Source organism: Oncorhynchus tshawytscha, linkage group LG12 (assembly GCF_018296145.1).
Source record: "Oncorhynchus tshawytscha isolate Ot180627B linkage group LG12, Otsh_v2.0, whole genome shotgun sequence".
Classification (NCBI taxonomy): domain Eukaryota; kingdom Metazoa; phylum Chordata; class Actinopteri; order Salmoniformes; family Salmonidae; genus Oncorhynchus; species Oncorhynchus tshawytscha.
This window is the reverse complement of record NC_056440.1, coordinates 45,389,974-45,511,869: the sequence shown is the minus strand read 5'-3', so window position 1 is coordinate 45,511,869 and position 121,896 is coordinate 45,389,974. Positions and strand designations below refer to the sequence as shown.

The window sequence follows — 121,896 nt, the reverse complement described above, 5'->3', positions numbered from 1 at the left end:
CATTTGAACATCTTGTGCCATGTTCTGTTATAATCTCCACCCGGCACAGCCAGAAGAGGACTGGCCACACCTCATAGCCTGGTTCCACTCTAGGTTTCTTCCTAGTTTTTGGCCTTTCTAGGGAGTTTTTCCTAGTCGCCGTGCTTCTACACCTGCATTGCTTGGGGTTTTAGGCTGGGTTTCTGTACAGCACTTTGAGATATCAGCTGATGTACGAAGGGCTATATAAATAATTTGATTTGATGATTATCTACCAAGGGAATTCTCTTCGATTATAATCACAGCCGTATATATTCCCCCCCAAGCAGACACATTGATGGCCCTGAACAAACTTTATTTGACTCTATGTAAACTGGAAACCACATATCCTGAGGCTGCATTCATTGTAGCTGGGGATTTTAACAAGGCTTATCTGAAAACAAGACTCCCTAAATTCTATCAGCATATCGATTGCGCAACCAGGGCTGGTAAAACCCTGGATCATTGTTATTCTAACTTCCATGATGCATATAAGGCCCTCCCCTGCCCTCCTTTCGGAAAAGCTGACCACGACTCCATTTTGTTGCTTCCAGCCTACAGACAGAGACTAAAACAAGAAGCTCATGCGCTCAGGTCTGTTCAACGCTGGTCCGACCAATCTGATTCCACACTTCGAGACTGCTTCGATCACGTGGATTGGGATATGTTCCGCATTGCGTCCAACAACAACTTTGACAAATACGCTGATTTGGTGAGCGAGTTCATTAGAAAGTGCATCGGCGATGTTATACCCACAGCAACAATTAAAACATTCCCAAACCAGAAACCGTGGATTGATGGCAGCATTCGAGCGAAACTGAAAGTGCGAACCACTGCTTTTAACCAGGGCAAGGTGACCGGAAATATGACCGAATACAAACAGTGTAGCTATTCCCTCTGCAAGGCAATCAAACAAGCTAAGCGTCAGTATAGAGACAAAGTGGAGTCGCATTTCAATGGCTCAGACACAAGAGGTATGTGGCAGGGTCTACAGTCAATCACGGATTACAAAAAGAAAACCAGCCCCGTCACGGACCAGGATGTCTTGCTCCCAGACAGACTAAATAACTGTTTTGCTCGCTTTGAGGAAAAAACAGTGCCACTGACACGGCCCGCTACCTAAACCTGCGGACTCTCCTTCACTGCAGCCGATGTGAGTAAAACATTTAAACGTGTTAACCCTCGCAAGGCTGTAGTCCTCAGAGCATGTGCAGACCAGCTGGCTGGTGTGTTTACCGACATATTCAATCAATCCTTATCCCAGTCTGCTGTTCACACATGCTTCAAGAGGGCCTCCATTGTTCCTGTTCCCAGGAAAGCTAAGGTAACTGAGCTAAACGATTACCGCCCCGTAGCACTCACTTCCGTCATCATGAAGTGCTTTGCGAGACTAGTCAAGAACCATATCACCTCCACCCTACCTGACACCCTAGACCCACTCCAATTTGCTTACCTCCCCAATAGGTACACAGACGACGCAATCGCAACCACACTGCACACTGCCCTAACCCATCTGGACAAGAGGAATACCTATGTGAGAATGCTGTTCATCGACTATAGCTCAGCATTTAACACCATACTACCCTCCAATCTCGTCATCAAGCTCGAGAACCTGGGTCTCGACCCCGCCCTGTGCAACTGGGTACTGGACTTCCTGACGGGCCACCCCCAGGTGAGGGTAGGTAACAACATCTCCACCCCGCTGATCCTCAACACTGGGGCCCCACAAGGGTGCGTTCTGAGCCTTCTCCTGTACTCCCTGTTCACCCACGACTGCGTGGCCATGTACGCCTCCAACTCAATCATCAAGTTTGCGGACAACACTACAGTGGTAGGCTTGATTACCAACAACGACGAGACAGCCTACAGGGAGGAGGTGAGGGCCCTCGGAGTGTGGTGTCAGGAAAATAACCTCACACTCAACATCAACAAAACAAAGGAGATGATTGTGGACTTCAGGAAACAGCAGAGGGAGCACCCCCCTATCCACATCGACAGGGACAGTAGTGGAGAGGGTAGTAAGTTTTAAGTTCCTCTGCGTACACATCACAGAAAACTGAATTGGTCCACCCACACAGACATCGTTGTGAAGAAGGCGCAACCTCAGGAGGCTGAAGAAATTTGGCTTGTCACCAAAAGCACTCACAAACTTCTACAGATGCACAATCGAAAACATCCTGTCGGGCTGTATCACCGCCTGGTACGGCAACTGCTCCACCCACAACCGTAAGGCTCTCCAGAGGATAGTGAGGACTGCACAACGCATCACCGGGGGCAAAATGCCTGCTCTCCAGGACACCTACACCACCCGATGTCACAGGAAGGCCATAAAGATCATCAAGGACAACAACCACCCGAGTTACTGCCTGTTCACCCCGCTATCATCTAGAAGGTGAGGTCAGTACAGGTGCATCAAAGCAGGGACCGAGAGACTGAAAAACAGCTTCTATCTCAAGGCCATCAGGCTGTTAAACAGCCACCACTAACATTGAGTGGCTGCTGCCAACATACTGACTCAACTCCAGCCACTTTAATAATGGGAATTGATGGGAAATGATGTAAAATATATCACTAGCCACTTTAAACAATGCTACCTAATATAATGTTTACATACCCAACATTATTCATCTCATATGTATATGTATATACTGTACTCTATGTCATCTACTGCATCTTTATATAATACATGTATCACTAGCCACTTTAATCTATGCTACTTTGTTTACATACCCTACATTACTCATCTCATATACTGTACTCGATACCATCTACTGCATCTTGCCTATGCTGTTCTGTACCATCACTCATTCATATATCTTTATGTACATATTCTTTATCCCTTTACACTTGTGTGTATAAGGTAGTAGTTGTGGAATTGTTATGTTAGATTACTCGTTGGCTATTACTGCATTGTTGGAACTAGAAGCACAAGCATTTCGCTAGCACAAGCATTTCGCTCTCACGTACATTGAATATATAGGCGCGGAGATCCTAGGTTCAGATCATACAGGCAAGAAAAAAACATCACCCAGATAGGCCAGTCATGTGAGAAACTCTTTATTATGCAAGCGGTCAGACAAGTGAAAATGGTCAGTAAAGAAAACCTTAAGCTCGTCTCTCAATTTAAAAAAACGTGTCAATAATTTGCCCCTTGATAACCAGCGCACTTCTGTATGTTGTAAAAGTGTTACATGGTTTACATCGCTGCTCATATCATTGCATAATGCAGAAAATACATGAGAGTTCAGGGACCTTGCAACTGCTTGCACGCGCATTACCACTCCACTATGGTCTCCCTGTCATGGCTTTTGCGCCATCAGTACAGATACCAGCACATCTTGACCACCAAAGTCCATGTCACAAAGATGTCTAGTACTTTAAAAAATATCCTCTTCTGTTGTCCTGGTTTCCAGTGGTTTGCAGAAGAGTATGTCTTCCTTAATTGGCCCCCCATAAAAATAACAACACATACCAGGAGCTATGCCAGGCCCGCCACATCTGTTGACTTATCCAGCTGTAACGTATAGAAATTCAAAACATCTCCTGTCATGTCACTGATGCGTTGTGAAAAAGTGTTGTTTGATGAAGGCATTGTCTGTATTGTTTTCTGGGCCTTTTCCCTCAGCCATATCTGTGGCAGCAGGAAGAATGAAGTCCTCCACAATAGTATGGGGCTTGTCTGTCCTAGCCACTCGGTAACTCACCATATAAGACACTTCTAGCCCCTTCTTATTAATGGTATCTGTTACTTTTATACATGTCTTACTACTCGAAAGTAGTCTTAATTCTCGCTCAAAAACTCATGTGGCTTATTTTTCAAATGGGCATTTTTTGTTTCTAAATGTCTGCCCAAGAGTGAAGGTTTCATCGAGTTGTGAGATAGTACTTTTGCACATATAAACACACTGTGGCTGAGCAAAGGCACTACTCCCAATAAAAGTGAACCCCAAATCAATGTAGTTCTCATCATATTTGCGCCTCTTCGATGGGCCAACATCCCTGTAGGTTGCTCGGTGCTTTACGGGGTAAGGAGGCAGTAGCTCTTCGGCTACAACAGATTCACAATTGTCATTGTGTCCATGCTAGCAACAAATGATGCTGATGCTAGCATTTGATGTGCTCGAGGAAGCAGAACAACTTATGGTCGGCGACATGTGCAGGTGTAGTACTGCTGGTAGTAGCAGTACTACCAGTAGAGCTGGTATGTGTCTCTGTGGACGCAGGTCTTACTTTTTCGAACCATACGGAATGAGCAGCAGCTATGTTTGTCTACATACGGACTGTTAGTGGAATTCCCGCAAGAGAGTAACGGTTAATGTGATTGGATGTTAATTATATGACATTAAGGCTACCTGTATTTGACATTGTGTTGTTATTTCACTTTTTGGCAGTGAAACAAGGCTACTCAGGCGAGAAAGGCTATACACCCAAATGTATAGCCCCCGTTGGAAAATCTAAATGGACTGTTTGAAAATGTGAATCACATTTTTATTTGGCAGCATTGTCCGTACCCTTGTATCTCCAAAAGGTTATTAATGATGTAAGGTACAGTGGGAGTTTTTATAAGAGAGCTTTCTAAATGAAAAGAGATCAAAGCATCAACCTACATGACAGAGGGCCAGACTATTTTCTGGTAGAGAATGTACTGATGTGTACTAAACCTGTCTCCCATAATAAAGCGAACGGCACCACAGTAAACTGCTTTTAACGGCTTTAATTAAGTGGCAGCTGTATTCATAAACACGAATGAATGGTGCACTTCCTACTATTAAGCGAGAGGCTTGACCTATTTCTATAGAAGAAGCCCCTTTTTACTCTCAGCTTCTTAACTTACTCATCAATATGCTTTTTAAAAAGACAGCTTCCCGTCTATCCAGATGCCTAGATATTTGTAAGCAGGGACACGATTGATATGGGCACCATCCAAAGTACATATTGTATGCTTAAGCCATTGTCATGTGCTTTAAAAAACAACATTGCTTTACCCGCATTTAATACTATTTTAAAAAGGACAGAGTTTCCATTTATGCCTTTCAGAGACTCGTGTGTAGTGTGCACGTACAAGCATACACACACACACACCTGCGGTGTGAGTGACAGAGCAGCTGGGACATGAGTTATGTAATACCCGAGGAGGGGCTCCATGCTGTCTGACTTGTGTGCTGCTGGATCCCAGGAACCTACAGTAATATGTGTAGGAGCCTCATATGAGACAGAGACTCATCTGTGAGGAGAAACAAACTATCATTGAGTTCATGCAATGCCTGAGCAAGTGACCTTGAAATGAATAGTGTGAGCATACATCCCTAGCCATACAGGACCTTTCGCCTGCCTTTTGTCCGTACAGTGCCTTGTGAAAGTATTCACCCCCCTTGGATTTTTCCCCCCATTTTGTTGCCTTACAACCTGGAATTAAAATAGATTTTTTGGGGGGGGTTGTATCATTTGATTTACACAACATGCCTACCACTTTGAAGATGAAAAATATTTTTTCTTGTGAAACAAACAAGAAATAAGACGTTCATAACTATTCACCCCCCCAAAGTCAAAACTTTGTAGAGCCACCTTTTGCAGCAATTACAGCTTCAAGTCTCTTGAAGTATGTCTCTATAAGCTTGGCACATCTAGCCACTGGGATTTTTGCTCATTCTTCAAGACAAAACTGCTCCAGCTCCTTCCAGTTGGATGGGTTCCGCTGGTGTACAACAATCTTTAAATCATACCACAGATTATCAATTGGATTGAGGTCTGGGCTTTGACTAGTCCATTCCAAGACATTTCAATGTTTACCCTTAAACCACTTGAGTGTTGCTTTAACAGTATGCTTAGGGTCATTGTCCTGCTGGAAGGTGAACCTCCGTACCAGTCTCAAATCTCTGGAAGACTGAAAACAGGTTTCTCTCAAGAATTTCCATGTATTTAGTGCCATCCATCATTCCTTCTATTCTGACCAGTTTCCCAGTCCCTGCCGATGAAAAACATCCCCACAGCATGATGCTGCCACCACCATGCTGAGGGGTGTTGATGAGGGGTGTTGGGTTTTCACCAGACACAGCATTTTCCTTGATAGCCAAAAGCTTAATTTTCGTCTCATCTGACCAGAGTACCTTCTTCCATATGTTTGGGGAGTCTCCCACATGCCTTTTGGCAAACACCAAACGTGTTTGCTTATTTTTTTCTTTAAGCAATGGCTTTTTTTCTGGACACTCTTCCGTAAAGCCCAGTTCTGTGGAGTGTACGGCTTAAAATGGTCCTATGGACAGATACTCCAATCTCCGCTGTGGAGCTTTGCAGCTCCTTCAGGGTTCTCTTCGGTCTCTTTGCTGCCCCTCTGATCAATGCCCTCCTTGCCTGGTCTGTGAGTGTTGGTGGGTGGCTCTCTCTTGGCAGGTTTGTTGTGGTGCCATATTTTTTCCATTTTTTTAATAATGGATTTAATTGTGCTATTTGGGATGTTCAAAGTTTCAGATATTTTTTATAACCCAACCCTGATCTGTACTTCTCCACAACTTTGTCTCTGACCTGTTTGGAGAGCTCCTTGGTCTTCATGGTGCTGATTGCTTGGTGGTGCCCCTTGCTTAGTGGTGTTGCAGACTCTGGGGCCTTTCAGAACAGTTGTGTATATATACTGAGATCATATGATCATGTGACACTTAGATTGCACACAAGTGGACTTTAAGTATGTGACTTCTGAAGGTAATTGGTTGCACCAGATCTTATTTTGGGGCTTCATAGCAAATACATATCCAAGCACCACTTTTTTATATATTTTTTTGTTGAAACAAGTTTTTTTTTTAAATTTCGCTTCACCAATTTGTACTATTTTGTCTATGTCTATTACATGAAATTCAAATAAAAATCTATTTAAATTACAGGTTGTAATTTAGCAAAATAAGAAAAACGCCAAGGGGGATGAATACTTTTGCAAGGCACTGTAGCTATCGTAAAGCGGATATCCATCTTTTTTGTATATTTTTTCCATCACTCACAAGAGAAGCATATATACTGTTGTGTCCTAAATATTCTACCTTGTAGAATATAGCAGGATTGAATCCAACAGTGAGTAGGACATTATTTATTTTTAGACTGTTCGAAACATCTGACCGGCCAGATTGATAAGTGAAACCTGTTCAAATTGCATGATCAATTCAGTCTCCCTTCAGTTAAAGCATTTGGATTAAATGTTCCGCTGTTCTTATCTCGATAAATTAGCCATTTACATTTGAGTTCAGCTCCTCTAGAAATGCACCAGTGAATCATGCCCAGCAACTTGTATAAGAGTTTGACATCAGAGTCATTCCATATACAGATAGGGAATGCATTGGTTGCGGGATGGTTGAGCTAATGTGATTAGCATGAAGTTGTAAGTAACAAACAAAAAAATCCCAGGACAAAGACATATCTGATATGGGCAGAAAGCTTACATTCTTGTTAATCTAACGGCACTGTCCAATTTACAGTAGCTATTGCAGTGAAATAATAAAATGCTATTGTTTGAGGAGAGTGCACAGTTATGAACTATTAATAAACCAATTAGGCACATGTGGGCAGTCTTGATACAACATTTTGAACATAAATGCAATGGTTCATTCGATCAGTCTAAAACTTTGCACACACACTGCTGCCATCAAGTGGCCAAAACCAAAATCACGCCTAACCTGGAATAGTACGTCGTGACCTTTCTCTTGCATTACAAAGATGGGAAAAAATGAAATAAATCTTTGTTTTATCTTTTACCAGATCTAATGTGTTATATTCTCCTACATTAATTTCACATTTCCACGAACTTCAAAGCACTTCCTTCCAAATGGTATCAAGAATATCCTTGCTTCAGGTGCTGAGCTACAGGCAGTAAGATTTGGGTGTGTCATTTTAGCAAAAAATTGAAAAAAAGGGTCCAATCCTTTAGACTGCTCCCGATTTCCTCTCCAACTTAGTATTGGTTTTCCCAAAAATTGACAGAGTTGCTCTGACCAACAGATAGTATTATTTTGTACTTTGTATTGTATTGTACCTCTATTAGATTGAATGGCTCTAAAACAACCTCACAACCTCGCCTCCTCTGTAGCAAACAACTAACATTGTTAACTTGTTAATCCGCCCTGGGCGCTACCAGGGCTACCCACCATGTGCCTGTGTGCCAGGGCTACTGCCAATATGAAGTGAAGACCTGGTATACAGCTCATCCCTGCCATCCTTAGACCCCAGACGGAGTGTCCTGAGAATTGGTCAGCGGAATAGCCGGACAGGGATAGTATTTGTCTCAGATGGAAATGGATACCAAGCCGTGGGAGAAAAGACAGGTTTCGGAGCTGGCTTGGGGGCCTGGGTCCGAGTCTTTGAGACCAAATTGGTGGTGCTGGAATGAATATACTGCAGTGGAGGCAGCAGGGGATGTCGTCATTGTGTCCCTCGGGTGCGTGGTGTTGTCATGCAGTAGGCAACATGGGTGGAGGTGGATGAGGTTGTGGTCCTGGAAGGAAGAGCAGCCAGTAGTTCAGTGTAAGAAAAAGGGGCACGCAGGAGAGAGCAAAACAACAAGTTAGAGAATAATCATGGCTTGACGGACGCCATGCAATGACATGAAGATTTCTAGAGTGAGAAGGCCAGTCTGCAGGGTGATAGTATGTGGCCAATATATGGTTGAATTTTGCTACAAACTGATATGTGTGGCCTGCCGTTACATGGATTGTGGCAAGTGACCCTGGACATTAATTATTAATGGATTAATGAAAAGGCCAAGCAGAACCTTTATCAATGACCCTTAACGTGAATGGAAATTAATACGGAATTACTGTACTGGCGATGGTTGAGACTCGGATACAATGGTTGGCAGCAATGCCTCACTGGTCCACCGGAGAGCGGGGCGTGTGGCCGGAAGGTGCACTTGTGCAGGCCATGGATAGTCAGGAAATGCTGAGCACGCTGTGAACTTACCACGGAGCTGGCCGGCTTGGTGGAGAGAAACTGTTGTGAAAGCAGTTAGCTTGCTGGTCCGTGATATGACAGAAACGAGGGATATAAAAGAGCCTGAAGACAGCAATTAAAATACAATTCTAAAGCATGAAAATGTCAAGAGCCAACTGATTTCAACTGCGTGGCTGAGAAACGAACAGAGTAGAGGTTAGTGGATGAGGTGCGAAACGCAACAAAAGATTATAGTTAACTTGCTGAGTGGAGAACTCAGCTAAACTTGATACGGCTCGTAACGCACAGTGCCGTGCAACACAATACACACTGCAGAACAGAAAGGAGGAATGTTAGTCTGGTCAAGTTTAAGCAGTGGTGGCAGAGGTGATAAAGTGGTGTTAGGACAGGTGTGGAGGCTGATTAGCAATGTAGCGGCTGGTGCTTGTTGAAGAGCTGCATTCAAGACAACTAGTTAGTGTCGCATTCAAGTCCTGGGTTTTAGTTAGTTAACTCTGTCAATGGTGATGGATTCCAGGATATAGTTGTTGTTGTGGTTCTATTTTGGGACTCGATGGTTCACACATCACACTTGGATCAATACCAGGGAATGGAGGATACCTTTCTGAAACCCTTAAACTTGGAAGGGACGGACACACGCGCCGCATAAGTTAGAGAGACGTGGCTCCTGTCTGGAGCCTTAGTCTGGAAAATGAATCCATCATCATGTGAGTGCTGCCATCACACACACACACACACACAAAATCCTCAGAACACCCACGTCAGACCATCCAAACAGAACCCGGCCCTAGGCAACCATGTCATCCCAGCACAGATGGCAGTGGCTGATCATGTTTATTTTCCTGCACTTAAGCACAGACGACTCCCCATGTCTGCGAATTGGCATAAGTAGGGGTACGTATTGGGGTGCCGCTGGTATATTAATGTGGAGCATCTGTAACGTGAAGGGGAGAGTCAAGGAAGCAGAAAATGGCACTGTGACATCCAACCGTATGAATTATATCCTGACCTACCAAAATGAAGAAGTGTGTGTGTGTGTGTGTGTGTGTGTGTGTGTGTGTGTGCTATGGTTTGCAGATATGGCAGTCTGGTGGCGTGGCAAGCTTGTTCAAAATCAGTGTGGATCTGCATGCAATTCTAAGTTTAAATGCTGTTTAAGGTGCTGAACACCGACTTTAAACGGTTAACTTTAAAAAAGGGACAAGGATCATCTTTCACTTTATTTCCCGATAATCTTCCCTTCCTTGTCTCCATCCCCTCTCAATTATAGTTAGGTGGGAGAACAGGATAGCTTTTTAGATTTCACCATATTTATTTCATGCATCAAGACTCTCAGACTTTGGTTAAGGTTGGAGACAAGTAGCTGATGCATATTGGGACAGTTGGTCCCAACCTCAGTGTTGGACTTTTCTCTTTCCTGTAACTCGAGTATCCCTGCACCTCCCTGCTTTCACTGATCTTCTCCAGCTGTTTTCCTCTGTGCTGTTTTCCAGCCATTTTCTCTTGCCCTTTCCTGTGGGTTGTAGTTCAGGAGCCATCTGGTGAGTCAGATGTGTGGGAGACAGCATTTCCCCTGAATGAGAATCCCAGGCAAGCTTTGGGTGTGTCTCATACAGAGGAGGCGGGTGGGATGAGCTATAGGAGGACAGACTCATTGTAATGTCTGGAATGGAATTAATGGAACTGAGTCAAACACGTTTGACTCCATTCTATTTAATCCATTCCAATGAGCCCGCCCTCCTATAGCCTCCTCTGGTGTCATGTACAGCAATGCACAGCAACGTACCAAGTCTGCTAGGCTGGGTTGACTGAGGTTTGCCAACCATCCACCTAAGTCATAGGGCTTGGTCGTTATGTTGAAAAATGCTATTACCCTCAGTCTTTGAAGTTATAAAGGACATTTTCTTAGTCACATGTAGGAACCGATCCAATGAATCATGTTTATATAGGTTTAGATAGCAGAATATAAGGCTTTATGTAAGGAACGGCCTTTTGGAGCTCACTTCAGACCGGTGCTTATGCATCGAATTTTGACTGTGACCTCTCCTTCTTGCTGACAATAAAGAGTGCTTCATTTAATATTGACTTCCAGTGTCCTGGGTAAAAATGTCTACAATCAAGTTTATAGTATGCATTTCTCCATGTCATTGCCTGTTTTCTATCTATCACTCATCTCATTCTGAGGAAAGATTCAGTCAGATACACATCACAGGTGCACGCTTCAGAAAGACAGGACCCCCCACTTAAACAAACACTCCAATCTCCAGAGGAAAACAAACAAATCATTGATGAATCATTGCCAGAGAATTGAATGAAAAACACAGTTCTCACTTATGCTAAAACTCCACCAACCCCTTCTGTCTCATTCCTCTCTCTTGTCTCTCACTCTCCCTCTCGGTGTGTTTTGATAGCAGTCTATTTGCACAGCGTGGCGTCTGTTTGTTTCTCCTTTTTCTGTGTGTTTGTTGTCCAGCTTGGAGGAGCTTTAGACTGTTCATCCCCTTGGTGTGCTTCTTTCCCCAACAGGCTTTGCTGTAGTAGCCCAGGCAGCTGCCAGTGGGCTGGATGATTTTAGATTTGATTGGGATCCCCATTAGACGACACCAATGGCGACAGCTATTCTTCCTGTTCTGGGACTGAAGAGACCCCTGGTGGCTTAAACACATCAAATATGGAAACCCACGTTTGACGCCATTCCATTTCGGCCATTACAATCAGCTCGCCCTCCTATAGCTCCTCCTACCCAATTTGGAAATGAACACTACATCTCTCACAAAAACAAGAATTGATGCAGTTAATCTCTCATCAACCAGGAAAGACTGGCATGGATGTTGTCGATGAGATGTTAATGCTGTACCTGGGCACATCCACATTTCACACCTGATTGATGTATGAAGCCTTTTGGTTTGTGTTGTGGCTGTGTCATAGGGCTTGGTCGATACCTCTGCAAAACAAGGGTCGGCTCCTAACACTCTTTTGATAGGATATTAAAAGGTGACATATTTCCAGTCACATGCCATTTCAAGCTGTTTGTAGGTTCCGTAATAACTCTAGTTCAAAGGGTGAATGACTCTCTCCTTTGCAGAACTGGTTCATTGTTTTTCCACATAAAGCGTTGGAGATATTTTGCTATTCTTGTCACTCATGAATAAAATATACCTGTAATCTGCTGGGTATAGTGAATGGGGTCATCACTTCTATCCCACCTCTACTGCATACAGCACACATGCACACACACATTAAATGCCTGTCTGTACATAACATAGCTAATATGTCCCACTTCTGGCAAACAAAACATTCCAAACCATGGTTGAGAGATGTAAGCTAGTCCCCATCTCCTCGCCCATAAGTACACTGTATTGACTGGTATATTGTATTATGCTAAAATGGATGGCAGTACACAGCATGAGTGGGCCTGGGGCTACAGTATGTCAGGGGCCAGAATAACACAGAGCCTCACCCAGCTGAGCCTGTCACTGTGGCCCGGTGACATTTTATGTTGCTTCTATCCCAAAATTCCCTCATACCTTTTCTATCCTTATCGCTCACACCAGTGTCATACATGAGTTTTCCTATGGGGTTGTTCCATCTCAAAAAGCACAAGGATTTTGAGAGGATTTAGTCAGAACCTGGTAATATCTAGATATAAATAAACCTAAAAACTTGAATGACTAATTTATCTGAACAGGGAAACATTTTTTTATTTTATTTTTTTAATCCCCAAATTCACTGGGAATACATTACTTAGGATGAAGAAACCATATTCAGAGCAGCAGCACCATACTACTTGTCAGACATAGAGAACTGATTGGTGTGGAGGGTCCGTGGGTGGCTGTTGAACAGTTCTTTGGATTCCTCATGTGTAACTCATTGTTAGAAAAAAGTTTAATCCAAATTGGATGTTGGAGACTATATTCATTGAATACTATATGAATCCTATGAATCAAAATGACCAAATTGGATGCAATCAAGTAGCTAACATTCTCAGATTAATTTCTCAAATAACATTTCAACAAAATAATTTTGCAGGAAATCTAATTTGATCTGTTAAAACTATTTCAGAGCAATGTGAGATGGCGGGTGTCATGGTTTGCTGAAATGACATGGAACAACCCTATGCTCTTACCCCCCCCTCTCGGTCTCTCACATACCCTGTCCCCCATAACCTCTCTTGCTCCCCCCTGAGCTCTTTCTCTGCTCCAGTAGAGTTCTGTAATACTAATAGCACCCATGTGATTGGGGATCTCATCGACTCCACTGTTCCACTGTCCGACCAACCAGACTCCTCAGGCCATTTTAACAACCACCATCGATTTTCTGCTAGTCATTTGATCCCATCATCAATTATTAGTTAGCACACTGTGTCACTCAGTGGTTACCTGCCACAGTTAAGAGGTTTACATGACTTGGCTGTGGTGTGGAGGCTTATGACAACCCATCAGCTGACATTCCAAAAGCAGCGTTGACAACAATGACGCGGGAACAGACCACTGGAATGTAATATTCCACACTGACCTACATGTTGTTATCTTGTCGTGATAAGGGATTGTAGCTGCTTGGGATCAACCTAGATCCCGGAGATTGACTCAAACTCAGTTGTTGAGTATAGGAATTTACACCACGTTTCCAGTGGTAGATGAGCTAATTATGAACAATCAATAAATCGAAGTTGCCTCCACAACACCACTGCTCAGAATGCTGCGGGGAAAAAAGGGGACTTGTTACAGCCACTGATATAGCAAGCAGATGATGACATTAGTTTGAAAGTTGGACCTCATCCCAAACCGCTCTGCAACACCCTGAGCACACTTGGTGAGAGAATAAACAATGTTAAGTGAACTCTAAGCCCTGCGAGTGCTTAACTTTCTTAACATTTACTCTATTCCACAAAAGGATCCAACTCATTCCTACTATGTTGGCCAAGAACTGTTGCGGAGCATCATCTACTGGCATATTGGTGAACTGCAATTCACCACATACCATTACATTTACAGGTACTGCATCTCAACATGGCAGCTTCTATTCTCAGCTGTTCCATTGCAGATATTGGCAAATGTCAATTAAAATGAGAAAATGACATTTTCTGAAGAAAATGTGTGTGCTTGCATGTTTTGAAGTAGTTTTATGTGGGGTAAAAAATGTGTTATAGTAGTGGTAGTGACTGCAGTAGTTATGGACTGCAATAGTAGTGATTGCAATATTAAAGACTATGAGGCAGCAGTTTTGCCAACATCAGCCTGTGAGGCAGCAGTCACTTGTGCATTTCCTTTGACCAAGCACACACGTGTTGATTTTTAACAATATGTTTATTTTGAAGAAAACAAAGTATTTGTGCTCATCTTTAGGTATAGCTAGCTTCTGGCTCACACTCCATCCTGATTGAGTCATAACTCTAATCACAATAGCATCAAATTTGATTATTTGATCTCAAATTTGAATTTGCCTGGAGTATTGAGGCCAAAAATTGAAATCCACTATCCAAATGGACATTGTACACGCATCATTGCAGTTTCATCACTTTTGCTGCTATGTATTTTTTTTCTCTTATTTTTTTTTTACAGCAAGCACACAAAAAATACGAGATACAATAAATATTCAAGTTGATTCATAGTTACAGTACATTTATAAAGTGATGCTGTATAAGAATATTTAAGACTTAATAAGGAATGTTACCTTTTAAAACTGAATGCTGAAGGAAGTCAACATAAACAACATCTAATACAGATACACATAGTACATACTTAACAATGCTATGCTGAGACACCTGATTCATTGAGCTGCTTTCAACCACACCAAGTGTTTGCAGTATAGCCTTCTCCCTTTTATTTATCCATAAGACAGATTTATACACACTAATCCTGTAGTGTCATGGTCTGTTACTGCTTGCATTTGCAAGCATGCACACACACACACACACACACACACACACACACACACACCTCAACATATGCCAGTGTGTGATCAGTCAAAATATACAAGCTATAATCGTACTAAAAGTTCTCTTTCTCACTATATATCATCAGATGTTTCACTCTTTCTTTAGCACATTGATGACTGCAAAGACATTATACACTGAACAAAAAATATAAACGCAACATGAAAAGTGTGTGTCCCATGTGCTGAAATAAAAGATCCCAGAAATGTTCCATACTGTCACATCCTGACCTTTATTTCCTTTGTTTTGTCTTAATTTAGTATGGTCAGGGCGTGAGTTGGGGTGGGCAGTCTGTGTGTTTTTCTATGTTTTTCTATTTCTATGTTTGGCCTGATATGGTTCTCAATCAGAGGCAGCTGTTTATCTTTGTCCCTGATTGAGAACCATATTTAGGTAGCCTGGGTTTCACTGTTGGTTTGTGGGTGTTTGTTTCCTGTGTCAGTGTTTGTGCCACACGGGACTGTTTTGTTTAATTTCACTTTGTAATTTTGTATTCTGTCGTGTTCAGTTTTTCTATTAAAACATGGACACTTACCACGCTGCGTTTTGGTCCGATCCTTGCTACACCTCTTCAGATGAAGAAGAGGAAATCTGTCGTTACACATACGCACAAAAAGCTTATTTCTCTCAAATTTTATGCACAAATTTGTTTATATCCCTCTTCATTTCTCCTTTGCCAAGATAATCCATCCACCTGACAGGTGCGACATATCAAGAAGCTGATTAAATTGCATGATCATTACGCAGGAGTACCCTGTGCTGGGGACAATAAAAGGCCACTCTAAAATGTGCAGTTTTGTCCCATAATACAATGCCATAGATGTCTCAAGTTAAGGGAGCGTGCAATTGGCATGCTGACTGCAGGAATGTCCTTCAGAGCTGTTACCAGATAATTTAATGTTAATTTCTCTACCATAAGCCGCCTCCAACGTCATTTTAGAGAATTTGGCAGTACGTCCAACCGGCCTCACAACTGCAGACCACGTGTATAGTCTCGTGTGGGCGAGTGGTTTGCTGATGTCAACGTTGTCAAGAGTGCCCCAAGGTGGCAGTGAGATTATCGTATGGGCAGGCATAAGCTACGGTCAATGAACACAATTGTATTTTATCGATGGCAGTTTGAATGCAGAGAGATACCGTGACGACATCCTGAGGCCCATTGCCGTGCCATTCGTTCACCTCCATCACCACGTTTCAGCATGATAATGCACGGCCCCATGTCACAAGGATCTGTGCACAATTCCCGGAAGCTGAAAATGTCCCAGGTGTTCAATGGCCTGCCTACTCACCAGACATGTTTCCTTATATGAACTGTAACTCAGTAAAATCTTTGACATTTCTTTGTTCAGTATATGTAGGAAACTACTTGATTATGACAATATTCTTCTATCTGACCGCTGGACCAAAGTTCATGTCCATGGGAAAGAAGCTCTGGACATTAAATGCTTTTTGAGGTCGGTTTGGTTACGGTTCGATTGTTAACACATTATCACAGTTTTCAATTTAGATATTTTTTTTATTGACATTAAAATGCATTATGAAATAACATTACAATTATTTTTGAGCTTTTTAATGGAAATTCCAAAGCCAAAAATGATGAACATTCAATTGCAAAAATATAGAAAATATTTCTTTGTCTCCATCAGATCCACATTGGGTAGACATTAATAGAAAAATAGGAAATTACTATGAAATATTTAATTCAGTCATCTCATCTATTTAATTATTATTATTTTTTAAATCAAATTTGTAGTTCCCATATTGTCTCATCGCTGCAACTCCACAATCGGCTCGGGAGAGGCGAAGGTCCTCATGCGTCCTCCGAAACATGACACGCCGAGCTCGGTGATTCTTATCACACTGCTCACTTAACCCGGAAGCCAGCCGCACCAGTGTCACTGGACTGACAAACACAGTCAGCTTGCAGGTACCCAGCCTGCCACAAGGAGTCGCTAGAGGGCGATGAGCCAAGGACAGCCCCCCGGCTAAACACTACCCTAACCCGGATGGCGCTGGGCCAATTGTGCGCTGCCCTTTGGAGGCTCCCGGTCACGGCCGGCTGTGATACCCCAGGCTGTAGTGGCGCCTCAGCACTATGATGCAGTGCTTTAGACCACTCAGAAGGCCATCATCTCATCTCAGCTCAGGCAGTAGCAGCTAACCAGACAGAACATTGAATGTTCTCTGTGCTCCCCAAACTGTACATTTCTCTTTCATGCGGTCTATGCAGTCTGTGTATCTAACCTAACATAGCAGGCATAAAAGTGTATCCATCTCTGTCTGAACCAGAAAGACCAGGCGCAATGAATTATGGTTATTGTAATTAATTACCACATTTCGGCTCTGAACTAGGTTGAATATTTGTTTAATAAAAACTACAACTACCTTAAGCCCAGCGTCCCACATAGTTTTTGACTTGATTTCTTTCGGGAATTATTTGATTTCGTTCAGCACATTGGGCTCACAAAAAAAACTAAATAGAATATCAAGCAATTGAACCCACATCTGTCAACAAACCACTCCCCCTCCCCCTGAAATATCGCTCAGCACTACTGGACATTGAGTACCATGTCCTCTAGACTAGTTAAGGCATAACTGTGGGACATTGGTAATAGCCGTAGTTTGATTCTGAGTTACCCTTCCTTCATAGGCTTTCTGTCTCTGTGGATCATGAGTTAAGTGGAATCAGAGAGGACGCATATCCTACCAGGCAGGTGTTTCCTGCTCTAGGTCCCACAGAGATACTGCTGGGTTTGTGTGCAGTGGTGAGGGTTGGAGGAGATGGAGTATTTGTATATGGGGTGGAAGTTACCTGTTGGCGTCTCAGGGGTGTGCAATGCCTGCCAGTACACAATTATGGATCCATCCGACTCGTACATCTGGAACACAGACACACCTGTGAAGACCTGAGCAACGGGCAGAAACAGCAGTGGACGGTACTGTATAAGGCCACTGCCTCACATGCGCACACACACCTGCATGCATTTCTGAGAGGTGAGCACCAGGATATCACAAGAGAGGGGGACACACCAGGCTGTCTGTAAGGAGCGACAGCAAGTTTCCCCTTCAACAAAAGATTGCATATGCATTCATGTCAATCTAACATGGCCAATAATGAATAAAGTACACCCATAGCATGATCCACCTCTTGGCCAGTGATAATAATCTACCTGCATGATGAGAGAGGAGCTGGTAGTAATGTTGGCCTCGTTGGAATGCAGCTGGCGATGGGATAAGTTGAGTCTATCCCAAAAATCACTGACCATATTGGCGTGTACCACTGTGAAATAGGTCATGCTCCACAGACACACAGTTTTTAATCTGGATGCTCTCCTCTTTGTGGTACATCTTTGAATTTTATCAATTCAAATAGGGAGGTGCAAATGACTCTCTCTTTACTGAAAGTAAGCATTCTTATCTAGATTAGCAAGCAACCTTTTATGTTTGTGTGGGTGCATTGTGTTGTGTCCACTTAGCCTAAGCCTGAGTGCTGTTCAATCACGACAGCTTCAAAGAGATTGTTCATTTCTTGTTACAAAAGGTGGTTAGTGGTTATCTAGCTTGCTAGCTATGTATGTGTCTCAAGACACGCTACCACAAAAACCCAACATGTGCATGAATTATGTGAATAAGCTCAACATACTCATTCGTACTCTGTAATAAAGTATAGCTTTTAAATGTTGGCATTACGTACTTTCGAGGAAAATAGAGATGTTTCTCGATTTATAACCTGAATTTTAAAAGGGTTTGCGTGAGGATAGCTTAGACACTGACAAGGTAAATATGTGTCGTTAACCCACTGTTCCTAGGCCGTCATTGTTAATAAGAATTTGTTCTTAACTGACTTGCCTAGTTAATAAAGGTTAAATAAAAATAAATAAAATAAACTGCCTGATTGGTCGATAGCCTGCTGGACAGAGCTGTATAGTTTCTCCATTCATTTCCCCCTGGGATTCTTATCTCCTCCTTTGCTAATATCTCTGCAAAGACAGTACAGTATGAAGACTGGCTAAAACTACTTCTCCCAATAGAAATCCCCGATCCCACTTGTAGGCCATGTCATGGCGACGTTGGTTAGCTAAACTCCTGCGTAGAAACACATAAAATAAAACTTTCCCTTCAATGTATAATTGTCCGTGGGTGAGGTGTTGTCCTAAGACTGGGGCAGGTGTTGTCTGATGATCTCTCTGGACTGGGGAGGGGTCTAACGGTCCTATCCCGCCGAAATGCGAATGTGCATGCCTTCAAATCAAAAGGCACTCCTTCCATATAAAGGTGTTTTTGACACAAATGAAAACGCGTTAGTTTGTCACTTTCGCGAGGTTGGAGTAATAACATGTTCAACTACTTAAGACATTGGCTCGAATCTAGGATGAGCTTTTAGATTTCAAGAAAACTAAAACAACTAAGGAAGAATTGTATATTTGTCAATCCCAGCCTGGGCTGTTTGGTCTGTTTCGCAAGTGTTCCCGGAAGTCCCTTGATATTAGTCCCCTGGCTTTAAAAACTCTGCATCAACCCGAAACTGCTCAAAGCAACGCATGTTGCGCTTTATGGGAGGAGTTACACAGAAACGAGTCAATGTTAAAGCTGTGTTGCGTGTCGTAATGCGCTGACGTTTGACTGGCCCTGTCTACATGTGATAATTGAGCCGACAAAAACCAAAAGATGTCATATGCACTGAATTAAAACTATTTCTTATTGATTGAACAACCAGTTACAAAAAAAAATGAAATCAACAGTTAAGGAGCAGGTACGTTACCTGGTGTACTTTTCCGTCTTTGGCATGTGGGCAATGGCAGCTAGTGGCGACGGGTACATAGCTAGCTGCCTGCACATACTTAGCCTAATACATCACTTTTATATCAATACTTGATATATAGTCTGAAACATAGCAATGCAAATCAAGTTTTCCTTACAAGCTGGAATGTTAAGCGCAATTAAATGTCAACTTACCTTGCCGGTTGTCTGTGCGGTTGGTCTTTCAGTGTATGACATTTTGAGACAAAACATCGATAGGAAAGTATTGTTTACCCGACTTGTAGCCATATTCAGTGGTAAAGTAAAAATACTAACCTTAAATGATATTGTCAAAACTATACGATATATTTTCAAACAATATCCCAATAAGTAACTATTGACCCCCCCCCTACCCAATCACTATACCATACCAAATGTAATATGTCATAATAATTTGAGTATCCCGTTTACCATGTTACGTCTACCCTTTAGTCCAGGTTGAACTACTCAACTACTGAACTACTCAACTACTGAACTACTCAAATGAAGTTGAGCAGCGACTAGTGTGGGCAGACTGGAGATCCGATTTCACATAACTATGTTTTTTTTAAATAAAAAATGACGGATTTCAACATCCAAAGAATAGCATGCAATTTCTGAAATCTGTAGTCGTTCATAAATTATATGTTATGGGAAGTCGAAGCTCCAGGCCGTCTCACCGTAAATCGTGAAGTTGAGCAAAGTTGGCTAGCTTGCTATATTTTCCACCACAGCATAATCAATACATGTGTTGTATTAATATTACACATCATGTTTCTCACATTTTAAACATGGATCAATCTGAGTCTTCCAATTGTGAGGAAGATGAGGACCCGACCAGGGCCAAAGGGGGTAAGCCCGAGGTGGCCCAGGAAAAGGACTGGTTCCTCAGTCCCGTGCTGTGATCTGTACAAACCTCCCACCGCAGAGAAACTGAACCAACTGAAGGAGGAGGAGAGCCTCTTCCACTGCAGCCTGCTCAAGATGCAAGTGAAACCAGGGTTACAGTCGGGTGGGAGTCATGTTTTTTTGTGTGTAACAGTATAACTTTAGTCCGTCCCCTCGCCGGGCTCAAACCAGGGACCCTCTGCACACATCAACAACTGACACCCACGAAGCATCGTTACCCATCGCTCCACAAAAGCCGTGGCCCTTGCAGAGCAAGGGGAACCACTACTTCAAGGTCTCAGAGCGAGTGACGTCACCGATCGAAACTCTATTAGCGCGCACCACCGCTAACTAGCTAGCCATTTCACATTGGTTACACTCACCCCCATTTTGATCTCCCCTTTTCCGCAGTAACTTTAGTCCGTCCCCTCGCCCCTACCCGGGTTCGAACCAGGGACCCTCTGCACACATCAACAACTAACACCCACGAAGCATCGTTAAAAGTTAAAAGTTGATAGGGCCTGAATCAGGGCGGCTAGATGCTCTCTTTTGTCAGGCTCAGCAATCACTTGACTCATTGACTCTAAAAGTCTTCTGACAGGCTTCACAACTCTTCCAGTTCGAGTTCTCAAAGTGCCTTCACTGGGTCTCAGGACTGTATCAGTGAACTCAGAAGTCTGGCTGTTTCTGCGCTCTACCTCTCTCTGGTTACTCATTCTCTTCTTAGTAGATCCTATGCATACAAAGCCGCTGACTGGTGAACTTCTACTGCTGATGCCATCTAGACTGCTCACTGACGTTGTGTTTCTACTTGCGTCATCTTCAGAAGGATCACTTGAATCATCACCAGGCATCCTTGAGGAGCTTCCTGTGCATGAGTTAGCTGCTTGTCCCGAGATCATGTCCTTCCCTGGGCTTTGAGGATCAGCTTCTCTCATGTTTACTCCATCTTCCAGTCCCGAAGATTTTTGAGCTTCAGCTTCCGTGGGCCCCTCAGGGTTCTGGCCCTCGAGAATCCAGACAGCAGTCCTTCGATCCTCTGAATCCTCATCCACATCGAATACCGGCCTTTCATCACCGCTGTTTGCGTTTCTGTCCTCCTCTGAAGCAGTAGAGGCTACTGTGGACATCTCGTCTGTCTGTCCCACCGGAAGGAAGTTCACTGGCAGTATGAGGTTTCGATGAACTACCTTACTCTTCTTGGTAGTAGGATCTTCGACTCTGTAGATGTGCACAGACGGGTCTTTCCATGTGATCACATAGACCGTTGAATCCCACAAGTCGGCAAGTTTACCTTTCCCTCTTTCCTTTCGGTTTGCCAAGAGAACCCGGTCTCCAATCTCCAGGGCAGTACCATTCACTCTCTTGTTATATTGCCTTGCTTGCTTTTTCTGAGCTTCAGTGGTGTTGGCCTGAGCGATCCTGACAGCCTCTCGCAGATCCTTTTGGAATGAGTCAACATACTCGTCATGAGTCAACACGTCTTCGTTTTTCAAGGTACTTCCAAACATGATGTCCAATGGCAGCCGTAGAATTCGGCCGAACATCAAGAAGAACTGTGCGAATCCTGTCGTTTCGTGTGTGGTACAGTTGTACGAGAAGGTGAGCATCTGTATCATCTGGGACCATCTTTCTTTTGCTCTCACTGGCAACGATCGGACCATGTTACTGCGTGTGCGGTTGAATCTTTCCGTCTGACCGTTGCCCATAGGATGATATGGAGTGGTATGGGACTTTCTCACTCCTGACACTTGTAGCAGTTCTGCGATTAAGTGACTCTCAAAGCTTGCTCCTTTGTCAGAGTGTATCCACTGGGGAAACCCATAGACACAGAAGAACTGGTTCCATAACGTCTGGGAAACCACCTTTGATGTCTGGTTCGGGCAAGGAAAGAAAGGCATGTGCCAGCTTTGTAAAATGATCTGTGATGATGAGTACATCAACGCTCTCTCTATCCCTTCCTTCTGCTGACCAGAAGTCTATTAACACCAGTTCCAAAGCTGTGCTGGTCTGTATAGATTCCAACGGTGCCCTAGCCTCTGGCTCCACTGTCTTGCCAACCACACAGCGCTTACAGTAGGAGACATACTTCTTCATCTCCCCTTCCATACCAGTCCAGAAGAACCTTTGATGCCCCGCTCCTCCATTTCCTCCAACGTCTGCCTCAGTTTCTGGTAGTCGGATGGAGAGACCCACCTGTACGGCAGCCTGAAAGGCTTTTCATCTTTGAGTCGGATACGGTGGGTGACGTTCTTCGCTTCTCCACAGTCAAGTCGGTCCCTGGAGAAGATGCCTTCATACTGAGCAAAAAGGTCCACTAGTTTTCCTTTCCACATATCAGACACTTCACAGGACTCTATGTCAACTTCTGTTGCCCAACTCTTCCAACTTTTGTAGATACTCCTTTGTCCTTTTCCCACTAACTGAACATTCTTCCCCAGCTTGGGTGACATTCTGAAGAGCAGACTGGACCTTACTGGGGTTCTCAGCATGGCTGGAATAGAGCTGTAGGTCTTCTAGGGCTAGGCATGGGTGAACATCAGCCAACTTGGAGTTACGGCAGAGAACAATAGGGTGGTCCAACATGTTGATCACCTCTCAAAGGACATACAGTGCGTCCTATTAGGACATTTCTTGGTGCAGATCGTGCTGTAGTGACCTCTATGACTACAGTACTACCAACTGATAGTGGCACCTTTTCTTTCAGTTTTCCCCAGACCAAATGTTCAAGTTGAGGCATGAGAGTCACACTCTGCTTGAGCATTACGGTTCCCACTTTGTCTGGTATTTTGTCACCGTGCCAGTGGTTCACGTTGGCTGGCATGCTGAGTAAAAGTCCATGTGAATCTCCTTTGGCAGGTTTGGAGAGGCTGTCCAAATACCACTTTGTTTTCTTAACCTGTTGCATTATGTGTTTTATGGCGTTTTGTTGCATTATGTGTTTTATGGCGATCCAACTATCATACTGTCTGTCTGTCCAGGTACAACTAAAACAGTCACTGCCATCTTGCAATCTAAAAGTCATATTCATACTTAGGCTGTGCCTGGTTGCCCCCACAGCCTACAAGAACTACTTGAGTTGGCTTTCTAGAATCTGGTTTTATCACATTACATCTCAGAAGTGTGTCTTCAACTGACTCACTTAAAGTGCAGGTCATAGACCCACTATCTATCAGAGCTTGAAGTTCTACAATTTTTTGCACCATTACTGGATCATAGAAAAGACTGTCAATACTCTCTATTTTCGGATAAATCGCCTCGGTTTTCATTGTGTTTCCAGTCCTTATATCCGTGATGTTCTGTGGGGGTGTAACATGTTCCCCCACACTGCCCCCCTCTTGGTGTGAGCATGTTAGTTTAAAGCGGGCCCAGGAGGAGCCTCGGTAGTTGCCTCTCCAACTTGTTTTCTTGCTGGACATTCAAAGCCTCTGTGGCCTGTCCTGTGACACTTGAAGCAGAAGCCCTCCTTAAAGCAGTACGACTGAGTTGAATGGTCTGAGGCCTTACAAATTCTACAGGGACCAGCAGCTGTATTCGTTTGTGGCGTTCTGGCCGAAGTTCTCCTTTGATTCTGTTCCTGGGTTGACAGGAGCTTTTCCAGGAGAGAAATCACTTTGTTCAATGGAGCCTGATCACTGTTAATGGGTGTAGCTGAATTATCATGACCGACTGCTTGTTGATGAGTCATACACCAAGCGTCGGGCGTCATCACAACTTCTACCTTGGCAGTACATTGCGCGCTGTGTCTGGCTAACTGTTTGTCTCTGTGATGGCTGTCAATCATTGCCTGCAAATCTCCAAAGGTCCAATTTTCAATAGGCCTGCACCTAAGAGCGGCATATAATGCTGGATCAGGGCAGTGCTCTTTGCAAGCACTCATTGGCAAGGTCAATTGCTTTGTTCAATCTAACCCAATAATCCAAGCAGCTCTCTGACTGTCTTGGTAAGGTTTCATAGAAGTATCCTAATGGAATCGTTGACGAGATTGCTTCTCCAAAGTGCTGCCTCAAGATATTGTATATGGCTTCAGGGTCTCTGCTTATGTTAACAAGAGGGTTTCCACGGAGCCCAATTCTGACTGTCTTTAGCCCGGGACTATCCTGTATCTCTTGCCCCTGTTCTGATATACTGTATCCCTTCTTTTTCAAGTAAACTTGCATAAGTTCTTGCCATTCAGTCACTGTTCAGCACCCCGGAAGTGGGGTGGTTCTCTGACGTCTTACTTCAGAATTAGGTTGACCTTTGACCAATCAGGTATTTCTACTATTGGTTGGGGAGGGGGAGTGCTTGCACCAGCCCTTGCTAGACTAATTTCACTGCCCTGTTGTTTGACTAACTCTGCTAGGGCTTGCAATTGGGTTTGGTTTTCATTTTCACCCTCTATGGCTTTCTGGGACTCTTCACTGTTTACCGTTGCCTGGTTGGCTACTGCTAACATGCTCTGGTTGGCTACTGCTAACACTTGGCACTCTAGTATCGATTGCTAGGTATCTAAGAGGACTGGCTCTAGCACTATGTTCCACCATACTGGCCAACTGAGCTCCCCGCCCCACCCCAGTGGCAATACCTTGTGGATCTCTCACAGTAATATGCACATTGTTATCACCAACACCTGATATGTCTTTTCTCTCCTGTTCTGTAATCTCATACAACTGAGGAGTACACAAGATATTGTCCAAAGTTCACCTTGCCCTCAAATGTTCTAAACGTATGATGTCGATCCAGTTCTGTGTAGGGGTCCCCTGGCGATCTGCTGCAGCTGATCTGTTGATCCGGGTCACGGCACCAATCTGTCGTGGGTTTCTTATGTACCACAGGAGAACCAAGAAATGAAGAGCGACACCACGGCTGTCTTTTAGGCTTTATGTTGATCTGCAATAGTATTGTGAAAAGACAGGACAGGAACACATCAGTCTCCAATGCACCATCTGACAAGTTGTTCTTTCTCTCTCAGTGTTTTCTCAGACTCACACAATCACACTCATGCATAAAGCCATAATGTATACTATAAAATAATAACCAGTCCTTAATACAGAGAATGAATAATCTTAATTCTTAGACAATAGGACTATACCTGCAATAGTATTGTGAAAAGACAGGACAGGAACACAGTCTCCAATGCACCATCTGACAAGATGTTTTACAAAGGAGCATGAAGAAAGGTAAAACACATATCCTGTCTCACATCCCCAATACATTGCTAGGTGCTTTCAGTGTTGACAGTACCAAAATACAACAACTCATGTACAAAATACTGCAACATAAACAAGTTACAACGAGAAATCGCCTCTATTCCATTCAGACTGTGGAGGACCAAACTACATCTCCCATAATGCAACGCCAGCACCAGTCGGCAGCTCAGCTAACCATCTGCATCACAGAAAGGCATGGTAGCTAGCAACAGCAGCACTTTTAACACTCTGTAAACTATATTAATAACAACAATAAAACTCTGAAAGTTACATGTTTCAATAGTATCACACTCCCTTATAACAATATCTACAGCAGTAACCTTGGGATGTTTAATTTATTTCACGTTATGGACTTCTACAGAGGAGTAATCTGCAACATATACCTTTCTCAGTGTTTTCTCGGACTGAGGAGAACGGGAGCTACGGGTAGTACCAGGGTGTTAGTAGGTGACACAAGCAACCAGATGAAATAAAATACATTTAATGAAACAAAACACAAATATGTTAACATCATTCAGCTACTGTAGTTGCCTACCTAACATCAACAGGCAGCACCAGTAGCGCAACAATTAAAAATAGACACCAAAAGAAAAGTTCCTGGCGATCATAGCGATTTGACTCCCCCCTTCTGTCTTAACTTGGAATATTCCTGTTCGCTGGCTTTGGCCACTGACCCTCAACCTACTTATTCTGTTCTGCGTTGTGTACTATTCCAATCATTTGAAGTTTGATGGAATAACCATTTTATATCTACTACATGTGTTCAGGCATGCATGATCAAATCAAATGTTATCCGTCATGTACACAGTTTACTGACGGTATAAAAGGTCCAGTGAAATGCTTGCGTGCTAGCTCCATCAACACTTCAGTACAATGTCAATCAAAAATAACAAGTCATTAAATGAAGTTGGTATGCACAGTATAAATTATGAATGTGCTATATCAAATATGACTTTGTTACAAATGTAAAGTTAGTGTCTTGGTCGAACAGTTGAATAAATATTATATAATGGAACAATAGACACAAGCAAACACACAGTTAACGCGAAGGATTGAATGTATGGAGAGTCAGGGAAAAGTTACCCATGCCTGTATTTACGCACAGCAGCACATTTCAGGTCACTGAAAAAATGACAGCTACCTCCTATGCATATACATGTGTTAAAGGGCTACTGCACTTCCTGTTTTGGCCTCGTTTTAGATTTGGTTCATTATGAAATTCTAGCTGACATGCCTGAATTCAAACGTAAGTGTGGTTTGATGTGGGTGTCTATTGTGTGTTCACAGGTGGGAAGAGTTGGCCAAATTATTTAGCCAATTAGCTTCAGCCGAATAGTGTGACCGTGGCAAAGTTGGTTTGACTTTAGATAGCATATCTCCAGGCTAGTTATGCACCGTCAATAAATTGAACAATGTAAATTAGATTATTTTAGTTTGCTCATTAAATGCTTTCAATATTTGCATTTGAATTTTTACAGTTTATAGTTGTTTTGAGGTTAAGCCATTGAAATTTGGAGCTATTGGAATTTTTACATATTGCCCAATGTATATTGTGTAATTTATTGATGGTCCCTAACTAGCCACATAGGGATATCCAAAGTCAACCCAATTTTACCACTGGCATTACGATTGGGTCAAGTGCTGCTGCACTCCAAATTGATGATTTGGGCTGTGGGCAGGATTCAAACAAACCCAACCGTCCCAAATGTCACAACCACAAAACTCTGTTTTGGACGAGACTGACTTTAGGACCAAAATTATCCTATTTACACTTATAATAAATGTTTCTAGATGAGAAGTTGTTTTTTTAGGGGCATTAGCTATTTAACTCCATTTTATCTCTTTGCCGATGCCAACAGATGGCGGAACTGCTGAAGGAGGAACTGCAGATGGTTGAACTGCTGAAGGAGGTTATGTTGAGTGAGCGCAGGAAGCATCTGAATCGACTCTTTTGTCCAGAAAGTCACTGAGCAGCTCCACACTGTACCACAGACTCATGAGGTGGAGGAGGTATGTTAGTGACACTGTGTCCAGGGGATTAGAACTAATGGCAACTTGTTATATTTGGTCTGAACTCAGTGACCTCCATAAATGTTTCAATGCCAATCATCTTTTTTTTTCTCCAGCTGAGGGACCTGTCATGGTTGTCAGGGGTAGTACAGGTCTCCTTTCTCCTGGTGCCAAAGGCAGACAAAGGCAAGTTCCACATGGGCATCTACCCACTGGGAACTTGCACCAAACCAGACATCTCAGTCGATCTGGCAGTCACTATTCCTGCGGTACTTAACACCACAGTATTCACTCTGAAACATGGCAGTCATAATTCGATCATACAACAATAATGACATGCATCTATTCACATTTTCCTTCCAGGATGTCCTGCACCCTAAAGATGCCCTAAACCAGAGGTACCCACGGAAAAGGTCCTCTCGCGACATTGGGACCATGCGGTTTTCGTGTCTCCATGGCAACCGTCTCCGCCCCCTCCTGTTGCTTACCCCTCCAGGTACCTAGCAACATACTATAGAACTACACTGTAGCATCTGTTACAGAAGGGTGGTATAGGAATGGAGCCAAGTCATGTAGTCTATTTCACTGTTTTTGTTAACTCAAAGTCAAAGGTTTGTTGGCTTTGCATGCAACCCATATTTTAATTACATTTTTTATTTCACCTTTATTTAACCAGGTAGGCAAGTTGAGAACAAATTCTCATTTACAATTACAACCTGGCCAAGATAAAGCAAAGCAGTTCGACACATACAACGACACAGAGTTACACATGGAGTAAAACAAACATACAGTCAATAATACAGTATAAACAAGTCTGTATACGATGTGAGCAAATGAGGTGAGATAAGGGAGGTAAAGGCAAAAAAAGGCCGTGGTGGCAAAGTAATACAATATAGCAAGTAAAACACTGGAATGGTAGATTTGCAGTGGAAGAATGTGCAAAGTAGAAATAAAAATAATGGGGTGCAAAGGAGCAAAATAAATAAATAAATAAAATAAATACAGTAGGGAAAGAGGTAGTTGTTTGGGCTAAATTATAGGTGGGCTATGTACAGGTGCAGTAATCTGTGAGCTGCTCTGACAGTTGGTGCTTAAAGCTAGTGAGGGAGATAAGTGTTTCCAGTTTCATAGATTTTTGTAGTTCGTTCCAGTCATTGGCAGCAGAGAACTGGAAGGAGAGGCGGCCAAAGAAATAATTGGTTTTGGGGGTGACTAGAGAGATATACCTGCTTGAGCGTGTGCTACAGGTGGGAGATGCTATGGTGACCAGCGAGCTGAGATAAGGGGGGACTTTACCTAGCAGGGTCTTGTAGATGAAATGGAGCCAATGGGTTTGGCAACGAGTACGAAGCGAGGGCCAGCCAACGAGAGCGTACAGGTCGCAATGGTGGGTAGTATATGGGGCTTTGGTGACAAAACGGATTGCACTGTGATAGACTGCATCCAATTTGTTGAGTAGGGTATTGGAGGCTATTTTGTAAATGACATCGCCGAAGTCGAGGATTGGTAGGATGGTCAGTTTTACAAGGGTATGTTTGGCAGCATGAGTGAAGGATGCTTTGTTGTGAAATAGGAAGCCAATTCTAGATTTAACTTTGGATTGGAGATGTTTGATGTGGGTCTGGAAGGAGAGTTTACAGTCTAACCAGACACCTAGGTATTTGTAGTTGTCCACGTATTCTAAGTCCAGAGTAGTGATGTTGGACAGGCGGGCAGGTGCAGGAAGCAATCGGTTGAAGAGCATGCATTTAGTTTTACTTGTATTTAAGAGCAATTGGAGGCCACGGAAGGAGAGTTGTATGGCATTGAAGCTTGCCTGGAGGGTTGTTAACACAGTGTCCAAAGAAGGGCCAGAAGTATACAGAATGGTGTCGTCTGCATAGAGGTGGATCAGAGACTCCCCAGCAGCAAGAGCGACATCATTGATGTATACAGAGAAGAGAGTCAGTCCAAGAATTGAACCCTGTGGCACCCCCATAGAGTGCCAGAGGTCCATACAGCAGACCCTCCGATTTGACACACTGAACTCTATCAGAGAAGTAGTTGGTGAACCAGGCGAGGCAATCATTTGAGAAACCAAGGCTGTCGAGTCTGCCGATGAGGATGTGGTGATTGACAGAGTCGAAAGCCTTGGCCAGATCAATGAATACGGCTGCACAGTAATGTTTCTTATCGATGGCGGTTAAGATATCGTTTAGGACTATATGTTATATGTTTGTTAGCAAGTACCTATTCAGTTAATTGGTTGTGTGTCAAGGGTGATTCAATGATATGACTATTTCTCCATGGAAAGATTCCTCCAGTTTCATCTTGAGGCTCCAACCCTGCCATCCTCTGGGCTTCTTCAAGCCCAGCCTCTTCCACCCCCCCAGAGGAACAACATCCGCACTGACTGATACACTGGCTTGGAGAGCTCTCGGCCAGGTGAGGGGCACTACCCAAAGCCGAGCAGCTTCGATATATTTTTTCCTGTTCCAGTTCCATTCTGATCTGGAATGTTAATAATGTATACAGATGGTTACGGGATGAAAGCTCCTTGTTGATGGAGATAGTACACTGACTGGAATTATACAAGCAGTGCACTGGAGAGATGCTTCAGTTAAAATCAGACCTCAGCCTACATTCTCACCGATTCCTATTATGTGTGTTTGTGTCGAAATGAGTGAGCCTCCCCACTACAACAGCTCTGTTCTATGCGACATGCTCCCCGGGAACCACCTGCTGTTCCTGACTGCTGTGAGCTCCCAGTGTACTGCCTTTGCAGAGGGAGTAGCCCTGCTCAAAGTGTGGCTCGGACAGAGGGAACTGGACCAGGTTTGGGCCCCTGCGCCATCAGCTCCCTCTCTATCAACACCGTTTTATCAGGCTGAACCCAGCTCTTACACTACTCTCTCTCCTCCCGTCCCCAGGGAGCAGGGTGTTTCAGTGGTTTCCTAGGCTCCATGTTGCTGGCCTACCTCCTCTCCTCCGGCAGAGTCAGCAACACCATGACCACCTACCAGCTGCTCCTCAACAGCTTGCACTTCCTGGGTAAGACGCATGACGTCTCAATCTACCTGTCTGTTTGCTCCTACAGTTGGAGTAACATCGCAATGCCCACAATGCCCAGCCGCCCCTGTCCTTTGGCCTGCTGCTCAACCCAGAACAGGATGCCTCTGTACTGAAGAGAGGACCCCCTCCAGCTGGCAGCTGCAATCTAGGATCAGATTGTGTGTTGAGGCTGTGTGTTGTGGAAATACTGTTGCGCTATTCATCAACAACAACGACATGCTTGCTTGTAGGTTTCTTCTCAACAATGTGGACGTAATAGAATATAAGAATACAAACATAAAAGTAAATGGTACAATATAATGAACATTTTAGCATAAGTATAATACAGGAATGCACAATTTTTACACATGTTTTGGGGAAGGGGGGTTTGGAGGGCAAGTGTATTTTAAATTGTGCATTATTTAGCAATCATAATAAGAGTCTGGTTGCAACAGTTATAATGTGTGTGTGTGTGTGTATAGGGCTGTGGCGGTCATGACATTTTGTCAGCCAGTGTTTGTCTTGCAAATAACTGATGGTCTCATGGTAGTTTATCGATTTTAATAAACATAAACAAGTTTAGCAATTCCGGCTTCCACGCATAGCCTACAAGCCACTGATGGTCCTCATCAGCCGGATTTGGAACATCTACATTTTAAAAAGTTTCAAAAATCAATTTAATATAGCCTACACCATCACAATAAATCCATTATTTTAGAAACATTATGACATGCAGCCTATTTCAGAAGAACGGAATAGCACTTTCTGAGTCGTGCATTCAGACCCAGCAGTCAGACCCCCTTGACTGCACATTTTGTTATGTTACAGCCTTATTCTAAAATTGATTAAATCTATACACAATACCCCATAATGACAAAGCAAAAACAGATTTTTTGAAATATTTGCAAAAATTGAAATGGTACATTTACATAAGTATTCAGACCCTTCACTCAGCACTTTGTTGAAACACCTTTGGAAGCGATTACAGCCTCGAGTCTTCTTGGGTATGACGCTACAAGCTTGGCACACCTGTATTGGGAGTTTCTCATATTCTTTCCTGCAGATCCCCTCGAGCTCTGTCAGGTTGGATTGGGAGCGTCGCTGCATCGCTATTTTCAGGTCTCTCCAGAGATGTTCAAGTCCAGGCTCTGGCTGGGCCACTCAAGGACATTCAGTGACTTGTCCCCAAGCCACTCCTGTGTTGTCTTGGCTGTGTGCTTAAGGTTGTTGTCCTATTGGAAGATGAACCTTCGCCCCAGTCTGAGGTCCTGAGCGCTCTGGAGCAGGTTTTCATTAAGGATCTCTCTGTACTTTGCTCCGTTCATCTTTCCCTTGATCCTGACTAGTCTCCCATTCCCTGCTGCTGAAAACATCCCTACAGCATGATGCTGCCACTACCATGCTTCACCGTAGGGATGGTGCCAGGTTTCCTACAGATGTGACGCTTGGCATTCAGGCCAAAAAAGTTCAATCTTGGTTTCATCAGACCAGAGAATCTTGTATCTCATGGTCTGAGAGTCCTACCATAAAGGCCTGATTGGTAGAGTGCTGCAGAGATGGTTCTCCTTCTGTAAGATTCTCCCATCTCCACAGAGGAACTCTGGAGCCATGTCAGAGTGACCATCGGGTTCTTGGTCACCTCCCTGACCAAGGCACTTTTCCCCCAATTGCTTAGTTTGGCCCGGCGGCCAGCAAGAGTCTTGGTGGTTCCAAACTTCTTCAATTTAAGAATGATGGAGGCCACTGTGTTCTTGGGGACCTTCAATGCAGCAGACATGTTTTGGTACCCTTCCCCAGATCTGTGCCTCGACACAATCCTGTCTCGGAACTCTATGGACAATTCCTTCGACCTCATGGTTTGGTTCACTGTCAACTGTGGGACCTTTTTATATAGACCGGTGTGTGTCTTTCCAAATCATGTCCAATGAATTGAATTTACCACAGGTGGACTCCAATCAAGTTGAAGAAACTTCTCAGGGGGGAAAAAACGGTTTTCGCTTTGTCATTATGGGGTATTGTGTGTAGATTAATATTAATTTAAACCATTTTAGAATTAGGCTGTAGCGTAACAATGTGGAAAAAGGGAAGGGGTCTCAATACTTTTCGATTGCACTGTGTACACTTAATTTAGTCATTTATGCAACTTTAGTTGTGATACAAAAGCCTATATTTTTTAAAACATTTTTAATACCTTCTGAGGTTGCATGATGTGACTAATGATGATTTGATAAAAGGTGCATGAAGGCAAGCGTTCTGCTCTGTTTCTTGCACATGCTGCACACACTTTGTTCACATTATGACAAGCACTTGAAAATATTCTCACCCATCAGACTAGTCTAAATGTAATCTGTTTTTTACATAAGCCTGCTAATACGTGTGCGATTTTTTAAAATTTGATTTAGAATGGCTTCATGTCTGGAATAGCAAATGGAGGTTACGTGCAGTTACGTTTTTAATAAGCCAGGTAGGCTACACTGCTTGTAAAACAGATTAATGTGTTTTTAATTTTGAAATAATTGAGCAATAAATATAGCAGCACAACAAGGCTCGTGTTCTCTGTTTTCTTTTAAAAAAGGAAAAAAATCTGTCTGGTCACAATTCTGTTTTCACACATGATTGTGCAATGACTGGGTTTATAAGAACACATGTTTCACTAGGCTCTGTAGGCTATGGACTATCCAACCGTGTCCCAGGGGTCTTGGACCTTTAGACTATATGTTATTTAGCCACTTGTTGCGGTACAAACCTTATCAAAACATTTAGGCCTATGGGCTAGGCTACATGATGCATGCGGCTATGATTTTTAAAAATTAATTTTTAAATTTTTTATTTCACCTTTATTTAACCAGGTAGGCTAGTTGAGAACAAGTTCTCATTTGCAACTGCAACCTGGCCAAGATAAAGCATAGCAGTGTAGCAGTGTGAACAGACAACACAGAGTTCCACATGGAGTAAACAATCCCCCCCAAAAAATGCATGTTCTGTTTCTCGCTGGGCATCATTCACAGGTGATATTTTCACCCATCAGACTATCAATTTAGTCATCTCTTTACATATACTGAAACAATTGTTTTGATTTACAATGGCCATTATGCACCTGTTGCAACTGGGGCAGGGTAAAAAAACAACAACAACAAAAAACATGGCATCCATATGCACTTGAATTGCGACTGGAGGACGCTTTTCCCCCGTTTCATTTTCATGCCAGTCAAGTAGGCTACTCCAATTTGGTAAAACAAAGGCAATGTGCTTAATTATTAGGACATTTGAGAAATAAATATAGAAAGCTGATTGAGATCCTCTTTTTAATAGAGGCCATCATCTCTGTTTTCTCATGCAATTCCATAGCCTATAGAAACACTTAAAAAAAAAATCATTCCATGAGGAGCTGGCTCTTGCTGAACAACCGGCAGTAGTGGAAAAAGTAGCCAAATGTTATACTTGAGTAAAATTATAGATTCCTTTTTAATAGAAAGTTACTCAGTAAAATACTACTTCAGTAAAAGTCTAAAAGTATTTGGTTCTAAATATACTTAAGTATAAATCATTTCAAATTCCTTACTAATCAAAGCAGATGGCCCCATTTTCTTGTTTAAAAAATGTACGGGGCACGCTCCAACACTCAAACGATGCATTTGTGTTTAGTGAGGCTGCAGATCAGAGGCAGTAGGGATGACCACGTGTTCTCTTGATAAGTGTGTGAATTGGAATATTTTCCTGTCCTGCTAAGCATTCAAAATGTAATGAGTACTTTTGGGTGTCAAGGAAAATGTAGGGAGTAAAAAGTACATTATTTTCTTTAGGAATGTAGTGAAGTCAAATAGTAAAGTACAGATACCCCAGAAAATGACTTGAGTAGTACTTTTTAAAGTATTTCTACTTAAGTACTTTATTACACTGACAACAGGTGATCCTATTCCACTCAAACTCTGAATGCCAGGGCTCTCATGAAATGTTTGATTTGATTTGCATATGCATTGATGTCAGTGATTTAGAGGGACATTATAAACTGGGTGGTTCGAGCCTTGAATGCTGATTGGCTGACAGCCATGGTATATCAGACCATATACCATGGGTATGACAACATGTATTTAGACTGCTCTAATTACAGTGGTAACCCGTTTATAATAGAAATAAAGCACCTTGGGGGTTTGTGGTATATGGCCAATATACCACACCTCCTCATGCCTTATTGCTAAAATAGAGTGCTGAGTACTGGCCATTAGCAACTTGCAGCAAGTTTGGTAGGCTACTAATGACTGCATCAGAGCGCAGTTTTGCAGAAGCCTAGTTACCTTTACTCAACGGCCACATGGAATTTGACTGTGGTTATGATATGTAACAGGCTCCTTTCTCCTCTCCTCAGCCATGCAGACATACCAGAAACCTGTGTGAGGTACATTGGAGGGATGCTGGATGAAGTCATCAAAGTAGGGCATGAGGTTGGTCAGTTTTTCTGTAGTAGTGTGTCTTACCAGCAGGGGATGCTGGTGTGGTTTGATGACTCCCTCCATCCAAACCATATCTGAAACCTACAGCTGTGTGTGTGTGTGTGTGTGTGTGTGTGTGTGTGTGTGTGTGTGTGTGTGTGTGTGTGTGTGTGTGTGTGTGTGTGTGTGTGTGTGTGTGTGTGTGTGTGTGTGTGTGTGTGTGTGTGTGTGTGTGTGTGTGTGTGTGTGTGTTCCCCAGGTGTGCAGCACAGGTGAGGAGGAGAGTCTGAAAGTGGTGCAGTCCTATGATGACCTGAGCAGGAAGCTGTGGAGGCTGGAGGGGCTGCCTCTGTCCCTCACCTCAGTGCAGGGGTCCCACTCGGCCCTCCGCTATACCCAGGTGACCCCCCATTTAGACACACTCCAGGGTGTAGTTTCCCCTAGGTACAAATCTAGGATCACTGGATTGGTCGCCCAGTCCTAACCTTAATAGTGGGGGAAATGCAAAACTGTCCCAGGATCAACTTCAGACACAATCTACAGGCCTCATCTCCTCTTCAGCTTCATGCAGGAGATGGTCCATCATTTCAAAGTTTGTTTTGTACATTCTTCCTCCATCACACAGGTGTTCCCCTCCCCCAGTGCCCCTGAAGCTGGATTACTTGCTTTTAGACAGAGAAAAGTTGTCCCGGTTGCTGGTGCTCCAGGAGGACAAACCATGCCCTGTGTACATCGCGCCTGTCAAAGGTACCTCATCACACGGCATGTGTGTGTGTGTGTGTGTGTGTTCTTATGTACTATACAGACTAAACAGAAATGTGTTGTTGTGGATCCAGGGTATAATTCTGTTTTTTTTAGTTGTGTGTGTGTTCTACTATGAGCCCCTCTCTCGTCGCCTCCTGTTGTAGTGATCTGCCACATGGAGGGCAGTGGGAAGTGGCCTCATGACCGGGTGGCCGTCCGCCACATTAAAGCAGCCTTCCACATCGGCCTGGGAGAACTGCTGACCAAACACCACCGCTACACCTGCCAGCCCAGCCCCACACACCTGGACGTGTGGAAGGTAGGGGCGCCTGCCTGCTGTCTGTGGGGGTGGGAGCTGGCCTCGACATTAACGCTTTTCCGGGACAAGTAAATAGTCTGACAAGAAGAATATAGATTCAAGTTGTCGGGGAATGGACAATTAAAAAAAAAATAATCACAATCTTCAACAATTACTCTGATCAGAATTGGATCAGAGGCCAACATTGAATATAGATTTGAATATTATTCCAATGTACATACATAAAAAAGCCTACATGTGAAGGTGATGTGCATAGGCCTATTGGCTACAGCCTCATGTACCAACCGATGCTGACATGAGGGAGGTGCCAGAGAATGTAGACAAAAGTTAGACTATTAATTACATAAAAATCGACTAATCGGAGAGTCTTGTGACCATTTGCGCATCATCCATCTTGAATCTGAGCGTAGGCGGTAAGCATTTTGAAACTATTTAACCATAAAACTTGTTTTAAACAACCAAGTTTACGTAATTTTATGATGCGTGTTTTATAACAGTACCTTGTTTTAAGTGGCCTAGCCAAAATACGACCATAGAAATGTTAAGATAATTATTCATATACCATTGAAACTAGTTATTTTTTCAATGTTATTTTATTGTCCAGCAGCCAAAGGCAAAGTCCTAGTCAAATTACTAGTAACCTATGCTAGTTGATGCATCTTTAGAGCTCCCTGATTTCTTCATTTCTAAAACCGCTCGCTTTGTGCAGTGCGCATTTGAGAACGACGTTTTCACGCTAATTGTATTTTGGAACATTTGCACGTAGTTTACAGCCATGTGCACATTGCTGAACTTATACTATTAAGAGAGAGAGAACTTTATCAACATTTTAAGCTAAATTGTTTGATCTGCCTCATTGCTATAATTTGTGCACCGGCCTTCCCTGGAGGGAATTATTTTTTAGACTTAAATACTGTAGTATTTGGTTGTAATTGTAATGTACAATATTTTGTAGGCTTCAAAGGGTGGCCAACCATCCTCCGGGAGAGTCTTTTTTAAAGGGTCGTTGTTGTATTTTGAGTCATTTTTGTCTGATTCTCTACGGTAAAAAAGATTTAACGTATTTTATTTCGTGAAATGATTCCTTGCATCATACAACAACGCCCCTTTAAAGAGACTCTCCCAGAGGATGGTTGGCCGCCCTTTGTAGCCAATAAAATATTGCAACATTACAATTACAACCAAATACTATTTAAGTCAAAAAAATATTTTCTCTCCAGGGAAGGCCGCTGTACAAATTATAGCAATGGGTGTATGGTTAGAGGTGATGTTCATTCATGACTAGTATAGGTAAAGGAAAGCATAGGCCTAATGGACAAAAATGAATGGCAACTTATTGCCATTGGGTGAACCATATACACAATCGCGTATAGCACTCAAATGGGCTGCAGATGGTGCAAAACATATTGCAAATGGGACATGGCAAATACTGGGTGTAATAAACCAAAAATCCAAAAGGTGGCGAGCATGCTCCACTGTCTGAAACATATATGGGGAAATGGACAAAGTCACTTCTCAAGGGTGAAATGACAAACTTAAACTTGATAGAAAATGTGTTTTGGACCGATTTTATTTTTTTGGGGCTCCAATTATACATTTACTAAAGAACCATATTGATATAGATTTGTCTTATTTTTTTTTAAATTTAACTAGGCAAGTCTGTTAAGAACAAATTCTTATTTTCAATGATGGCCTAGGAACAGTGGGTTAACTGCCTGTTCAGGGGCAGAATGACAGATTTGTACCTTGTCAGCTCAGGGATTTGAACTTGCAACCTTTCGGCTGCTAGTCCAACACTCTAACCACTAGGCTACCCTGCTGCCCCAAACATGGCAAATGTAAGGCCTATGTTATATCCATATCAGGCATATAATAATGCAAATGTCCACTTGACACACATTATACTCCAAATGGGTAAAATGTCCATTTGCCATATATGATCATAGGAAGACAGTTCCGAACCCAAAAGTCAGTGAACCATGTCCAGATGACCAAATTATATAAACTCAGCAAAAAAAGAAATGTCCCTTTTTCAGGACCCTGAATTTCAAAGATAATTTGTAAAAATCTAAATGACTTCACAGATCTTCATTGTAAAGGGTTTAAACACTGTTTCCAATGCTTGTTCAATGACCAATAAACAATTAATGAACATGCACCTGTGAAATGGTCGTTAAGACACTAACAGCTTACAGACAGTAGGCAATTAAGGTCACAGTTATGAAATCTTAGGACACTAAAGAGGCCTTTCTACTGACTTTTAAAAACACAAAGAAAGATGCCCAGGGTCCCTGCTCATCTGCGTGAACATGCCTGACACTTTGTCCAACTCGATTTAGAAGCCAACTATCACATATTTCATAGTGCCTTCTTTTAAAACCGTTAAAAAACATAAAAACCTTAACACGTAGTTACATTCGAGCTGTGGGTCCCGTTCTGACATTGTGTATGCCTAGCCGAGGCGACCCCAAGTTTCGGCTCAATAGGTAATTCAGAGCCTGAGCAGTGCAGAAAATTCACTTTTTTCTGGGGACCCTATACGAGCTATTGGCCAGAAACTTGTCGGGTCCATTTCTATGGGCCGAGGCGGTTTCAATGCACCTAGTCATGTAATTCTCTGTCTTTTCGAAATGTTGTCATATTCTTGATGTTTTAAAATGAAATGAATATATTTCAAAGGGACAAGGCTGTTTCTCGTCCTGAGAACCTCCTAGAGCTACATAACTCACGGTGCACTACCGCTCTAGAACAGGTTTATAAAGTTTCAGAGCTCTAGGTCTGACAGTTCTTTGATGGTTTTTACGCCGGTAACATCTTAGCTTTGTGTGTGAGTTTTCTTTGAGGTCTGATGGGCAGTGTGAACACTTGTGACACTAGAGCATGTCTCTATGGGTGCTGTCTCTGTGTCCTGGGCTTATGGGGTGTTTTTTGGGGGGGGTCTCAAAATAATATTTGAAGTACACGGCTGTGTGAGTCTGTCTATTTGCAATATGAAATATTGTCATTGGCAATGTATAATATGGCAAATGGACACTGTCCATATGCAATATGAAAATGCACCTAACTTATTGCAGATGGACAAACTTCATACAGAAAATCGCAGAAATCATGTAGAGCTCCGAAACCTGCTTTAATGGATTCGCCTTAACACGCCTCAACTGGATCTATAATGTTTTTCTAATCCCAGAAAATGTGCATTAACTCAGAGCGTTGTGGCCTCGACTCCATATTGTTTCTGGGCTAAAAGTACATTTGGCTGACTCTCTGCTCACGAGTTTCATCTTTGAAGTCTGTTCCATTTATCAGAAACAGCCATGTCCATTTTGGTGATGAAATTTGCCATGTAGTCAGTCGCCATATGGTGGAATTCTCCGGTACAGCATAAAATAAATTCATTTTTTTATATCTCTGAAACTGAGTGTCCTGGAAACGTATTTGTTTTACTTCCCGGAAGACCAGGCCTTGGGGGGCAACCTGAGGCCGTCGCCTATTTTTTTGCGCACCCGTGGACGTCTCATAAGGGGCTGTCCATTTGCCATGTGAAATTTCTCAACCAAATGGCTATGTTCATTCATGACTAGTGTAGGGAAGCACTCTTATCAGGCACCTTGACTAACTGTGTGTGTGTGTGTGTGTGTGTGTGTGTGTGTGTGTGTGTGTGTGTGTGTGTGTGTGTGTGTGTGTGTGTGTGTGTGTATCAAGGATGGTTTGGCGTTCAGGATACAGGTAGCTTACCACCGGGAGCCACGTCCTGAGGGAGAGTGTGTCCAGAAGGACTCCTTATCATCAGGGACAACAAGGAGGCTCAAGCCCTGGAGATGGCAACCATACACCAGCCCCTACTCACCTGCATGGGTCAGGCACTACCTTTACACTGGAGCGCTCCTTCTATCAGCTAACATTAGCTCTACATATTCTCTCTCCACATCACTCCCTTTCAGCTAACACTTTAGCTTTAAACATTTTTACTCTCTCTCCCACTCAAACAAACACACGCATCTTAATGTTTGTGGTTGTGTGTTCTAGGCTCTAGCAACTCCACCCATACTTTGGGGCGGTGTGTCACCTGGCCAAGCGCTGGCGGGGACCTCTTCAGCGATGACATAAGAGGACACTGCTGACCTGCTGGTGGCGTCCCTCTTCCTGCAGCCGTCCGCCTTCACTCCTCCAGGGTAACTAGCTACCTGCATATCAGTCTATCGCTGACCCTTTCTCTCTCTCATGTACCACATGACTGATACAACCCCTCTCTCTCTCCCTCTTCTCTTTGTTCATCTACCCCTTCTTTCTCTCGTTCTTGCTGTCTCTTGCTCACTCTTGTCTCACTCGCTCTCTTGCTTTCTTTCTCTTGGTCTCCATGTCTCTTTCTCTTCCGGTCTCTTTCTCTCAGGTCTCCTCAGGTGGGTTTCCTTCGCTTCCTCCACCTTCTCTCCTCCCTTCGACTGGAGAAACAACCCCCGGTGGTCAACCTCAACAACCAGCTCACCGGTGAGCGCACACACACACAATAATATATTATATCTTATTAACATATACAGTGGGGATAACAAGTATTTGATAGACTGCCAATTTTGCAGGTTTTCCTACTTACAAAGCATGTAGAGGTCTGTCATTTTTAATCATAGGTACACTTCAACTGTGAGAGACACAAAAATCCAGAAAATCACATTGTATGATTTTTAAGTAATTAATGTTCATTTTATTGCATGACATAAGTATTTGATACATCAGAAAAGCAGAACTTAATATTTGGTACAGAAACCTTTGTTTGCAATTACAGAGATAATTTGTTTCCTGTAGTTCTTGACCAGGTTTGCACACACTGCAGCAGGGATTTTGGCCCACTCCTCCATACAGACCTTCTCCAGATCCTTCAGGTTTCGGGGCTGTCGCTGGGCAATACGGACTTTCAGCTCCCTCCGAAGATTTTCTATTGGGTTCAGGTCTGGAGACTGGCTAGGCCACTCCAGGACCTTGAGATGCTTCTTACGGAGCCACTCATTAGTTGCCCTGGCTGTGTGTTTCAGGTCGTTGTCATGCTGGAAGACCCAGCCACGACTCATCTTCAATGCTCTTACTGAGGGAAGGAGGTTGTTGGCCAAGATCTCGCGATACATGGCCCCATCCATCCTCCCCTCAATACGGTGCAGTCGTCCTGTCCCCTTTGTAGAAAAGCATCCCCAAAGAATGGTGTTTCCACCTCCATGTTGGGATGGTGTTCTTGGGGTTGTACTCATCCTTCTTCCTCCAAACACAGCGAGTGGAGTTTAGACCAAAAAGCTCTATTTTTGTCTCATCAGACCACATGACCTTCTCCCATTCCTCCTCTGGATCCAGATTGGCAAACTTCAGACGCGCCTGGTCATGCGCTGGCTTGAGCAGGGGGAGCTTGCGTGCGCTGCAGGATTTTAATCCATGACGGCATAGTGTGTTACTAATGGTTTTCTTTCTGCCGTGTAGTTCTGGGCTGATCCCTCACCTTCCTCATGATCATTGATGCCCCACGAGGTGAGATCTTGCATGGAGCCCCAGACCAAGAGTGATTGACCGTCATCTTGAACTTCTTTCATTTTCTAATAATTGCACCAACAGTTGTTGCCTTCTCACCAAGCTGCTTGCCTATTGTCCTGTAGCCCATCCCAGCCTTGTGCAGGTCTACAATTTTATCCCTGATATCCTTACACAGCTCTCTGATCTTGGCCATTATGGAGAGGTTGTAGTCTGTTCGATTGAGTGTGTGGACAGGTGTCTTTTATACAGGTAACGAGTTCAAACAGGTGCAGTTAATACAGGTAATGAGTGGAGAACAGGAGGCTTCTTAAAGAAAAACTAACAGGTCTGTGAGAGCCGGAATTCTTACTGCTTGGTAGGTGATCAAATACTTATGTCATGCAATAAAATGCAAATTAATTACTTAAAAATCATACAATGTGATTTTCTGGATTTTTTTTAAAGATTCCGTCTCTCACAGTTGAAGTGTACCTATGATAAAAATAACAGACCTCTAAATGCTTTGTAAGTAGGAAAACCTGCAAAATCCGCAGTGTATCAAATACTTGTTCTCTCCACTGTATGTATCATATCATATTCATACATTACAAAAAAAGAACCAATGGGGTTGTTCTCTCTCTCTCTCGCTGATGTGCTTCATATGTAGACTTACTTTTCCCCCACTCTCTCTCCTCACCCCACACTCTCCTCATCCCACACTCTGTCCTGTCCTCATCTGTAGCGGCTGACGACACTGAGATCAAGAATGACTTCATCGTCTCCAGAGTTTCTGCCTGTCATTTTCGTTGCCACGCCCAAAGACAAGAAGCTGCCAATCTGGACCAAACAGGCTCCATCTGAACAGGTTAGAACATGGACACACATCCAGTATAGTCACTAGTACAGTCATCCAATAGCATTGTACACAACAGCCCATTGTACACAACATAGTAACAGACTCAGACTTGAAAGAGAAGAAATAGAATACAAACTTGTTTCAAATGATTGAACTGCGGTGCACTAACTCTCACACTGTCAAAGACAAGCAAAAAAAAAATCCCGTCTGTGTATTGAGTAGTATAGTCAAGGCTCTAAAGTGCGACCATTTTGGTCACATATGCATCTAAATATTTTGCTGTGCTACCTACAATTGCAATTTTGGAGCACCAGTGCACCTACAAGAGAAATTACTCAGATAATATTTTTTTCTAATGATTATACTTCACTCCACTGTTGTTTTCCGAGTGCCCTAGAGAAAAGATTGAGTGAATATTCGTTAGCATCATGGTTGGACCATTTTTACAATAGCAAAAAATGTATTGTTTCTTGCCCTATCAGTCCAGAAGATATGACCCAAATTACCCACACAACATTTTTTTTTTCCTATAGTGGATTACATGTCTGCGTTTTTACTTTCATAAACCATGTCTCGGGCCATTCTTAAGCTGTAACGGCGTTCGTCTGTTGAAGGAGAGTCGGACCAAAATGCAGCGTGGTGGTTACTCATGTTCTTTAATGAAAAAATAGCGATACATGAAAATAACTAAATAAATACAAAAACAACAAACGAAACGTGAAAACCTAATTACAGCCTATCTGGTGAACACTACACAGAGACAGGAACAATCACCCACAAAATACACAGTGAAACCCAGGCTACCTAAATATGGTTCCCAATCAGAGACAACGAGAATCACCTGACTCTGATTGAGAACCGCCTCAGGCAGCCAAGCCTATGCTAGACACACCCCTAATCAGCCACAATCCCAATGCCTACAAAAAAACCCAATATGACAACACAATAAACACATGTCACACCCTGGCCTGAACAAATAATTAAAGAAAACACAAAATACTAAGACCAAGGCGTGACATAAGCTACTCGTGGGTCATTCATTTACGCCTTGTTCAGTCATGTTACCTCATTAGCTAGCTAGCTAACAACCGGATAACTTTACCAGTATATTCAAACATTTTTACACTTTTAGAAGTTGGGAGCACCAGTTTTACCAATTTTTTTTTGTAATTTAGAGCTGTAACTATAGTAAATCTAAAAGTAGAGGTGCCATCATAAACAGTGGAGTAGAAATGAATTACATGGTCTTGTTAGTCGGCAGTCAGTTTCCCTATTCTTGGACCCTTCCTCAAGGCACACTGCTCTCCTGCGTCACACTTTTGGAGGGTCCACTCATATCGTTATCACTATTACTACTTAGTAAAAATGGTAAAGGTAGATATGATGTATCTCACTCACCATAGGCAACTGGCTGTTTCTTTTCATGATACGGACCCCTATTTCTTTTGAACTTTTCAAGCATCTCTTATAAATCACTCATCTGTAATGCCATGCACATTCCGTTTGTGATGTTATATCACCAATACAATATTACATTAATTCAAAATGGGATTAAGATTTTTTTTTCTCAATTCATGCTGTTATAGACATACAATGGATATGGCTTATATGACAATAAAAAGTGAATTTAATGCTCACCAATTTGCTTTTTGTCCCTGTCCACTTCCGGAAGGAAATCAGTTGAAGATATTTTTTTCATGTCTGCTGTTTGATAGAGTACGTTGAGAAATGTGGCAGCACACCGCAACATGGGGTGATAAAGCCAGCAGCTTCCCATCTCTCTCATTTAGCTTCCCAGCTCCACCTCAACCACTTGATTACAATGCTCAAACCAGCTGTTCTCCAGACCTGGCATCTTTTTATGTGTTTCTGTCGAAGAGCTTCGAATTCAATAGTCCTACCTCGTGACGTGCAGAAGAAGCGTCATAAACGAACATGTTCATGTGCCTGAGGAAGAACTTGTGCGTTTGCGCCATCTGCCACTTTCACATTGATGGCAAATGTGCACTTTAATTTTGGAGCACTGCAGTGCACCCACAGTGAATGAGACAGAAACATAGATTGAAATGCACCAAGGCTGCACGGTGGGACTTGCTTAATCAACTTATTAATTGAGAGGCAGATTGAGCCGAAGCACACAGGCACACGTATCAATGGAACAGCTATTAATTGTTCCATTGAAGCCCAAAGCCTTCAGCCCACTGCCTTCCAAGATAAAGACAGAAAAATCTCAATTTCTGCTTATACATTTCTTTGTGTACCCCCCCGGTCATGTGTCTCGCCCTGTTCCAGACCTCACAGATGGTGGCTCATCGTGTTGAGGTGAGTGGGGAGGATTCTCACACTGTCCCCAACGTGGAGGCCATCAGGGTCATGGGCCAGGGTCTGGTCAAGTCAGTGGAGGCAAGGACCGGTGAATGGGTGGTGTGGACTGAGCACGTGCGCAAACACGCACACCCTCGCACACACAAACACGTACGGTAATTGTATTTTAACTTAAACAATCACATTTTGAAATGGATTACCCCGTAGCCAGCAAAACGTGTCCACTCGTTGACACCTTTTTGTCAAAATGAAATCAACATGTTGTAACACAGATAGTCATTGTGTGCTAAACGCAAGCCATGCACATTTACTGGATAAAATAAACGTTGTAAGAAGCTAACCATGTGATGTCTTTGTTTTCGCTGGTGCTTTAACCCCGTCTCTGTTACTGTGCTCCGTATGTATTGGGACAGTGACACATGTTTTATCTCAACTCCAGTCTCAACTCCAGCACTTTTGGATTTGAAATGATACAATGATTATGACATTAAAGTGCAGACTGTCAGCTTTAATTTGAGTTTTTTTTTCATCCACAGTGGGTGAATCGTTTAGAATCTACACCACTTTTTATACATCGCCCCCTTCATTTTAGGGATCAAAAGTATTGGGACATTCACTTGTGTATTAAAGTAGTCAAAAGTTTTAGTTTTTGCTCCCATATTCATAGAACACAATGATTTATATTACGCTTGTGACTACACTTTGTTTGGTTGCATTTCCTGTTTATTTTGGTTACGTTTCAGATTATTTTGTGCCCAATAGATATGTCAATATGGTCCTTTCGGAGTCACTTTTTATTGTAAATAAGAATAGAATATGTTTCTAAATACTTCTACATTTAATTCCGGATAAGAATAAGCTCCAGTAAGATGGATAACTATTGAAAGATGGCTGATATGCAGTTTTCTACACGGTGCAACCTTTTGGTAGCGTTTGTATATCTTTGGAAAAGACACCACATTTACACAGATTTGCATGACCTCCAAATATATCATACTTTGACTAAAACAATGACTTATTGACATACATTGTTGTCGAATCAGGAGAGAAACACCATGTAGTACATCCTCCTGTAGTAGTACATCCTAGCCATGCCAGGCTTTCTGTACCAGGGGAGGATGGCTCATAATAATAGCTGGAACAGAGGGAATGGTATCAATCGTATGGAAACCATGTATTTGATACCATTCCACCAATTCTGCTCTAGCTATTACCACGAGCCCACCTCCCCAATTCAGGTGCCAACAACCTGTGCTCTGTACATAGATTTTTAGACTAGTGTAACCAACACAGTGTATGAGCCCAGGTCTCCTGCGCACCAGAAAAGCATAGGCCTGCTAAACTGAAGCCTAGGCATTGACTCTGGGAGCCAAAGCAACTCTTCAGGTCTTAGGTAAGGCCTACTCATACATGTGTGTTAACTGAACCTCCTCCGTTACAATTCACCATCCTTTGACCTCTTCACATGGACCCATCTGAGCCACAGCATAAATATGAGTGACGGTTCGAACAAGGGTCTTCTGCACATCAGAAGAGCACATAAGCCCGCTAAACCAAAGCCTACCCTCTAGGCAAAAACTGGTTGAATTGATGTTTTTTCCACGTAATTTTGAAATAAAAATGTGATGTTGAATCAATGTGAGAAACAGATTGGATTTGCAAAAAGTCATCAATGTAAGGGAATTTTGTATTTCACCCAACTTGAACCTAAATCCAATGAAAGGGTGACTTTTTTTTCATGTTGAGTTCTCTCTAGTTGCCAATTCAACCGAATGTAAACAAAACTACACATTGAACTGTGCCCAGTGGCTATAGCCAATGCAACTCTTCAGGTATCAGACATAGCCAATGCAACTCTTCAGGTATCAGGTAAGATTACTCATTATGCGACTAACTAACCAGAAAGAAGTTGTTCGGTGACCACAAAGATGTGATGAGTAACTTTGCCTAGTGTTGAGTTTCTGCCTGAGACCAGAAAAAAAGCATTGGCTCCCCAGGCTAAATTACCTAAGAGTTGGTTTAGCAGGCTAAGATGTTCTTCTGGTGTACAGGACACCAGGTTCAAACCCCATCAGTTACACTAGTCTAATATCTATGGGCATAGTGTGTGACATGGCTAGGTTATCACTGCATTGTGGTGTCATGTTGCTCTCCTGGTTCACGCCTCCAGGAAGCAATTTGCATACAGTTTGAAAATGAAAAGAGAAAATGCTCAATTGGGCAGATGGAAAATAAAACCACACATTCCATTTCACTTTGCACATAGCAATACATAGCAATTACTGTTTTCTGTTAACCTTTCGCCAATTTATTTACCATTTGCAATGATCCATTTTCATTTTAACATTGCAATTTCATTGTGGCATGAATCATGTGCACTAATATGAAAATATAAATGTGTTTATCATTTTCACATTTCAATTGAGCAGTTAAGCATGGCATTTTTTTGAACTGGCACTGACCCCTCCATGTATGCCTGCTAAATGTATTTTCATCTTGAAACTTTCTTTGGAATAAGCTCCTTGTGATTGGGATTCCTGCTAGTGCTATGTTCAGTTTAGCTCACTCAACTTCATTATCCCGTGGGGGATATTAATTTGGTCACCACACTGTACACAGACGTTGAAAAGAGACAATCACCATGAATGCATGTATAAAAAATGTCAAAAATGTGTTGACATACTGACTAGATGTTGAGGAAATTCCAAGCAGAGGCGACGTGTTATACCTAATCACGCTCCATTGTGTCCATCTCCCACATAATCATGTCACAATGGACAGATAATTGTCCGGACTTATTTTGTACTCGCCCAATGTTGTTAGCTATTTAATCATTACAGGATTTCCTGCTCAAATCGTGACTCCTCGCACGTTGGGAATTATCTGGTTGCCTGGTTCAACTTTTTCAACAGTCTTGTCCTTTACTTTATTTATTGAGTCCCCACAACTGCTTGCCTAACCAGCTGTGACTGAAGTTTGAACTCCCGTTTTAATGTGATAACTTGCTTTTGACTTGACTGTTGCATATTTTCCCATTTGGGATGTTTTATCACTATTCATCCGTGATTTATGTAGTTTTGTTGACAGAAACACGTAGAATGTTAGATCTGCACTGAATGTCTCCTGACCCCTCCTGTCTCAGCCTCCAGTATTTATGCTGCAGTAGTTTGTGTCGGGGGGCTAGGGTCAGTTTGTTATATCTGGAGTACTTCTCCTGTCCTATCCGGTGTCCTGTGTGAATTTAAGTATGCTCTCTCTAATTCTCTCTTTCTTTCTCTCTCTCGGAGGACCTGAGCCCTAGGACCATGCTTCAGGACTACCTGACATGATGACTCCTTGCTGTCCCCAGTCCACCTGGCCGTGCTGCTGCTCCAGTTTCAACTGTTCTGCCTGTGATTATTATTATTTGACCATGCTGGTCATTTATGAACATTGTTCTGTTATCTCTACCCGGCACAGCCAGAAGAGGACTGGCCACCCCACATAGCCTGGTTCCTCTTTAGGTTTCTTCCTAGTTTTTGGCCTTTCTAGGGAGTTTTTCCTAGCCACGTGCTTCTACACCTGCATTGCTTGCTGTTTGGGGTTTTAGGCTGGGTTTCTGTACAGAACTTTGAGATATCAGCTGATGTACGAAGGGCTATATATAAATCAATTTGATTTGATTTGTCCCTTAATTGTACAAATACTTTGGGGGAAAATGAGCCCATCTATGGGATGCTGAAGTAGTGATGAGATGTGAGACCTGCTGAAGTGTAGTGTCGTCCAAAAAGGCTTGATCAGGGTGGGTAGTGAACCAGCTCCTAAGAGGCTATTTCCATCATCAGTCTGTAAACGATTGCATTACAAAAACATGTTTCACAAAAATGTCACCTATTCCAAAAGTGGATGTCTGGCCATGTGAGGAATGACACACAGACACGCTCCATCTCAGGTTCACCAACCCTCCTATAGCCTCTTAGAAGGAGCTGGTCTAGCATGTGTCTGTGTGTAGTCAAGGTGAGGAACTCCATAGTTTTGCACTGTCAATGCAAAAGCTCCACAGCTGTTAAGGATGAGATAGAGTTTTATGAGATGTATTTTTCTTATGGTAAATGCTACCCTAGTAAAGTGAGTATTTTTGCGTGCGTGTGTTTTGGATTCTAACTGTTTTATCAGGCCAAATTAGGTTAAGAACTTTCCTGAATGTCACTCAGGGAGAGATGGAGGAGTAGCCTTGTCTGTATGAATGAATTATATATCAAATCAAGGTCACATGCACCGAATACAACAGTTGTAGACTTTACTGTGAAATACAAGTCATTTTGCAACAATGCAGACTTAAAAAGTAAGAACAATTTGCTAAATAAAAAAATAAATAGTAACACAATAAAATAATAGTAACGAGGCTATATACAAGGAGTACCGGTACCGTGTCAATGTGCAGGGGTACGAGGTAATACGAGGGTAAAAGTGACTAGGCAATCAGGATAGACTATAAACAGAGCAGCATTGTGTCTATGTGTTTGTCATCAGCGTGTGTGTGTGTTTGAGCATATGTACTGTCTGTGTGGGTAGACTCCAGTGAGTGTGCATAGTGCAAGAGAGTCAGTACAACAAAAGCGGTCAATGCAAATAGTCTGGTTAGCCACTCGATCAACTGTTCATCAGTCTTATGGCTTGGATGCAGAAGCTGTTCAGGTGCCTTTTTGGTACCGCAGGGAGAACAATCTATGACTTGGGAGGTTGGAGTCGTTGACAATTTTTATCCGATACCGCCTAGTATAGAGGTCCTGGATGGCATGGAGCTCGGCCCTAGTGATGTACCGGTGCACACACACAATCCACTGTAGCACCTTGCGGTCAGATTCAAAGCAGTTGCCATACCAAATAGTGATGCAGCCGGTCAAGATGCTCTCAGCTGTATAACGTTTTGAGGATCTGAGGGCCCATGCCAAATCTTTTCAGCCTCTTGAGAGGGAAGAGGTGTTGTCGTGCCTTCTTCCCGATTGTGTTGGTGTGTTTGGAGCATGATGGGTCCTTATTGATGTGGACACCAAGGAACTTTTAAGTTCTCGACCTGCTCCACTACAGTCTCGTCAATGTGAATGAGGACGTGCTTGGACCTCCATTTCCTGAAGTCTACTATCAGCTCTTTTGTCTTGTTGAGGTAAAGGTTGTTGTCTTGGCACCACACTGCCAGGTCTCTGACCTACTCTCTATAGGCTTTCTCACCGTTGTCTGTGATCAGGCCTGAGGGGCAGCCGTGTTGAGGGTCAGCATGGTGGATTTGTTGTTGCCTACCCGCACCACCTCCAGGGCGGCCCGTCAGGAAGTCCAGGATTCAGTTGTAGAGGGAGGTGTTCAGTCCCAGGGTCCTTAAGTTAGTGATGAGCTTGGAGGGCACTATGGTGTTGAATGTTGAGCTGTAGTCAATGAACAGCATTCTCATGTCGGTGTTGCTTTTGTCCAGGTGGGAAAATAGCAGTGTGAAGTAAAATAGAGATTGAATCATCTGTTGAACTGTTGGGGCGGTATGCAAATTAAAGTTGGGTCGAGGCTGTCTGGGATGATGGTGTTGTGAGCCATGACCAGCCTTTCAAAGCATTTCATGGCTATACATGTGAATGCTACGGGGCGAGTCATTTTGACAGGTTACCTTGGCGTTCTTGGGCACAGGGACTAGGCTCTGTTTGAAACGTGGATATTCCAGACTGGGTCAGGGAAAGGTTGAAAATGTCAGGTTAGAAACTTGCCAGCTGGTCGGCGCATGCTCGAATGACATGTCCTGGTAATCCTTCTGGCCCTGCGGCCTTGTAAATGTTAACCTGTTTAAAGGTCTTACTCACATCGGCTATGGAGAGTGTAATCACACAGTCGTCTGGAACAGCTGGTACTCTAATGCATCATTCTGTGTTGCTTGCCTTGAAGCGAGCATAGAAGGCATTTAGCTTGTCTGGTAGGCTCGCATCACTGGGCAGCTAGTGGCTGGGTTTTCTTTTGTAATCCATCATAGTTTGCAAGCCCTACCACATCTGACCAGCACCAGAGCCAGTGTAGGATTCAGTCTTAGTCCTGTATTGACACTTTACCTGTTTAATGGTTCATCGGCGGGCGTAACAGGATTTCTTATACGCGTCTGGATTAGTGTCCCGCTCCTTGATAGCGGCAGCTCTAGCCCTTAGCTCAGTGCAAATTTTGGCTGTAATCCATGGCTTCTGGTTGGGATATGTACGTATGTCACTGTGGGGACCATGCACCTATTAATGAAGCTGGTGACTGATGTGGTAAACTCTTTTATGCCGTCGGATGAACCCCAGAACATATTCCAGTCTGTGCTAGTTAAAGAGTCCTGTAGCTTAGCATCCACTTCCTCCGGCCACTTCCGTATTGAGCATTTCACGGGTACTTCTTGTTTGAGTTTTTGCTTGTAAACAGGAATCGGGGATAGAGTTGTGGTCAGATTTACCAAATGGAGGGCTAGGGAGAGCTTTGTAGGCGTCTCTGTGTGTGGAGTAAAAGGTGCTAAAGTTTTTTTTGCCTCTAGTTGCACGGGTTACATGCTGGTAGAAATGAGGTAAGACAGATTTCAGTTTTATTGCGTTAAAATCACTGGCCACTAGGAGTGCCGCCTCTGGGTAAGCATTTTCTTGTTTTCTTATGGCCCTATATAGCTTGTTGAGTGTGGTCTTAATGCCAGCATCAGTTGTTTGTGGTGGTAAATGGTATGGTCTACAGCTTATAATGAGGTATCACAACTCAGGCGAGCAGAACCTCTAATATTAGGAAAGTCTTAACTTAAGTAGACTACTTTCACTCTGTGTGCTTTGCTGCTTCACAACAAAATGTTCTATTGTGTTGCAATCAGTGTTGGGGAGTTGTGAACTACATTTAGTTCAACTAGAAATGTTTTTACATTTGGTGGTAGTCTTGGTATTGTTTTCAGTAGTTAATCACTTTTTTTTCCATGTAGTGATGTAGCTAACTACTGGAAGCACACACTACTTTTTTTCCCAAATATAAAATATGGGTGAAGTAGGGAAGAATGTCTTCTTTTTTGATATCAGACCTGTCTAATTCTCACTTTTTGTCTTTAATTGGCTAAACTAACATTCTGTTAACATCTGACTCCAGAGTGATCTGTTCTTGCAATTTGTAGTCTATGACATTTCAGATTTAGATATGATGATTTTTGACAAAGTAGTTTGTGCATTGTGACCTACTTTCTCTAAGTAACTTCAGTTAATTAAGCTATCTTTTTCTTAATAATTTCTCTTAAAGGTAACTTTAGTGAAGCTCACTTCTTCCAGTGTGAAGTCATTGATAGCTTTGGTAAACTATATTTTCAGAGTATCTTCCCCAACACTGGTTGCAATATAAAATACAATGTTGGATATAGCAGATAACAGAAAAAAACATGAAGGTAGATCATATTTGATCAAGAAGTGAATGCAATCTATACTGTCAGAGTCAAGTGGAATGCAATGTACTCCAGTGCCTCAACAGAATAGACAAAAAAGTTATTAATGTTAGAAGCAAACCTTTTGAGCAGTTATGGGGATATAAATGACTCACTCCTCTATTCAAACCAGACAAAGCAGCAAAAATACATGGTGATAAAGTTTCAGGTAGAGAGGAATAAAACAGGATGGACGAAAAGGAGAAGAGAGTGAGAGACAGACAGACAGAGAGAGGGTGTGTTTGAGTTTGAATCAGTGAGAAAGTTCAGAGGATGTGGGAGTTACGAGAGAAAGAGAAAGAGAGAGAGACGGAGGAAGGGAGAAGAGGGAGAGTGAGTAAGAGCGAGAGAGTAGGGAGGGCTCGTGGGGGCTGGCTTTGGCAGGAACCACAGGAGGTCCAGGTCCTATAAGAGGAGTCCACTGCATTAGCCATCACACACACCCACACAGTAGGACCTACCTACCCGCTGTCACCCAGTCATAATACAGGAGGTTAGCTGAGCAGCACTGAACCATGGGAAAACAGAAGATATTCATGGACAAGCTGGCACAGACTTTCCAGATCCGTAACTTGCTGCTGCGCCAGGCCATGGCAGAGTGTCTGGGTACCCTCATCCTGGTGGTAAGAGCTCTGCCATCTTTTCACCTCACTGACATCCTAATTTACCATATCGATGTTCAAGTTATCCTCACTCAAGCCTTTCTCAGATGAGTAGATTGCATGTTTCACTGTGATGATTCGTTGCCACAAGAAATATTAGTTTGTGTGTATTCAAACCTGCAGACAAAATACTACTGGATTAACAAGAACCTGTGTATCAACTATTGTTGTTATGCCTAGACGTGAGAGTGATGGATACTGGTAAGTGAAACCAACGTTAGTGAGCTGCTCACAATCGATCTTCCTCCATGGCCCCACACCGGTCTCGAACCGGTGTTCCTCTGATCATAAACACGTGACCATCCTCCTTGACAACGTAACAACCATTTGAGTTATACAAAAGGAACTAATTGGGTTGCTCCATCGGCAATATTTCAAGCTAGATGTGGAGTGAATGTACTCTACGTTCTTAACGCCATCAGATAAGTTCAGCATGGCTTTACAACTTGTCCTAGCCTTTGCACTGCTAGCCTTTGCACTGCTAGCCTTTGCACTGCTAGCCTTTGCACTGCTAGCCTTTGCACTGCTAGCCTTTGCACTGCTAGCCTTTGCACTGCTAGCCTTTGCACTGCTAGCCTTTGCACTGCTAGCCTTTGCACTGCTAGCCTTTGCACTGCTAGCCTTTGCACTGCTAGCCTTTGCAAATTCTCTGGGGTCGGGAATGTGAGCCTCATAGGCACCTATAAATTACACTCCTTGAGTGTGTATGAAAATATGATTGCTCTTGTTGACGAGAACATGGACACATGATCTTTACTCTGCATAATGATCCAGGATTCACCTTGCAACCCCGTGCTCTCCTGCTGTCGTATTTGAGGGGTTTGCATGTTTACAGTCCCTAAGGAAATAGTCTTTCACATTTTTCTGCCTTAAAAGAAAAATATCTCTAGTGATATACACAACCTACCCTACATTTTCAAAGTAATTTTTTTTTATAAAAAAAAGTTACGTTTTCAGATAATTTTGCCGGGTTTTCCTCTAACTTTTTACCCGAGCTTTTCTCCTTTCTGTGGATATGACCAGTGCAGGTAGTCAGAGCAGATAGGCCATACAGATAGTACGGGTAGCCATTGATTAGCTATTCAACAGTCTAATTGCTTGATAGAAGCTGTCTCCAAAAGCATGTTGGACTTACACGTTAAACATTTTGGCAACATGATGTTCAAATAAACATCTTTATTTGAATGTATTTTTAGCCTCAGCTTTTGAATTATTCCTGCAACATGCGGGTCTCGATCTCTTCCGGTATTCTCATTTTGACTCCTACGCACCTGGAACCAAAAATATTTAGTATGAGGGACCTTACAGTAACACCGACGGTCTCATATCATTTACATTCAACTGGTAAAAGTTGATTGTGATATGATTAAGTCTTTGGCTATTTTCTGTGCCTTTCTTAGACACAGCCTGGTATAAAGGTCTTGGATGGCAGAGAGCTCGGCCCTAGTGATGTATTGGGCCATCCGCACCACCCTTTGTAGAGCCTTGCGGTCAAGGGTGGTGCAGTTGCCATACCAGGCGGTGATGCAACCTGTCAAGATGCTCTCAATGGTGCAGCTGTAGAACTTCTTGAGGATCTGAGGTCCCATGTCAAATCTCTTCAGGGGGAAGAGGCCCTCTTCAAGACTATGCAGGTGTGTGTGGTCCATGTCAAAGGGATAATTCATGTCTTAAGGCCCATGGTGACAGAATCCACAATAATCCATTATTTACTTCTGGTTACAACCTGGAGTTAGCATATTAGCATCGTCAGATTTCATGAATGTAATAAGACAGACGACGTTAGCAAAGCTGCACTCGCAAGCCAAAACGTTAACAAATATTCACAAAGAACCTGACCGTGTTTAATTCCCTTCGAGACTAGGTATTTTTGCAATAAAAGTCACATTTTCGAATGTTTGATACCTTCTATGTTTACTGTTCAGTTTTGTTCACACCTGGTAATCAATCCAAGTCTATTTCCTGCCCCAGGGGGAGTGTCTTTACTCGCATCACTTTTAGCTAGCTACGCCCCATTGTTTGGACATTAGAACCTTGTTTGTTAGGGAGAGATAATAAACGAAAGAACTGAGATATGCCTGACTACTTAGAGGAAGAGCCCCCTCCTGTTTCCTGTAGTCCACGTTCAGCTCATTGGTCTTGCTGATGTTGAAGGAGAGATTGTTGTCTCTGACCTCCCTGTAGGCTGTCTCATCGCTGTCATGCTACCACCGTCGTGTCATCGTGATGGTGTTGGAGTCATGCGTGGCCACGCAGTCGTGGGTGAAAAGGGAGTACAGGAGAGGGCTAAGCACCCCCCCCAGTGAGGCCCCCATGTTGAGGGTCAGTGTGACCAGAGGTGTTGCTGCTACTTGTAGCTTGGAGGGGGACTATTATGTTGAATGCTGAGCTATAATCCATTAACAGCATTCTCACATATGTACTCCTCTTGTCCAGGTGGGAAATTGCCATCTGTGGATCTGTTGAATTGGATTGGTGTGTGTGTGTGTGTGTGTGTGTGTGTGTTGTGTGTGTGTGTGTGTGTGTGTGTGTGTGTGTGTGTGTGTGTGTGTGTGTGTGTGTGTGTGTGTGTGTGTGTAGAGCTTTAAATTGGCTTTAATGGAACTGACAGATAAAATCTTCCCTCGGTTACTGACAGACCTTAGCCATCCGCCATGTTAAATAAACAAACAGGAAAAACTAAACAACCCCTGCAATTTTTTTTTGTTATCTTGCTCTAGCAGTAAATGGCCACTTAAGAAAATGGATAGTAGTACTTTAAGCACCTACCAGATAATACAGCCAGTGTAGCCAACAACCTGCAGGCTTTTTAGGCAGTTAAGTTTCACTTTCTTTGCTCAGAGAGAAAAAAGTTGTTAGGGAGATGACTCAGTCTTACTCACGGTCACAGGCTCTCTCACACCTGTTTTACAAAGCGTTTCTTCATTGCCTAATGTTATTGCACTACATTCTCTCACGCTGCGACAGGACCTCTACCATCGACGTCCATCTAGAAATGGCCTTGCATTTGGTTTCGCTAAAACGGAACCAACTTTCAGCGTCGGAAAAGTAACACAGCATCAAACTCGTTGCACCGGTTAAGAGTTGTCGTTACAAGTTCCATTTTATTATAAGATTGTTAATGGACGTAGACAGGCGTTGCACTGCTAATAGAACAATGATGTAAATCTCCAGCAGGAGCATGGATGGAAAAGCACTGTGTATTAAACCTGTTACGTCTTTGTCTAAGGCACTAGTAGCAGGTGTGGCATGTCTATTTAATAAGTGCTATGTCATACATGGACTGCAGTATTGGGAGTGACAGCAACAGCGCAATGGGTGAAACCTGAACATGCCAAATATATTCACGCCCTCCAGGACATATATAGACGTCACCTGTCGTCAAGATATACTAATGACTGAGTAATGTAATGACTGTGTGAACAGACAGGCGCTCTCGACTGATACTCAGGTAAAGGGAGGCGAAGGAATGGGCAGGGTGTGTTTATGTACGTGTGAGTTTGTCATGCACAGAGCTATACCCCAGCATATGGAGAACAGATCTCAGCAATGGCAGGATTTGGATTTACAAAAAGTAACGTACATTTTTTAAAGTTGCTTTTTCACACAACTTTGAACCTAAATCCAATGACACGGTGACATTAGTTGTTGATTTCGTGTTGAATTCACCTGAGTTGACAACTTAACCAAATGTAAATCAAAACTAAAGGTTGAACTGAAGACTGTTCCCAGTGGACTACCCGTGTCACCTTTGTGTGACAGGTGGTTGGACACATGTCCTTCTGGCCCCAGCGATGGTGTGCATGTGCACCATCCAGGGAACAATGCAGTCCTTACATAAACCGAAGAGCTAAGGGGGGAGAAAACAACAGCAATAAGCTTTCTCTTTATATGAAAGAGTCATTGTGTGCTATTCTTTGCTTAAATTGAAGGGATGAGACACCACATGCTGCCACACGAAACCATGGCTTACCACCCCAAATCATGACTTTCCATACCAGGAGTGATGCTCCACTGGGAAAAGTTTGACGACTTCTTCACACAGTATTTTATTCACACACTTCCCTCTTCATTTCCTTTTGTCCCAATAACAGTTTTAATGTATCTGGATATTGGAAAAGAATGGCGGCATCAAAAGCTACCCCGGAATTTCCTCTCCCTGTGACTTCTTCCCTCCCTCCATTGCTGTTCACTAAAAGGGAACGCATGAGTGACCAGGTGTATCGGTAGACACTCAGAATGAGGACACAGCATGAACTGCCTGACAGTCTGGGGGAGTAAGTGTGCAATGTATTCATGTAATGTCATGGCGTAATGCTGTCATGACGTGCTGCCGCTATCACCACCAGGCCACTTAGAGAGCTGTGATTTAATTTAGGTTATTATCCTGTTAGATGCCGTCTTTTAAAGTAATTTCTTACGGCGTCATGAATCTTAGTGAATAACCTTTTGGTGGAATTTGATCAGGCTAATTCAGTTGGCATTTGGCTCCATACTGACATGTTATCAGATGCTTCTGACATTAAGATCCCTTTGACATTTAACTTCATGTCTAACTAAAGATGGGCCCCTCTGAAGACGTTGTATTTCTCCAGCTAATCGGAAGCATGAGGCCCGCGGGGCTAATCAGGAGCCAGAGTTTACACTGACCCCAGCGATGCTAAACCACCCATTAGATGCCAAGCCTTCTGTCGAGACGACAGTTCCTTGCAGCTCATCTCAACCTATGTGCCCTGTGGTCTGAGAGCAAACACACATATATACAAGTCGGCGTGCAAACACACAATGCGGTATGACCACCTTGGCAACTCTATAGCTAATTCACGACCATGACAGCAGCTCCCGAAACTAACTTCTCACTGCATCAATCCTTGTTTCCATTCTAGAGCATATAAAACACGGTGTTTCCTGCCAGCATATTCATATCAGGGCGGAAATATGTAGTACACTTGTTTTTATCAGATACATCGGTATCTGAAAAATGCCCATCATTTGGCCTGGGACCATCAAATGTCAACACAGACAACAATTTCACAATTTCCTCCCCTCATACCTGTTAATACACAATAGAGCCCATTTAAATCATCATGGCGACCAGTTTCACTGATAATGATTGTATCCCCTTTCTGACCTGAACATACATTCAGGGATGAAAAGTAGTAAATCTAGGATATCCATTTGTGTAACATGTATACTGACAAAGCCTCTTGAGTGACCTCTAGAGTCGCCTGCGAAAGTATTCACCCCCCTTGGCATTTTTCCTATTTTGTTGCCTTACAACCTGGAATTAAGATTTTTTTTTTTTGGGGGGTTGTATCATTTGATTTACACAACATGCCGACCACTTTGAAGATGCAAAATATTTGTTTATTGTGAAACAAACAAGAAATAAGACAAAACTAGACACTTGGGATTTTTTTGGGTTCTGCTGATGTACAGCAATCTTTAAGTCATACCACAGATTCTCAATTGGATTGAGGTCTGGGCTTTGACTAGGCCATTCAAAGACATTTAAATGTTTCCCCTTAAACCACTCAAGTGTTGCTTTAGCAGTATGCTTAGGGTCATTGTTCTGCTGGAAGGTGAACCTCAGCCCCAGTCTCAAATCTCTGGAAGACTGAAACGGGTTTTGCTCCTGTATTTAGCACCATCTATCATTTTTTCAATGCTGACCAGTTTCCCAGTCCCTGACACTGAAAAACATCCCCACAGCATGAGGCGGCCACCACCATGCTTCACCGTGGTGTTCTCGGGGTGATGAGAGGTGTTGGGTTTGCGCCAGACATAACGTTTTCCATAATGGACAAAAATATCAATATTAGTCTCATCTGACCAGAGTACCTTCTTCCATATATTTGGCGATTCTCCCACATGCCTTTTGGCAAAGACCAAACGTATTTGCTTATTTTTTTTCTTCAAGCAATGGCTTTTTTTCTGGACACTCTAAAGCCCAGCTCTGTGGATTGTACAATTTAAAGTGGTCCTATGGACAGATACTCCAATGTCCGCTGTGGAGCTTTGCAGCTCCTTCAGGATTATCTTTAGTCTCTTTGTTGCCTCTCTGATTAATGCCCTCCTTGCCAGGTCCTTGAGTTTTTCCCTCTCTTGGCAGGTTTGTTGTCGTGCCATATTCTTTCAATTTTTTAATAATCAATTTAATGGTGCTCTGTGGGATGTTCAAAGTTTCTGATATTATTTTATAACCCAACCCTGATCTGTACTTCTCCACAACTTTGTCCCTGACCTGTTTGGAGAGCTCCCTGGTCTTCATGGTGCCGCTTGCTTGGTGGTGCCGCTTGCTTAGTAATGTTGCAGACTCTAGGGCTTTTCAGAACAGGTGTATACATACTGAGATCATGTGATACTTAGATTGCACATAGGTGGACTTTAACTAATTATGTGACTTCTGAAGGTAATTGGATGCACCAGATCTTACTTAAGGGCTTCATAGAAAAGTGGGTGAAGACATATTACATGCACCACTTTTCCATTTAAAAAAATAATAAAATAAAATTGAAACAAGTTTTTTATTCAATTTTTTACTTCACCAATAGGGACTGTTTTGTGTATGTCCATTACACGAAATACAAATAAAAATCCATTTAAATTACAGGTTCTAATGCAACAAAATAGGAAAAAACTACAAGAGGGATGAATACTTTTGCAAGGCACTGTATTTTAACTGTATGTGTGTTTACATAGCAATGAGTAAATGTTTGGCTCTGCTCTGGCTTTAAACACACCGAGTGCACCGAGTGCACCTTGTACTTCCGGCGCCGACAGAGATGGCCGCCTCGCTTCGCGTTCCTAGGAAACTATGCAGTTTTTTGTTTTTTTACGTGTTATTTCTTACACTAGTACCCCAGGTCATCTTAGGTTTCATTACATACAGCCGAGAAGAACTACTGAATATAAGATCAGCGTCAACTCACCATCAGTACGACCAAGAATATGTTTTTCGCGATGCGGATCCTGTGTTCTGCCTTACAACCAGTGTAGCCGAGTGGATCACATGCAGCGACCAAAAAAAAAAACGACTCAGAAAAAGAGGGAAACGAAGCGGTCTTCTGGTCAGACTCCGGAGACGGGCACATCGTGCACCACTCCCTAGCATTCTTCTTGCCAATGTCCAGTCTCTTGACAACAAGGTTGATGAAATCCGAGCAAGGGTAGCATTCCAGAGGGACATCAGAGACTGTAACGTTCTCTGCTTCACGGAAACATGGCTAACTGGAGAGACGCAATCCGAGCGGTGCAGCCAGCGGGTTTCTCCACGCATCGCGCCGACAGAAACAAACATCTTTCTGGTAAGAAGACGGGCGGGGGCGTATGCCTTATGGCCAACGTGACATGGTGTGATGAAAGAAACATACAGGAACTCAAATCCTTCTGTTCACCTGATTTAGAATTCCTCACAATCAAATGTAGACCGCATTATCTACCAAGAGAATTCTCTTCGATTATAATCACAGCCGTATATATCCCCCAAGCAGACACATCGATGGCTCTGAACAAACTTTATTTAACTCTCTGCAAACTGGAAACAATTTATCCGGAGGCTGCATTCATTGTAGCTGGGGATTTTAACAAGGCTAATCTGAAAACAAGACTCCCTAAATTTTATCAGCATATCGATTGCGCAACCAGGGGTGGAAAGACCCTGGATCATTGTTACTCTAACTTCCGCGACGCATATAAGGCCCTGCCCCGCCCCCTTTCGGAAAAGCTGACCACGACTCCATTTTGTTGATCCCTGCCTACAGACAGAAACTAAAACAAGAAGCTCCCACGCTGAGGTCTGTCCAACGCTGGTCCGACCAAGCTGACTCCACACTCCAAGACTGCTTCCATCACGTGGACTGGGAGATGTTTCGTATTGCGTCAGACAACAACATTGACGAATACGCTGATTCGGTGTGCGAGTTCATTAGAACGTGCGTTGAAGATGTCGTTCCCATAGCAACGATTAAAACATTCCCTAACCAGAAACCGTGGATTGATGGCAGCATTCGTGTGAAACTGAAGGCACGAACCACTGCTTTTAATCAGGGCAAGGTGTCTGGTAACATGACTGAATACAAACAGTGCAGCTATTCCCTCCGCAAGGCTATCAAACAAGCTAAGCGCCAGTACAGAGACAAAGTAGAATCTCAATTCAACGGCTCAGACACAAGAGGCATGTGGCAGGGTCTACAGTCAATCACGGACTACAGGAAGAAACCCAGCCCAGTCACGGACCAGGATGTCTTGCTCCCAGGCAGACTAAATAACTTTTTGCCCGCTTTGAGGACAATACAGTGCCACTGACACGGCCTGCAACGGAAACATGCGGTCTCTCCTTCACTGCAGCCGAAGTGAGTAAGACATTTAAACGTGTTAACCCTCGCAAGGCTGCAGGCCCAGACGGCATCCCCAGCCGCGCCCTCAGAGCATGCGCAGACCAGCTGGCCGGTGTGTTTACGGACATATTCAATCAATCCCTATACCAGTCTGCTGTTCCCACATGCTTCAAGAGGGCCACCATTGTTCCTGTTCCCAAGAAAGCTAAGGTAACTGAGCTAAATGACTACCGCCCCGTAGCACTCACATCCGTCATCATGAAGTGCTTTGAGAGACTAGTCAAGGACCATATCACCTCCACCCTACCTGACACCCTTGACCCACTCCAATTTGCTTACCGCCCAAATAGGTCCACAGACGATGCAATCTCAACCACACTGCACACTGCCCTAACCCATCTGGACAAGAGGAATACCTATGTGAGAATGCTGTTCATCGACTACAGCTCGGCATTCAACACCATAGTACCCTCCAAGCTCGTCATCAAGCTCGAGACCCTGGGTCTCGACCCCGCCCTGTGCAACTGGGTACTGGACTTCCTGACGGGCCGCCCCCAGGTGGTGAGGGTAGGCAACAACATCTCCTCCCCGCTGATCCTCAACACTGGGGCCCCACAAGGGTGCGTTCTGAGCCCTCTCCTGTACTCCCTGTTCACCCACGACTGCGTGGCCACGCACGCCTCCAACTCAATCATCAAGTTTGCGGACGACACAACAGTGGTAGGCTTGATTACCAACAACGAAGAGACGGCCTACAGGGAGGAGGTGAGGGCCCTCGGAGTGTGGTGTCAGGAAAATAACCTCACACTCAACGTCAACAAAACTAAGGAGATGATTGTGGACTTCAGGAAACAGCAGAGGGAACACCCCCATCCACATCGATGGAACAGTAGTGGAGAGGGTAGCAAGTTTTAAGTTCCTCGGCATACACATCACAGACAAACTGAATTGGTCCACTCACACAGACAGCATCGTGAGGAAGGCGCAGCAGCGCCTCTTCAACCTCAGGAGGCTGAAGAAATTCGGCTTGTCACCAAAAGCACTCACAAACTTCTACAGATGCACAATCGAGAGCATCCTGGCGGGCTGTATCACCGCCTGGTATGGCAACTGCACCGCCCTCAACCGTAAGGCTCTCCAGAGGGTAGTGAGGTCTGCACAACGCATCACCGGGGGCAAACTACCTGCCCTCCAGGACACCTACACCACCCGATGCTACAGGAAGGCCATAAAGATCATCAAGGACATCAACCACCCGAGCCACTGCCTGTTCACCCCGCTGTCACCCAGAAGGCGAGGTCAGTACAGGTGCATCAAAGCTGGGACCGAGAGACTGAAAAACAGCTTCTATCTCAAGGCCATCAGACTGTTAAACAGCCACCACTAACATTGAGTGGCTACTGCCAACACACTGTCAATGACACTGACTCTACTCCAGCCACTTTAATCATGGGAATTGATGGGAAATGATGTAAATATATCACTAGCCACTTTAAACAATGCTACCTTATATAATGTTACTTACCCTACATTGTTCATCTCATATGCATACGTTGATACTGTACTCTATATCATCGACTGCATCCTTATGTAATACATGTATCACTAGCCACTTTAACTATGCCACTTGGTTTACATACTTATCTCATATGTATATACTGTACTCGATATCATCTACTGTATCTTGCCTATGCTGCTCTGTACCATCACTCATTCATATATCCTTATGTACATATTCTTTATCCCCTTACACTGTGTATAAGACAGTAGTTTTTTTGGAATTGTTAGTTAGATTACTTGCTCGTTATTACTGCATTGTCGGAACTAGAAGCACAAGCATTTCGCTACACTCGCATTAACATCTGCTAACCATGTGTATGTGACAAATAAAATTTGATTTGATTTGATATGCAGTCTTTACAATCTTTTTTTACAGGCAATGTTGATGATCATTGTTTGTTGGTACCCATGTTATTTTTTTATTTGTTTCTTCCCTCTCTTGACAGATGTTTGGTTGTGGTGCAGTGGCTCAACTGGTGCTTAGTGGAGGATCTCATGGCATGTTCCTAACTGTCAACTTTGCTTTCGGCTTCGCTGCCACCCTAGGGATCCTGGTCTGTGGCCAGGTATCAGGTACAAACCTCATATCAGCAATACATGCACATGAATTAACTCACCAACATGTTTAGGTGTAGAGGTTCTCCTTGAGCGGACTTACCATGAGTTATTCCAAGGCTGAGTCATGTCTCTAAGTCGTGATCCTAAATGTCTGTCCCGCTTTAATGTTAACATATCTGTCAACATGTGTTTTTTCCTAGGAGGCCATCTCAATCCGGCAGTAACCTTTGCCCTCTGCCTGCTTGGGAGAGATCGCTGGAGAAAGTTTCCAGTCTACTTCGTCTTCCAGACACTGGGAGCTTTCCTGGGCTCCGGGATCATCTTTGGTCTGTACTATGGTGAGTCCTCGGAAATGTCCATGGATGGACAGGAAAGCATCTGTCGGAGTCAACTCTTTAAAAAGTCTTAACTTAAGGTTGAATCTGTGTATAGCGTAACACCTCGTTACAGTTGATGTTATATCATAATGTGTGTGTGTTCTCCTCTCAGACGCTCTATTGAACTATGCTGGAGAACTCATTGTTACCGGGCCCAACGCCACCGCTGGCATCTTCGCCACCTACCCTGGCAAACATCTCACATTGGTCAATGGCTTCTTCGACCAGGTAAGCCCCGTTCTTCCGCATACAACCTCCAAACTGGTTGTATCAGGAATTAGAACTACTAGTATATTCAGAGTTCTCCATGTTAATGGAGGTATCTCTTTCCCAGACGATTGGCACTGCAGCATTGATCGTCTGTATCCTGGCCATCGTGGACCCCCATAACAATCCCATTCCCCAGGGCCTGGAGGCCTTCACGGTGGGCTTTGTGGTGCTGGTCATCGGCCTGTCCATGGGCTTCAACTCTGGCTACGCTGTCAACCCTGCCAGGGACCTGGGGCCACGCCTCTTTACCGCTCTGGCAGGCTGGGGCACCGAGGTCTTCACGTGAGTCCTCCCACAATCCTCTTTCTCTCTCTGCATGCATCTGGTTCTCTCTTCACCTCTCTGCCCTCTTCACATGTATTCTACCACTCGGTATCCATTTCCTGGTTAGAGGTTTGTACATTATTGATATAACGATGAAACAAAATGGGAGATGGTGACGATGGATCAAACGGGTAAAAGCAGAGGAGGCAAAGATTAAGAAAGAATCTTCTCTCTCGCACAACTTCTTGGATATGTCTCTCTCTCACTCTCTCGCTCTCTTTCTCTCAGTGCCAACAAGTGCTGGTTCCTGGTGCCCATCTTCGCCCCATTCCTGGGCGCCATCATTGGTGTGGTGGTCTATCAGCTGATGGTTGGCTTTCATCAGGAGGGAGAGGTTCGTGACAGGATGAGCCAGGATGAGAGAGTCAAACCGACCAACATCAACTCAAAGGACGCCCTAAAGGAAGAGATGTTATGAGCCTCAAAACCTCCAGCATCCTCCATTCTCCACCACTACCACTACCAGCATCCTATACCCCTAAACTCAGCCTCAGTGGGGTACAGTATGGTCTCCTTGAGGGCCGGTGGGTCCCTTTTCACTCTTAACTCTGACAGCTGTGTGTCTGTTAGTCTGTAAGGAGACAACTACAGTACGCACACAAATTATGGACCTCAATCTTTCTCTATAATGTTGCCACAGTATATCTATCTCTAGGCGTCCTTTGTCTTACATTGTAGCTACATAGTGTCCTTAAGTAAGAGGGGAGGAAGTAAACACTCAAACACAGAATTATATTAATTCAAAATGTTTGGAAATAATCAAAGTTTATAGCCTAGTGTCTTTATCTCTTCTGTTTGGACCGTATTTGATGTTTTATACTAACATAGCGTTTTAATGATTCCGTTGTATTTATATGCTGTGGACAGATAGTACATGTGTCCCGATCAAATGAAATGTGTATGTTTTAGTGAGTCCATGAATTTCAATGTCAACCAGAGGCCTCATGCCATAAGATTTTTATACTTTATTTTTTATTAATTACTAAACTTAATTTTTAAGCCCACGTTTTATCAGAATTATTTCAAAAAAGATCTGTCAGTGGGTTTCTCCCTAGTAAGCGGTTGCTTCCAAGGTGCACCATGGCGCAAAGATATGCTTGGCAGGATGCTATATACTCTAGTGTCTGCAGACAGTATCGTCAGTGGAGGAGGAGAGGGGAATGTTGAGTGACACACACAGATTTGATTTCAGCTGCAGGTGAGGGGCAGGACTTGATTATAAATTAATTTGATCAAGCTATGTAGCCTATTGATTCCTTCTTGATGAATTAATTAATCTCTGTAATACTAGCCACATAGCAATTTTATTAACTTGCTTTAGCTAGCCAGCTAGAAAGGTTCCCAATCTCCCAGCCCCATAACTAGCTACCAAGCCATTTCAGGCTATCAATCAAGAGTAGCTTGTCTATCTTAGCCGGCATGCCTGCCGACAAGGTTGCTAGTCTTTAGGGTTATAATACTATATACCAGTGTGGCAGTTGTACTAAACTCCTAAGGCATAAAAGTTCTAAGGAATCAATGAGCATCATTCATTAAAATGGCAATTGAACAGGTAAAGAGGTACACTTAAATAACCTATGCAGAACAATATACATATTTTTTTATAATATATTTTTACATGAATTAGGCATAATGATTATGCCTCTAGATTGCAGGAAAAAGCTGTTTCAGGTGTTTGAAAAATGTTGTTTAGTAGATGTTATTGTGGGTGTAGCGAAATGCTTGTGTTCATAGTTCCAACAGTGCAGTAATTTCTAATAATACACACAACTCTAAAAGTAAAATAATGGAAGTAAGAATTATATAAATGTTAGCATGAGCAATGTCGGTGTCCGGAATATGTGTGTATATATACAGGGTTGGGGAGTAACGGATTACATGTCATCGGTTACATGTAAGGGACCCCAAAAAACTGTACCAGTCAAAAGTTTGGACAAACCTACTCATTCAAGGGTTTTTCTTTATTTTTATTATTTTCTACATTGTAAAATAATAATGAAGACATCAAAACTATGAAATAACACATATGGAATCATGTAGTAACCAAAAAAGTGTTAAACAAATCTAAATATATTTGAGATTCTTCAAAGTAGCCACCCTTTGCCTTGATGACAGCTTTGCACATGTTTGGCATTCTCTCAACCAGCTTCACCTGGAATGCGACCAAACTTTTGACTGGTAGTGTGTGTGTGTGTGTGTGTGTGTGTGTGTGTGTGTGTGTGTGTGTGTGTGTTTTCTGCATACCTCTTTACCTTTTACCTGTCCAATTATCCTTTTAACGAGGGTGTCAATTCTGACTGTTGTCAATCACGCATCTCAATGCACTGCACTAACATGACTAGGATATTACATCCAAATTGCAACACAGTACATGGGATCATAACACACATCCTCAATACATGTGGTATATATCATGGCATCATAATTGATACACAAATATCATGATATTATCATAAAGTGGCAGATTGTTTAAAATGTAAAGTCTTTTTCTGAGCTGTCTGTATGTTACTGATCATCTTTTTTCATAATTTTGATGCCTTATTATTATTCTGCAATGTAGAAATAGTAAAAATAAAGAAAACTCCTTGAATGAGTAGGTGTGTCCAAACTTTTGACTGGTACTGTATATATATATATATATATATATATATATATATATATATATATATATATATATATATATATATATATATATATATATATATATATCCATTGATACTTGAAGAACATAACTTATAAATGCCTCATGAGCTTAGTTCAACTGTCACACTCCATGAGAACCCAAAACATAAGCTTGTTTTACGCCAATGTTTGTAACATGGTTAAAACTATACTTTTTATATAATGGATGGCCAGTCCTTGCATCCATAGCTCTGTCTATTCATCTGAGAGTGGTTATAATTCTCCAGGCCCATCCCTCATCTTTTTACCAAAACAGAGGCGGGGTGACGTTTTGTTATTGTTTCATCTGTGCATTTGCCCTTTAATAAATCCTCTACTGACTCCCCATCCCACATGCGGGACCGTAATCATCGCCTGACACTAATTAGCATAACGCAACGGACATAAATATCCCTAGAAAATATTCCTATTCATGAAAATCACAATTGAAATATATTGAGATTTTTTGTTAATCACCCTGTCATCTCAGATTTTCAGATTTTCTAAATATACTTTACAGCCAAAGCTAGACAAGCATTAAGTTTATCGATAGCCTAGCATAGCATTTTGTCCAGCTAGCAGCAGGTAACTTGGTCACGGAAATCAGAAAAGCAATCAAATTAAATTGTTTACCTTTGAGGAGCTTTGGATGTTTTCACTCACGAGACTCCCAGTTAGATGGCAAATGTTCCTTTTTTCCAAAAATATTATTTTTGTAGGTGAAATAGCTCCGTTTGTTCTTCACGTTTGGCTGAGAAATCGCCTGGAAATTGCAGTCACGAAACGGCGAAAAATATTCCAAATTAGCTCCATTTATATATCGACAGAAACATGTCAAACGTTGTTTATAATCAATCCTCCTCATATCTATTCGATAATACATCCATCGGGACAATTCGTTTTTCAGTAGGACCGATTGGAGTAATGGCTACCTCTGTATTTTACGGAGAATGTCTCTGGGGGCATCAGGTGAACACAGACCACTTACACAATCTAGCCGCCTACGGCTATTCTTCAACATAAATGCGTAAAACTACGTCACAATGCTGTAGACACCTTGGGGAATACGTAGAAAGCGTAATCTGGTTGATGGCTTATTCACAGCTCAATAGGGACTCATTGGAACGCAGCACTTTTAAAATATGGGGCACTTCCGGATTGGATTTTTCTCAGGCTTTCGCCTGCAACATCAGTTCTGTTATACTCACAGACAATTTCTTTACAGTTTTGGAAACGTTAGATTGTTTTCTATGTCAATTAAATGCATATTCTAGCATCTTGTCCTGACAAAATATCCTGTTTAAAACGGGAACGTTTTTTTTCCAAAAATGAAAATACTCCCCCTAGAGTCGCAACAGGTTTTAAACAGCTGCAAATTATCAAGATATCAAAGTGTCTCCAAATAAAAGGCTAACAAAAGGCCTATAGCAAATGCAGCAGCATATGGCATTAATTTTTCACATGTAAATAGCACTTTTCAGTAGTGCTCAAAGCATGCCATTCCATGAGTGCAGCATTTCTTTTTCAACTCGAATCAATGAGCCCAATCAGTCCTTCATGACAACAGAGTAGGGTTGGCTAATATATCCTTAGTTTTGGGGTCATGCTCAGGTAAAACAATTAGGCTAATCTATACTTCCAAGTGGTGTAACATTTATTTGGCATAATTTAATCGTATTATTATATGTAGTAGAAAGTGCTGGGTTAGAAGAAGCACACATAACCAACCCATAAAGTAAAATGTAACATCCTTATATGGCCAGCTAGGTAAACTTTAACATTGATTTATCCTGCAATAGATGTCGTTAAATTGGTAACATACATTTTGTCTTCTTCTAATGCCTCTTAAAGGGAAAGTAATCTAAAAGTAACAGAATGTAATCAGATTGCGTTACTGACTTTGGGTAATCAAAAAGTTACGTTACTGATTACAATTTCGGACAGGTAACTAGTAACTGGAACGGATTATATTTAGAAAGTAATCTACCCAACCCTGTGTATATGTGTGTGTGTGTGTGTGTGTGTGTGTGTGTGTGTGTGTGTGTGTGTGTGTGTATATATAGCGTTCAAGCAGCATCCTTTGATTGTTTCATGGCGACACAGCCCTTTGACATCTCATGGGTCAGAGAGGTGATTACCACTCTGTTCCGTTCCTTCATCAGCCAAACCTGATGGCTTTCCCAACATATGAGTTCATATGAGTTCATTGGGTTCGATTGCCAGCATTTCTTGCTCGTGAATATTTGCAGTATTAAGACATGTCAATAAAACCATTGCCTGGTGTGAACTTTATGTGTACTGTTTTTTGTAGTTTCATGTGGCACTCTACATGTACTATTTTTACAGTCAATCAGTTTGTGGTCAAACTGTTGAATTCTGTACTCTGAAAGCAGAAAACACATGACCTCACATAACTCTTCATCTGGCTCTTGGTTTTCAACTGGAGAATCTGTGCCTTGTGTGTCACTCTATGGTGCTAAATGCCTGTGTTGTAAGGCCATTTGTATTTTGTTAGTTGGTCCAGGGATATTTTTTTTACTGTCATTATAGTAAAGTGATTTTTATCATGTGTAAATGTAGGTAATGGGATGAGGTTTCATGTCTTGTCCTGTTCTCTTCTTCTTCTCCTTTCTGACGTCGGGTACTCACACATGACTGTCTGCTCACTCTGCTGCTTGGCAGGTAAATGTTGTTGCTTTTTGTCTAAACTCACCTGACGTCCCGTGTTTCCTCATTGTCTAGAAGTATAACACTATTCTATGAACATCCATTCATTTCAACTTCATTTCAATTGAGGGAAAACTGTAGTTTGCTGTGTCAAACCCAGTAAGTCAACCACCAGTTCCTTCTTACTGCAACTTTGTATCCCAAATATCCGTAACAGTAAAGGGACTGGTTATACCCTGCACTTCATTCGTACAGGCACTTCCATCATCTGTCCTAAACTGATCTGAATACAGATATTACAGACATATCCTTTCCCAAAGGGCAACGGAAGATGACATGGTTCCTGTTAACTCTTTACTACATTCCAACTGAGGTCAAGTTTTCCATAGAAGTGGCAGTAAACCGTAGTATACACCTTGCTGATGTTTCGATGAGGTTATTGGATAACGAAAAGTACTGGGGAGAAGACTATAATCCCCCTTAATTTGTATGATTGAGGTTTTAGCTTGGCAACAGGTCAGAATCATGGTATAACTCATAAAATGCTACAGGTCTGAGCAGAAGCAGATACGCACAGGTCATCTGGTGATGTTATCGCAGATGCAGGGAAATGATTATGTTTCTAGCTCCAACTGGGCAGTAATACCAAACAATACCCATAAATCCCAAAAATGCAAACTAAGAAATATCAGAACGAGCATTGTCAGTGTCCGGAATGTTTATGATGGTGAGAATGTACATTATATGAATAGAAAAGGTGTGTACAGCAGTAGATATACTATAGGATGAGCCTTGACTAGAATACAGTATATACATATGAAATGGGTAAAACAGTCTGTGAACATTATTCAAGTGACCAGTCTTTAATACATGAGGCAGCAGTCCCTAAGGTGTAGGGTAGAGTAATGGGTGGTAGCCGGCTAGTAACAGTGACTAAGTTCAGGGCGGAGGCCGACTAGTGGTGACTATTTAACAGTCTGATGGCCTGGAGATAGAAACTGTTTTTCAGTCCCTTTCGGTCACAGCTTTGATGCATCTGTACTGTCTCCGCCTCCTAGATGCTAGCGGGGTGAACAGGCCATGGCTCGGGTGGCTGAGGTCCTTGATGATCTTCTCGGCCTTGCTGTGACACCGGGTGCTGTAGATGTTCTGTAGAGCAGGCCGTGTGTCCTGCATTTGGACTGAGCCATGTATCAAGTTAGCTGTTCACTAACGAGATCACTAACGTATGACTCGATGGTAAGGTGTAGTAAACTCTGAGTATGATACAGTAGTTCATTGTGTTGCATGCCATGTATGCCTTCAGAATGTCTCAAACAGGCATATCAGCTGAGCTTCTCTTACTAACCTCATATCACAGGTGACTGGTGGCACCTTAATTAGGGAGGATGGGCTCAAAGTAATCAAATAAATGTAATGGTATCAAACACATTGTTTCCATATGCTTGATACCATTCCATTCACTCCATTTCAGTCATTATTATGAGCCGTCCTCCCATCAGCAGCCTCCTGTGCCTCATATTATATTTATGATCTCTTCACCTTTTGGTAAATGTAGCCTGCCACCTTTCAATACAGTGTATCCACCATCTCTCTCTCTCTCTCTCTCTCTCTCTCTCTCTCTCTCTAAGCCCAGCAAACCTGGATTCATCCACTAACCGACTGCTACAGTAACTGACTGCCTGTGGTGGGGTTGTGTTCTCCATCATAAGCAGCATTTGCTCGGATGCATATCTTTGACTAGATAGGACTCATAACAGTGTTATGCATACCTCCGACTAGACATCCGATATGAGTCGTAACAAATTGTGTGTGACTGCAAGTTACATTCTCACCCAGAGGTGGAAAATGCTCATCCAGAGGTGGAGTTCCTTGTGGCCAATGATTTTAATGCAGGAAAACTGAAATCCATCTTACCTCATTTCTACCAGCATGTCACCTGTGCAACTAGAGGCTGAAAAACTCTAGATCACCGTTACTCCACACGCAGAGACTCCTACAATGCTCTCCCTCACCCTCCATTTGCAAATCTGACCATAACTCTATCCTCTTGATTCCTGCTTGCAAGCAAAAACTCAAACAGGAAGTACAAGTGACGCGCTCAATACAGAAGTGGTCCGATGAAGTGGATGCTAAGCTACAGGACTGTTTTGATAGCACAGACAGGAATATGTTCCGGGACTCAGCCGATGGCATTGAGGAGTTTACCACACCAGTCACCGGCTTTATTAATAAGGGCATCGATGACGTCGTCCCCACAGTGACCGTATGTACATATCTTGGATTACAGGCAGCATCTGAGCTGAGCTAAAGCCTAGGCTGCCGCTTTCAAGGAGCGGGTCACTAACCTGGATGCTTATAAGAAATCCTGCTACACTCTCCGACAAACCATCAAACAGGCAAAGCGACAATACAGGACTAAGATCACATCCTACTACACCGGCTCTGACACTCGTCGGCTGTAACAGGGCTTGCAAACTATCACAGATTACAAAGGGCAACCCAACCGCAAAATGCTCCGTGACACAAGCCTTCCAGATGATCTTAATGACGTCTACGCTCACTTTGAGGAAATCAACACCGAACCATCTGTGAGAGCACCAGTTGTTCTGGACGATGTGAGTAAGACTTTTAAGCAGGACACATACCAGGACTACCAGGACGCGTACTCAGAGCATGTACTGACCAGCTGGTAAGTGTCTTCACTGAAATGTTCATGCTCTCCCTGACCCAGTCTGTAATACCTACATATTTCAAGCAGACCACCATAGTCCCTGTGCCCAAGAATGCCAAGATAACCTAAATCACTATCGCCCCGTAGCACTCACTTCTCTAGCCATGAAATGCTTTGAAAGGCTGGTCATGGCTTTCATTATCACTATTATCCGAAATACCCTGGACCCACTCCAATTCGCATACCGCCCCAACAGATCCAACAATCTCCATTGCACTCCACACTGCCCTTTCCCACTTGGACAAAAGGTACACCTATGTGAGAATGCTGTTCATTGACTACAGCTCAGCATTCAAAACCATAGTGCCCTCCAAGCTCACCACTACGCTAAGGACCCTGGGACTGACCACCTCTCTCTGCAACTGGACCCTGGACTTCCTGATGGGATGCCCCCAGGTGGTGAGGGTAGGCAACAACACATTAGCCACGCTGACCCTCAAGACGGGGGCCCCTCAGGGGTGCATGCTTAGTCCCCTCCTTTACTGGGTGAGGCAGGGTAGCCTAGTGGTCAGAACCTCAAAGAGTTATACAGCTGCTCCATTGGGGCTATTTTGCCTCGCTGATCACCGCTTGGTATGGCAACTGCTTGGCATCTGATCGCATGGCGCTACGGAGGGTGGTGTGTACGGCCGATGCTGGCACTAAGTAGTTCTGTTGTTCATGTACCCTCAGTTTACAGTAATCAGACCCTATTTTCACCTGCAGTGCAATACCATAACCTTAGCTTGGGCTTGTATTTCCCTTAGGCCAGGTTGTACCAGCCAAGGAGGTTGTCTGATCAAAGTATTTTCACCTGGCCTAATGTCAGCATTGTACAACACGTTTATAAGCCAAAGAGATTGTGGGAAAAACGTATATTTTTCAAATGTTCTTCAAGGTGACTTTATTTCAACAATCAGAGCAGAAGAAATACATGAAGACAGAAGCTTACCCACCTGAGAATGCATTGTTCTCAAACCTCTCCTATAAATGTCTAAATGATTCACTGTAACCTTTCATGTCAAAGGCATTGTACTGGCAACTGTAAACTCATACCATTGGACAAATTCTATGTTTGAGTGGTGGGGGTGGGGGGGGGGGGGTGCTACATCACAAACTAGTAGGTTCTCCCTCCTGATTGAGGAGATTTGCATCAATGTACTAGGTCAAGAATGTGCTCTTAAGACAGGAAGTGAATCCAATACCATTCAGTAACAGCGTTATGTATCTTTTAATAACCTGTGAATGTTTTCTGTCAAAACTAAATTGTTATCATAGCTACTAACAACTTGCAGCTCAGACCACAATTTCCAATTGACACAGAGTATTTAAAATCAGCTTCACCCTACCTTACAGTCATTATATTGCTTTCTGTTTTGGCCTGTAAAAACATGTTTGTGTTGTTTAAGTGGGTTGTCTCCCGTTTCAGTGGGTTGTCTCGCACAGTCTCTGCTCCAAGCAGCCTCTCAAACCCAGTTGGTGCTGGGCCCAGTGCTTTTGCTGTAGGATGTAGGACGCCATGTGCGGGCCATGTGTGCTGACCCAAAAATCTGTACCAGCACTCTGGTGCTATAATACACATCAAAACCCTGTCCAAGAACCAATGGAAAGAACAGGGAATGAGTGAAAACAGAGGCAGTCATCTTTGGCCATTTGACAGGTCAACTAGTCAGCGCACCTGTACACAACAGGGTTTGGCCTTTGGGTTTGGCATGCAAGCATTAACAGTAATACTTTGGAAAGCAGCACGGAAATTCTTTCCCACATGTGTTCACTGATATATAGAGTGTGGTGTTTTGTTTGTCTGAGAATTCCGGGCAATTCCTGTAGTCCGCAAGTGCAGTCTAATTTCGCCTTTTTACCATGTGAAGAACTCTGCTCACTGAGTGAACTGTCTCTCTGTAGTGTACTATAATCCTTACATCCCTCAGAGAGGACCATCCTCTCTCAATATGAAAGTCGAATGTGTCCTCCGCACTGTGTCAAATATGGTGCCTTCCATTATTGTTCTTATGAGAGGGACCTTTGAGAAGCACATACGTTCCCATAGCATTTTTGTGGGGTCTGGTCGTCAAAATGGTAAAAGCCACACAGATAAGATGGAGGTAAACCACCAAGAACAGGGGCAAAAGTTCACTTCCTTTTGTATTTCTCTGAAAGAAATCTCACCAGACAGTGCCGTTGTGTACCTCAGAACATTGCACAAGCACAGGTCTTGCTGAACGCTGCATGTCTTGCTCACTGAAGTAGTGAAATGACCAAACTCTTATTTTCTTAGGCGCTGATTCCGACTTAGGAATTTCCCCATGCACTTCTCAGTATTTGGTGTTCTGACTTACCTTATTCAGTCGTGTAACGCGCTCTGCAGGTGTGGCTACCTTGCGGCTCTGAAGAAATGTCATTCAACCACTGAAAACATATTTTCTCGTGGAGTTTTCATTCAATAGGGTTTTTCAGTAGATGTATCTTAAGCCATCCCTTTAAATATGGTTTACCTTTTAGTTTGCATTTTGTCGACGGACTCGAGAGAACGGTTTCAGAATATTAAGGATCAATGGAAGAAAGGCATCTAAATATATGCATATTCGCCTCCGTTTCAGCACCAATTTCAGGTCAATTTCAAAAATACTCTGATCTTGTAGATTATTTAGGTTTAGGGAAGTATTTATGAATCATAAAAAAACGGGTTTGGAGAGCCTTTTACGCACAAAAGAAAGAAAACGGTAGTTTGATTAGTTCAGTTGTTCAACCCATGGCAATGTGGAAAGATGAGTCTACATACAGTAGAATTATAATAGGGAGAATAGTGTACAATAGTATGCTATACCACAGAGTTTCTAAACCCAGAGGTGCAACATCGCGAGACTTCTGGGAGCACTGGCAAAACAGACCAAGCAGACCAGGCTGTTGTTTGGGGTTTGAGAGGTCAATGAGAGAAGGAAGTGAAAAAGGATTCCTTAGTTGTACATTTTCTCAATCTGAAGGCACAACCTAGAATCAAGCCATTGTCTTAGGTAGTTGAACAAGTTATCACTCCAACCTCGTGAAAGTGAGGGAACTGACACATTTTCATTTTCGTCAACTGCCTGCACTAACCATGGAATTGTGTGACGACATGGCCAAGTATCGCACCATGTATTTGTTTTTATATTATCAACCGTCACCAATGATCCTCAGCAACAACCACACAGCCGTGACGGCATTTACAGAGGAAGGAAATTAAGGTAAACTAAACAAATGTAATTAAATGTAATGATCATGTAAGCTATACCAACTGAAGGGAACTAAGAGTACATTGGCAGTTGAATATGTGTTGTCATTAGGCCTACTGACGGTCAAGACTGATTGTGGCTAATATTTAACATGATAGAAATAGGAAACAGAGAAAGTCAGGGTAGTCTACAATTAAGACATTGGAGTGTGCCCGTCCCAGGCAAGTTAAAAGACGGTATAATTTAATTTAAATTCTGCATAATGGCACAGCATTTCAACCTTGAGGTATACTGAACAGCCTACTGAGTCAGACATTGTTGGGCACCATGCTGCCATTAGTGTCATTCATATTTACACTTCCTTATCCAAATGGATTACTCATTTATCTGGCTCTTATCAATAGATCTTATCAAGCTGGAAATTACAGTGCATGGAGAAGAGTGTTACTTCTATTGAAAATATTAAAGTAGATGCTATTCCCACGTGGAACTGGTAGGTTCACGAGACCTCATTCATGGTTTCCTCGTACACAAAGGTGATGGAATTATTAGGGAATTAAGTCACGCCGTTTCTGACCTTATCAGTAGACGCACCTCGGCCACACCTTCATTTATTCAATCTCCACACCAAATGAATTATGGGTGAATAGCATGCTATTCTCATGCTTAAGTTCAAAGGTCAGAATACGCAGAGAGAGAGAAAAGTGCATAAAAAAAGGGAGTTTACGTTCCATTTACGTGCTCTTAACTTGGGTCAGAAACGGGCCCATAGTGACCATCTCTAGACCGTGCTGCATTATGTGTTTGATGGGAGGCCCTGATTGTGGAAAGAGACAGAGACGGTCCCGGGGAAAGATAAGAGGGTGACGCAGGGGGCACGAAGGAGGAAACAAGACTCCATCCAACTCCAGTCACGTCCACACTGACTAGATCTGAAGTGATCTCAGTGGCCCAGGTTAGAAGCAGTCAAAACGAATAACTAATCACACTGACTGTTGCCTGGCCTGGGGACTGGACATGCTCCTAGAGGAAATTTTGGGGAGAAGGGGGAAATTAAATTGGGATATTGAATTAGTGAGGCCATCTTGGAGAGTACTGAAACAGGCTGACGTCAATGACCAGCCTTGTCCACGCTTTTCTCAATCAGATAGCCATTCAGCATAAACTCTCTGGGAGATGTTTACAGTTCATTGGCAAACTTCAACTGAATCAGTGAGTGGGGAACTTTCTGTGATTTTCATGATAATTAAATGAAGTTTTACAAACTGGAAAGTGCCCAACAATGTCTGACTCGGTAGGCTGTTCATTATACCTCATGGTTGAAAAAAAACAACAACCCTCAGACTCAATCTTCCTCACACACCTCTTAAACACATAAGTGACACACCTCTCTGCTCCAGCTGGAATCACATGCTAAAGAAAACTGGGGTTGTGCCACCTATGACAATGTACTCAGTGCATATTGAAACAGCAGGAGAGAAAAGGGACAGTGGGCATCCCCAAAGTGTTACTGTACTTTCTCCACCACAAGGTCAAAGTGCACCAGAGGAGTAAAACGTCAGAGGTGGTGATGATGGAGATGATACCTACTTCTGTGGGAAAGGACAAACACATTTCAGCTGTAACATCTATAGTATAAAATGACATATTGGGCTCAGAGAACTCCTCTTTACTGTTAGCATTTTTCAATTTCCTAGAATCAACGCTTACACCTTTAAGCCCGCCACTCATTCCTCAGTAATGCTAATTATTAACACAAATTATTCAATATTAAAACCTTAAACTTCGACACCTGCCTCTCCCAAAACAACAAACAACAACATAGAGAAGTAAACTGACTCTTCCTGCTGGGAAACTTCCGTGCCACAGGGAAATACACACACACACACACACACACAATCTCTCTCATTCTGAGAATTGAGGAAGTTCTGCGGTGGAAATGGGGTTGAACTCAATATTAAGAAGGTGTTCCAAATGTTTTGTACACTCGTGTATATTGAAAAAGCAGGACGGGTATTCCCAAGGTAGAACTCTACTTTCTCCACCACAAGGTCAAAGTGCACCAGGGGAGGAAAACATCGAAGGTGGTGATGATACCTACTTCTGTGTGAAAGGACAAACATTCCAGCTGTGACATCTACAGTATAAACATTCCACAGGGAAATACATACACACACACAAATCAAATCACATTTTGTTTGTCACATGCACAGGTGTAGACCTAACAGTGAAATACTTACTTACAAGCCCTTAACCAACACTGCAGTTAAAATATTAATAAGTGTAAAGTAAAAATAGATAAGTAAAAAATAAAATAAAAGTAGCTAAGAATTAAAGAGCAGCAGTAAAATAACAGTAGCAAGGCTATATACAGGGGGTACCGGTACAGAGTCAATGTGCGGGGGCACAGGTTAGTTGAGGTAATTGAGGTAATATGTACATGTAGGTAGAGTTAAAGTGACTATGCATAGATAATAAACAGAGAGTAATCAGCGTAAAAGAGGGGGTGGGTGGGGGACAACGCAAATAGTCTGGGTAGCCATTTGATTAGCAGTTCAGGAGTCTTACGGCTTGGGGGTAGAAGCTGTTAAGAAGCCTTTTGGACCTAGACTTGGCGCTTCGGTACTGCTTGCCGTGCGGTAGCAGAGAGAACAATCTATAACTAGGGTGGCTGGAGTCTTTGACCATTTTTAGGGCCTTCCTCTGACACCACCTGTTATAGAGGTCCTGGATGGCAGGAAGCTTGGCCCCAGTGATGTCCTGGGCCGTACGCACTACCCTCTGTAGTGCCTTGGGGTTGGAGGCCGAGCAGTTGCCATACCAGGCAGTGATGCAACCAGTCAGGATGCTCTCGAGAGCCGCCTCCTCTAGATGTGTTTTCCTGTCTGCTTATGGCCTTATACAGCTCATTGAGTGCGGTCTTAATGCCAGCATCCGTTTGTGGTGGTAAATAGACAACTATGAATAATATAGATGAAAACTCTCTTTGTAAATACTGTGGTTACAGCTTATCATGAGATACTCTACCTCAGATGAGCAAAACCATCGAGTCTTCCTTAATTTGGTATTAGGGGGCAGTATTTTCATTTTTGGAAAAAAACGTTCCCGTTTTAAACGGGATATTTTGTCAGGAAAAGATGCTAGAATATGCATATAATTGACAGCTTTGGATAGAAAACACTCTAACGTTTCCAAAACTAAAGATATTGTCTGTGAGTATAACAGAACTGATGTTGCAGGCGAAAGCCTGAGAAAAATCCAAACCGGAAGTGCCCCAGGTTTTGAAAGCGCTGCGTTCCAATGACTCCCTATTCAGCTGTGAATGTACCATCAACGAGCTTACGCTTTCTACGTATTCCCCAAGGTGTCTACAGCATTGTGACGTAGTTTTACGCATTTCTGTTGAAGAATAGCCGTAGGCAGCCACATTGCGTAAGTGGTTACATGGTGGCTCCGAGAGAGATTCTCGCGTAAAATACAGAGGTAGCCATTACTCCAATCGGTCCTAGTGAAAAACGAATAGTCCCTACGGATATATTATCGAATAGAAAAACACCTTGAGGATGGATTCTAAACAAAGTTTGCCATGTTTCTGTCGATATTGTGGAGCTAATCTGGAATATTTTTCAGCGTTGTGGTGACCGCAATTTCCGGCGATTTCTCAGCCAAACGTGAAGAACAAACGGAGCTATTTTGCCTTCAAAAATTATCTTTTGGGAAAAAATTAACTTTGGCTGTCTACCTGGGAGTCTCGTGAGTGAGAACATTCGAAGTTCATCAAAGGTAAACAATTTAATTTGATTGCTTTTCTGATTTCCGTGACAAGGTTGCCTGCTGCTAGCAAGGCATAATGCTATGCTAGGCTATGATAAACTTACACAAATGCTTGTCTAGCATTGGCTGTAAAGCATATTTTGAAAATCTGAGATGACAGGGTGATTAACAAAAGGCTAAGCTGTGTTCCAATATATTTCACTTGTGATTTTCATGAATAGGAATATTTTCTAGGAAGATTTATGTCCGTTGCGTTATGCTAATTAGTGTCAGATGATGACAATGGTCCCGTTCACGGGATGGGGTGTCACTACAGGTTAATATTCAATTTTGTTCACCAGCTGTTGTCTACAAATATACGCACACCGCCACACATTGTCTTAACGGAGGTGGCTGTTCTATCTTGCAATGCAGCATAAACCCGCCATCTGTATGTTATCCATGTCGTCGTTCAGCCACGACACGGTGAAACATAAGATATTACAGTTTTTTTTTCAGCTTTTACCCATTGGTAGAATATTTGTGATCGTAGCTCGTCTATTTTGTTATCCAATGATTGTACGTTAACTAAGACTGATGGTAGAGGCAAATGACCCACTCGACGTCTAATCCTTTAAAAAAAAAATTTTACTAGGAAAGTCAGTTAAGAACAAATTCTTATTTACAATGATGGCCTAGGAACAGTGGGTTAACTGCCTTGTTCAGGGGCAGAATGACAGATTTTTACCTTGTCAGCTCAGGGATTCAATCTAACAACATTTAACTTACTGGCCCAACACTGAGTAATCACTGTCCTGATATCCAGAAGCTCTTTTCAGTCATAAGAGACGGTGGCAGAAACATTATGTACAAAATAAGTTACAAATAACCCGAAAATCACACACAATAGCACAATTGGTTATGAGCCTGTAAAACGGCAGCCATCTCCTCCTGCGCCATTACAATCTCTCTGATTCTCTAGTAAAGACTATTTACTAGTAAAGTAATAAAATATGTAGCTATCGGCTATATTATCCACGACTTGTCGTTCTTTGTGCAGCTTCAAATGTTGCAATCCGTTTTTTGTTGATACAGCATCGTCTTTTTATCCGAAAATAATAATTTTGGGTATCATCATTCCAAGGGTTCCATCTGAATTCACCCACCAACATTCCTCTGCACTGCCACGCACAACTTTTTCTCAGCTGGCACAATTTGATTGGCTGCTGTCCGATTCAATCCGTAATCCGTTAAATGAAGAGTTGATGCACTGCACATTATTTTTAATAGCACCATTTTTAATATTTGAGCTTGGGGAGGGTATCAAGTCAGGTCGAGTCATAAGGCTCAAGTCCAAGTCAAGTCACGAGTCATTGGTGTTAAAGTCGAGTTGCAAGTCATCATATTTGTGACTCGAGTCCAAGTCATGTGACTCGAGTCCACACCTCTGCTAAATACTACTACTTTCAACAATTAACTAACTATTAACTACTACTAATCCTTTCTGGATGGTAGCCTATTGCTGTCATATTAATTATAATTGCTAGAAGAATAAGTAATCAGAAACAACATTAGGCGATTAGCTTACATGTCGTAATTGAAAAGACAGTACTTTAAAAAAATCCTGTAATGTACTGTATCCATGGTCTATGCCAGGAGTACTCAAATACTATTTGAGAAGGCCCGTTCACACAAATTTCCTAGTTGGCAAAGGTCCGGATGGATAATGTAATTTACTTCATTTACAAACACAACATAGAATACATGTACTAGTACTTAAATAATAATTATTCTGCTGTTCAATTGATTCATATTTTTTTGTTAATGTTATAATGTTTAATGTTACAAGATATAACTAGATTTTTTAACCCTCCCGTCGTCCTTGTATTGTGTCTAGACCCCTCGTCCTCCGGGTCACCCTGTCCCGTATTGGCTAAAGGCCCAATGGGCGCAAGTGTGACAGTACGCGTGTGAACATCCTTTGCAGATGTATTTCTTACACCTGCAGCACACCTTGTGTGTCTTGGAGTCCTTCTTCAGAAGCAGCATGTTTTCTTTGCCAGGTACGACACTAGAGTGGCGGTGGGCATGAAGGCAAACCTGGAGGACAGGACCTGTCTGCCCTTTGACTTGAGCAGCGCTGGCGGGAGCTCGGCCTTGTTCTTTCTCACGGTGCCCACCACAGTGAGGTTCCTCTCGAGGAGCCGCTATCCCAGTTCGTAGGAGGTGAAGAAATTGTCACACGTGACGTGGCGACCGCTCAGTCCCGTTATCAGATCGAGGACAACACGCATCCAATGGTTCTTCTCGGGGCCTCCGCCGGCCGCCTTGCCCGTGTAAACTTGCATCTTCCAAGCGTAGCTGGATTTGCGTCACAGGCCACCCACGACTTGATGCCGTATTTCGCCGGCTTGCTGGGGATGTACTGACGGAAAGGACAGCAGCCTTTGGCAAGGGGAGAAGAGATTGGCGTCACAGCTCTCTCTACACGCACGCACACGCACGCACGAACTCACACACACACTCACACAAACACGCACACACGCACACTCACAAGCACAGTACCTCTGAACGGGACCAGTTGCTCGTCCACTGTCACCTCAGGCCCCGGGTTGTAGAGGGCCGGCATCTGCTCCTGCCACAGGTCCCAGACCTCTCGTATGGCTGCGAGTTTGTCGGTGGCGAGCCTCGCGGGTCTTGACTGGCTGTTGTCGAATCACAGCAGCCTCGAGTACATGTGAAAGACCTTGAGCGGCATGGTGGCTCGGAACACGGTCCTGCCGCTCTCTGCGTCCCACAGGCTGGCCGCGGCCTCGCCTCGGGACCTGTAGACGCCCGCTAGGATCAGCAGCCCTACGTAGGCGCGCAGGTCGGTGGCGTCCATGGCTCGCCAGCCGTCGTTTTCTCGCCCCATGCAGATTCGTCATGTCCACAAACTGGTAGAAGGTGGACATGATGTCGCGGGTGGGCGACATGGCATAGGCCGTGGGACCCAGAGTCTCGTCCGGCCCTGCGTGGCCGATCGCACTGGCCCTGCGGCGGCGGCGGCCGTAGGCCACGGGGGACCATTTGATTTTGCAGTTTTTCGACAGCAGCGGCGTCGTCTCCCTTTAGGCTCGAGCCGAGGCCATCTCTTCCTAACATTGGTCCTCGCATTCGTCCTCTGGGGCTTTATCGCGTTCGTTCTCGCGGTCGTCCTCGCGGTCGTCCTCGTGTTCGTCCTCAGGGGCTTCCTCCGGGTCTTTCTCCGAAGAGCGCGAAGGCGCCTGGTCGGCCTCGCTCTTGCATTCCTCCGCATCTTCGTCTTCCGAAACCTCTTCCTCCTCGGAATCGGAGTAGTCTTCTTGGTCGACGCCGGAGAAGATCTGTTCTAGGACCTGCGCTGCGGTGAAACGCACGGCCATGGTGGCTCGGGTCAGCGGCGGGGGAGAGCACGCGGCACGGTGGGGTAATGATGACTTTGTGTTCCGATGACAATATTAGTATCCTCTCTATGGCCAGCTTACGCTGGAGACGACGTGAATAGACGAGGCCCCTGTTGCGCCCCTGTCGCGTTTGTAGCCGTGTGTGCAGTTCACCCATGCACCACTGGGCTGTCCGCTGGCACACACACACACACACACACACACACACACACACACACACACACACACACAGCAGGGCATGTCTGGACGTGTGTAGCCCTGGCTGGGTCGAGCACAGCGGGGGAGTCCCCAATTCACACAGTACACACAATAACACACACACACTCAGCACTAGGCTGGCTGGCTGGCTGGCTGAGCAGATGGGTCACGCTGACCCCCAGGACGGCTGCAGCGGGGGAACCCTCGAAACTCAGGGCCTGGGTCACTCTGACCACCAGGACCCCGGCGCAGCGGGGGGAGCCACCGCACACGGTAAACACAATAACACACACACCTTGCTAGTGCTGGCTGGCTGGCTCAGCGGATGGGTCACGCTGACCCCCAGGACCACGGCGCGGGGAGCCACCGAACACGGTACACATAATAACACACACACCTTGCTAGTGCTGGCTGGCTGGCTCAGCGGTTGGGTCACGCTGACCCCCAGGACCACAGGAGGTTTAAACTATCTGAAAATAACAATAAAAACATGAGATGTACGAGTAGCTTCAATTTATAGCTACAACGTAAGTAATCAATCTTCTTGTAACGGCTCTCGTTGGTAGAAGGAGACCAAGGCGCAGCGTGCTAGGCGTACATCGTATTTTTATTGATGACCCCAAACAAAATAACAAAGACAAAAAAAACGCACGCCGTTCTGTAAGGCAACAGTAACTAAACAGAAAACAAGATCACACAACCTGGAAAACAGGCTGCCTAATTATGATTCCCAATCAGAGACAACGATAGACAGCTGCCTCTGATTAGGAACCACACTCGGCCAAAAACAAAGAAACAAGAAAACATAGAATTTCCCACCCGAGTCACACCCTGACCTAACCAAACATAGAGAATAAAAAGGTTCTCTAAGGTCAGGGCGTGACACTTCTACTCTTCTAATTGTTTCTTTTTAATGTTTAATGTTACTAGATATTTCTAGATTTAATACAACTATCTGAATGAAACGAGACAATGTGAATATTTTATCCTGGAGTAGTTCTCAAGACACAAGACAGTTCATTTAAAATAAAAAGGAGTAAAATGAAACTATTACAGTGTGTGTGCAGGCTGAGCATGGTGGGTTGAGTGTGTTCAGGATCTGTGTTTACTGGCATCTCTTGTTATGTGACTGACCACAGACTCACAGAGACATTTGCTGCATTTGCTGCAGATTATGTTGCGTTGTCAGGTGCGATATAAACTGGTGGTTGCTCAAGTCCCTCCTGTCATTCGATCCTCCTTCGTTCCTCATCCCAGGGATGAAGGTATCCGCCCCATGGATCTCACAAATGTTTTGGAGGACACAACATGCCTGAACAATTTCAGAGACCAGCGCAACATTCACATCTACCTGCTTCATGACGCGTCGCCACCTGCCTTTGAGCTAACCAAAATCATTTTCTACAAACACACGTGGTGGAAGTCCTTCTCCGATTCATTAGATGGGAATCCTTTGGTAAGCCACCTTTTCAGTGGGAAAGTTGGATCACCAGTGATGACCATGGGGCCCTCAGTCCCACCAACAATCTGTGATTTATATAATACATGAAACAAAACATGTAATAATCAAGCTGGCTACTCCATGAATTTAGCTTAGTGACTAGTTATTTTCAGGTAGGCTACCAGTCCTCCCCCATTTAACCCGCCTAAAATGCATGCTATATTGTCCATTTGTTGGAACGGGAATTTGTCTTCTGCCTTTCCCAACACCTGTAGATATGAGGGGTTAAATGTCTTGCTCAAGGGCACAAAGGCATAAGATGATACGTGGGATCAGAGACCAGCAGTCTAACTAAGCTACTACTTGTGCACGTGGCATTGTACTTGTGCACGTGACATTAAAACTTCAAACTTATACAGTAAGCACAAAGCCCAGTAATAATCCCCTACCTCCTGTGGGAAAAGGTAACTGTGGCGATGTTCCTCTGCCAAAATGTACAAGTCAGAGTTAAGAAGTACTGTTGCATCGTGGGTCTTGCCAGGCCATCCAACATAGGTATCTGTGAATTGTATATATTGTATACAATTACAGTTGTATCACTGAAACATAGGCTAACCTTGCAAAATATTTGAACATATATATTAATCTTTCAATATTTAGCAATTTGTTATATGAGTATTGACATTTTGCCAATGTGACTCAATATGAATGAGTGTGATTGATATGGTTCTTAACATAACCAGTAATAATATTGTGTATTGAGTGAATAGTAGTGAATAGTAGTTGCTTACCAATATGTGTGAGTACGATTGAGTGCCATCCTTTTTTTGTTGTAATAATCAGCCTGATTTTCTTTAGGGGCAACAATTGGTATGTGTTTGCCATCTATAGTACCGGCACACATAGGAAAGCCTCTTCTCTGGAACCCTACTATGGTTCTATCAAGTTGGATACCCGTTGGCAATTTGATCTATGTTTATTTAGTATTTTTTATTTACCCCCTTTTTCTACCCAGTTTCGTGATTACGATCTTGTCTCATCGCTGCAACTCCCAACCGGGCTCAGGATAGATGAAGGTCGAGTCAGCTGCCCTCCCGAAAAATGACCCACTCACTTAACCTGTCAGGAGGAAACACCGTTACACTAAGCAGGCTGTCATGTACCGTTTACTGAGGAGTGGCTTCTGTCTTGCCACTCTACCATAAAGGCCTGATTGGTGGAGTGCTGCAGAGATGGTTGTCCTTCTGGAAGGTTCTCCCATCTCCATAGAGGAACTCTGGAGTTTTGTCAGAGTGACCATCGGATCACATCCCTAACCAAGGCCCTTCTCCCCCGATTTGCTCATGGAGGCCACTGTGTTCTTGGGGGCCCTTCAATGCTGAAGATATGTTTTGGTACCCTTCCCCAGATCTTTGCCTCGACACAATCCTGTCTCTGGGCTCTATGGACAATTCCTTCGACCTCATGTCCAATCAATTCAATTTATCACAGCTGGACTCCAATCAAGTTGTAGAAACATCTCAAGGATGATCAATGGAAACAGGATGCACCTGAGCTCAATTTCGAGTCTCATAGCAAACGGTCTGAATACTTACATAAATAAGGTATTTCTTTTTTCTTTTTTCAAACATTTCCAAAAACCTGTTGTCATTATGGGGTATTGGGTGTAGATCGATGAGGAAAAACATTTATTTAACAAGGCTATAACGTAACAACACGTGTAAAAAGTGAAGAGGTCTGAATACTTTTGCGAATGCACTGTATATGAAAAATGTATCAGTTAGAGGGAAAGGCTGTTTGTCCAGTTCATCTGGGGTTTGTACTATAACGTAACGATACTTCAACCAGGCCCAGCTATATCTTCTAGCAGGACTTCTTTGCTACCTTTCATCTCAGTTTGGCCAGATACTTCTGAGGGAACTCAGTGCTTTCCAGACATTCCATGAGGTGCGTGTGTTGAAAATGTAACATAACCACCATGCCGACTCGCATCAATAAACTTCTTGTGGAACCGAATATTGAAATGCAATGCATTGAAATGTGTGTGCTCACTGTGTGTACCTCTCAGATTTTACAATAGATTCTCAGATTCCATTTGTTTCTCTTTTCTTTCACACAGGCACAAAGACACACACACGGACACAGTTGTCCTTCTGTCAGCCAGGTAACAGTTGTGGTCGAACAGCGGGGTGAGGGTTCCGTCCTTCCACTCGATCCCGGATCTCTCCGCAATGTAGGGATTGAGAGTGGGCTGGCTGCATGGGATGCTGCGTTAGCGGGGCTCCCTCGCTAGCTAAAGGGGACCCCGGCTGACTCAATACCCCCGTAGGAGTGTAAAACGTCAGCACACACACAACCTTCTTCTTCCTGGGAGATGGAAACCATGTATTTGTAGTTACACACAGACATAAGTCACACCGAGTTTTCTTCATGGAAAATTACCATCTAGTTCTCATTTGTAAATTTGCAAGTGAGTGTGGGCAGTTGTGGGTATAGTAGTTTTAAAAAGTAGTTTGTGATGCAGTTGTAGGTTCTGGGTTATTTAAGAAACATTTGAGAAAAAAAATCTTACTGACTACAGGGTCATCAACAATCTTTGGAGCATAATTCACATTCAGGGGGAACTTAGACAATTCTGAATGGAATTCAGAATGTAGTAGGCCTAATACTGTTTATGGATAGTGTTACTGACAAGCTACATTTCCATTAGTCCCCTTGTTAGTGGACCAGTAATGGTACAGGGGAGCAAGACAGCAGTGTGCAGGTTCTCACCTGTTGTGGTGGATGTTGAGGATGAGTATGACAGTCCCCAGCGCCAGAGCCAGGGAGCTCAGCACCAGCACGTTCACTTTCCAGCCAAACTCTATACAACACACACAGATGGACAAACTCTCAGAAAACAGTTCAGACTCAACAAACATTTTTAAACTGTAGCAAGCTTCTGGACCCTCATGTAAAGGTCTTTCGAACTCTGGGATTCTCTTCACTAGCGCCACCCTGTGGTGGATAAGTGACAGAGTAGAAGGCCCCACAGTCAATCTGGGCAGAGAGGTGTGTTTTGCTCTTTGTTTTGCTTTTGTTTTTATTTGACGGTATGCTCGATGCAAACCCATAAACGTTACATCTGACTTTCAAGATTTTATTTCACGTGAAATGGTCTCGACCAGGTTTATAAAGGCAGTTATAGATTTCCTTCCACACCCTTCCGTAAAGGCTTTGTTTTTTACATTGTATGTTTTGAGTTTGGACTTCAACACGTATAGCACTTCAGCACCTATAGGGCGCACCGATTGGTGTCACCTCGTCAGTCAGTTTGTGTTTCACCTGTGCTGGTTTTCCATCTCGTTAGTGAGAAGGTGATTCGACTGCGCTGGTCCAGGTGCTATTTAACAGTGGCACAGGGAAAGACAAGGCTGGCTTCTGGTTTAAGCGGGCATTTGTGTCAAGAAGCAGTGCGGCTTGGTTGGGTCTTGTTTCGGAAGACTCACGGCTCTCGACCTTCGCCTCTCCCCAGTCCGTACGGAAGTTGCAGCGATGAGACAAGACTGTAACTACCAATTGGATACCACGAAATTGGGGAGAGATAGGTCTGGAAGCACTCGGAATCCAGTCAGGCCATCCTGCACCCCCAACAGAGTTTGATCTTGTCGGAACAAGTACCGCCTTTCAACAAAAAGGAGGTGGATGTATATTTTACTTTGTTTGAGAGGATTTCCATATCCCTAAAATGGCCACGTGATATTTGGTCACTGCTCCTCCAAGGTGGTCTTGTGGGAAAAGTTCAAAAAGTGTACGTCGCTTTATCTCTTGACCAGAGTTCAGATTTTGATACTGTTAAAGTTGCTATCCTTCGGGCTTACGAGTTGGTCCCAGAGGCATACAGACTACAGTTCCATAAATTACGAAAGACAGAATCACAAGGCCATGTTGCGTTCGCAGGGGAACAAGCTTGTCTTTTTGATCGGTCGTCTGGAGGGTGTTTGCCTTTGTCTGACACCTCAGAAAGTGGCTACAGTGTGTTAGTACAAGGCGTGGAGATGGGTTGCATGGAAGTTCCATTGTATAATGTGGAACTCAAGTCTGATCTTATTTCTAGTTCCGTTGTCGTTGGAGTGAGGCCTAGCCTACTGGCAGGGTCTGAAATTAACACTTAGCATAGTAAAATGCAAAATGCGGTTAGATTTTCTGTTTGTGGAGTAAATCTCAGAAGGCTATCCACCACACTGGCAGGTAAATGTTTGTACCAAAATAGTCATGTAATAAAATATCTGGCATGATTACTCATGTTTGCCAGCCACAGACCGTCTCTAGTGCTCCTATTTTCATGGCACTGTTTACCATACGGGACATCAGCTACTCGACATCGCTCACTTGCCACGGGTCTGCTGCTAGCTACTGTTCATTAAATAGCTGTTATGTGGAGACATTTATCTGGAGTAAGCCAACCTTTGAAACAAAACCCACACACGAAAAGGATGAATCACATCAAAAAAGAAAGTTTTTGTGAGAAATGGAAGTTTGGAGATAAAGGAGTTTCAGGTGGCTGGCGACAGTATGATGCTGAGGCTGTGGTGATGAGTAGTTCTGTGTGTCGCCAGTATGCTAAAGATAAAAGCAGAAACAACTCATTTGTCATCAGGATTAAAATTATGAAGTTGGAGAACATTTGTGACCATGAACACAACAAGTGTCACATTGCTTGCGTGTCTTTGTGTCCTGGCCTCTCCTCTTGACACCCTCTGAGCACTAATGGAAACATCAGAGCAGACCAGCACGAAGATGAAGATACTGTTTAGGACTGTACATGCCATTGGCAAGAAGGCGAGACCACTTTCTGACTTCGAGTGGACGTGTGAGTAAGTGAAAATGTTGTTACTCTTGTAGCTAGACTAGTACTTTTGTAGCTATTTTTTTTCAAGTCTATTTTGCAGACGTGGTCCAGTATTGTAGGTTATTTCTCAGCTCTTGATAAGCTTTGGTTCACCTCAAAGTGTATAAATATCATAAAAATATAAATATCATAAAATGATAGGCCTACTGATGCTGACATGGATCTCCATTCTTTCCTATGGCTCTGTAACATTCTATTTTAATGTTTGTCTCCAGATGCTGTTCATTTTAAAGCATTGGGACACAATTGACTTTACCAGCCTTATAGTGTTGATCCTTAAGTAAACAAAGGGTAGAAGGCTAATTTAGCACAATCAACTGCCAGCTATATTGGATAACATGATTGTATATTTAATTATTATTGAATTAATTTGATGTTTGATTTTTTGCAGTTTGAATGAGAAAAAAAAAGGACTCGCTGTGGGCTCAAAATATAGAAATGAGAAGCAGGCCAAAGAGTTTATGCACCATATTGCAGAGGTGGAGAGAAACAACGTAAAAACATGTTTTTTTTAAACCCATCAAATTTCTCTCCATGTCAGATGGCTCCACAGACAGTTTTGTGAAAGAGGAGGAGTTAGTTTGTCAGATTATGTCCCAAGGGCAAGATCGAGTCGAAGTTTGTTGGCAGCAAGTCGGTGGAGAAGGCAGACGCGGCACATATAAGTAACTCCAACAGTGCCATCGTGGAGTGGGTGTGTGATGAGTGGGGGAGCAAGTTGGTCGCTCTGGGAACAGATGGAGCTGCTGTGATGACCGGAGCCAAGAATGGTGTGGTCAGCTGGCATTCTTTATTATTTTGGTTAGGCCAGGGTGTGACATGGGTGATTTATGTGTTTTGTCTTTTCTAGGGTTTTTTGTAGTTTATGGGGTTGTGTTCAGTGTAGTATTCTAGGTAAGTCTATGGTTGCCTCGTGTGGTTCTCAATCAGAGGCAGGTGTTTATCGTTGTCTGTGATTGGGAACCATATTTAGGCAGCCATATTCTTTGGGTATTTTGTGGGTGATTGTTTCCTGTCTCTGTGTTCTCTGCACCAGTTAGGACTGTTTCGGTTTTGCCACGTTTTCTTATTTTGTATTTGTATAGTGTTTACGTTTTCGTCTTTATTAAAGATGCTTAATAATAACAACGCTGCATATTGGTCCTCCGATCCTTCTCGCCTCTCCTCTTCGGAAGAAGAGGAGGAAATCCGTTACACCTATTGCGTGCACTGGCTCACTTCCTGCGAGGTCACCAGGGGCGTGTCCAGCACCTGGTACAGGTAGTGGCTCTAGATTACTATGCTAAGTACTCCAAAAGTCATCATCAATATATAATGTCCAGTAAATGACAACAAACACGGTTACAATTGGTAACATCATGTTTCAATGTTTTATGCACTGATAAAATGTGTCATATCTAATATAGTTTTTTTTGGACAGCAATTAATTGTCTATTTGTATGTCTTTGTTTATGTATTTCAGATTCAATCTGCTGATGCCCAAAATGTCCGAGGTGTCCAGCCGGTAAAGGCCAGGAAATACTACAGTACTGTGATGGAGGCTGTTCTTATCCGCTTCTTTGGCTTCCTGCATGACACACTAACACACCTGAGCAATCTGTCCGCCTGTCTCCAGAGGTCCACTATCACCATAGCAGAAGCCCACTGCTCCTTGTGCTCAACACAGACAGTACTTAAAGAAGTAAAAAAACAGGTATGTTTATTTAAGCTGCAATAAGAAAGACTTACCTTAAGAGAATTAAGAGAAAGGATTACGTCACTAAGAGAGGGAGAGCGACTGTGAGTGAGAGTGTGTTGTAAATGAAAATTCTGAAAGGATGGTAAAATGAGCCTTTTATCACCAGAGAAGGGTCAGAAAAGCGATTATTCACCGCAGACTGGAAGAAACTTCTTCCTTTAACGAGTCCGATCAGAAGGATGTCCTGCTTTCCCGGAACAGGGCCAGATCCACGCCTTTTGCTTGAAGACAAGACTCCGGAAAAGGGGATGCAGATCCGGAAGCGAACGAGCAAACTCCCAATGCATTCCATTCTCCTTGCTAATGTGCAATCGTTGGAAAATAAAATTGATGACCTACTATTAAAATTATACTACCAACCTGACATTAAAAACTGTAACATCTTATGTTTCACCGAGACGTGGCTGAACAAAGAAACGGACAATATAGAGCTGGCGGGATTTTCCATGCACCGGCAGAACAGAGACACTACATCTGGTAAGACTGGTAAGGGGTGGGGGGGTGTATTTTTGTCAATAACAGCTGGTGCGCAATGTCTAATATTAAAGAAGTCTCGAGGTATTGCTCGCCTGAGCTAGAGTACCTTATGATAAGCTGTCACCCACACTATCTACCAAGAGAGTTCTCATCTGTATTATTCGTAACCTTCTATTTACCATCAAACAAGCAAAGCGTCAATGCAGGATTAAGATTGAATCCTACTACACCGGCTCTGACACTCGTCTCATGTGGCAGGGCTTGTAAAACTATTACAGACTACAAAGGGAAACCCAGACTCAAGCTGCCCAGTGATGCGAGGCTACCAGATGAGCTAAATGCCTTTTATGCTCGATTCGAGTTAAGCAACACTGAAGCATGCACAAGAGCAACAGCTGTTCTGGATGACTTTGTGATAACACTCTCTAACGCCGATGTGAACAAAACCATTAAACAGGTCAACATTCGCAAACCTGCTGGGCCAGATGGATTACCAGGACATGTACTCAAAGCATGTCTTCACTGACATTTTAAACTGCTCCCTGACCGAGTCTGTAATACCTACATGTTCCAAGCAGACCACCATAGAACCCTGTGCCCAAGGAAGCGAAGGTAACCTGCCTGGCCATGAAGTGCTTTGAAAGGCTGGTCATGGCTCACATCAACAGCATCCTCTCGAACACCCTAGACCCACTCCAATTCACATACCACCCCAACAGATCCACAGATGACGCAATCTCAATCGCACTCCACACTGCCCTTTCTCACCTGGACAAAAGGAACACATATGTGCGAATGCTGTTCATTGACTACAGCTCAGCGTTCAACACCATAGTGCTCATGAGGCTCATCACTAAGCTAAGGACTCTGGGACTATACACCTCCCTCTGCAACTGGATCCTGGACTTCCTGACGGTCCGCCCCCAGGTGGTAAGAGTAGGCAACAACACATCTGCCACGCTGATTCTTAACACTGGGGCCCCACAGGGGTGTGTACTTAGTCCCCTCCTGTATTCCCTGTTCACCCACGACTGCGTGGCCAAACACGACTCCAACACCATCCTTAAGTTTTCTGACAACACAACAGTGGTAGGCCTGATAACCGACAACGATGAGACGGCCAATATGGAGGAGGTCAGAGATCTGGCAGTGTGGTGCCAGGGCAACAACCTCTCCCTCAATGTGAGCAAGACAAAGGAGCTGATTGTGGACTACAGGAAAAGGCGGGCCGAACAGACCCCCATTGGCATCGATGGGGCTGTAGTGGAGCGGGTCAAGAGTTTCAAGTTCCTTGGTGTCCACATCACCAACGAACTATCATGCTCCAAACATACCAAGACAGTTGTGAAGAGGACACGACAAAACCTTTTCCCCCTCAGGAGACTGAAAAAGATTTGGCATGGGTCCCCAGATCCTCAAAAGGTTCTACAGCTGCACCATCGAGAGCATCCTGACCGGTTGCATCCCCGCCTAGTATGGAAACGGCTCGTCATCTTGATCATAAGGCGCTAAAAACATTCCTTTGTCTGATTTTTGTTTTGCTCCACCTTTTTGGTTTACTTCCTGTCTTTAAGTTTGGTGTGTGTTTTTCTTTTGTTTGCCTCTTCTTGGGCAAATTTAGTGGGTGTCTTCTACGTTCCACTTGTTGCTAGTCAGCTTTAAGTGGACACCCGCATAAGTGTCTTTCAGAACCCCTCCTAAAACCCCACCTGTTTCGTTTGGTTGTTATTGACTGTGTTAGTTTCCTCTTCTGTTTGAGTGCCATTTTTGGTTTTCTTGCTGGGAATGTAACATTTCCCAACCCACCGTACTCAATGGTGAAGAATGTCTTTGAGGGGTCCTCAGAGTCCGTGGCGCTTTGAGACAGTTGAGAGGGCTCTGTCCCAGGGTCCATTTCAGTAGTGTTAGGGGCAGCCACACCATCCCCTGGAACTGGAGAGGTGAAACACATGAGCATTAGAGTAGCAAGGCTCAAGCCACGCTCCCCTTAGAATACACATTTGGCCGTATTTGAGAAGTGGATAATCTATTTGTCAACTACTTGTCATTTCACGATTGCTTTCAAAATAGAAACGGACAATATTCATACGATTACCTGTGTTTTATCTCTTAACACTCAAGTTGGTTTCTCCACTGACTGTTTGATAAGGGGAACCATGGGGTGTTAACAACACTCGGTGGAGACTAGAGCCAATGTGTTCATCCTGAGACATGGCATGTAATTATCCTGACACCCACACCTCACCATTGTTACAGCCCAACCTTCATTTGTCACAGACTCACTGAAAATATACTGAAAAATATCCTGAAAAACTCCCCAGTCCTTATGTCTATGACTGAAATGACACCCACCCTGCATTTAAGAGCATACTGTGTTGGTTGTGTCTCAACCGATGGCGGGCACAACTCAAACACCCTATTATGCAAAATAGGGCCTACACTACAACATATGCAAACATCTATATTATAATAGAAGTTTATGAATTGTTTGATAATTGATGTTAAATTATATAATCGTTTGACAACCCCTGTTCGTAAGCTTTTAAATGATATCAAACACAACCTTTTTATGTTTTCCCGTGATGATGACATGGATATCTCATGGTAGGGTGGGGAATGAAAAATGGGTCAACTCCTAAATGTCTTGGCATTATGTCCACAGAGCTACTTTTCTGTGGAAAGTATTAGGGCCAAGTGAAGAGAAAAAAATAAATAAAGAGTGATGGGTGGTAGTACTTGGATTTTTTTTCACATGGATAGTACTTTAAAAATATATATATATTTCGAGAATAAAGTTGAAGTACATTTGATTTAGGCTTGCCATAACGTGGGTTGAATACTTATTAACTCAAGACACTTCAGCTTTTCATTTTTAATTAATTTCTTTAAAAAAAATGTAATTCCACTTTGACATTACGGGGTATTGTGTGTAGGCCAGTGACACATCTCGATTTAATCCATCTTAAATTCAGGCTGTAACACAACAAAATGTGGAAAAAGTCAAGGGGTGTGTATACTTTCTGAAGGTGGAGACAAATGGCTTGTGTGTGTGTGTTGGAGGTAAAAAGTAGGTGCAAAACAAACAGCCGTCAATCTAATGATCTAATACACTCGTTCAAACAGGCGTCACTGGGCACGCATGCACGCTTATCAATCTAATGATCTAATAACTTGTTCAAACAGGTTTCAGTACACACACACACAGTTTCCCCCTGGCAACTTCGACTACAGGCATACACTCTTCCAATGGCCATGGTACGTTATGAGAAAACACGAAAACTATCTTGGCACTCTCACTGACTCCAAAGAGACCTGGGGTTGATTCCCTGTCAGTCTGCCCGCCGAGGTCATTACAATGTTTTGGCAAACACCTTTCATAGCCTACATACACTGGGTACCAGTCTTTTAGCTAACCATCCGCTCATTGCCACTCCTGTCTTTGACAAATGACAGGAGCGGCAAGGAGTGTAATGTAGTAACTGAATAGAGACTGCAAAGCTGCCATACATTAGGTTAGAGAATCTTACTGCATATGGATGTTCAGAATATGAGGGAACCAAAAAAATCTGTGAATAATGACAACTATTAATTCATGACTTTATCCATAGTGCTTTACTGAGAGTAGTATATCCCCTCTATGACAACTATCTTGGGATCCTGGAGACCAGGGGCTATGCGTGTGTATGTCTCCCATGTCAAGCTGCTCCCCAAATTTGATACAACAACGCTATTTTGCAGTACCTTTAGCGGCCGACTCGATTGAAAACCCCAACCTGTAGGCTAATAGTAGTCTATTTTGCAAGTAAATTATAGGCCTATCCAACCACGGCGGGAGGAATGAAACAGGGATCTTACACAAATGTGTCTGTGGAAGGAGAGTCAACTCAAGAGGATCACTCCTGCCTGTTTGAATGTATTCATGGGGTGATTCTCCCTTTTTCTAAATAATCATTGATCTATATATACTGAAACATTTTTAAACGCAACATGTGAAGGTTCCATGTTTCATGAGCTGAAATAAAAGATCCCAGTAATGTTCCATATGCACAAAAACCTTATTTATCTCAAATGTTGTGCACAAATTTGTTTACATCCCTGTTAGTGAGCATTTTGCCAAGATAATCCATCCACGTGTGCCATATCAAGACGATGATTAAACAGCATGATCATTACACAGCTGCACCTTGTGCTGGGGACAATAAAATGCCACTCTAAAAGGCACAGTCATACAACACAATGCCACAGATGTCTCAAGTTTTGAGGGAGAGCGCAATGGGCATGCTGACTGCAGGGATCTCCCCCAGAGCTGTTGCCAGAAATGTTGATTTCTCTACCAATGTCGTTTTAGAGATTTTGGCTGTATGTCCAACTGGCCTCACAACCGCAGACCACGTGTAACGAAGCCAGGCCAGAACCTCCACATCTATCTTCTTCACCTGCGGGATCGTCTGAGACCAGTCACCCGGACAGCTGATGAAATTGAGGAGTATTTCTGTCTGTAATAAAGTCCTTTTCTCGGGGGAAAACTCATTTTGATTGGCTGGGCCTGGCTCCCCACTGGGTGGGCCAATGCCCTCCCAGGCCCACCCATGGCTCTGCTGGTGCCCAGTCATGTGAAATCAATAGATTAGTGTCTAATTTATATTATTTAAATCGACTGATTTCGTTATATGAACTTTAACACAGTAAAATCTTTCAAATTATTGCATGATGTGTTTATAATTTTGTTCTGTATAAGTATAGGCCTAATTAGATCCATGATGATGAAATGTCATAGGCTATATATAAAGAAATAATCACTGATCTGACATGACTTGATTGATAACCAAGTTCACTGACTCTTCACAGCTGCTTTTCAAGAGACTCTATGCACCTACTCCTACTCCCACTCACTCAACCACTCTTACATGCCGTACCTTCAGAAAGTATTCATACCCCTTGATTTATTTAACATTTAGTTGTTACAGCCTGAATAAAAAACGGATAGAATTTTCTTCACCCATCTACACGCAATACCCCATAATGACAAAGTGAAAACTGGTTTTTGGAAATGTTTGCAAATTGATTGAAAATGAAATACAGATATCACATTTACATAAGTATTCACACCCCTGCGTCAAGTTAGAATCACCTTTGGCAGTGATTACAGCTGTGAGTCTTTCTGGGTAAGTCTCTCTCTCTCTAAGATCTTTGCACACCTGCATTGTTACAATATATACACATTATTCTTTTAAAAAATTCTTAAAACTCTGTCTAGTTGGTTTTCAAGCCATGCCATGGATTTTCAAGACAATTTAAGTCAAAACTGTAACTAGGCCGCTCAGAAACCTTCAAAGTCATCTTGGTAAGCAACTCCAGTGTATAATTAACTTGTGTTTAGGTATTTGTCCTGCTGAAAGTTTGAATTCATCTCCCAGTTTCTGGTTGGAAAGCAGACTGAACCAAGTTTTCCTCTAGCATGTTGACCGTGCTTAGCTCCATTCTGTTAATTTTTTATCCTGAAAAACCTCCCAGTCCGTAAACGATGACAAGCATACTCATAACATGATGCAGCCAAATCAAATCAAATCAAATTTTATTTGTCACATACACATGGTTAGCAGATGTTAATGCTTGTGCTTCTAGTTCCAACAATGCCGTAATAACGAGCAAGTAATCTAACTAACAATTCCAAAAAAACTACTGTCATACACAGTGTAAGGGGATAAAGAATATGTACATAAGGATATATGAATGAGTGATGGTACAGAGCAGCATAGGCAAGATACAGTAGATGATATCGAGTACAGTATATACATATGAGATAAGTATGTAAACCAAGTGGCATAGTTAAAGTGGCTAGTGATACATGTATTACATAAGGATGCAGTCGATGATATAGAGTACAGTATCAACGTATGCATATGAGATGAACAATGTAGGGTAAGTAACATTATATAAGGTAGCATTGTTTAAAGTGGCTAGTGATATATTTACATCATTTCCCATCAATTCCCATGATTAAAGTGGCTGGAGTAGAGTCAGTGTCATTGACAGTGTGTTGGCAGTAGCCACTCAATGTTAGTGGTGGCTGTTTAACAGTCTGATGGCCTTGAGATAGAAGCTGTTTTTCAGTCTCTCGGTCCCAGCTTTGATGCACCTGTACTGACCTCGCCTTCTGGATGGCAGCGGGGTGAACAGGCAGTGGCTCGGGTGGTTGATGTCCTTGATGATCTTTATGGCCTTCCTGTAGCATCGGGTGGTGTAGGTGTCCTGGAGGGCAGGTAGTTTGCCCCCGGTGATGCGTTGTGCAGACCTCACTACCCTCTGGAGAGCCTTACGGTTGAGGGCGGTGCAGTTGCCATACCAGGCGGTGATACAGCCCGCCAGGATGCTCTCGATTGTGCATCTGTAGAAGTTTGTGAGTGCTTTTTTATTTCTTCAGCCTCCTGAGGTTGAAGAGGCGCTGCTGCGCCTTCCTCACGATGCTGTCTGTGTGAGTGGACCAATTCAGTTTGTCTGTGATGTGTATGCCGAGGAACTTAAAACTTGCTACCCTCTCCACTACTGTTCCATCGATGTGGATGGGGGTGTTCCCTCTGCTGTTTCCTGAAGTCCACAATCATCTCCTTAGTTTTGTTGACGTTGAGTGTGAGGTTATTTTCCTGACACCACACTCCGAGGGCCCTCACCTCCTCCCTGTAGGCTGTCTCGTCGTTGTTGGTAATCAAGCCTACCACTGTTGTGTCGTCCGCAAACTTGATGATTGAGTTGGAGGCGTGCATGGCCACGCAGTCGTGGGTGAACAGGGAGTACAGGAGAGGGCTCAGAACGCACCCTTGTGGGGCCCCAGTGTTGAGGATCAGCGGGGAGGAGATGTTGTTGCCTACCCTCACCACCTGGGGGCGGCCCGTCAGGAAGTCCAGTACCCAGTTGCACAGGGCGGGGTCGAGACCCAGGGTCTCGAGCTTGATGACGAGCTTGAGGGTACTATGGTGTTGAATGCCGAGCTGTAGTCGATGAACAGCATTCTCACATAGGTATTCCTCTTGTCCAGATGGGTTAGGGCAGTGTGCAGTGTGGTTGAGATTGCATCGTCTGTGGACCTATTTGGGCGGTAAGCAAATTGGAGTGGGTCAAGGGTGTCAGGTAGGGTGGAGGTGATATGGTCCTTGACTAGTCTCTCAAAGCACTTCATGATGACGGATGTGAGTGCTACGGGCGGTAGTCGTTTAGCTCAGTTACCTTAGCTTTCTTGGGAACAGGAACAATGGTGGCCCTCTTGAAGCATGTGGGAACAGCAGACTGGTATAGGGATTGATTGAATATGTCCGTAAACACACCGGCCAGCTGGTCTGCGCATGCTCTGAGGGCGCGGCTGGGGATGCCGTCTGGGCCTGCAGCCTTGCGAGGGTTAACACGTTTAAATGTCTTACTCACTTCGGCTGCAGTGAAGGAGAGACCGCATGTTTCCGTTGCAGGCCGTGTCAGTGGCACTGTATTGTCCTCAAAGCGGGCAAAAAGTTATTTAGTCTGCCTGGGAGCAAGACATCCTGGTCCGTGACTGGGCTGGGTTTCTTCCTGTAGTCCGTGATTGACTGTAGACCCTGCCACATACCTCTTGTGTCTGAGCCGTTGAATTGAGATTCTACTTTGTCTCTGTACTGGCGCTTAGCTTGTTTGATAGCCTTGCGGAGGGAATAGCTGCACTGTTTGTATTCAGTCATGTTACCAGACACGGTTTCTGGTTAGGGAATGTTTTAATCGTTGCTATGGGAACGACATCTTCAACGCACGTTCTAATGAACTCGCACACCGTATCAGCGTATTCGTCAATGTTGTTGTCTGACGCAATACGAAACATCTCCCAGTCCACGTGATGGAAGCAGTCTTGGAGTGTGGAGTCAGCTTGGTCGGACCAGCGTTGGACAGACCTCAGCGTGGGAGCTTCTTGTTTTAGTTTCTGTCTGTAGGCAGGGATCAACAAAATGGAGTCGTGGTCAGCTTTTCCGAAAGGGGGCGGGGCAGGGCCTTATATGCGTCGCGGAAGTTAGAGTAACAATGATCCAGGGTCTTTCCACCCCTGGTTGCGCAATCGATATGCTGATAAAATTTAGGGAGTCTTGTTTTCAGATTAGCCTTGTTAAAATCCCCAGCTACAATGAATGCAGCCTCCGGATAAATCGTTTCCAGTTTGCTGAGAGTTAAATAAAGTTCGTTCAGAGCCATCGATGTGTCTGCTTGGGGGATATATACGGCTGTGATTATAATCGAAGAGAATTCTCTTGGTAGATAATGCGGTCTACATTTGATTGTGAGGAATTCTAAATCAGGTGAACAGAAGGATTTGAGTTCCTGTATGTTTCTTTCATCACACCATGTCACGTTGGCCATAAGACATACGCCCCGCCCGTCTTCTTACCAAAAAGATGTTTGTTTCTGTCGGCGCGATGCGTGGAGAAACCCGCTGGCTGCACCGCTCGGGATTGCGTCTCTCCAGTTAGCCATGTTTCCGTGAAGCAAAGAACGTTACAGTCTCTGATGTCCCTCTGGAATGCTACCCTTGCTCGGATTTCATCAACCTTGTTGTCAAGAGACTGGACATTGGCAAGAAGAATGCTAGGGAGTGGTGCACGATGTGCCCGTCTCCGGAGTCTGACCAGAAGACCGCTTCGTTTCCCTCTTTTTCTGAGTCGTTTTTTTTTTTTGGTCGCTGCATGTGATCCACTCGGTTACACTGGTTGTAAGGCAGAACACAGGATCCGCATCGCGAAAAAACATATTCTTGGTCGTACTGATGGTGAGTTGACGCTGATCTTATATTCAGTAGTTCTTCTCGGCTGTATGTAAAGAAACCTAAGATGACCTGGGGTACTAGTGTAAGAAATAACACGTAAAAAAAAACAAAAAACTGCATAGTATCCTAGGAACGCGAAGCGAGGCGGCCATCTCTGTCGGCGCCGGAAGTAGCCACCACTATAATTGAAAATATGGAGACTGGTACTCAGTAATGTGTTTTATTGGATTTCCCCCAAACATAACACTTTGTATTCAGGACAAAAAGCAAATTGCTTTGCTACATTTTTTTGCAGTATTAGTGTGGGCACGCTGTTACAAATATTAGTCATGTTTTGGAATATTTTTATTCTCCTCAGGCTTTATTCTTTTCACTCTGTCAATTATGTTAATATTGTGGAGTAACTACAATGTTGTTGATCCATTTTCTCCTATCACAGCCATTAAACTCTGCAACTGTTTTAAAGTCACCATTGACCTCATGGTGAAATCCCTGAGTGGTTTCCTTCCTCTCTGGCAACTGAGTTAGGAAGGACACCTGTATCTTTGTAGTGACTGGATCCAAAGTGTAATTAATAACCACCATGCTCAAAGAGATATTCAATGTCTGCTTTTTTTACCCATCTACCAATAGATATCATTCTTTGCGAGTAATTGGAAAACCTCCCTGGTCTTTATAGTTGAATCTGTGTTTGAAATTCACTGCTCAACCTTACAGATAACTGTATGTGTGGCGTACGGAGATGAGGTAGTCATTCAGAAATCATGTTAAACCCTTTTATTGCACACAGAGTGAGTCCATGCAACTTATTTTGTCACTTGTTAAGCAAATATTTACACCTGAACTTATTTAGGCTTACCATAACAAAGGGGTTGAATACTTATTGACTCGAGACATTTCAGCTTGTCATTTTGACTTAATTAGTCAAGTTTTGAAAAACACAATTCCACTTTGACATTATTGTGTGTAGGCCAGTGGAAAAAAAATCTCAATTTAAACGGTTTTAGATTCAGGCTGTTACAACTAGATGTGGAAAAAGTCAAAGGTATTGTGAATACTTTCTGAAGGCACTGTATACAGTCACCTTTGGGAAATGTAGCATGCCCATTTAATTACATCGTAACTCAGGTTAAACTATTTTACTGAAGGCATTTTCAACTGCATTACAGTTCACTCTAACTTTTCTAAAGGCAATTCCGCTTTGTAGCCTGCTCATAAATATAGTAATATTATTGTTTTGGGACTGTATGTTGAATCTTGTTAAGACTGGTACTCTACTGCCCCATAGTGTTACATGACCGTACTGTTACCCAGTGTACTGTGTGAATCTAAGATGCATTTTCTATATTCATTCGGGCTACTGTATGGAGCAAGCACTGGCCTAGGTAAGCTATGGTCCTATAGAACTAACTGAAATAAAGTCCAACCAAAATCTCATATTGGCACAAGCTGCCATGAAGGCCATAGGTGTGAGGCAGCATCCGTCCCTGCAAATCATTTAGATAGACTGTTATCAGGCAGGCCCAGATTTTATTTTCACACCCCTCCCACCCCTTTCACACCCCTCCCAGGCTAGCCTACTTTACCCAGAGTATCAGCTTCTATAGCACTCCTTTATAATACCTAAACAGCAATAAGTGAAAGCTGAGCTCAGTAAGAATGTGTAAAGGCAGCAGGCAATATTAGGTAGGTGTACAATAGTTAGATGGGCTTGGACCAGGAACAGTTAAGATGGAGTCAGAGGATCAGGCCCAAAAATAGGTGGTATTTATTGAACAGTGCAGATGATGAAGACTGGATCTGAACAATCTGAACAATCCAATAGCAATAATAATCATTATATTAAAGCCATGCAGATACAGTATATCCATCAAGTTTCACTGATTATTGTTTGCCACAGTCACATAATGGCTGATTTGGATTGATGCATTATTATTCAAAGACAAGTCTCAGGCAGTTTAGCTGTGCAGTTAAGGCTATGTGGGTTAGATAACAATTACATTATAAATCTGCAGCTACAATAGAAGACTGATTATTGCTACAGGTAGGTAGTTATATAGCTAGCAACAAACTGATGAAAAGGCCTCTCACATCTGTCAAAGATGAGTGTTTATAGTGTATCAGTGCAAGATGTTTCAGGTGTACATGGAGGAAAGCAGGAACCACACGATGGGGGTTGGTCTATCTCTTGAAGATAGGGGTGAATGCATTATTGGAGTGGATGTTGGTGTTTATACAATGGGTGGGTCTAATCCTGAATGCTCATTGGTTAAAATCGCATTCCAGCCAGTGTCTATTCCACAAGTTACCACCGACTTAACCTATGATGTTAAAATGTCTATTTACTCTGTTCCATCTGACTGCGCAATGCACAGTCTCATCAGCCCAGCCAAGCAATTTATAAACTTGATCTCCACTGTAAAAAGCATGTAGACATTATCTCACATTTCTTTTAGATTAACATTTAGTTTACAACTGCGGAAATTTGTATTAACCTTGCTGTCTGTCTCCGACATTTGAAACATTGTTTCAATCTGAACTCCATCTGTCCCATAGTAATGAAAGTGTCAGGAGAGACAGACAGGCAGGCAGCGTTTCTCAGCCAGTCAAAATCATGAATCAGCTGAGATCCTTTTTATGGATATATACAAGGAAATGTCAATTGAAAAAAGGTAGAAGGAAACAAAGTGCAGCTGGTTTGCAGTCTTTCCAGCTTCAATTTGAAGTTATTGTGTTAGCTGTGTTATTGGCAAGCTCCTATGAACAACAGTGCCCTGACGAGGGAGCACATTTCCTATGCCAGTTGAAATCTTGGCTTGGGTACCAACCCTAGATTTGTGTCAGGATTATATCTTGTGGAAGGATGAAATAGTATGAATAAATTCCTCAAAATAACGTTTTTAATGAAAATATGTCAATCATTATTTGAATATGTTGGTAAACCATTGTATAAAAGTGCTAATGCCTTCGCAGCCGGTGTTTGAAGGATATATTGGCACGGTTCTCCAGCTGTGCCAATATATCCTTCAAACACCGTCTTCGAGGGCATTATCAGTTAAATAAACTGGGCCAGTTGGGAATGTTTGCTGTTGACAAAGCCTGCTCCCGCCTTCCCTCTCATGGGTGCTCGAGGGCGCCAGACTGCCTGTCATTACGCACACCTGTCACCATCATTACGCGCAACTGCGCTTCATTGGACCCACCTGGATACCATCACTATGTGTTCACTCCCTGTACCCGCTTCTCATCTCCAGTGTCGATCCTTACAGCTCTCGGGCAGAATGATAACATCCTCCCATGGCTGCAGGTTCTGGGTAGGCCGTCATTGTAAATAAGAATTTGTTCTTAACTGACTTGCCTAGTTAAATAAAATAAAAATACAGTTCTCAAGTTGTCCTTATGTTAGGTCCTGATATGGCTGAGGGCTACACTAGTTCATTTAGCAGACAAGATTTGCTGAGAATTTCGTGGTATTATTTTATAGTATAAAGAATACTAGTGAACATAGCTGAATAAAATAGAAATTATATTTTCTCCAAATGATTTGAGGGAGTGTGCACATGCGGCTATTCTGTGTTGAGCGGCTAACAAAGAAACAGGTCCTCCTATAAGCTTTATTTCGAGTTATTTGTGCACCTTTAGTTGTTATACAAATGTTGGACTATATGTTTAGATTTTTAATACATTCTACGGCTGCATGATGCGACTCTAATGATGATTTGAAAAAAGTTGCATAAAAGGCACGAGCTCTGCTTTGTTTTTTGGCGCAGGCTACACACACTTGATCAGTCTCTCATTTTGACAAGCACTTGATAATGCCTCGAATTTCTGGTGGCATCCCCTTTGTGTGGCCGTAATGCTCCCTAAAATAATCCATGCCTTTTGCAGCCACTGGCAATTGTGCCCATGGACTGAATATAATAATTGTAATTCCATTCTCCCGGCTGCGTGCTCAGAAGCACCACGTGGTGCTTCTTATTAGCCAATGCCCTTCACGTGATCAGGTCCTTTACACAGACATCACGGGTCCTTCTCACAGGCTACAAGTGAAGACAGACACATCGAGGATACAACTGCGTGTGTCCTTATCGAATTCTGAGGTGCATATTGAAGATGTTGGAAGAACTGTCCACATTTACTTTTTGTCAGCCAACAAGATGAGTAGGCCTAACGAACAGTCAATCTACTATCCCCCATAGTACAAAAGTTGACCTATTCTATTGATCACCTTGTCCTGCTGTGCGAACATTCCAAACATAGTCTGGGACAGTTGTGGGATGTGATAGATCCTAAATTAATACAACGACTAGTATAAATGTTTTTAAAGCAATGAGGCTGCAACATATCAGAATGTTTAGCTTAAAAATGTTGATAAGCTAATAGGCTATTTCTTCATGTCACTCCCTGATCGGTTTCACCTGTCTTTGTGCTTGTCTCCACCCCCCTCCAGGTGTCGCCCATCTTCCCCATTATCCCCGAGCATTTATACCTGTGTTCTCTGTTTGTCTGTTGCCAGTTCATCTTGTCTTGTCAGGTCTTATCAGCATGGTTTCCCGTTTTCCTGTTTCTCAAGTTCTGTTTCATAGTTTTTCCTGGTTCTGACCATTCTGCGTGCCCTGACCCTGAGCCTGCCTGCCGTCCTGTACCTGCCTGACTCTGACCTGATTACGAACCTCTGCCTGTCCTTGACCTGCCCTTTGCCGCATGTTATAATAGATTATTGAGAACTGTACTATCCGCCTCCTGTGTCTGCATCTGGGTCATATCCTGAGTTGTGATACTTCACATTATAAGCGCAACAATGCACACACAGATTTAGGCTATAAACACGAATGTTCCAAAATTCAATCAATTAGCCGGAAAACAACATTCGCAAAAGTGACCGCAAATACGATTATGCATATAATGCTTTATTATGGTGGAAATGATCTTCTCCAAACTTGAAACTCATGTGCTGCCTGTGTATACCAGTTAGGCTCTACAGCGGATGAATGTGTTTAATTTATTTGACCAGTTTAGTTGAGATACAAACCGTATCAAAACATATAGGACTTGTAGCTAGGCTACATGAAGTGTGCGACTATGATTTGAAAAAGTCTTTCCTTAATATATCATTCACAAGTGATCGGCTAATATCGTCACCCATCAGATTATTCATGATTTAATCTTGTCTTTACATATCCTAAATAATATATGTGAAATTTGCTTTGATTAAGAATGGACCATTATCATGCACCTGTCTTGAAATGGGGCCAAGGCAAAACAATAGATGTCAACCCTATACACTTAAATAGTGAATGAAGGATGGCTTTCCTAAGGTTCATTTTCATGCCAGCCAGGTAGGCTACACTCCTGTTGTAAAGAGAAACAATGTGCTTAATATTAGGAACGTTGAGAAGTAAATATAGTCGTTCTAGCCTACAGGAAGCTGATGGGATGTAACATGTAACCTATCCTTTCAACGTGGACATCCATAGTGACATGTCCTGAGGTGCGACAACCCATTGACTTTTACTTCACACCATGCTGAGCAGATTGGAATGCAGGATGAGTAAGGAAAACAAATCAGGACACATACATCCATCCATCCATTGGCTTTCACACATCAAGTGATGAATAACAAAATGTCTAGATTAGTAGCCTACCGTTGATACACCATTATAAACTGGGTGATTCGAGCCCTGAATGCTGATTGGCTGACAGCTGTAGTATATCAGACCGCATACCACGGGTATGACAAAACGTATCCTGCTCTAATTACGTTTAATAGCAATAAGGCACCTCGGGGGTTTGTGGTATATGGCCAATACACCATGGCTAAGGGTATTATCCAGGCACTCCGAGGTGCGTCGTGCATAATAACAGCCTTTAGCCGTGGTATATTGGCCATTTACCACACCCCCTCATGCCCTATTGCTTAAGTAGACCATGGTTAAAGTCTTGGAGACAGAGGTGATTTCCTTCTCTAAGTTGTGTTTTTTTTCATCCCCTACCTGCTTTGAGGATTTTCATTAATCATTAACTTCTTCAGTAGGAAATATCTGTTTCGTGATGAGTAAATATTGTCATCATTGTCAACACTCCAATTGACATTTGCGTCCCCTTTGGCTTTAATGAAAAGGCTTTCCACTGTGGTTTCCTTTATTAACTCCATAGTCATTCCTCCAGATATACAGTCGCCTTTGGAAAATGTATTATGTTTATTAATTACATTCTAACTCATTTGCGTTTTCTACTGCTTTTCCTGCTTTTCACCGTGTAGTGCTACTGGTATGATGTGTGAGACAAGCCACACACTGGCAATTTTTTTATGTGGACCATGGTACACCATTGCCTCCCAGTGTACTGACGACTGTAGTGCTACTCAGTGTAGCCTACTGTGAATCGGAGATTATCCCTATTTACAGTTTTTTTTCCAACTGCTCACACACGTTTTCAAAACTGTCTCCTTTTTTCAAAACTCTACACACAATTCCCAAAACTGCCCACACAAAATGCAAAATGCCTCACATCTCCTTCAAAATGTAACACTGCATTCAAAATGCCATAAACACGTCAGAATGAAGCAGTTGCATCAAATTGCAAACACTGCTTTCATAATAGTACATTTTTGGATATACCATGTAAACACTGTTGTTCTAAATCTAAAGCTCTTTGGTCTTTCATAGGCTTATATCTACATTTCAATACAATGTTCTACAGTGAATGGGATTTAGAAAAGGTGAATATGGGGGTAGGTACAAAACTACACATTGTGGATGGGTGGCAAACCAGTTTTGGACCAGAACAGCCCGGTGAAAACTAACATTGTCCCATAAAACCACAAATCTAGCAGGCTCCTGATCTGGATCAGGGACAAGCATTGTGTAAATTGCATCCAGAAAACTGAGCATATGGCCGGTGTTGTACGGACCCAGTGTGGCATTGTGACGGAGGACCCCGTTTTGAGTGATGGCAGCACACATAGTTATATTACCCCCACGTTGTCCAGGGACATTGGTAATTGCCCTCTGTCCTATTACATTTCTAAAGCGGCGCCTGGTTTTGGTGAGGTTGAAGCCAACCTCATCCACATAAATAAATTCATGGTGAATTACATGGGCATCCAGCTCCAATACTCTCTGTAACAGATAAAAGGATATACAGATGAGTAAATATGGTATGTCTGAAGTACTGGAAGTAGTGTTGCATACATACCTCTACAAAGTCATGTCGCATATTCTTGACTCTGTCAGAGTTTCTCTCAAATGGCACCTTGTAAAGTTGTTTCATCGTCACTCGGTGCCGTTGGAGGATGCGTTGTATGGTCGACAGGCGTACAGCATTGATGTTGTTAAATATGGTGTCATTATTCAAGATATGCTCTCTTATCTCTCGAATCCTAATTGCATTGTTGGCCAAAACCATATTTATAATTGCAGTCTCTTGTACATCTGAAAACAAGCGTCCTCGTCCTCCATGATGTCTTTGCCTTTCCACTCTGTACAGAATTCAAACACAGTATGTGTTCTCAGCATAGGAACTGAAAACAATATAGATAAAAATGTAGTACAGCCTGATAACCAACCTCATTCATTCAATGCAGTGCAGTAAATGGATGGCTTAGAGTTACAAATGTTTATGCAATACTATGCAGTCATACGTATTTTACAGTACATAACTGTAATGCTAAAATAGTCATTAGATAGTAAATCGCATACCTGTTCTCATTTCTGAAGGGTCAGAGATTATGGACTCTGTCCATTGTTGGCATCCATTGTTCAAAACAGGTAATCTGACCTTTGACATATTTATAGGCCTATACTACAGTAAAGCAGTGATTGGTTTAGTGATCAGTTAAGCTATTGGTGTTTGCACATGTGAGGAGTGTGTGTGACCTGGTGAATAAGTGTAACATTTTGATTGGTTGTGTTTGGAAAAGGAAAGCAAGTCACTTCCTGTTAGATTTTTGTGTTTTAGGTAGAGAATTGTGTGTAGTGTTTTGAAAAAAGTGTTTTATGCAATTGACAACTGAGTCAAAGGCTGGGAAATAGCTTATGGTTTTGGATATTTGGTGTGTAGTTTTGCACTTTGAGTGAGAGGTTTCAAAAATCGTGTGACATTAAAAGATTTTGTGTGTAAGCAGTTGGAAAAAACTGTAATACAGATTGGAATATCCAAGTATGTATGGGGCAGCCACTGGTCTAGTTTAATGTTTAGGGCTATAACCACTTATGACTGCTCCTGGTAAAGGCCTATGGTATACCTTGGACTATGCACGCATGCATACACACTCACTCGCTCACACACACACACACACACACACATTAAATTGTATGATTTCATGGATTCTCATAGTTTCAGTAGAAACAATCCCAATGAATAAACAATAACGTAACAACATGATTCTGAATCGTGGATTAATTCATTAATGGTAGCGTCTTAAATGACCTCTCAGTTCACTCTATGCAGCCTGTAGGCCTACTCCTGGCTGGATAGATTGTATCCCTGGTTTAAGGTGCCTTGGTCAAGTCCAGTCTTTATTAAGATTAATGAACAGCTTGACATTTTTTAGTCCTCTGTCTGATCGATAAGTTTATTACTCATGAGGGCCAACGGGGACCAAGCCGGCTGAACACATATTGTGGCCACAGGGCGCTTGTTAAGTGTCCAAGTGGTAATCAATGCAGAGAAATTAGCTATTGATCTCTTATAGTTTTGTAATACGTTATTGGTTTGCTCTTTCTGAAAATACCAATATTCTTTGGGTGAGTGTGATGGCAATATTGCTATACAGGGAAGTAGAGGTGTGTGTGTGTGTGTGTGTGTGTGTGTGTGTGTGTGTGTGTGTGTGTGTGTGTGTGTGTGTGTGTGTGTGTGTGTGTGTGTGTGTGTGTGTGTGTGTGTGTGTGTGTGTGTGTGTGTGTGTGTGAGCTGAGCAGTCAGGGTCACCCTCTAATTAGTACAGAGGGCAGATTCAAAATAAACATGTTTTGAGGAATATCGGTGATCCGCATAACATCCACAGTTCATTAGAAACCGGGGTGGAACTTGGGGATAATTATTGGCTTGTTGATTCATTTCATATGAGCTATATTCTCACTGTGAAACCAACACATGCAGTGTATAACAGCATAATAACAACTATTTCACAGTGAATAAGTTGTTGCCCAAAAAGCAAAGATAAATAGACTGCTGCTTTAAATAATCACAACAATAACTCTGCAGTAAACTCTGCAGTAAACCCTGCAGTAAACCCTGCAGTAACAAAAGCCCAGTAAGGCTACCTCACCAGATAGTGAACATTAACACCAGCCTTTGGGATAGACGCAACCACACTACCCCAATCTGATTCTGCATTCAACTCTCCCCATATATTTGCCACATAGCTGGTTATATAGTCTCTCCATAAATCGATAATAGGATGATAGTAGGAGCTGTATTGTTAGATTTCATTGCAGCCTTTGATGTTATTGATCATAAATTGTTATCATAAAAAAAAAACCTGCCTTTACATCACCTGCCATCAGATCGTCGGAGAGTTATTTATCCAATAGAACCCAGAGAGTGTTCTTCAATGGAAGCTTCTCTAACATCAAATATGTACAGTGTGGTGTCCCTCAGGTCAGTTTCCTTGGGTTGTTAATTTTAAAAAAAATGATTTGCCACTGGTCTTACACAAAGCTAGAATTACGATGTGTGACATGATGATTTCACATTCTATGTCAGTACTCAAAGCCAGCGAGGTCACTGAAATTCTAAATAAGGAGTTATAGCTAGTATCAGAAAGGGTGATTAATAACAAAAATAGTCTTAAATACATCTAAATCTATAAGCATTGTATTTGGTTCAACACATTCTCTAAGACTTAAACCTCAACTGGAATTGTGCTGAAAGGTTGTGACCATTGAGCAAGTTGAGGAATCTAAACTCCTAGGTATAACATTCGATGGTTATCAGTGGTGTAAAGTACTTAAGTAAAAAATACTTTAAAGTACTACTTAAGTCGTTTTTTCCTTAATATAAGGAATTCAAAATGCTTTATACTTTTACTTTTGATGCTTAAGTGTACTTTAGCAATTACATTTACTTTTGATACTTAAGTATATTTAGAACCAAATACTTTTAGACGGAAGTATTATTTTACTGGGTGACTTTCACGTGACTTTCACTTTTACTTGAATAACTTTCTATTAAGGTATCTATACTTTTACTTTTAAGTATTTTTTTCCACCACTGTCAATTATCATGATCAAGTCATATTGACAAAGTTATTGTGAAAATGGGGAGGGGTATTTCTGTTATAAACATATGTTCTGCGTTTTTTACACAAAAATCAACTGTACTAGTTCTGGCTCTAGTCCCGTCTTGATTACTGTTCGGTAATATGGTCAAGTGCAGAAAAGAAAGACCTAGCAGAGCGGCACGCTTCGCCCTTTACTGCAAATACAGAACTAACATCAACAACATGCAGCCCAGTTCTTCCTGGTTGAGTGTTTTTATGCTAAATGTGACTGTGATGAAAATTCCAGATGGTCTGCATAATCAAATAACATATAGCTCAGACACCCATACTGTACATACCCCACGAGACATGCCGCCAGGGGTCTCTTCACAGTCCCCAAGTCCAAAATAAATTCACAGCCATGCACAATATTATACAGAGCCAACTCCCATCTCCAATCACTCAAGCAAACAGCAAAATTACCTTCAAGAATGGGATGAAATGACATATGATGGCATAGGAGGGACTGTGAAATGACACAGAATCTACACGAACATTATTCTTTAGTTGTATTGTTTGTATATCATTTTATTTTACATTTGTGTGACTGTTCTTGTCTGTCAGTTTATCAGTGTTTAGTTACCTGTCATGTTTTATGTTTTTGTGTGGACTCCAGGAAGAATAGCTGCTGCTTCGGCAAAAGCTAATGGGGATCTGAATAAACCAATAGACCTGGAAGATACCAAAGACAAGTCACATGATTAGGCCTACATTTTTAGACATGAATATTTTCACAGCATGAATTTAAATCTCTTTCCATTTTGAATATACATTTTAGATGATTTATTCAATATAGAAATGCTGACCATATTACTTATCACGGGGACTATCATAATTAACGGTAAATATAGAGTGGGCACTAGCACAGTGAGTGAGAATCTCTCCTGGTCTCTTTCTCAAAACCCACGGTGACGAGAAGGTCAGAGGGGAAGGACCTCTGGCTTTCTCATCCAATGGGTTTTTGAAAAGGAGATGAGGGGAGAGGATGCGAGGAGTATGCATTTGAGATCTTCCCTATATAGGAGCTCAATCACGCGTGCGCATGCCCTCTGGAACACACTCGTACGTAGGCCATGTGGTGTATGTGCAACATCCTGGATAGTGATTGGTTCTCGTGCGTGAGGTTGACAACATTTGCAAAAACAGTAGCTATACAAACCTTCTCAGGTCCGTTGTAACCAAGGTTATTATAGTTTTAAAAAATGTAATATTAGTATTTAGATTTTTATGTGGAGTGAAGTTTAGTTTCAGTTACTTTTCAGACTCGTTTTTATTTAGTTTTAGTTTGATCTCACTTTATTTTGTTATTATTATTATTTAATTTAGTGTTAGGGACAGAAAATGGCCTATGCGTGGGAGGCCAGGAGCCATTATGTGTTGTAGGTCTATATCTTTTTTTTGGGGGGGTGCCACTTCTTGCCACTGGGGGGCAGTAATACATAAGGTGATGTGCCAGGACCATAGACTGTATCTGTGTCATGGTGGCGTCCAAGAGAGCATGGGCAGCAACATTGAGGCCACCTCCATCTTGAAAGTCAATTTTCTTCTTTACGAGTAAAATTCATTGGCTGATGCTTCCTGATGACCCGGTTGTCACAACTCCAATCGAGTAGGTCATGGTCATGCCAAATAGGTCATCAGGAGGGATCAGCCAATGAAGTCAGAAGCCCTGCCCAGTTGACTAAATCCAAATGGCGGTGCCCATGCTAACACAGGCTTCTGGCCACTAGAGGACTCCATACAACTCCTTGGTCAGTAGATAGGTTTGGTTAGGTTTCAATTATAAATCAATCCTAATGTGACTTGGATTTAAAGGATAAGACCCTAGACTGATGCAAGAAATATGGTGGAAGGAAACTCTTGCCCATGTTTACACCAATCCAATGCTTTTTAACTAGCTGTAAGAATAATCAAGTGCTTTTAACTTCATCTGACAGAAAGAGAAAGGAAAAACCAACAAATGAAGTCATGGTACATTTGCCATTTTTATGTAATATTAAACTATTAATATTAAATATAAAAAATATGTATCACTGACTAAACCATTCAAATAGGGTTAATAAAAACATAAAAACAACGACGACAGCAAAAACATAAGCAATACAACACCTCTTCACAAATCTATCAGCCAGCTGGCCAGCGTGTGTGTGTGTGTGTGTGTGTGTGTGTGTGTGTGTGTGTGTGTGTGTGTGTGTGTGTGTGTGTGTGTGTGTGTGTGTGTGTGTGTGTGTGTGTGTGTGTGTGTGTGTGTGTGTGTGTGTGTGTGTGTGTGACTGCGTTCCATAGAGGTGGTCATTCGGTTTTTCAATCCTGATGACAGTTGTTCACAGACAGAATATTCTCTCCATGAACAGATGTTGGGGCAGAAACCAGACCCAGTGCCCACAATCTTTGTTGCGAGGAAGCTATATTTCTGAACCACTGTGGTCGAGATACTTGCTGGATTCATCACCCTGGCATCTTCCTGGGGTCCTGCTGCTCCACGGCTGTACTCTCTGATTTGTTGAAGCACAAATGACTATGGTTCCCTTATCAGTGGTTCCATCTCTGTTAAACGAAGTGGCAGAGACACACTTGGGTCCATCAGGAAAGCTGCTGCAGGGGTTGGGATCGAATTTGGCTGCCAGAGGATTCAGCATGCGAAGGAGGACCTGTGCCAACTGTTTTGCAACATTAGTTGACTTCAAGTGTGGCTCAAGGTTGAGAAGGTACGACACTACATCAGACAGCGACTGTTGGTCGGCGTGGATTGCGAACGGCTCCAGTAACTTCACAAGACGCTCTTGCTTGGCCCAGTCACTGGTCAGTAAGTAGGTCGGCGTGGATTGCCAACGGCTCCAGCAACTTCACAAGACGCTCTTGCTTGGCCCAGTCACTGGTCAGTAAGTAGGTCGGCGTGGATTGCCAACGGCTCCAGCAACTTCACAAGCTGTTCTAGCCTGGCCCAGTCACTGGTCAGTAAGTAGGTCGGCGTGGATTGCCAACGGCTCCAGCAACTTCACAAGCTGTTCCAGCCTGGCCCAGTCACTGGTCAGTAAGTTGGTCGGCGTGGATTGCCAACGGCTCCAGTAACTTCACAAGCTGTTCTAGCCTGGCCCAGTCACGGTCTGTGTTCGTCCCTCAGATGCCTTCCCTGTTGGCTAGTGATAGCTAACAATAGTGATGCACAAGCCAGGTCCTTATGAAACATTGGTATCCGCTGACAGCATTTACCCACCAGATCCAGAAGCTCGAAAACCCCATTTTTTAAATTTATTTTTTTATATCACCTTTATTTAACCAGGTAGACAAGTTGAGAACAAGTTCTCATTTACAACTACGACCTGGCCAAGATAAAGCAAAGCAGTGCGACACATACAACGACACAGAGTTACACATGGAGTAAAACAAAAATACAGTCAATAATACAGTATAAACAAGTCTATATACGATGTGAGCAAATGAGGTGAGATAAGGGAGGTAAAGGCAAAAAAAGGCCATGGTGGCAAAGTAAATACAATATAGCAAGTAAAACACTGGAATGGTAGATTTGCAGTCGAAGAATGTGCAAAGTAGAAATAAAAATAATGGGATTCTTGCCCAAAGTTTAGAAGAAAAACTAAAACCAAACATAATTTTAGATTTTTCGTTTAGATTTTTACTTCAGTATTTTTAAATTGCTTTTCCAAATATTATAATTGTTTTTGTTTCAGTTTTTGTCTAGTATAATAACATTGCGTTTAACTGATGTTTTTTGGATTATGATGAGGTAAGTCACAAGTCAGTCAATGGAATGTGTGGTAGTTTGACTAAATGTGAAATGTGTAGTCAGTGGAAGAGTCAGTGGAGCCTTTCAAAACTCCCACAATCCTCAAACTCGTAATTTGTCAAATGTACCACAAGAAGACAGATGTATTATGAGCGGTGTCTAGAGACAAACAGTGCATGTTTGAAGATGTGTTTTCTTGTCATGAACATTTCCAAGAATCAAACCAGGCTTTTCTGCTGTATGTCTGTGTCTCCAGGCCCTAGAGGTGTGTAGCTGCTGTACTGGGCTATGTGGACCTGGGCCAGATGAGACAGGACAGAGAAGGGGGACATCCGCCCCCAGAGGAAGCCCACATGGAGGATTCCAGGCCAGGCAGAGCGAAGCCCCTGGGTCCATTGGTTCCTGTGGATCCAGTCACTCCTGTCCTGAAGATCAAATGCATATTTGCAGCCAAGATTATCATACACATCCACCTTCCTTGCTGGACACATTCCCCTGGCTTTACATTGTTTAGTGGAGAATCAACCAGGAAGTGATGTGATCAAAGGACGTGTAACCAAGCGAGCCCATAGGATCCATTAGGAGATTTATGACCTTGTCTGGTGGCACAGTGCTGGTGATATATAGGGTTCATACACACATAAAGTCCCGATCGGAAGAGAAAAGCGTCTCTTGTACTGCCCAGGAGGTGATGCTGCCCTACTTATTTGCCAATTTGATAGAAACCCTGGCAAGAGGAAGAGAAGAGTGATCTCCAGTACATTAACTGTCTGCAGTCATAAATCAGCAGCTCAGATAAGTCTTATAGATAAGCCTAACACAGGGATCCTACCCAGCCGTCATTACTGGGAAAAGGTGAGAATTTTGATGGATTAAAATGGCGCCGGCCAACTCGGGCTAAATCATGTTAAGTGATGTGATATTGTAGTTTCACATGTCATATTTCTCTCAAGACAATGATTATGGAAGGCATTGTCGCGGCACGATATCTGACAATGGGAGACATCTGGGGGGGATAAGAAGAGATTTACGGGAAGGTTTCAGTGGTCTGAAGGAGAAGAGGCGGTGAAAAGTTGTATTTCTTTTGTGCATTGTCATTTTCCGAGGAACCCCATTTTACGCCAGCATTGTTGAGAATCGGAAACATTTACATGTCCTGACAAATTGGCGGCTGTAAAAGTATTTACTGCTCTCATCCTTTTTTTTAACGCGCTCAACACACATTACACGCACTCAAATATTTACTCACAGCAAATTTACGTGACACACACTATCAACCTGAGCCCTTACTGGGCAGGCCTTAATAGATTCATGTTGAATGCTTTGGTGTGGTCTTAATGGTTTTATACTGGGGGCCTCGAGTGGCTCATAGAGGGTTTATTTTAAGCACGTTGTCTCCGTTCACGGGCTGTATGCACCAATCATCCCTGGACCACACAGGATTTATGCTTCAGCAGTGCAGCACTGAAGATATGTTCACGCATTTCTTTGTACACACACACACAGACGCACAACGTCTTGTGCAATTAACCTTGTAGGGACACACAATTCAGTCCCATTCAAGTCCTATTTCCCCTTACCCTTAACCCGTACCCTTACCCTAACCCTAACACTAACCTTAACCCTAAACCTATCCCTACCTCCTAACCCTAACCCTAAACCTAACCCTATCTCCTAACCCTAATCCTAATTCTAATTCTAACACACTTTCTAACCTTAACCTTAACCACCCTAAACCCTCTAGAAATAGCATTTGACCTTGTGGGGACCAACAAAATGTCCCCAGTTAGTCAAATGTTTGTTTGTTTGTTTATTATTCTTATAGTTAGTTAAGTATAGTTAAATGCACACACGCACACGCACGCGCACACACGCACACGCACGCGCACAAACACACACACTCTCTGTCTGTGTCCAGATCATGGTGATCAGAACTGGCCTATATATGCCTTAGGCAATGTCGTTATGGTACAGTAGTCTCACACCTAGCGTACATTGCGTGTCCGGTCTTGTTCTTGTCTGTGTTGTGAACTGTTTATTTTGAACTGCTTGTTTCATCATGCACTCAGAGGCTATTTGGAGCACATAATAAGTGCATTTTATTCACTTTATTTTGGACTAGTTTAGTTTAGCACAGCAATTAAATTAATGTACACTGCTACAATGTCCAACATTGTTTGGTGTTAGGAAAGAACATGCGTTTCCCCCCCCCAAAAAATATATATATACATTTATGGGTTTGTGAAATGTAATTTAAAGGCACTGATGCCGGCTAGTGTGGAAAGTGATACAAAGAAGGATTTGTGGATAGGAATCTTTGTCGATGGGAATAAAAATGCACCGATAATCTGCATTGCACAGAGTGAGTGCGTCTCTATCTACAACAAAATCCAGATTTATCTGTGGGAAAAAAGCCTATTGATCAGTGTGCCCACTGGGTGGCACTATTAGACTGGCAATAACAGCATGCTGTAGTAAAAGCAGGGAGGGAGGCAGGTAGTAGGACAGTGGAGGCCCACACTTACCACGCAGACAAAGCTATAATTTACTAATAGAGAGGGAGCAGCCATTGCTGTTATCTTTTAATAGATTTGTACGGGGGGAAAAGCAGGTGCCTGTTGTTAATGTGTCCAATTGCCCAAGTTGCCTACGGAATTTGGCGCATCCATCAATGTCAGCCGTGGTGACACCCTGTCGTTCTCCTTCACGCAGAGGGCCAGCCCGGCTGGGCTGTAACAGATGAGGCTTCTCTCTCCTCCAGACTCCACAACAGCACAGACGCCACCACCGCCATACGCTCAAACCACCACCACCACCACCACCACCTCCACCACTCCACGCTTTAGAGGACAAACTCAACTCTCAATTATATCCCTGATTTTAAAAGATGAAGATAATGAGAGCACACAAAAACAACAGTGGCTGAACATTTCTAACAGCAATGATTCGAGCATGAATGCTTAGTGATGATGAGAGTACTTGTGTTGTCGCCGTATGATTTCAAGAAGTATGAATGGCCCACTACTGACCGTCTCACCAGAATGAGCCAGACAAGGACTGGATGTGAAATGAGTATGACTACCTGTGTCCAACTATGGTTTGATGATCCTTTGGTTACAACTGACTACATGCACGATTCTACATGATCACAACCTCTAGTTACGTCTTCTAAAACACCCCTTCCCCAAGCCCCCACAGGATTGAGTGTGAGAAAGAGCAGCCTTGATAAAACGGTACACCATGAGCCCTGACTCCTTGACGCCCCACTGCCCCCTGAGCTTGACAAAGGGGGCACCACGTTGCCCACATGAAGACCCTGCATGTTGGACACCAGCCTCTGCAGCTGTGCCTCTTTTCAAGGGGGGTGGCATCACTGTGCTAATACCTTGTTAGAGACGTTTGGGTTGCCAGGTGTCCGGGAGGTCAGTGTCAGTACTGCTTTGGGGCAAGCTCCTTGATGTGTCGGCTGAAGCCAGGCCCGTGCGCAACCTCCACCATCTGACACCGCGGGAGGCCCCCTCTCTGTCTCGCCCTAGGCCCTCGCTCTCCCAGGGTGCAGCCGCGTAGCAAATGGGAAGTCAGACGTTGCTTGGTCACAAACGATTACTGGGATCCGGCCCGTTCTTATCGATAAGGAAATGAGACAAATAACACAGAGATGTCGTTCTCCATTGTTCGTTTAGTTTTCGGTGGTTCTCATTGGTTCTCCCTCCCTCCGTTGTTTTCCCTCCTCTGAGTCTGGGATGTGAACTCTGTTAGGACCCTGGTGTCAGGTGGTCGATAGCAGATGAGGAGTGTGGCCCTCTCCTAACATAAAGCAGAGCTTTTGCTCCACAGCACCCAGGTAATTGTAACCATCATGTTGCTTTTCTCTGTTTCTCGAACCTTTTTCCTGTTCATGCCGTTGGTGTGGTAAGCACTGCACGGCTCACCTCCCCTGAATGCCTCAACCGTGAGAGTGGATGTTTATCCAGAAAGCCCATTATGTTTTTAGTGATGCATTCATGTTATACACCCGTTTGTAATGAAACACAGACATGTTGTTTAGAAAACGTAGATACCATGCGCAACGCACGCATGCTCTAACAGTTACTGTCTTCTGCCACCCGTTCGCAATGCTCCAAAGGAATAGGAGTCAGACAGAAATATGGGCTTCCACATACGTATGTCAATTCACAAAATGATCCCCATTAAAAGGAATCACAACAGGCATAGTTTAGCCCATATCTCCAGTCCTGAAATCCAATACCTTTCAGAAAAAAACTATTACGAGAAACATAACAGGAACGGACATTTGACCTGCTGTCTACCCGATCCTTATTGGTATTCAGGGCACAGTATGAAGGCTGCTGTATCAAAGGCAAAGAGAGAGAGAAAGACATGGGGAGAGAAAGCTACCTGTGTGCCAAGTCCTGAAGGGACAGGCTGAATCACCAATAAGTGCATTAACATCAGCCCCAGGTCAATGTAGGACAAGGGCTTCCTGGCCTGGTGCATGTGTTCTGGAGGACTGCAAAGTTGGACAAAATTGTAATCTCTACTCTCTCTCTCGCCACCATTACCTCTGCATCCTATTGTCTTATAGAATGTTTGTCAAATTGTCCAATGAATACAATACATCTTTGGAAAGTACTGGCCATCCCTGTATGACAACTTCAATATGTCTGCTCTGAGTCTAGCGCAGAGACGAGCTGTGGTAATAATTTGCCGTTTAGCCTTGTTGATGTTTTTCTAGGATTTCCCAGTCGGGAGAGGTAAAAGAGGGGAAAAAATAGGGAGGAGGAAAAGAGGCCCTCTCTTTCCCCTTGATCTCAGGGCTAATTTGGTCGAGCAGGTTGAGCGCTCAATTTTGCACTCAGTTGCTTTTTAAGGATAATCGCAGGACAGGAGTGTTTATGTTGCGGTAATATGGACTTAACTCTCCCAGTGCTTGGTGCATTTGAAATATGTACCTCCCCCTATTACCCCTCCCTCTCTCTCCCTCCACGGATAAAAAAAAAGAAAAAAGAAAGACAAACGTAATGTAGAACAAAAGACAGAGGAAAGTCTAGCCAATTAACTGCTAATGAGACAAGCTTGTGAGGATATCCAAATCCTCAACGTGTTAACGTTTACGACTGCTCCCCCTACCATCCCGCCCTTGTGTATTATGGCCCCCTATGAGGCAGCGGGGGCACTGGTGGGGCCTTCTCTGTGATTATTCACACATGGTCATGGGAGCAGGAGTGGAAGGAACGCCTTCCTTATGGTTTATGTAAAAACACGGGACTGACATGCGGCCACGGCTCCCCTCCATTTTTCTATTCCCCCCTCAAACCTTCCCTAAAGATCAGTTCCCATAGAAAGGATCCAAAGGGAAACTCACTGGCTCGCCATCCGCTCTCAATTTTCCCCTAATGCAGTAAGGAGGTAGGGGGAAAGAGACATTTAATAACAGAAAAATAATATGCAGAGAGAAAAACCAGTCTTCCCTGTTGCCTTCGACATGCTTTCATCAGGGATGCCTGCGTTAAAAGTGGAAATATATATATTTTTTGTCATATGGATCTCTGGACAGCCTTGAGTGATCTGCTACTCTTTTCCAGTCTCGTTTTCTGTGTGGGTAGGGAGGAAAGTGTGTGGACTCTCAGAGGGAGAGTCCAGAACATAGCTGACCTCTAAGTGTGGCAGTAAACAGTAAGATAAAGCAAACAGCGATAGACCAGATCTGGGGGGGCGTCATTGCGTAACGTTTGGACATAAAGTATGGAAATTGAGCGGTCGAATGCCCATGTCCCAAAGACAATTCTAATGACATGTTTCATTACTAGTTATTTCTGGGCGATTCTATTTTATTTCTGGGCAATGTGTTCATAGAGCTGGTCCTATACATGATGATAATGTCAACTCATATAATGTTCAGCAAATGTCAATGATTGATGTGCCCTCTTCAAGATTACTTTCATTGTAATATTTTTGCTTAGAAACCCCCCCAAATAAATATAATGAAATGGAGAGAATTTAGAAGAACGTGTATAGAGAGAACTATCCCGTGTTATACTAAATATGCTTTTTGTTGGGGGGGGTGCATGTGTGCATGTTAACTAACAGCTACTGGACATGGCTGGCTGGTAATAAGGTTCCAGTGCAAACAATTTTCTCCCAGGGATTTCTATTATTAATTCTGTCTGAACACGTCCATAAATGAATAATGAAATAAATAATGAAAACGTTATTACTTTTGGCAGCTGGGTCATTTCACGTTTCCTGCTTCCCCTCCGCTTGTTTCCAACTAATTAGCTTTCCAAGGAGTTGTCCTCGTTTTAACAAAATGAATTTCATCAAGGAAGGGAGGCCCTAGAAAGTGCCTGTATACATCTGTAGGGAAAAAACAACAACAACAGCATCAACAATTTGACAGACACGCAGCACATATCTCACCTCTGTTCCATCGTTGGTTGCTCACCTCCAGAAGTGGTGGAATATGATCTTATCTGGCAAACAAGTGGAGTCCAAAGTAAGGCCATTTAGGCAGTAAAACCATGGGTGTGTGTACTCAATGTCCTGTAATACAGTAAACCGTGAACATGGACTATGTAGGCCTCTTGGAAGCAATCTGTGACAAGTCAGTTAGTTCTCTTCCTTTCCTGTCCCCCGGCAGCCCCCAGCTCCCTCCCTTTAAGATCCCTGGCCTATGCCCTACTCTAGGCAGTTAAATGTTGCTTTGCTGGGAGAGAGGCTCGGCGATAAGTAGCCCTCATTTAATATGGGTCTTAGAGGGCAGTAAACCTGGAGCCTCAAAATAAACTGCTGTCTCTCTCTCTCTCTCTCTCTCTCTCTCTCTCTCTCCTCATTAGAGTCACTGCAAACTCTTTCAAACGGCTCCTTCCTTCACTCAGATTTTTCCTCTTAATTGGTTAGCTTTGTAAGGTTAGATGTATGGACGGAGCAACTTTTGGGAGTGTTTGGCTGCCATCTGTGTGGATACAGCTCTAACTATGTACAGATGGCCTATGCTCAGAGACAGGTTGCTTCTTGGGGAAAAAACCCCCCACCAGAGACGGTTTTGGTTATTTTAACAAGATTTATGGCAGTTCTCACAGGTAACTATTTGAGCCGTAATGATGATTGTTAGTCAGCCGTCACAAATGGATGATTGAGAGCAAACTGAAAGGAGGGTAAAGAAAGCGTGCATTTCCCTGTTTTTACATATTCAATGACAAATCCATCGCCATGTGGGCATGTTTGTCAAAGGAGAAAATTGAATTGTAGAATTGTACCATTTTCAACCCTTGGCAAACATATTGAACCAATTGCAGCTACTTGAGAACATCTTTCTTTATTTGGTTCAAATGCAATTAGCCACCCAGTGAACCAGGTTACTGAAGAAAAGGGTAAAGATGGGCAAATAATTGTTGGACAAGTCACATTGTGAAAAAACATAATCATATAATATAAGACACCATTATTACTGACACAGTGAT

The 121,896-nt window shown here is 43.1% G+C and overlaps 1 protein-coding gene, 1 long non-coding RNA gene and 1 pseudogene across 2 annotated transcripts; all 3 read left to right on the top strand.

Annotated features, from left to right (window-relative positions):
- The first annotated feature begins 20,485 nt into the window (after positions 1-20,485).
- Positions 20,486-45,103, top strand: LOC112264152 (annotated as a pseudogene).
- Positions 45,104-52,765: 7,662 nt separating this feature from the next.
- On the top strand, positions 52,766-65,473 carry LOC112263393 (aquaporin-3). Its single transcript, XM_024439557.2, has 6 exons — positions 52,766-53,002; positions 63,387-63,513; positions 63,699-63,836; positions 63,988-64,103; positions 64,210-64,427; positions 64,698-65,473. Exons 1-6 carry the CDS (start codon positions 52,895-52,897, stop codon positions 64,885-64,887), a joined length of 897 nt encoding a protein of 298 aa, XP_024295325.1. The 5' UTR covers positions 52,766-52,894; the 3' UTR covers positions 64,888-65,473.
- Positions 65,474-90,549: 25,076 nt separating this feature from the next.
- LOC112264025 lies at positions 90,550-91,640 on the top strand. The gene is made up of 3 exons (XR_002955583.2): positions 90,550-90,690; positions 90,893-91,123; positions 91,275-91,640. It is a non-coding gene; the product is annotated as an uncharacterized LOC112264025 (long non-coding RNA).
- Positions 91,641-121,896: the final 30,256 nt, after the last annotated feature.

Bases quoted from the DNA above. Each gene is read 5' to 3' on its own strand.
- LOC112263393 (XM_024439557.2), top strand. From the start codon at position 52,895: ATGGGAAAACAGAAGATATTCATGGACAAGCTGGCACAGACTTTCCAG. The intron at 63,837-63,987 runs GTGAGTCCTCGG...TTCTCCTCTCAG, and splicing joins CATCTTTGGTCTGTACTATG to ACGCTCTATTGAACTATGCT. The intron at 64,104-64,209 runs GTAAGCCCCGTT...TCTCTTTCCCAG, and splicing joins TCAATGGCTTCTTCGACCAG to ACGATTGGCACTGCAGCATT.